Source organism: Ornithodoros turicata, chromosome 1 (assembly GCF_037126465.1).
Source record: "Ornithodoros turicata isolate Travis chromosome 1, ASM3712646v1, whole genome shotgun sequence".
NCBI classification, from domain to species: Eukaryota; Metazoa; Arthropoda; class Arachnida; order Ixodida; family Argasidae; genus Ornithodoros; species Ornithodoros turicata.
The window spans coordinates 215,280,420-215,410,330 of NC_088201.1; the positions used below are offsets into that span (position 1 = coordinate 215,280,420).

Genomic DNA, 129,911 nt, shown 5'->3' on the forward strand with positions numbered 1-129,911 from the left:
ATAGACCATCCGTCGTTTATTATATAGTAACGGATGTTCCTTTCCAGTTGCGTTGAATAGCTCAATAGGCGACGCCATGTTGAGAAATGCGAGTCCATTGGAGCTCACGCCGTGCACAGCTCTCTGCTCACCGCCGCATTGTTCTACTCCCCCGACGGCGGCTGGCTTGGTAGCGCTTTGCCACGGCGCCGCGCTTCGTCGACTATCGTCGAACTATGAACTCACCGGCGGCGGCTCGCGATGCGTGGCGTTGCCCCGCGCGTCGTTACGCACCGCTCTGTCGGACTCTAAACCAGGCTTAATAGGCAGTTTTAGCACACCGTTGATGAGGCTATCGTGCCTATCAGTGCCAATCGTAGTCGTGTGTATCTCAGGATCTTATCCTCTCTGCCAATAGCTCAGCTGTACCGCAGCAGGGTGACTCAGCTCCCGCTCCACCGGTCGAAACCGCAGTGAAAGCTAACGTTGCTGAGAGCTATACGGTCGCGGAATGGGGAAGATGCTCAACTTTACGTTGGAAGATTCGTTTTTTGATGACGAAATTGATCACGCGTCCTTCATTCATGTCTGTGTTGCGCACTCTAGAGCGGATACGGTTTAGTCCCGTTTTGCTGACTCCCGTGCTTCAGAGTGAGATGGAGCTGTAAAGAGTCATTCATATGTTTCAGGTTTATTTCAACGTCTTCAGCGGAAAGCAGCTCCCTGAACCCATGACAGTCTTCAACGTAGGTTACATTGCACGTGGTCTCGGTAGTATAGAATCGAATACAAGCAATAGATTTTTGAGAAGAACACCACTCTGACACGACGACGAGAATGCATTAATGCGAGGAACAATTGCAGTTTTCGTTTGTACCTCGTATATGTGTGGGGTTTCGATAACCGGGTAGAAATTATATTCAATATTCATTCTGTTCACAGGCAACAGCATATATTCATAACAAGCGAATCATCGAAGAACTCGTAAAACAATATGAAACCGATATGGAAGCGGTAAGTAACTCATTGAAGTTGTTTTCTCACTAGAACTTTCTTTTCTGTCTACCAGATAGAACAATGTAGGACGGGCACGCTTTTCCGCCCGTTAGGCTAAATATTTCCCTAGTTATCAATCTGGTACTACACACAACTAGAACAACCGAAACAATTTTGGTTTCTCAAACCAAAATTGCTGTGCCCACGATCTCGACGTCAGAAGGCGAACACGCAACAGACTGGGCCACCGGGGCCGGTGTATTAAAAAAATGAGGTTCTCTTGGTAATTTACAAAGCTCAGTCGCAAAGAATCCCTGAATTAAAAATTGTTGAAAGCCTTCCAAAATGGCACCAAAAGTTTGTAGAAGGTAATTGCCGAAAGTAACAGAAAAATTCGGTGAGTACGTCACTTGCGGAGAAACGCCCTGTAGAAATCCCAACACCACGCTCCGAAACGACGGGTCTCCCTCTCGAGGGCTTGGACGGCGCCTCTCATTCTGTCCATACGACATGTACACTGCCATTAGCTTGCTGGTGAAATTTGCAAGGATTTTCACGCGATTCATTGAGGTTAGTGTGGAACCAGTCTGCCTGAGATTTGGTCCTCGGAGCCAATAGGCACGAAATACACCAGTGATGTACACATTTGTGTGGAATGGACACTACAATATGCGTCCACTTCAATGTTTATTCAATTTGTTAATAATGACCAAAAAGAACCTCGCTAGTTTCATTCTAAACGTGAACTAACCACCTCGTTGTGCCTTTAATATTGTTACTTTCTATTCTGTTACTTCGTTACTTCCTAATCTGTTAACTTTTATATTGTTATTTTGTATTTTGTTACTGTTTACCGCTGCTGCACGCTGTACTTTGGGAGGGCAGCCTTACTCAAGCCTCCTCTGCCTTTTGCTTCCCTTCAACCGAAAGGACAATAAATGATTGAACTGCACTGAAAAAAATAAAAGAAAAGAAACGTAATGGTCGAGTTCTTTTCATTAAATAATTGTTCTTACAGGTCGCCAGGATGACTGCAGACTCCGATTCTGACAGTGATATCGTAACTGAACATGATAGGCTGATGAGAGTGTGCTTGGAAAAGTTTGAGAGTGAACCCAAGCTGGGAGACTTCGCGACAACTCTTCGGGAAAAGCTGATAGAGGTAATGTACTGTAGTAGCTTTTACGTTCCCTTGTCGCCAACACCATCAACATGATGATGATGATGATGATGATGATGATGGTGATTATTATTATTATTATGAGGCGGTACATTATTATATTTAACTACAACACCGTCATTAATGTGGTGGGTAGGGTGTTGCCCCTGGGGAAGAAATTCCTCGATCATGTTTAGGAAACTAAAGTTGTTTTGCCCTCGATAAATTCCCTGCTCTTGTTTCGGCTCAAGCGTAAAAATACACCACGCGTAGATAGCATAGAAACATACACATTGCATGGAATATTCGCCCGGAATTAAATGTCACTTCGTATTCCCAGTTTTAGTATTCCGGTGCTTGTTGCTGATAAGCGGTGTTGTGGTGAGTCAGATGTTTAAGGGCGGCAGCAGTTTCTTTTCATTGTAGTAGCAGCTACTATCAGCATTCGGGTAAAAAAAACATGATGGCATTATTAGCAACACGGCTTATGGTCACACGTTTCATTCCCATTTACTCGACTAACAAGATTTCTGCGGCAAATAGAGGAGTGTTCTAAGAGTGGGCGTCTTTGATATACGAGTGGGTAAATCTATAAAGGACCACCTTGAGCAGGTTGGCATGATGATGTTATTGGCTGAAAGTAAGTATTGGCTCAGTTGAAATCGTTATTGACATTGTGCTGATTAATGACGTGTTACATTTGCCCATAGATCACACTTGACAGCGTTCGTTTTATGTTCTTGCTTATTGTCCTCTAGGCTTTCTTGCTCTCCAGTTGTAACGCTTGTGCACCACATTGACTTGTTGTTTTGGAATGAGGTAGCATCGCAGAAGTGTACTTTCGGCTATGCGGAATTCTGTGTGTACGATTGTGGGCAGCAAATAAAATGTGACCCGCAGTGACGTTTTTCACGATGGAGGATCAAAACTGGATATTGTTCTGGAGAAGTGCCTGGGAATACTCTGAGAAGAGGTTCCAAGACTAACACACATCGCACATTTTAGCCACGATTATGGATGAGAAGCTATATTTACTGATACGCGTAACATACATATATAAAACGTTGATATTTTCGTTGCAGGAGCTGAATAGTCGCTACGACACCTTGAAACGCACTCACAATATGATGAGGGAGTATAGCCATGTAAGTCGAGTTATTATGCGCGGCTCCTGAGCTTGTGTGTCGTCCTATAAGCCTCATTGTGTGCAGGAAATGAACAACCGGATCGCTGAGGACCGAGAGCAGTGTCAACGTGATCACGAAGCAAGAATAGAGAAGGTAATGATTACAATGTCACTTTTTATGATTTTACCTGCAGTCATGTGACTTGTAGTCAGCCCTAAGCGAGGGTAAGCCCTAAGCGAGAGTGTCTGCCGACCGGGGCACCTTTTAGCGGAAATGCAGTCGTAACTTGCCTCGGCTGTGTAACCGACGTGCCGTGAACGTTTGCAAAAAACAGAATCTAATAGCCCTCTACCCGAGAAACGTCATCATGACATTGGTAGACTGACTGAAACCGAAATAATTTTCGGAAAGGGGGGAGGACTGGGTTCCACGAATGGGCACTTGTTGGCTGCTTCCTATTGAAAGAAAAGAGGGACTGAAGATGCCCCCCCCCCAAAAAAAAAAAGCAACGTGGCTTTCGGGGGTGACCTTGTTGGCCCACAGCTTCCAGCATAGTTGGACTCTACCAAATTGGTGGCGCTGTCGATAACAGTATGACATTTGTTTACAAAGGGAGATGTCTATCATTAAGATATTTAATTGCGATTCTAAATTCATTCGTCATTACCGTTGTCTCAGCATCACGTCTGACTATTTCCAAGTTTGGTTTTCTTGATTGGGACATTCACGGCATTCAAAGTAGCTTACTAGAAATTTGATGGCATCACAGCGCTTTGTGAATTTGAGGTTTGTCAGGTTGTCGTGATGTAGAGTTCGCTTCCGAGAGGATCTAGTTCATAACAAGCCTCGACAACAAGCTCTCACTTACCATAATAGTGCGAAGCATCGTAATTTACAGTGCGCACGGAATATCAGCACACAAATTCGCCGAAAGAGAAAAAAAGAATCGTCCAGGAACAAAAAGTAGATTGAGACAAGTGCATGATGTTCACCACGATTTCCGTTCTTTCTTTTTTTTTTTTTTTTTTGCGCTAATCAAGCTCTTTTTCTCTGTTAGATGATTCAGCAGGAGAGAGAGAGACTTGCGAAGGAGGTGAATGATATTGCCGAGATGCACAACTTAAATATGGAAAAGGTAAATTCCATACTTTGTTCTCTTTTGACAGTTCTCATAGCTCTGTTACAACACACATTATTCTCATTTTTTTGTGCGATAATAAACGGGACTGGTTACCGAAAAAATAATGTTTCCGACTCCGGTAATTAACAAAAAGCTCATTTTTTTTGTCGTTCTTTTGTCGTTTCCAACATATCTTCGATTAATGGTTCGAATATGTGTGGGCAAGATGTCGTGAGGTGAAGCAACCAGAGTCGAGCTGTGCACCACATCATACCGAAACATCGCAATTTCAAACGAAGTTCTGGATAAGGAGGAACGGATAGAGCGTTAAGAGAACAATGGTTTATGAAAAAATAAAATATAAAATGCGCGCACGTGAGAGAGAGAGAGAGAGATTATGCGTTTAATGGCACAACGGCAACAAAGGCCATAGAGCGCCAAAACTATGGTGAGTGTGTGGGAGATGGTTATGGGAGAGATGATGTGAGAGAGAGTGTGTGTGGTAGCTAAAAGCTATCTACAGGTATGGAGCGATGAGATGGTCCAGGATAAGAGAGAGAGAGAGAGAGAGGAGGATGACAAGTGAGTATGGCACTTGCGAGCTATCTACAAGTGTGAGCGATGAGGTGATCCAGGATTACATATATACATGAGGAGTTCGGTGATAATGGATAAAAGCGGATCAATGCTGAACGTCTACATCTGACTAAGTCACCCACACATAGTCAAAAATTGGATGACATTATCAAACGGCACAACAGGAGTGTCAGCCAGTAGAAGGGCTGGGTGGAATGGGACATGGTATCTGTAGAATGCGGTGAAATACTGTTGGGGTTGGTGTTCGAAATGAGGGCAGGATGTCAGTACACTCTTAAAAAAGGGTGTACTTTAACTGCTTTTTTGCCACATATATAACACCCTTTGGAGAGTACAATTACGCTCAAAAGGGTGTCCCCTCACTCCCTCAAGGGAGTAGCATAACACCTTTCTCCCTACTCCCTTTCTACTGGAGAGTAATATTACTCCCCTGCAGGGAGAAGGGGTTATGGAAAGAATGTGGGAAGAAAGCAGGACAAATGAAACAATTTTCTGGCGGTGCTGCCATCCCTCACCGGAAGCGGATGTAAACTGTACTTCATGAGTCCGCCTTAAATAGTAGTTCTTCATACGCACACTAGAACACTGGAATTCATTACCCAATACTGTCCTGAAAATGAGGAAACTTCATAAACGGTCTGGACAACCCCGTGTTGCAGCCTTTGCTTATGGTTCCTGAGTGCACCCTGGCAACAATGAGCGCGGTGTCTGGTAGAGTTTTCTACAACCGACCATAGACGAGTGATGAGACAGGACATCCCAAGAAACACTTAGTTGCAATTCAACATCCGCCCTTTCCAGCCGTTCTTCTTGCTTCTTGGCAATGCACCAGGGCGGAGCAGTATACTATTTTTATTGCTATTAATGTATTGTATATCAGTATCATTTGGAATGCCACTGTATTACTAATACAATAACAGGCTGCGAGGGAGGAGTCCTGATAGCACTGTTCTAAGCCGCTAGCACCCATTTGGATCAAGAATACCGTCGCATTGCTATACGCTACTTGCGCGAGAGCGCACAGCAGATAAACGACGGCAAAGGAGAAGCATGCCACAAGAGCAGTCGAAGTGGCCACAGCTTGAGTCCAAAGGAAGCGGACATGCTCACAGACGGAATATCTCGAACGCAGCGTCAAACCGGACGGCGCTGGCTTCCCTTCGGCCACGCGCTCGCGTTATACTGTTAAGCGTACCCAGCCCTATACAGATTTAGTTATGTCGTTTATATACACAAGGAACAATACTGGGCGTGCACAGTTATCTGATGAATTGATTCTACGTTAGCTCTAGTTGAACAGGCCCGGTTTCACAAACGGGGATTAACGTTGAACCGATATCAAGGGTTGCTAAAACTTCAAATTGACACTCAGTTCTTTCTTAGTTATAGTTTATCGTGGTGAATCTTTTGATTGGCAGTAACTGCCGTTGGCGAAGCACAGCTTAGGGTTAAATTCCAGTTGAGGGACCGCTGATCTTGGTTCAAATGTTTATCGGTGTTGGTGATCCCAGGCCCCAAGTGTCAAAAAAGAAAACAAACTGTTGCCTAGATAATAAATGCGTCTATATCCATGAACTGACCGTTGCATTCTACGTTAGCTGATTGAAGAAGAGAGGCGAAGCCATCAGGCAGAGAAGGATGAAATGTGCAGAAAATTGCAACTACATCAAAGTCAGGTAAGCACATAGAGTCAGTACAAAACAACACCCTACGTGCAAACGTCCCAGTCTGACCCTTGCCAGGAAACAGCAAGGCCAACGAATTTGGTCGCGCTGTGTATGTTATCTTATCTTTTTTTTTTTTTGTAGATCGCCTGGTCCTATTTCATGCCTCGAAATCATACATGGCTGTTGTTCGCAAGTGTGCGCACAAGCACAATGCGGTTGTATCGCTCAGGGTAGGCAGGTGCAGCTTGAAGCAGAGTTAACTGGAATGCACCTCCTGCCTGCGGAGCGGGAAGAGCGCCACCTCAGCGGCGCTTAGGAGAAGTAAACGAAAATAGTGCTAGGACTGTCCCACATGAGCCTCGGGGGTGTCCACCTAGCCACGAGCTGTTGACTGGAGATTGCCTTCGGCTATTGTTATCATCGCGACATCTGGTTTGGCTTGCGGCGATTACGCAGAGGCGTGCTTCCTCTGCGTGTATCACTGAGATAACGGCATCGTATCTGCGCAATATAGACCAGTACACACCCTTACGTACTTGCGCAAAACCCAAACAAGCGTCTTGATGACAACCATAGCTGAGGGTATTGCCGATGCAGCAGCGCGTGGCAAGGAGGACTCCTCCGCAACACAAGTGGGACACTGGGAACACTCTTTTCCTTTGTTTCTCCTAAGACGCTAGAGTGTCTCTCTTCCCGCTCCGAGGCGTGTTCAAAATCACTCTTCTTCGAGCTGTACAGTAGCTGAAGGAAACAGCGACACAGGAGCACGCACCGGTTTCTGTTATTAGGATTGCAAGCCTCGGACATCCACTCTGCAACATTGCGTTTTAAATCACCGAAATATATAATATTATATTTTAATATAATATAATATAATATAAGAAATAATTTATATTATTTATAATAATAATATTAATAACATATTATAACGTAACGTAATAATATCGATGAACGTAACTAACCTTGAAAACAAAAGCAAAATAAAGCCAATAGAGGGGCGAATAGAGCAAATCATATACAGAAAGCTGGTATGATGTTGACGCTGGCTGTAAAAAACAGTGTCGCGTCGAAATGGACCATATGCTTCATACGTGGTGCAACCTAGTTCCCAAAGGAGAAATGATCCATTAATTTATGAAAATTTCGCCCACTCCACGAGAAGCACCTTCTATAAATACACCTGTATACAACTACAAACTACAATAATAATGCACAAGAATGATGAGATGATTAGCATTTTTATGGCGCAGCAGGGACAAGGTCGTAATGCGTCAAAACACTGTTAAGAATCTCATCAGTTATAAATGGAGTGATAAGGTTGTAAGCAGTGCGTGATACAAATTAACCCGTGTATTATACTTCCAAGAAGTCGGTTTGCCTGAAATTACGAGGCGCGCTTAAAAAAGCGGTGTTTCTAACGAACATTGTAGACGCTGCTAGAGAGTAAAATTGTTTCATCACCCGGAATTTGCGCTTGGTGGAGCTGTAGGTGATTCCTCCGGGAAGTGACGATGGCGAAGCGGTTGATACAACGGGCAGGAGATAAGGATTTACAGTACAGAAAGGAGTTCCCACAAGTGCGCGCACTCGGGTAGCTCGTCTCTGCGAAGAAAAATAGCAATATATAATAATTAACAAAATTAAGAAGAACAGCAACAATAACAATAATCAGTGAATTGCTTCTCCCTTCTGAAACTGTTATACCGCTTCTTGACGCAGTGCAAAGATTCTTCCCTACTCCTGCTTTGTATGAACTGTAATGGCATTTGTTGTTCTTCCAACCTCAGGTACCGCCGTGCGTCATACTTTGAGAACCAGAGGCTGCGAGACCCTGCTCTATACGGACCAGTCAAGGCTACGCCGGGACTTTGGTTAAAGGTTACACGCTGTTGCTAGCAAGGATGACAGTATTCGCCGAGTATGGGAACTGCAGTTCAACTCAATTGGACTCACTATTGACATGCCTGTATTGGTCTTTTGCATTGCCATGACGCTTTTTTACGGCAAATTCCGAGCCGAATTGAATAAGTTTAATCGCAACACCTGCCGTGTATCTTAGCATTGTTTAATCATGGACAACAGTCGCAGTAAACTTTGACAGTAATTTACAATTAGCACACGTACGGACTGGTTGTTCGTTGCTAACGGAGTTGTAACTAGTAACTGTCTAGTAACAGACTTTTTACTTGCGGAAATAAAGCTCGCGAACCTACCTTCTATGTTCGACAAACTACTGAATAATGGTTTGCTTTCTTGGGATGCATCTGCTTACGTTACTAAATCGTATGTGTTATAAGTTAGTAGTGACCTACAAGATATCTTATTAGTGACTAGATGTTGTACAACTACTTTTATGTATTTCGTTAAGGTTTAATAGATTGTGAATGTGAAGGATCAGCCGAAATTGTAAACTGGAATTCCCATGACAGAACTGATGTTCTGAGGCTGGAAGGGACAAATACAATACATACAAAGCCTCAATTTCCCTAAGAAATTAACGATGAAGGATGAAAGTGACTGAAAAGGTTAGCCATCTGTAGGACTCGAACCCACGTCTCTGGATTGCCGGTCCAGGGCTCTACCAATTGAGCTAAGCTAACACGCCTTCTCAGCGACTTCCAGGGTGCGTCATCTGAAGGGACAAACCAGCCACTCTCTCTCTCACTTGTCCTCCTTTCACTCTTACATTTTTATCACTCACACACACATTCATACGGCGGGATCGACGCAGGCGGCAACTGATGAACATGACAGAACTGACATTCTGAGGTTGGAACTAGAGCTGGAAACACATAGAAGGGACAAATACATACAAAGCCTCAATTTGCCTAATAAATTAACGATGAAGGATGAAAGTCACTGAAAAGGTTAGGCATCTGTAGGACTCGAACCCACGTCTTCTGGATTGCCGGTCCAGGGCCCTACCAATTGAGCTAAGCTAACACGCCTTCTCAGCGACTTCTATTCCTACAGCTGGCTGACCTTTTCAGTGACTTTCATCCTTCATCGTGGAATTCTTAGTTGAAAAAAAAAGGAATTGGTCTAATTCGACATTTTCCAATTCAAGTCAATTGGGATTCCAGGTGTGTTTTCGTCACCCGTTGGACTGAAACCATTTGGAACTAATTGGTCGCCCATTACAAATATCTGGCAAGCAGGGGCTTACCAATTAGTCCCATACTAGCTACCAATCCAAATGATTATGTCACATGGTCCAGGTGAGCTCAATAAGGCTTCCAATTTTAAACAAGTTGCCCAGCCGGGTCTGCCACGAATGGCTACATCTATGGTTCGATCAGAGAATATGACACAGAAACATATTGCCTGCGTCGACCACGGAAAACTCAACGAGGTCACGAAGAAGGACGTTTACCCGTTACCACGCATCCACGACATACTCGATCGTCTCCAAAATGCGAAGTTCTTCCCGTCGGTGGACCTCAAGACGGGGTACTGGCAAGTGGAAGTCGACGAACGCCATCGTAAGAACACGGAGTTCGTTACTCCGGATGGGCTTTACGAATTCAAGGTTCCGCCGTTCGACCTCTGCACAGCTCCAGCTACGTTTCAGCGGGTCATGGACACCGTACTGGCAGGGTTAAAATGACAAACCTGCCTTGTGTACCTCGACGACGTCGTCGTCCTCGCAAGAACATTCGAGGAACCTGAAAAAATGTCGGTTCGCCTACCAAGTACTCATGTTTCTCGGCCATCTCGTAAGCGGCAACGGCATACGCAAGGATCCCGAAAAGACAGCGGCTATCGGCAATTACCACGTTCCTTCTAAAGTTAAAGTCGTACGAAGCTTCCTTGGTCTCTGCGCCTACAATCGCCCGCTTCATCTCAAGTTTCTCGAAAACCGCGTCACCGCTCAACGCACTGAAGAAGGATGGAGCTTCTTATGAGTGGCGCGAAGCGCAACAACGGGCCTTCGACGAATGAAAGACACGCCTCCAAACCGCACCTGTGCTGGCACACTTCGACCCCAACGCCGAAACCGAAATACATTCGGACACAAGCAATGAAGATCTCGGGGCAGTGCTGGTTCAACTACAAGTTGACCTCGAACGTGTCATCGCTTACGGAAGTAGAACGCTATCCAGGGCCGAGAAAAACTACTCGACAACAGAGAAGGAGTGCCTTGCACTTATATGGGCAAACAAAAAGCTGCGTCTCTGCTTATACGGACGCCCGTTCAAAGTAGTGACTTTGCTCACTGTAGTGACAAAGTAGTGACATCATGCTCTATGCTCTATGCATCATGCTCCAGGAGAGACCCGTCGGGTCGATTAGCACTCGGGCTGGCAACGTCGCTGCCGTCTTCAGACGATCGCTCCCCCAGCTTCTCCATCGCACCTGATGAACGACGGACTCCGTCCGAAAGCTTGTTTTTCAGTAAAATAAATGTTTCAATCTCTTTAAACACTTTTATTCACTTGCGAGTGCTAGACTTCTGCCATTTTTGCCTGTCAGTAGTGGTGTCCTCTACAAGCACAATCACGAACCACAAGGCGCTACATGGCTTCTAGTTGTACCTTCGGTGATGCGCCCGGAAATTCCCGTATCCTGTCACGACGAGCCGTCTTCCGGTCACCTGGTGTACCGCAGTGCAATGGCCCGCATAAGGAAAAAATATACTGACCAAAGCTAGCCAAAGCTGTCCATCATTACGTGAGAACGTGTAGGGAATGTCAACGCCGAAAAACGCCACCAGTGCGTCCGTCTGAATACCTTCAGCCGAATCCGCCGCCGTCGGCACCGTTTGAGCAGGTGGGGATTCACCTACTCGGACCCTTCTCGAGATCGTGTTCAGGAAATCGTTGGATAACCGTGGCGACGGACTACTTAAAACGCTACGCCGAGACAAAAGCCCTCCCTCAAGGGATTGCCGCTGAAGTGGCGAAGTTCGTTGAATGCATTGTACTCCGGCACAGAGCTCCCACGACCATTATTACCGACAGAGGAACAGCATTCACAAGAAGACTTACTCAAGAAATTATCCGCCTCAGCCATACCGTCCACCGCAGAATTACGGCGTACCATCCACGAACAAACGGCCTCACCGAGCGGCTGAACAAAACTCTTGCCGACATGATTTCGATGTACTTCGACGTAGAGCACAACACGTGAGACGGAATACTGCCGTACGTCACGTTCGCTTACAACACGGAAGTCCAAGAAACAACCGGGTTCACGCCGTTTCACCTTGTGCACGGGCGTGATGCAGCAACGATGCTCGACGCGATGCTGCCTCACGAACCCAGTGAAGAAGAAAGCGATGCCCTGGACTTCACCCAACAAGCCGAGGAAGCTCGCCAGGCTACGGATCGCACAGCAACACCTCGAGGATACGAGAAGGTACAATTTACGTCGACGAAACAGTTTAGCCCAGGAGATCTGGTATGGGTGTGAACTCCGATCCGATGACGAGGGTTAAGCGAGAAACTTCAAAAACGCTATTTCGGCCCATACAAAATACTCCGAAGCATAGGAGAGGTGGAATACGAAGTAGTGTGTCAAGACAGCACAGCTTCTCGGCGACCCATGAAATAGTTCAAGTTGTTCGCCGAAAGCCGTATTACTCCAGGTAGATTGGACGATCCCCGAACCAGAAGAAAATTGGCTACCTCGAGAGCCCGGAACGCCCGCCGAATCTGCTATAGCGCAAGTTCAAGCACCGGGACAATGCCACGTCTACGGAGGGGGCAATGCCACGTATCATCTTTGAAGCGACCACACGGAACAGCGGCAGCGGGCGGGGAGGCGTCAAGCGACGGGCTGAGATCCACGGCAGGCCGCGCTGATTACCCAGCGATGTTTCCAGAAGCATCGTTTCCTTCGCTCGCATTAACCTCATGGCCGGATCGACCACCTTGGAGAAGCTTCTCTACTTCCTCTTCTTCACCGATGGCGCTTTCTACAATGTTCGCCGGTGTGTATAAGAGCTTGTGGCCTCCCAGCTGGAGCATTCTTTACCTTAGTTCTCTGCGCTCTTGTGTTAGCCACCTAAGCAGTTAGAATAAAGCGTTCGCCTATTATTCGCCGTCTCGCTCGTCTGTTTTCATCGCGTGACAATATGTAGGAGGTAACAACTTCTTGTTTGTTGTACGTTTGGACTTCCTTGTTGTCTAGAATTGCCCTGAACAAAGTGCCTTATAGCTGTCATATTATGAATATTTATGAGCTATCTGGTGCAAGCCGATGACACATCATAAAAAAAGGGGGGGGGGTCAGATAAAGGTACACATCTCTCGAGTTACCAATACGTTCAACCACCTCAGGTCAGATATGGGAGTTCGTGAAATTCGCAACTGTCCTACACGGGCCGCTTGTCCTTTCTCGTAACTCAGCTGGTGCATGGATGCGAAAAGAAAATTCTACGCAGTACACGGCAGCCCACGACACGGATACAATAATGTTCACGTTCTTACACTGTTTGAAAAACCAGACGAAACACGTCATTCACGGAGCTGCACAAACGACACGATCGACGCCAACGGAAACTCGTTCAAACAGCTTCTGGGTGATGCCGATGCGCTGCGTCAGACGTGACGATATGAGCATCAAAGTTTCGGTTTAAAACTGAAGTGAAGACAGCGAAAGCTTTGCCCGTGCGATGTAGAACCACGAGCTTTCTTTGCAATTATCATTTTATATTCCATCCAGCTGCGGCTATGAAAGCTATTTACACATTTTTTGCAATTTGTACCGAAAAATCTCGGCGTTCGGAAGAAAACTAATCCTTAAAATATAAAATACTGACGACATTAATTAAATTACTGTTGCTTATTGATAGCTTGAATAGTTTAGGCACACATGCACTGACCAATTGTATCGAAAATACTGAGTCATACATCACTTACTTTACAAGTTTACATGGGAATCTGTTGCCAATGGGCCAACAGTTGCTAATTGCCTGCGAATCGGGGTGACCAGTTGGAGACCGTGAGACCAAATGGAATTGGAGTTCCCCTACACAATGTCCAACTGAATGTCCAGTTGGAGTGCATGAAGCCCAATGAACCTTCCAAATGGTGCCTAATTACCAAATGAATAGTCCAGTTGGAACTGAAGGATCCAACAGGTTTTGAGTTGGGACCTGTTGCTTCCCATTCATACCAATTAGAAATTCTAATTGGACAAATTCCTTTTTTTTCGACTGGGAGAATCCTTGTGACATTTTTTCTGTTGTTTTTGGGATGCGTCTACCGTTTCCTTTTGGATTTGGTAACCGTCGAGTGGCAACGGGCACCGTTGCTACTACTGCTAAACGAACTAAATACCCTTGTCCCACGGACTCTCATATATATATTACTTCCCAGGTGTCTGCAAACACCTTCCCCGGTGAGTATTTTGTCGTATGATGTTATGCCAGCAACTGTACCTGCTCTGTAAGGGGAAATTGTACCTTAAAAGGGTTGAGACCCTCGGTCGCAGGTCATCGCAGATAACAGTAAGCTGCATGAAACTTGCGAGTCTTTATTTCAAGTTTTACAGCGAGCGGGGAGGGTAGCACAAGCGTGAAAAATTAGTGCGGTGAATAATTAAATTCACCGGGCTGGTACAGCATAGCACGTGATGCCGCCAGGGACGCGGAGAGGTCACGTGCTTGCGCCAGCCTGTATGTGTGTCAGTCGTGTCTGTGCCTTGCTCGTGTGTGCGATCGAGATGTCTCGATCCTTGCTCGGATGTCTATATTTGGCCAAGTACGACTCGTAGAAGAATACCTCTGTTTCCAGAGAACCCTGCAGTGCAATGAACCGCATCCAGTGTCTGAAACCCCTTTGGTGCTTTTACAGATGTCAATAGCCAGTCCCGTAATGAAGACCTCGGGAGGATAACTTTCTATACCACATCAAGTAGCACGTGCGGATGCCAACATATGCTACCTGGTAGTTGTACAGGGTGTTCAAAATTAAGCTTTCACGATCGTTACGCAAACACAGCGATGACAGGAAACTGGATGATAACTTTACGCTACTTGTGTAAGAAAAAATAGCACCAGTTTTGTTTTGTTCGCAGTTTATAAAGTGCTAGTGAAAGCTTAATTTTGAACACCCTGTAAAGTATAGGGAGAAATCGTGACGCACACGCAATCGAAATTTTGGAGGCCGAAGAAATCAGTAGATCGGGCCCTACGTGTGTGAGTACGTTTTGAATGGCGTTGACGGGCTAGCAATTAGTTTTTTTTTTGTTTTGTGTTAGCGCCGCGAAGCAACTGTGGCTATGAGCGGCGTACGAACGTGGACATATGGAGTGAGGATAGCAGGAAGGAGTGGGGACAAGGGCTAGTATGCCCCTCTGCCTGGGTGCATATTCCTGGGCCGACATTCGGGGCCAGCTGTGCCGACATTCGTCTCAAAAGTCTTCGGAAAACCCAAGGAAAACCTCAGACAGCACAGCCGGTGGCAGGATTCGAAACCGTGTCACCTCCCATGCTCGGCGTGGAAGACGATCATCCTTACCACTATGCCACAGGAGCTGGTGAAATAGTTTTCCTCCGTGAACGTCGTGACTAGGAACTTCTAGCTTTTACGAGTTTCCTAATAAATGTTCAGTTGGCAGTTAGCGTCCGTCCGTGTCTGTTGTGTATCCTTATCTGTTTGCTCTCCTCAGTCATGAATTTGTACAAACTCGGCCAGTCTTCTACGTTGCTACACATGAACTTCACCCTCCAGAAGTGCCGTGCGACGTACGCCCAGCGAAAAAAACAAAAACAAAAGAAGACAAAATAGTAGACGGTTACATTGTGAGTCGCATTGGGGTAGTCGAAGCCTGGCACAGATGCATGCCGGTGTACACCAACTCACTTAAGCAGGTGACAAAAGGTGTGCGAGGTAGCAGTGCAGGGAATGACACTGCTTTATGTGGATGGAGCACTCGAGTAAACCACAGCAATGTATCAGCCCCCCGCACCCCCTAGGTTGCAACCACTGCACTCACCGCAAAATCGGGTTCGCATTGCTACTCGAGCTCGCTTACAGTTTCAGAGCGTTGCACCAAACGCGCTCAATACTAGCAACGCCCTCAGACTCGAGTCAAAACTCCACACAGCACAGCAAACGTTATCGGAGGCGGCTCAGGACATGGAGCTGTGAACGACGAAATATGAAAGTCACTGAAAAGGTTAATCAGCTATAGGACTCGAACCCACATCTTCTGGATTACCGGTCCAGGGCTCTACTCCTTCTCTCTTGTGGAGCTGTTCTCATGCCGTGAGCGTTCCTGTCGGTCATTTGTTGAAATATGTCGTGTAGAGTCGACGACGAATGGTTTGCAGTAATAACTACGAGGAAGAATAGTGTCGATGGTTCATCTGCGGTTACAGTTGCATCTGACAAGAAGGATGGACGTACAGTCGTATTTTCAAGGTCTCGTAACGGCTTTGTGTAAGCGGCCGTGTTGGCCGCTGTGAAGTGCCACTGTGTGTGCGCCCAGAATTTGGCAATACAGAATGAGTTTTGCTGGCTTAAGCACAGAAAAATAATGCCGGGGAATAAGGTACGATTACAAATGATGCGAAGGCACAACTGAGGAGCATCCAGCTATTCGACATCTGCGTCATTCTTCGTTCGCTTCGTACGTGTTCGCTCAATTCGAAGATAGCCACCGTCGAAGCAGCCTTAATTTGTAATTTTTTTTATTATCACCCATGACTTTGCATTACATACGCTTTCGAAAGTTATGTGTTTTGCGACGCCACTCCCCTTGCCTGTGAAATAGCTCGGCTGCACAAGGTTCGGTATATGATTGCACTGGGATGAACTAATGGTGTTATGAAAATACTTCTCAAATGAGGCGGATGTGGTGATACTTATTGAAACGAATACATGTGAAGAGGAAGTCACTATATATACTATTGAAAATTTGAACATATTTGATATAGTAGGAAAGCTAGAAGAGGTGGAGAAATTTTCGTACTGGTAAATAACAAAAAGGGAATATTACGGTAAAGCGTGCTGCCTTTTCGTGCGCTGAAGCTGTATTAATGGATCTAAAACAAGACCGAAGACCAAAGATCTGTAACGGTGCTAGCAATATACAGACCTCCAGAGTCCTCCACTCACGACTTCATTTTTTAGCTTTCTCAACGGCTTCAACATAAGAAACAACGTATGTTTATGTTATGTACATCTAATCTATGTGTATCTGTTATGTATAACAAAATCGTATATACGTTGAGGAATATATCTACGATTTTGTTATACATAACAGCAGGATCCCTTAAACGCTGTATTTCAGTCCAGCTGGTGTTCCTTATCAATCTGTCCACTTTTCCATTATGCAATGTTTATTTTTTCTTCATCCTTTTTCCGACACGATACGTTGTCCGTCATAACAGGAGCAACAAAATAATGATAGGCAACTTTTTGCCTAATAACACTTCCAGTGCAATGTTCATTACTATGGCATACGTTAATATGATCAATACATATTTCAATAACATTCCCACTATATACACTTCTTCTCTAGTAACATCATTGATTACGGGATACATTTCAGTCTGCTACACTGCATTCAAATATTCGTTTGCGGTAGTGTTTTTTTTTTTTTTTTTCTAATATCAATATTGATGTCACCAACAATAAACGCAGTACGTTGTTTCTTATGTTCAAGGCGCTGAGAAAATGATGTCGTGAGTGGTGGACTCTGGAGGTGTGTATATTGCAAGCACCGCTACCGATCTTTGGTCTTGTTTTAGATCCATTAATGCAGCCTCAGCGCACGAAAACGCAACATGCTTTACCGTAATATTCCGTTCTTGACAATGAAAAAATGGCTAGGAAGCAAGCGAGCTGGTGAAGATGATGCATAATGTAAAACCCCGAGACTAGGGAACACGAAAGGAGACTTTTGAGACTTCATGTTTGTGTCTGTCCTTTCGTGTTCCCTAGTCTCGGGGTTTTACATTATGCATTCCGTTCTTGTTATTTATCAGTACGAAAATTCTTCCACCTCTTCTAGCTATTCTATTATACCAAATAGGTTCTGCATGCCAACACATATCTCTCGTCAAGACGCCGCATTAGTTCATCGAATACGCCTCGATGTGGCCTTCACAGCACAGTGGCGCTACCGCTTGAGACAAGTTAACTCTCCCCACCGCAGTCACTGCAGTGCTGTTGAAGATCTCGAGCACATTCTTCTCCATTGCCCGCACTACCACCCTTCCTGCTCCGTACTCTCCGCCTCCCTCAACGAGCTAGACTCCCGTTCCCTCTCCCTCACAAAATTGCTTGGCCCTAGGCCGCATCCAGCTTACCAACGCTCTGTCCTCAAGGCTGTCTTCGCCTTTTTGGCCGCCACAGGACTTTGATCCTCATTGTAACGGGACCTATTCCTTCATTCCCTGCTTCACCTCCAGCAATGGGGTAGGGTATCACCCTCGGCGATGAAACTTCCCACCCATTATCCTGAAATAAGGTTGTTGTCGTTGTTGTTATATGAGCTTGCCGAGGAGAAAGTTTTAGTTAAAAAGCGGAAGCTGCAGAATGTATGCGTAAATAAAGAAATAGAACAGTAGATCAAATAACGACAAAAGGCATGGTCTGAGCACAACAATTAGCCTTGAGATCCACTCAAAAAACAGGGTTACAGGGTTTTAAAGAATAAAGTTAATTCCCAGATCAGGCTCGCGAAAACAAATTATTTCTGGAACAAAAATTTGCGGAATCCAAGGACCCAGCATGACAATGGAATTTGGTCAATCAATTGATGGGTCGTAACACTAGGCTAAGCGTGGATGAAAGTATTCGGAAAAACGTTGGCCAAACTGAGAACATAACTAACTTGGCCAATGATTTTAACCTGAAATATTTGAAATCGATTGATGAGAAAATATAAAATCAGATCATGTACAGGTGTGAACAGAACGTCGATTAGTAATTCAATACATTTTCCTGCAATAACTCGGGAAGATATTTTGCACATAGTGAAATGCAGGAAACATAATAAAGCTGTTGGTTATTATAAAATCCCCTTTGGTAAAACAGAATACGGTAAATGTGCTAGAAAAAAAAGTGGTTGTTGAACACGTAAAACGCACCTAGCCTTATTATTTATGTTCGCTGCAATAAGTTTAGGTCTTCAGCTGTTGTGTATTATGTTAGGAGTTAGCTTGTGTGTTAGTCGTAGTAGATAGTAGTGGTATGGTAGTTGTAGTAGTGTGGGTGTGGTAGTGGTGTGTCTGTTAGTAGTACTGTATTTGTGTTACCTCATCCAGTTTGTATGTTTCCTTGTTGTTCCTATGATCTTTATTCCTAGAATCTGGCAAAGAATAGTAAGTATGGTGCTGTTGTCTGCAACCTGCAAACATGTCAATTGGCTTAAGCAAGCGTTACTATATTGTAAACTTGTGTTGGAACAAAATAAAATATTTTAATCCAGACTGACACCCCCACAGTATCCGATTAGAGTGCAGAAACCCGAATTTTTAATGAAAAGCATGGGTAATACCTATTGACATGGGAATAGTCCCACAATATTGTGATCCAGATATAAAGTCCCATCGTATCCAATTACAGTGCAGAAAGAGGCATTTTTAATGAAAGGCATGGGTAATAACCGCTGACATGGGAACAGTCCCAAACGGCCCAAAAAAGTCACGTAACCCGCGAATAGTCACGCGGAGTCAATTATGTGACAAATTAATTAAATCACGTGAAGTATGAATTAAGAATACCAGAAGGAGGATTAATTCTAATGGCAAAAGGTGTAATGTCATAATACGTATACGGATGAAAATGTACAAGATAATTTATAACGGCAGAAAAAGCTTTAGTCGTTAGGTTATGTTAGGTTAGGTTAAGGTTGGGTTAGGTTAGCTTAGATCATGATTGGTTAGGCTAGGTTGAGGCAGCTAGGTTAGGTTCAGTCACTTTGTTCCTTTTGGTGTTTGTTGACCAGGTAATCTATAACCACAATGTCCTTCTAGTCCTTAGGTTATGCAAAGTCATGTAAGGTTGGGTATTCTTAGGTTGAGTTATGCTATGTTACTACACTCTTAAAAATCAGCCTCACCACATAGCACGCTCCTAGCCAACCATCATCGCGAATAACAACGTTCTCGACCCTGATTTGTTGAAAACGGGAGGCGGAGCCTACTCTGTGCCATGCATAATGTACACAAAATAGGCTGCGCCTCCCGTTTTCAACAAATCTAGGGCGAGAACCTTGTCATTCCGGATGATGGTTGACTAGGAGCGTGCTATGTGGTGAAGTTCATTTCTAAGAGTGTACCTTCGGTGATGTTATGCTATGCTGTGTTTGGTTAGATTGGGTTACCTTGGGCTGTGTACCTCTGTTTCTCTTGGTATATGTTTAGCAAGGAAGTCTATAGCCAACATGTTCTTCTAGACCTTAGGTTACGGTAGGTTTTGATATGGTAGGGTTAAGTTAGGTTAGGTTAGATTAGATTAGATTAGGTTAGGTTGGGTTGCTTGCGTTGGGTTATTTTAGGTTAGGTTAGGTAGAGTCCCTTTCTTTCTTTTGTTGTTTGTTGATCAGGTAACTCATAACTGCAATGCTCTTCTAGTTCATAGGTTATTCTAGGTTATGCTAGGTTGGGTTACGCTATGTTATTACCTTCGGTTATGTTACGCTATGTTGTGTTAGGTTAGGTGGGGTTACCTTAGCTTGTGTACATTTCTTTCTCTTGGTGTTTGTTTAGCAAGGAAGTCTATAAAACAGCATGTTCTTATAGTCCTTAGGTTATGGTAGATTTGGTTGGGTTAGGGTAGGTTAGATTGTGCGCCTATGTTTTGTTGTCCCTTTATCAAAGAAGTTAATGACGTTCCTTGAGAGGTCATGGCCTGGGCTGTTTCCTTTGGTACTTGTCTAGCAAGGCAGTCTAACACCAGCATGTTCTGCAGGTTTTCCCATTGTATTTAATCCCTGTACTGCGGAATGTAATCTGTATAACATTGTGGAACTATTCATCATGCCGCCAGTGTTAATCCTTGTTTGGCTGGATTCAATCCTTATGCCTCCACGTTTAATCCTGATTTATCCTAATCCTAATTTAATACGTCTTGTCTATAATTCAATCCGCGTGCTACCGATTTTCATCCTTATGCCGCGGAATTTCATCAAAAATGATCGGATAGTATTTTCATTACTCTGATCACTACCCTGCTAGAGTGTGATTTAGAGTGTGACCTGTATGATTTACGACCTGCTTTGAATATTTTCTTATCTACAGCTATACATTGACTTTTTATGACTACCACTGCTTGCTGCACTACTATGTGATAGTGTGGGACTACCTGCATGATTCATGACCCCATATGACTATTTCCTTGTTTACTGCTATACATAGACTTTTTGTAGCAATCACTGCTTACTGCACTACTAAGTGATAGTATGGGACTACCTCCATGATTTATGCCCTGATATGACTATTTCTATGTTTACAAGTAGAAATGGACTTCTCCATGACTATACGTACTATATGCACCACTATGGAATGGTATGGGGCTACTGGCATGATTTATTTCCTCATATGACTATTTCCTTGTTTATAGCTATGCACTGAATTTTTGTGGCTTTCACTTTTCAGTGCACTACTGCGGGATAGTATGGGACTACCTGCATGATTGATGGCCTGATACGAATATTTCTGTGCTTATAGGTATAAATTGGCTTTTCTATGACTATGCCTACAATACGAACTACTATGGGACGGTATGGGACTACTGGCACGATTTATGGCCAGTTATGACTATTTCCTTGTTCAGAGCTATAAATTGACTTTTTCAGACTATTACTGCTCTATGCACTGGTATGTCATAGTGTGGGACTACCTCATTTATGACCCCATATGATTACTTCCGTGTTTACTGCGATACATTGACTTTTTGTGACTATATGCCTGGCATATGCACTACTATGCACTAGTGTTGGACTACGTGTATGATTTATGACCAGGTATGACTATTCCCATGTTTATGGACAGAAATTGATTTTTTGTGACTATCTCTGCTCGATGCACTATGGGACGGTATGGGACCACTGCATTATGAGCACTATTTGAACTACGTTGGGATAATTTAGGATACCTGAATGATTTATGAGCTGTTGTCACTATTTCCTGGCTTGTAGATACAAATTGATTTTTATGAATACGACTATTCTTTGCACAACAAAGGGATATTATCCGGCTACCCGCATCATCTATGACCTGCTGTTATAATTCCCTGGTTTATGCTACAAATAGTCTTTTTGTGACTACGACTATACCGTACACTACAGAGGGACTGGAATTCTAAGATGATGAATGGGCAGTTTCATCGCCGGAGGCAATACTCTACTCCATTCTGGTGGTGATGTGGGCTTCAAATAATCAGTCCCGTCGCAATAACGATCCTCGTCCGATTGCGTCCAGAAAGGTCAAAAGAGCTTGGTGTGCAGAGAGTTGGAGAGCTGGATGCGGCCAGGTATAGTATGGGACTACGCGCACGATTTATTACATGTTATGACTTTTTACATTTGTAGCTTCGAATTAACTGCTTATAAATACGTCTTGTACTTCTTACACTCCAGTTGGATAATATAAGACTGCCTGATTTGTGACGTGTTATGAGATTTCTGGTTATGGACAATGGACAAACAAGGGAACTTTTTATAATTATGGCTATCTCTTTACATCACGATTGGATAGTACAGGGCTACGTTCAAGATAACGCTTGCTATATGAGAGTTCAAGATCGGGGCCCACACCATTTTAAGAGAAGAACGGAGAAGCGCAGAGATTCGCAAATTTTGTTGCGCTATACGCAGGGATTAGGCCACCAATCTAGACAAATATTTGTTTCTGCATTTCGCAAAATTAAATATGATGGCATGTCTGCATTCGTTCAGAGAAGAATCAGTTATAATAAACTTTAACGATAAGCAAGAAACGCGAACAGAAATATAAGCAAAACATTTTTGTTTCCATCTTGAGAAATCGAAACGAAAATGACATTCAAGGGTTGCAACAATTTCACAAACAAAATTCACCGAACATAATTCATTCTTAAAAACATTTCTTCTGTTTACACGTTGTTGCTACAGGGCCCGATCCGTAATGGCGTGAACACGCGGAACGATCTTAAACAAACAGAAACCGAAACCAGCGTTCATGATATCTGGGGGAGGATAATAGAAACAAAAATTCAACTTCTTGAGGTATGGGAAACTGATTCGAAAACGTTATTTGATGTAGCCAACCCTGGTTAGAAGTGAAGATATGCTAGGCTAAGCTAGGTTAGGTTAGGTTAAGTTATGTTTTCTTTGGTTATGATAGGTTATGTTAGGGTAGGGCGGGGCTGAGTTGCATTGGGTTGGGTTTTGTCAGATTAATTTAGGTTAGGTTAAGTCAGCTTATGGTACGCTAGGTTAGGGTAGGGCAGGGCTAGATTGGCTTGGGTTGCATTGAGATAGGCAGCGTTGGGCTGGGTTGGGTTACGTTAGTTAGGTTAGGTTAAACAGCACGGCGAAGCTTTCGGTTAAGCTTTAGGTTAGGTTAGGTAAGTTGAGATACATAGTATGGATAACCTGTTTGTGTTTCTCTTCATAAACACGCTGAGTCTCTTTTCGTTCATACCCAATCAGGTGACCTATATCCTCAAATCAGACTTATAGGATGACATACAACATTAGTAGGGGCACATAACAGCTATGCTTACCTGGTTGTACTCCGTCATTATTTTACGAGAACGTTTGCACATATCTTAGCTGCGATGGGGATCTTGGAACGGTACCAAACCGTTATTTGCTGGGTATGTGTTGTGGCTATGCGGGTGTGTTGTAAAAAATGTCACGCTTGTCAAGAGCTCATCCTTTATAACAGTCGCTACATTTTGCGATGTGTGCTAGCCTTGAAACCTCTACTCAGTCGCTTATTTGCAAACGTTCCTGCAGTTTTGTTGCTCTGCCCCGAAAAAAGTCCCTACTGCTCGCTTTTTATATACCATACGTATCCACAAGCGCAATGGGCCTTAATGGCCATGATTGGCAAGCCTGAGCGATGGGCAAGACACGTAAACAAACACAAACACGAAGGCTCAAAATGGCCCATTGAAACCATGAAACCACGAAACCCAATATTAAAACATGGGTTTCACCAACGCTGGCTAACTTTGAACCGAGATCAAGGGTTGCTACAGCTTGAAGTTAATATTCAATACTTTAATTTTAGAAACGTCAGTTGGTGACGTGATTAATGTTAGAGTGAAATAACTCCCTTTATAAAGCACAATTAAGGTTTTATTCAAGTTAATGAACCGTTCATCTCGGTTCATTTGTTAATTGGCGTTGGTGAAACAGGGCCTAGGTGTTCTTGACGTATAATGCAGCAAAAAATAAAAAAGATCAATTCGCTGCACATATTCCCGATATATCAGCGAATCGTGTCACGTATATCAAGACCTATTTCTTTCACAATGACACAGTCTGCCTTCAGTGTCTGCACATCAGCTGTAATGCTGTTCACATACTCTACACATTCACCAATTGCATTGTACTGTGAGAGATAAGCCCTAAAGTTATCAGGAACGCCCTCAATTGCAACCTTCTTTGTTCTTCTGGTGGTTGTGACACCGTCCATGGTCCGTGTGAGGTTGTCGGTACAACTGGTATCATCTTGCCAAAGGGAAAGCATGTTCATGAAGTTGCGAACCTTCCTGGCCGTGTCCTTGAAATAATGGTGTTTCGATTCATATCGCTTACGCCAGATGCACCAGGTAATGCACTTTGCAAGGTTTCGGGCAACGTTCCCACACCGCCTTTCAGGATGTCCAAGTGGTAATGATGTAGTGACGGAGTGTGCAACACAAAGTCCTGCTCTCGGTGCTTGTTGTTTATGTTGCAATGTAGTGCCATACCGAACCTGCAGATGTGTCCATGATAGAAGATGGCCTTATACCCCACAATACCATGACTTGAAAGATGATCACCCGAGAGAGAAGCATACTGCCTATGACGTTTCTGCCGTTTACACTTATCCCTTCTGTCTCCAAGCTTTCCACGTCCCGTTTTTGCAGATGAGTACCAAATGGATGTGCGAACCATGTGTCCTTAGGAGAGCTGCTGCATTGAAAACTGCAGTACACCGCCATGAATTTGTGCGGTAGTCTTTGTTCTCCTATGGGGTTGCCAACTTCAATCAAACTTCAAACTTCAATCAACTCAAACTGATTTTTCTCGTCGGCGTAGAGATGGATACACAACTTTTGGTGATCACTGCAAAAATACTCATGGACTGTAAAGGGGGACCCATCAAACAGAGAGTTCAGCACGCTGTCACTGTGAGTGTGGTAACCTGTGAACGATGCACTGCACAATTCGATGTAGGACTTCAGAACTTCCAAGCCTGACACATACTGGTAGCTTGCACGTGCACCACTTGCTTCATCTAGGGACACGCTGAGAGGTGAGACGGACCTGAACCTGTCCTACTAATAGCGCTTACGGCCTGCCTTTGTAAGCAAGTGTGAAAGTTCTCGATCAATGTAGGGCCCAACAGTTTCGGGAGACTGTTCTGATAGGTGTGCTCCTAACTTGTGAAGCAGTGACATCGTGTCATTTGCAATATCATTTATGGTGAAGTACGGAAGTTTTTTTTCTCTCTTTCCACTTGACTAACAGCTGAGCAAAGTTTTTCCTTAGACTGTCCTCCGCTATTCTTCCATGGCTCTGCTGCTTCTAATTGGAGTGGTGTCTAGTACTAATGATGCCTAGTTCGGCTTCACCCTCCTACTGCAGAGGTCTCCTCACAAAGTGAGTAAAGTGCATTGCGTTCTCACCCCGGGGTACATCAGGATGCAGTATACTAGCGGGTACATTCTAGGTCCTCATCTTTGCGAGGATGTGACGCCGAGAGAAACGGAATGACTCAAATGTTACACAGCAGCTTCCCAAATCACATTTCCAATGCATCCGCTCGTGCCTGTGGTATGACCTTATGTGACACAGGAGCGATTTCAGAGTGAAGGCCCTGTGACCTCAACGGAGACACTGGAAGTGCCTGACTGGAGGCATCTGTAATATGATGACATTGGTAAGTTAGAACCACACCTAGGGTTGTCAATCCCAAGCCATTTTTGCAGTCCGTGATTTTTTTGCTGTCAGCCCCGGGATCCCGGGACGGGATTTCGGGATTGTAACGAGTTTAGATGCTTGCTTCCAAGTATAGTCCTGCGCGGATTAGAATTATCTGACCTGCATCCGCCCGCAGCCCGCATAATTTCTCCAAAAGCTCACCCGCACCCGACCCGCTACCCACAACGCGAGTAACGTGGACGTGTAAACTGAGGATACTCCCTGGTATACGCCTGACGCTCTGATGTGTCTGTGTGCACGGTTTCTTGTACGACATCAGCGCAGGGGGCAAAAGGTGCAAGCGAGTGTTGCGATTTGAGGGATAATGATACGCAACGCGATATGGACAAAGAGTGACACACAGGCGCTGTTGCACCCTAACGGTGTGAGCGTTACGTTTGTCCCGCCCTTGTCAACGACCTTTTACGTCATATTTCCAGCCACTGCGGTAGAGACGCGAAAGAAATTGAGCAACTCGGTATACTTTCTAATAGTGTTTTGGTAGAATGCGTCGACCACCGAACCCGACCCACTACTCGCAGGGAACGGAAAACCTAGACGCGCCTCCCGCAACAACGTGCGAGTCACCCGCGGGTGCTCGCAGGTCCAACGGGTCGCGCAGGACACTACTTCCAAGTTTATATAACCTCAGTGTGACTCTATCGGCGTGTTGTGCCCAGTTCCTGCCCGGTTTCTCAATTATACCCTTTCGTGAAGGAAAGCACCTGAAAATTCGCAGTGTAAGCACATTAGTGATATAGTGACAGCGGAATGGTTGCATTTTATTATTTTTGCTATGATAATGCCACTTCTTTTATTCATCTACATTTCGCTGTTTCAATTGGGAAGAAGCGACACCCCCTATACGCTTCGAGTAACAGGGTTGCTCTATATTTTCCTCAAACGGTATAACATTCCACGTCAATGGACAACAGCAAAAAAAAAAAAAAGAAAAAGAGAAAAAGAAAGAAAAGGAAACAAAAAAACAACAACTAAGCGCTGAACGGTTTACAACACCGTCGCTGTGTGGCTATCACTATGTAAAACGATTAAGACACAACCTCAGAAAGCACACCGCGTCGAGGGTGGTGCCCCCAGTTCGGAGCGAACGTTTGAACAAGTATTGACTGTCGAACTGAAGGTCCGTTCAGCTTCTGCGCTAGAAGAAGCGGCGGTCAGCAAACACATGTGCGCAGTTGTAGGCAGCAGTCCTCTGCCACCTCCACTCATCAAGAGCGTCATTTTCTTGCGAAGGATTGGGCCTGCGCCTGATGGCCCACAGGTGTTCGATTTTCCTGTTGATTTTCTCTCACGAAATCCAGGGATATTCCGGAAGGAATCGCAGGACTTCGGGACGTCGAAAATTGGCTGGGATCCAGGGATTTCGGGGTTCGGGATATCCCGATCACAATCCTACCCACACTATGCACTTTTTTTTTAATTGAGTGTAGAGCACTTCACGAGGAGAGCAATAAGAGGAAACCGGAGGTGTCTTTGTGGCACTATGTTCGAAACAGGTCCTATGTTTGACGGAGCACCTGATTGTAACTCAGGTAACAGAAAAGCGGCGTGGCTCTCTTTGTGAAGCGCTACGTACTGCGCGCAAAGCACATCGTAAACTAAAGTAAAGTAGCCTGCACAAGTTAGGGGGCATGTAATATACAGTAGAGAAGGAAGATATTGATAATGATTCTAGCCATAGGGGCGAAAATAATTAATTTTATTTATTTGTTTGAATATACTGGAAACCCCAAAAAGGGTTCAAGTAGGGTTGGTGCAACATTTTACTAAAAATAGCACTAGATGCGTATACGAAGAGGGGAGTCAAGTCCTGTAGATCACATAAACAAAATACAGAAGCCGACACTGAAGATTTTTGTTTAAGTTTAATTTGTACAAGCTTTCGCGTGGAGGTCCACGCTTCCTCAGGTACCAAAAACTACCAAAAACTACCAAAAACTACGTACCTGAGGAAGCGTGGACCTCCACGCGAAAGCTTGTACAAATTAAACTTAAACAAAAATCTTCAGTGTCGGCTTCTGTATTTTGTTTTTATAAAAATAGCACTCTGAAGTTTTGCTTTTTTAAGATAGACACACATGCAAACATACGCATACACATACAAAAGTGTGGACCATTTGTTCAGATTAGCATTAAATGAATTTAACGTCGGTACGTACCCTACATATACAGGGTGTCCCAGCTAAATGTGACCATATTTTTTAAAAATATATCAATCACTTTTTCCGAGATGAAATCAATTGCAATATAGCATATGCTGAAGGGCACTCCCTAGGAGGGCATTAGCAGACTCTTAAGGCAATGTCTTAATTAACTTTCAATAATTAACTTTTTAATTATAAAAGATACGAAGTTGTTCCAATGAGAACATCTGATCTCTTCGGTCACCAGATACCAAAGCCGTTTTCAGAACAGAAATCCGTTCGATAGATCGTTAGCAAAAAAATCGTGAAGGAACACAATTTTTTCTTTATTTTATTCATTGCGCATCTCTAGAGACGCGTCTTTCCTTCACCCCCAATACGAGAGGTTGAAAGAGCACACTATCGCCTCTTCCGTCCTGGAAAAAGATTAAAAGAGAACAGAAAATGCAGCCCAAGATAAGGGTAGTTGCGATAGAGACAACCGATACATTTGTTTTTGTTTTGTTTCCGCAAGTTAAAGCTAATCTTCGACGCATTGCGCGGCACTGTGCTCTTTCACTCTCTCACACCGGGGGTGAAGGAAAGACGCTTCTTCGAAGATGCGCAATGAACAAAATAAAGAAAAAAAAAAGGTGTTCCTTCACGAATTTTTGCGGACGATCTATCGAACGGATTTTTGTTCTGAAAACGGCTTTGGTATCCGGTGACCGAAGAGATCAGATGTTCTCATTGGAACAACTTCGTAGCTTTTATAATTAAAAAGTTAATTATTGAAAGTGAATTAAGACATTGCCTTAGGAGTCTGCTAATGCCCTCCTAGTGAGTGCCCTTCAGCATATGCTATATTGCAATCGATTTCATCTCAGAAAAAGTGAGATATATATTTTTTTAAAATATGGCCACATTGAGCTGGAACACCCTGTGTGCGCAGCACGGTTCAGTTATGACATTGACAGGTGAACAGCTCAACGGCTCATCTGAATTCGCAGAGTGGCACCACCCTTCTCTGCCTGCTTTACAGCTTGAAAACAAAACGGATAACACAATCACAGACACACTGTGCACACTATTGTGTCTCCTGTTAACTCCTCATCATACAGTATCTGAAATAGAACTTCGGTTTAGCGACAACGGCAATTCCATTGTTTACTACTTGCTTAGAAGTGTCACAAACTTCTTGGAAGAATTGTGCGTACCCTGGTTAAGCGATAGGCCGCAAAAGACGGAGGCTGGGCTTTTTTTACTTGTTAGTCCTTGCACGAATAACGCCAACAAGTCACCAGCGCCATTCACAGCGTCGGCCTTGTTTATGTTTATCTAATGCGTTCCTCCTTTTCAGTGCAACATCGGCAGCGTAGCGCGGTTTTGGAATATGTTTTTTTTTTTCATTTCTTAAGTTTGTCATTGTGTACTTCTGGTTCCAACATTGAGCGATTGCATCTTGTTGTTTTGTGCGCATCAGCCTGGTTGTTGTCTCAAACGCGGATGTTGTAGGAAAATTTAGGTTCAGTGACGCGGTGTCTCATTTGGTGATGCCACTGGTAGGCGACACATTTGAGAGATAGCTTCACGTAACACTTCTGTGCATTGTGGTCAAGCCCATTTCAAATAACGCTCACGCTTAGCAGTGTTTGAAAATTTAGCGGAACTATTCAATTAATTTATTTGTGTTGCGGGAATGACAACTTTAAGATTCTGTGAAACCCATTGAAAAAGCGAAAATCCCGCTAAACTACGAAGAAACGAAGTGGGCTTACGCGCAATTCACGGAGGTGTTAGGTAAAGCCATCTTGCGTGTGGTGACGCCCACCAGAGGGATGCCAAAACGGCTCTTCGAGAATGTTCGTTGCTATCGCCGGTCATAAACGTAGACAAGGACAGATTTCAGGTAATAACTTTGCCCGGTAGGCAGTATTTTCTGAGTTACAGCAAAACGTAGAGTAAGCAGCATACTGTCACGAAACTTATTGTTCCATCAGGTCTTCGACGAAGTCTTCCAAAGGAAGATAGACATAGCGGACGACGATCTCAACGCTGACAAGCCTGAAGTGTTTGTGTTGACTGTGTGAGTCCCTTATTGCTTTCAAACGCGTTGCATTATTAATGAAAGGGATGCGTTCATACGTAACACCATGCCCTTCATGATGCTTCGTGTACAACTCACTTGCACGTAGTTTGTATTTCACTCTTAATGGCGACTGATCTACGATTTAATTCGCCACGAGGATGCCATTTTTACTGTCCCAGTTGCGTCCAACGGCAGTGGAAATACCTGAAACCATCCACTCATCTATTGTTACTGAACGCTCAGTACCTGGCGGTTTAAACCTCTTAGTGCGAAAAGTAATTGCTATAAATTTCCGCTCATACCGCGGACTGTTAGGAAATGCAATGAACCAGCACAGACGTTAATGAGCTGTGCTACGCCTAATCACGTTTACAAATTGTTAGCGACAGTTTTGTAATCGTGCCACTGCTTCATTATTGTTTTGACTTCGATAAATTCACTAAAGGCTCACTTACATTTACTTCGGTAAACCAGTAGTATACCGATGACAAGTGTAATAATGGTGATAACAAGGGTAATAATCATGCAAGAGTATCAGCTGTTGACTCAGCAAGATGCTTCCAAAGGCGTAGAAGCCGCAAATGAAGATGTGATAGTCATGGTGACAAGAAAACAAATACGGTGCTGTCAGGAAGCAACAGATGGTGAAGCTGCCTTGCCTATACGATTAACAAATGCGAACGTCGGAAGAACCGTATGTCACACCTTTCATTCATTTGTCAATAGAGCTTGGTGCACAATTATTGGTGTGTCCCGGAATCAGTCATGACGTATTTTCTACGGTTTCAAAAGTATTTATTCACACATATAACAGGATGATGACACATGCAGGATTGCGCTTGCCCAAAATAAATAGAAGCTAATATAGCTAAAATAGAACTCTTACAAACCACCGCAGCCAAGCGAAATCACAACATGAATAGAGCAATGAGAATGATTTGCCTGTACAAAATTTAAAGCTCTCCAAAAAAAGAAAAAAGAAGTGAAACCTTGCTGATGTTCAATGGATGTCAAGGGAACATGACAAAATATCCCCATCAAAATCTCTCATTGTTTTACCACTGGGATTGGACGTTTGATCTGGGATGATCAATATTTCTAGTTTGCAGGCATGTGGAGGCAATAGCCTCATTAGCATATTTTTTCAACTCATGCCAGGTGAAGTAAATTTAAAAATGCCGTATTGTGCGGCTGAAGCTGACACTCATCGCGACACACGAAAAAGCCTAAGAGTAACTTGGATTTTCAGTGATGGAAAAATTTTCAGTAAATGCTCGGTCATGTGGTTTTAACTTTTGTATACCCCATTTTTGTCACACGTAAAATAAATAAATAAAAATAAGTAAGGGTACTCGCACTGGCAACAGCACATGTGCCAATTCATTGCAAATTCTATGCCAAATCAGGCGTCACTCTGAAGTGCATGTTGCATTTCTGTAGCGTTTAATTCGTTCGCTTGCCATTACATTGTTTTTCGCATTTGTACATTTGTATTTCTCTCTTCTGCTTTATGTATGGTGCACCGGTATCAAACGCCTAGCAGATGTTTGTGGCCACAGAACGCGGAAATAAATACGTGTAAGAAAACGAGGTCGGCTTGTGGTCCGCAATCTCCTGTTCTACAGAAACCGACTCTCAACACACACCGACAGTAGAATTTCCCAAAATTAATCTAAAAATCTAAGACAAAATTTGACCTTGCAGGAGCAGTGGAGATCAACAACAGCACGAGGTTGTGTGATGGCGTAACCCTTCATGGGTTTCATGCAATTATGAGTTTCCTCATGTTGGATTACGCCAGTGAAGTCAAGAAATTTCAGTGCATTAATTCCCTTTCAGACCTCCGTTGCATACAGGCCCTGAGGGTCGTCAGCGAGTTCTTCAAGGAGAAAAGGGTAGTGGATACTTTATTTCTACATGAGTCGGTGATCAGTATCATCATTTTATGCTCACTTAACCGTGGACAAGCATAGTGCATTCTCCTCAGTGGCGGAGCGTGCAGGGGGCCTTGGGGGCAGCGGGCCCGGGTGAAGAATTTTGCCGGGCGAAAAATGTCTGTGAGTAACAACAATGCCGGCTTCTATGGCAGACAGAGAAGTTCGTTTCTCCTCCACAGAAGACTTCTGTTTATGTGTGCACAAAATAACATTGTTGCACTGGGTGACATGGTTGAGATTCTCAAGAAAAGCATGCACAGTATTTCATTTTACATTTCTTCCAGCGCACCAAATACTGCATGCTGTTCTCAAACCACAAAAGGGAGTTCGGGGGATGTGTTTATTGGAAGCAAAAAGAAAGAGAGGAAAGTTTTGTCCGGCATAGGCTGGTTTGCTATTGCTTAAGAAAAGAAAAAGGAAGAAGCATAAAAAATACACATTCCCAGTTGCGAATGAACAAGTGGGTGATGGGGTGCTGTACACCCCTTACCCTGGGAACCTGAAATGCTTTGTGGCCAACCCCCATGGAGCGAATATCCTGCGAAAAAGTTGTTGCATCAAGGAAGAACACGACTGCAACGGTCCTGATCACAGTGAACAAAAACTACACCGACCCTCTGTTCAACGTCGTACGCCACCTCGCTTAAGCACTCGGTGGGGAGCTCTGCCCGGCTTTTTAGTTGAGCATGAAAACGGCATCGCTGATGCGCAGCTCGAGGGCAGCTGCGAGTTGTGCGAATCTTTGCTCTCCTGTAGGCGACAACGCTTGGAGAACTGAGAATGTCGGCTCTCCCAATGAAGTCACAAGGTGGCAAGGCAGAACATGCGACTTCTTTTTGTTCGTTCCTCCATTCACTAGCGTAGGCCACGCTGGAGCAAGTCATGAGGAGAATTCAGGGACATTCCGTCTGAACTCTGCCTTCGCTTTACTTCAGAAATGCCTTGTAAGATAAGCAATGGCGCGGGTCACAAGCGCTGAAAGGAGGAACTGTTGGGTAGGGCTCGCCGTTTTCGGGCTGTGGGAGTACAGCTTAGGAAAAAAGCTACTGGAACGCTAGGTTTTTATATTGAACTTCTGTCTGCTGAGGGGAGCACGTGATGAGCAGAATCCTTGAAATAAATCAATGAATCAATAATTCAGAAATGTTCCCCTAGGGCCGCAGGGGAGGCCGGAATAATTTAAATACAAGATTCCAGCGTTATAGGAACTTTTGTCCCAAACTCTGTTAACGGCATAGATTGGTAGAATACAAAAAGCTCATGACAGGCCCAATCATGAACTGTGCACAGCAAGCGTTATCGTTGTTCCGAAAATTGGCGCGCGCAGGGCTGCATGCGCATTGGCCGTCGCAGTGCATAATGAGAACACAGGCCGGCCCGTGCTGGTCATGTGGTGGATATGTCGGCGCGTGATACCCGGCCCATGCTGGGCATGTCACGTCGAGACTGTGAGGTACCCGGGTTCGAATCCCCGTGGCGGCTGTGCTGTCTGGGGTTTTTCCTGGGTTTTCCTCAGACGCTTTCAGACATATGTCGGCACAGTTCCCTTAGAAGTCAGCCCAGGACGAACATTCCCCGTCAGTCGTGACGTTGCCCACTTCTGTGACAACGGCGAGCCCTTTCACGACCACCGCCACCACCACTGCCACCCCCATAGTCATGCCTCAGTAATCAAAAGCAATCTTTAAAAATATGGATAAAAAAACGGGGATATTGAGCTCGGTCCACGTTGTAGCAAGCTCATTTGCAAGCGTCTTTTTAAAAGCGATATCAGGTGGTCGTGCAACCTTCAGGACGCTGACCGAACAATGCGGCCTTTCTAATACGTGGCTACAATTCTGCTATCCTCGTGCTTCCGAAAATCCACTAAAGAGAAAGTAAGTGAGCTAATTTTGGAAATATTCATCCGACACACGTGTACTGTTGGTCATGGAATTTGCACCACGCCAATTTTGAAATCGCTTCTTAGCGTGCACCTACACGGTCTCAGGAGCATGTGTGCCAGATTGCGTCTTTTTTGGTCCAGCGGTTTGGGCTCTGGCTCGTTGACTTGTAGACTCTGGATCGTTCGGGACAAGCTCATTTATATATATCAGAAGTTGCGTGTCTAATTATTGCAGTGTGCCTGATTACAACAGGGACCCAGACAACCGTTTGCGTGGAGGATAAGACGTAGAATGAATGTATATTGAGCTCGCGCGTCCCGCCTCCTCTTTGTCGCTCACAATTATTATCTCAACAAATATCGTTTTATTGTGATTTGATTATTATTGAAGGAGAGTATCATTATGCTGTTGAAAATATGCAACACAATACAACATACACACGATAACAAGCCGCGGATTCGTCCCTGAGTTTTGTGATGACAACGTGGAAACGCGGTCACTCGAACGGACGTCTGCGCGGTAACCGCGTAATTTTATATTTGGCAATGGGAACATGATTCTTTGTGCTACCGTGGTACACCGGAAAAGACGTCGAAGAAGCAGTTAAGCTACCCGAGGTTTCCTTTCCTTTCTACACCTCTGACTTTGCGTCCGTATCATTGTGCGTCATGGTTATCTTCAGGTCGATAAACAACCTTCCCGCCTCTGTATGCTACTTGCTTTTAGGTGGAAAACGATTTTTCAACCACGCTTAGCACGGGCCAGAATGAAACCGCGACGGAAGGTTCAGAATTGATTCTTGAAATCGGTAGATAGTTCTCTTTCAAGTACTGCTCTGTCCGTGACGGAGACATATCTCCCAAGCATTGTCGCAATACCTGACCATGATTAAGCCACACTGGGGACATTTATTTATTAGTACTCTCAGGGCAAAGTAGTATAGAGGGGAATGTTATAATGTAATCACATCAATAATAAAGGTCATAAGAAAGTAAAAAAGCTGCATCAATGCTAGGGATCCGGGAATGAAAAACAAACAAACAATTGTAACGGCTAGCGCTGTCATACGAGGTATGTAAACAAAGTAATGAGACTGACCTGGTATCGACTGCTCTTGCAACTCTGTGGTCTCGTGTTTCACATGACGCCAAACTTAGCGACTCAGCGACCTCCAGCAGGATATGTTTTCAACATTTTGCAATGCATGTTGCAGGTAGTAATTCCTAATCACTACGTTTAGCATTAAATTATTCACGTGGGGAAGGAGGGAGAATGTCGAACTACGGGTGACAAAAGAAAAAAACCTGTGCCGCATATCTCGAGACGAAGCAACCGCTGGCCGACCAGGGACGGATCCAGACCCACGGTTTGGGGGGGGGGGGGCGGTCGCCCAATCGAAATGAGTGTATGAAATGAATGAAATGAGAATAAAAGAAAATTACTTTGGTGCATGTTGGTCCATTTCCGCCGAGTCACGAAAGGCTTTTAAAATAAGGGTGGGGTATGCCCATAATCTACCCGTGAAATCTGCATTTTGCTAGCTCATGAGCACTATCGCACCCACAGCCGACGAAGAGCGGTCGAGTGACTTAACGCGCGTGAAATCTTACACACGGGACACCGCATTTAACGTCATATTAGTTCCATGCATCTACGCAACGATATCTCTACAGAGCTCGTCTTCAAGTACCGATCCCGGCACTGTATGCGCGGCTTTTAGCAAAAATAAAAAATAAAAAAGCACAAACAGCAACCCGTGCTAAATGCACAAAATACGTAAAATAAGAAAGCCAATTGGAAGGAACGAAACCCGGGGATTGGAACCCGGACATTTCGCAGCCAATGCCGGAGAGTTACCACAGCTGAACACGAGTCGGATCCAGATAACGCGTCATAAGCTCGTCCCGACGCCTCGTTCGTTGATTGAGAACTTTATACGCCCTTTGCGAAAAATTGACGCTACTTTGGGTCGCGGTTTTTGTCTCAGTTTGAAGTAGACTCTTTCTACTTCACGTCTCTGGTGGACATTTTTTGGGGGAGATTAGCATTTCGTCGATATTTGCAAGCAAAGACGTACGACCAGCCGTCACACCGTGGAAGAAACGCGAATGGGCAAGTTGGTCGGGCAAAAAATTCTGTGGTTCTAAAGTCGCGATCTTGGTATCAAAATGTCGCATTGGGTCTCATTCGTTCATCCAGACATGAACATTTTCTGGCAACACTGGATCTATTGAGATTCTAGAGGTGGTGGGTGGTGGTGGTGAAAAGGGCTCGCCGTTGTCGGCCTCACAGAGGTGGGCAACGTCACGACTGATGCCCTGGGGAAACGTGCGTCCTGGGCCGACTACTTAGGGAACTGTGCCGACATATGTCTGAAAGCGTCTGAGGATAACCCAGACAGCAGAGCCGGCACCGGGATTCGAACCCGATTGTAGAGAAAGACGTGGTGCAGTACATTGCACCTATGGGATATGCAGGCATAGCCGTCTTTAGGGAGGGTGTTCCGCGATTCTCGGAATGAGCTGCGTCAAGGAGTCTGAGCGACGAATTTGACGGGCTTCCCAGTCTGTCAGCGCAGGAGGCTCTGGCGGGTCCTTGTTTTCCCGAGCCCTCATCATTGGAGACGAATGGCTAGGGTTTTCCGACAGGGACAAGTTAAGCAACACAGCAACTGCGATTCGCATCTGCACGGCCATTTTGCGCGTGTGTTCCTGCATCAGTGATCAAAGTTCTTCCCAGGACACAAACTCCGGCATGAGTGCTAAATCATTTCGTGGAGCAGGAGACAGTTGCTTCCAACGTCGTGGTGACATAACACAAAACGCCGCATCCTACTTCTGACACCAAATGTTACAGAGCCCAGAGGTCCAGTTCTATATCGTGAGCACCTATTAAATCGAAATGTGTAGCACCATCGTTATATTTGCCTCCATTTTGCGACAACATTTATTGCAGCCGAGGCGGAGTTGAGCAGAACTTCCCCTTGAAGTGCTACGATGTCTACTGTATGGTGGGGTATGATGGGGCTTGCAATTTACACTTTTTCGGGAATTAAGGTATAGTTTCCGACTCACGGAATATGTACAATAGTTAGGCAGACACCAAATGACAGGATGCTCATTGAGCAAGGTGTTGATAGATACCTGGCAGGTCATCATGAGAAGAACGATGAACAAGGTTTACCTATTGGCAATGCTCGGTGCACAATACCTTTGTACTTTATGTGCTCAATTTTATGAACCATTTTTATTTCAATTTTATAGTCATATCCGTCAGATACACTCAGAGGAGGAGGAGTCAGACGGAAGAGCTCCCGACTACAGGGTCCTTCTAAAAATATAAAATAATATCGAGACCATTTCACAAGCGCAACTTATTCAATGAGAATTGAAGATACAACCATAAAAGTAGTGACAAAGTCTAGTACCTTTTCAGATATCTAGTAACTTAAACAGATTCATCTGAAGAAAATAAGTACTGTTTGATTAGTTTTTAAACAAAGAGAAATGGTTCGAGAGTTGTTTGGATGAAGGCAACTCATTTCACGTACGTGTGCCAATTGCAAAATTTACGGCAATATTTGCTGTTACTACTGTCAATGAATGTAAAAAAAAATACTAGGGCCACTAGGTAGAAGGTAATTAAGTTCCTGTAAAAGCGACTATTCTGGCCAAGCCCGAGTTTGATGTACACATTTCAGTATTGTGCCTACTTGGACAAGCTTGCAGCAGCATCACAGGATCATTCTTGCCATTCAAACTGCCGAAAACGTGTCCAGTCTTTGACGCATATCCAAGTGCTGCCCTGCGATTCACTAATTTGATGGTTCACATACAGTATGGTGTCGTAACCCCCACTTGTCAAGGGGTGCCTCAGGGTTTCGCAGCGAGGTTCTGGAACAAGATGAAAGAGCATGAGGGCAATCAAGAGAAACTACGTAGAGCGAAGATTATTTGCGCTAAGACAATGGCCGGTACACTGTTCTCAGAAGCAAAAAAAAGAAGAAGAAATCATTGCTTAGTAGCTACTTATTAGGTATTTATTACCGCTCACTAAGTACTTATTGCTATTGTGCATGTTGTAGTGCCTATGAAAGGCTAGACTGTAGTCATTTATTGTAACTGTTTCACTACGATGGCAACGAGAAAGGGAACTCGAATGCTCTCTCGAGCTGCTGACGACCGTGACAACAGTGATGTTGTTTAAATGACGATGATGCTGATGGCAGCAACATTCAATCCCCGTCTTCGAGACGTGGTGGAAAGATAATTAGTTCAAGTCCGTTGCGTGTCGTTGGTGAATGCGCACACCAATACCAGTCGGTGTGACCATGTGACATGCTGAGGTGTGGGACCTATCTGCTTGGGTGGGTGACAGAGGTTGGTAGTTAAGTCTGTCGATGAAGATGTTCCCGCGATAGCTGTGAACAACAGTAACGAAATGCTTGGGAGCCCGTTGTAGGAGCTGGTACAAATCATCATAAAGCAGCTAAAGCGGCTGCGTGCGACGCCATGACAGATTAAAATGGGGGTGGCAGATTGAAGATCAGGAGCCCAATCTTCAACTTGTGATCAACCCCTTAACTCACATTAAATACATCACTTTGCACGTGATTAGGCAAGAGCCCTGCGCGAGCCCAGTAATACGACTTTGGAGCGCGCGAATTTTAAATATAAGGATGACTCTCGCTATACGAGAGTACAAGATCGGGGCTCAGGTCCAGCGTGGGGGAGGCGGATGTCGGAATAATGTTGCCGGAGGTGCCAGCGTACTGGGTATGCTCACCGTACTCAGCAGTGACATCCGCAATGAAGAATTGCCCCGGAAGCCCAAGTGACGTGCTACATATAGATTCTGACTGCTATGTACTGAATGTCTGGCTTGTGCGCTCTGTCAGGCCCAGCATGACGAGTGGAAGTTTGATGTGCAATGTACCGCCTGACCACACGCCCGAACAATGACGTTGAGCTGTGTGTGAACACGTTCCAGAGTGCTATTTGCTGGTATGTGATAAGCCGCTGCTTGTAGCTGAGTGACGGTGAGCTTGGAGCAGCACTGAGCAAAGAAGCGTGATGGAAACTGAAGTCGCCGGCGTACGTAGTAAGTAAAGACGTGGCGCCGAAGCCAGCAATCGATTCGTGGAGAAATTCCCATGCGACTATTGCAGCGGTACGACGGATACTGGAATGACTGCAGGCCACCTCGTGAAGCGGTCGTTGTACATGGCTACAGAGGATGTTTATTTTTATCATTTATCATTATCGGTTTGTCGCCTTGCTATTCCGCAAGAATATACGTAAAAATTGAAGTAACCGAAACTAACCAAAATTGTACCATTTGGGCCTTTTTTTAAGAAACTCAGGTTTCCGGTAAAATATGAAATTGTAATGCTGGTTTAACACACGGCCCCCAACCAGTATCACGAGGCGAGTGGGGGGAGCAGATACTTACCTCATCTCCTGAATAGCCGTACTAAGCCGGATACAAGTGGGCCAAAGATGGGGATAGCGTTAACTACACCCAATGCGACGTCCCAGAACCCAACCTGTGGTGCAGGTGGCATAGCATTTTTCATCTGCGGAATGTAAAACATCACATGATGATGGGTGTTGTACCCAAGCTCTGATGGCTGTCAAAAGACGACGGAGCTTTGAACTTACCTGTTCTACATCCAGGCTGTGGGTTTTGGCCATAGCTTCAATCTTTTCCATGTATTTACTCCTCTCCTCTTCAATAATCTAACGCAGAAAATGCCCTTTATTAGAAAGGGAGATAGGACATGTTCCTGCTACCTCATTCACTCTTCTAGATCGGCCCCTGCATGTCCAACGCTAACCAGAATAAAACAACAACAGCAGTCACATTCAACAAAAACATTCGACAAGCGGATCACGAATTCTCCGCGACCAGCACAAACAGTCCCCCCCGCCCGCCGGTTGGTCGCGAAGGCTACCGATGCCCTTCCAGCCGCTCCGCTAGAAAGGGCGCTCACTCATTTTCTTTGTCCGAGTGACATTTTCTCCAATATCCAGAAAGTAAATTATCACTGGCCCGATCTCGCCATGCGTTACATCAAACTGCAAAGGAACACCAATTCGCATTCGATTTGCGGCGCCATTGTCAGTGATGAACGCGGAGCGAGACGGCAAAGAGCTTTGGAATCGATTACAACGGACGCGGCACTCTCTTTAACACTATCTACCCTTGGCGGACCCTTGTGCTCTGCAGCTGCCGGTAAAGTACGTCAAAGGGGGGGAAACCGAGAGACAGCCGCTTTCGTCAGTAACAACTGTGAGAACGAAGCGGGTGGCATACTGAGTCACGCGTACTGGGGCGCACAGAAATGAACATGTTATCACGGATTCCGATCAGTCACTTGTTACAGCCTTTGGTCTCGCTTTCACAGATCTTTCTTCACAAGGAGTCGGCGATATGTTATCAGCATCTTCGAGTCTGCTTTGCGCAATATGCAGGAATTAGGCCACTAACCTAGAGAAATATTAATACTCGGTGTCCCAGCTGAGTGCGAACAGATTTCCTAAATATATAAATATCGCTATTTCTGCGATGAAATCGATTCCAATATGTCATACGCTGAAGGGCACTCCTTAGCAGGGCATTATCAAACTGCTGAAGCAATGCCTTAATTAACATTCAATAATTAACTTTTGAGCTACGAAGTTGTCCCAATGAGAACATCTGGCCCCTCCGGTCACCTGATACCGGACATGTTTTTAGACCAAAAATCCGCTCGATAGATCACCCGCAAAAAATTCGTGGAGGAACACCATTTTTTCTTAATTTTGTTCATTGCGCGTCTTCGGACACACGAGTTCCCTTCACCCACAATGTGAGAGGGTAGAAAAGCACACTATAGCCTCTTGCGTCCAGGAAAATGACTAAAAGCAAACACAAAATGGCAACTCAAGATAAGGGCAGTTCGGATATAGAGTCATCGCATGTGTTTGTTTTCATTTTGTTTCGTCAATTTAAAGCTGTTCTTCGACGCATGAGGCGGCATTGTGCTCCTTCCCTTGCCACATTTGAAGTGAAGGAAAGACACGTCTAGAAAAGTGCACAATGAACAAAATAAAGAAATGGTGCTGCTTCACTTTTTCTTTTAAATTTCTTTATTTTATTTTTTTTGCGGACGATCTATCAAACGGATTTTTGTTCTGAAAAGGGCTCCGGTATTAGATGGCCGAAAGGACCATATGTTCTCACTTGGGCAACTTCCTAGCTTTTAAAATTAAGATACTTAATTAGTGAAAGTTAATTAAGACATTGCTTTAGGAGTTTGCTAATGCATGCTAAGGAGTGCCCTTCAGCATATTCTATATTGCAATCAATTTTATCTCGGTAAAAGTGATATATATATATATATATATATATTTAAAAAAAGAACGTGCTGGCATTTAGCTGGGACACCCAGTATCTCTCTAAAGCACAAAAATTAAATATGAAGGCATGTCCTATTTGTTCAGAGTAGGTTTACTTACCATAAACGGAACAGAAGCAAAATATTTTCGTTTCCATCTCGAGAAACCAAAACGAAAACGATATTCAAGGGTTATAACAATATCACAAACAAAAGTCACCGGACGTAATCCATCCCTATGGTGAACTACCATCCTTAAGAAAATTTATTCGTCTGTTTACACCGTGTTGCTACAGGGTTTGACAGGGTGAACACACTGAACGATCTCGAACAAACAGAAACCGAAACCAGTATCCACGATATCTAGGGGACCATAACAGAAACGAAAGTGCGAGTACTTGAGATACGCGAAACATAATCGGAAACATTATTTCATGTGGCGAACCCAGGCCAGGTCAGCCAGGTTGGGTCGGGGCGGTTCAGTCCGGGTTCGGTTCGGTTAGGCTGGGTGAGGTGAGGTTTACGTCAAGGTTAAAGTTGGGTTGAGTTGTTCGATTAACGCCTCGGTGAAACGCTGGGCTAACGTATCAGTTAAGGTTTCGGTGATAGTTTGGGCTACGTTAGTTAAGGCTTAGGTTAGGTTAGGTAAGGTAAGTTAAGATACATCGAAATGGTCACCTGTTTGATTTTTTCTTCATAAACGCGCTGAGCCTCTTCTCGTTCTTTCCCAATCTGGTCCTTCATATCCTGAAATCAGTGAGACTTATAGGATGGCATACAACATTAGCAGCGGCATATAACTAGACTTACCCGGTTGTACTCCCTCAATATTTTACGAGAACGTTGGCACATGTCGTAGCAGTGATGGAGATCCTGGAACGTTACAAACCCGTTATTACGTGGGTATGTGTTGTTTCTTATCAGTTGAAAATATCATGATCATCCATAGCTTATCGTGTGTAACTGCGACTAAAATATGCGATGCGTTAGCCTTCAAACCTCTACTCTGTCTCATAATTGAAAGCAATTCTGCAGTTTTGTTGCTCTACCGTGGGAAAAGTCCCTACGGCTCATTTTTGATATACTGTACATACCTGCAAGCGCAATGGGCCTTAATGGCCTATTACAACCATGAGACCCAATCTTAAAACATGGGTTAGACCAACGGTGGCTAACTTTGAAACGAGATCAAGGGTTGGAACGCCTTGAAGTTAACACTCAATAGTTTTTTTACAAACTTCAGTTGGCGACGTGATGAATGTTACAGTGAAATAACTCCCTTTACTAAAGCACAGTTGAGGTTATATTCAAGTTAAGTTACCGTTGATCCCGCTTCATTTCGGCGAAACCGGGCATAAGTGTTCGTGACGTGTGATGCAGTAACAAAGAAAAAAAGAAAGAAAAAGAACATGAAGAAGGCGAGGAACACACAAAGACCTTCACTACGCAGTAGAACACTAATATCCAAGAGACGTACCAAACTGCTCTAAAACTTCGTGGATGTTACGCAAGTCCTGTGGATGTTTACTGGACGTCGAAAAATTAACAACCCATCCGTTCCTCATACAGCGTTTCCTATGGACATATCCTAGTCGAAAAAAAAAAGACAAGAAAATTATGACAAACGAGGCTTTCTTATGTTGGGACCTTGATGCTTGTTGTAGATGATGTGGATTCTTGTCCTGTGTCGTCGTACATGTCTGTCGCGTGCCGTTCTGCTGTGCTTCGCCGCGTCGTACACAACTACTTTTTCTGAATGGAATGGGGGGAAAATAGCGCGAAAAACTGGACATACAGAGAAGACACGTACATACGGGGACCCCATGTCATCTCTTTCGCGCAGTTTTTTTTCCCATTATTTTCTATTTCCATTGGCATACATTTCTATTGCCTTAACTCAGTTTTTTCAGGTCCCAAAATGCTGTGCTCTCAGTAACATGTGTGAACGATGTTTAATTGCATACAAGCATATAGGATGAGGGAGAGCCTGCGCATGAAGTATATGTTTTGCTATTTTTAGATCCAAGGGACTGACTCCCTCAAGTCACTAACTCTTTCTCCGAGTTCAATATTCGTCATGGATACCAGTGGCAACAGCTGGTGAAAGGTGGTGTGAAGGCTCTGATTTATAAAAGCGTAAAGTTTTCCACACAATGCCGCACAAGCTCATGTAAGCAGTGTTCGGCAGTGGGTTACTTGTAATCGGTTATAAAAAAAAGTTAGTTCACGAATAAATGCTTTCAGTTTGAATAGTTTGCATGTGGTGTCAGCCTCGGAAATTGTATGGGGGAAAAGGAAGTCCTAATGTGGAAACGTCGTTGCACTTTACGCGTATAGTTACTTCATTTCACATTTCCCGTAAGGTAAGCGCGTGTACACTGCAAGGACTTCGTTCCTTTAGAAGTTCCTGTTTCCACTTTACATATAGGGTGTCATTTTTTTTCGATACGCATTTTTCATCTAAAAAAAAAGCTATAAAGGCTATAGACGTCCTGCTTTCACTTCTACCGTCCCTGGGCCGGCCAATGAGAACATCCAGAACAAAATCCGTTTGGTAAATCGTTCGCAAAAAAAAAAAAAAAATCGTGAAGGAACTGCACTTTGTCTTTATTTTGTTCACAAGCGCATCTCCAGAAACGCGTCCTGTCTTCACTCCCAACGTCAGTGGGTAAAACAGCACGGTGCCGCCCTATTCGTCAAAGAAGAGCTTTAACTTGCAGAAAAAAAAAAAAAACGAAAAAAGAAACATGTATCGCGTAATGCTGTCGGAACTGGTCTTATCTGGGATTGCATTTTCTGTTTCCTTTTACTCTTTTTCGAGGACGCAAGAGGTGACAGTGTGCTCTTTAACCCTCTTGCATTGGCGGTGAAGACAAGACGGGTCTCCGAAGATGCGCAATGCCAAAGAAAAAGGTGTTCCTTCACGATTTTTTTGGAGGACGAACGATAGAATTTTGGTTCTGAAAACGGCTACGATGTCACGTGACCGAAAGAAACAGGAAAAATAATAATTAACGATTTTTAGGTAATTAGTCATCCGACGACTGAGCAACAGATGGCAAGAACGTCCGCCGGTCCACAGATGATGCCTATAGCCTTGTTTTTTTTTTTTTAAATGGAAAATCTGTATCGAAATACAGGGTGTTCAAAATTAAGCTTTCACTAGCACTTTATAAATAGGCGAACAAAAGAAAACTGGCTGTTATTTTTCTGTTCCTTGAGCAGCACCTGTTTACAAAACTAGCGTAAAGTTATCATGCGGTTTCCTATCATCGCTGTTTTTGCGTAGCGCTCGTGAAAGCTTAATTTTGAACACCCTGTATAAAGACACACTGTATAATCAGATTGCGCGCTCATCGCCTTTCACTATAGCCCGCGCCAACTTGTGTTCGAATTGATGGTCAATCTTAATACTGCTTACAAGTAACTTCGTACCGGACTCATGACAACACCATATAGACTGCGTAAGAAACGCAAATGACAAGAGCGGTAACTTTTGAAAGTGCTCCGAGATCTTCGTTAATGGTTGATTGGAAATAACGAAGATCTGGGAGCACTCTCAACGGTAAGAAATCCTGCCGCCAAGATGATCTAAACTTTCTTCCTTTTCGTTTCTTTTTTTCTTTTCCTTGTCAGCAAAGTTCGAAGCAGTGCTCACCCTGCCCAGGAATTTCCCCCTAAGCGGACAGTGACCAAAGGCGAATGACATCACCACCCGGTCTTGACCTTCTGGAATATTCCCGAATCTGACTCACTGACAAACGCCTGTGGCGTGCTCGTGCGGATTATGACGTCACGTACCAAACCTATTTAGTAAAGTCTAACCACCTATGCATCTTTTGTCCTGACGAAGACAGTGCCACTGTGGAAACGTCGATTGACCCCTTGCTCATTTTGCTTTTTAACCTCTCATTATGTAATAAACTAGTGTTTGTCACTTCCATAAATCTCTTTCCGCGTCTTTTTTTTTTCTTGGCCGTTTGGTAATCTTTTTACCTCAAGCAATTAGCAGGAGAAAAATTTGCAGCAGCCCTTTGGCTGCACGTATAGCATAGGTTTTTTAAGTCAAACATTGCCATGCCAGTACTGGACAGCTGTTTCGGCCTTCTTGGACCTCGTCAGCAGTCAAGCAGGCAACGTTTGAGCGGATGGCGTCCGAAGGTCATGTGGCACGTGATGCCTGCCGTCAGGGTGTCCTAAGACACCTCTGAAAGCCCAGTGCAAAGCAAGTCAAGTGTATACACTTGACTTTGGAAATAACGAAGATCTGGGAGCACTTTCAACGGTAAGAAATCTGGCCGCCTAGATGATCTAAACTTTCTTCCTTTTCGTTTCTTTTTTTCTTTTCCTTTTCAGCAAAGTTCGAAGCAGTGCTCACCCTGCCCAGGAATTTTCCCCTAAGCGGACAGTGACCAAAGGCGAATGACATCACCACCCGGACTTGACCTTCTGGAATATTCCCGAATCTGACTCACTGACAAACGCCTGTGGCGTTTGTCCCCGGTCAAGTGTATAACTTGAGAATTTACCGCGACCAGCCCCGACAAAATATGTAAACCGAAACCAATTAATTACGCAACAAATGACCCGCTTCGGTGGCAGATTTTTCTCTAAAAGGTGTCCACTTAAGGTCCCAAAAGGGGTAGTACCCATTTTAATGTCGACAGTGCCCTGCTTTAGAAGTTATGTTTTTTTACGAAACTCATTGGATTTTTTATTTATATAATGAGCGCCTCCCACTCATTCACACGGTGCGCAGCTTGTAGGTGGTATCGCACAGATACTTGTAAAAGTTCGTCGATTGGTGCACCCGTTCGAGAATTATTTAGCCCGGGGATTTAACTGAAACACCCGGTATATACAGGGCGTTTCACAAAACACAGCTATTTGATGACGTGGGAGCTCCTCTGCAGTTCATGAAACCGGTATCGGTTTTTAAAGCGTGCCGCAGCCCCACCTAACACGTATACACATACACCGTACAAAAGTCCGACTTCATCCATGTGTTCATCAATGGTTATGAACGCCAGAAGGGTTAGCGCAGAGTCATGACGCATGTCGTGCGACACAACGGCGTAGCATCAGGAACCGGATAAATGATTCACCATGCAAGTGAATGTTGCTATGTGGTCTTTCTTCCAATGGTAACCCTGAATGCAGAAAGAAGAACGACCGTCCTATTTTCCGCATAGTCAAAATGGAGGACAATCCCTGTAGAATCCGAGCATGTCTTGTCACTACGTATCGTGTTCCGTTGAATACTGCGCACGCCGTCATGAGCTGCGTAGCGAGTTAGACACTTTCTCGGGAGATCGACAAATTGATCAAAGTTGATGGCTAATTTCTGAAGTGTGATTGATTCCTATATGATAACTCGACCTCCTCGTCATCGTCGCCAAGCATTCCGCCATCAATACATTCTCACCTGAACACGATTTGCACCTACCCAGTGTATACGCCGAATTTGGAAAATCTGAAACTGCCCGAATCGCGCTCATTTATTTGGAGCCTCGAGGACCGAGAACGAAATATCGCCGAGACTTGCAACCAGACTTGTTTTGCGCCTTTTTCGGTTACGAACACACCAGATCCAGTGGCATAGTGGTTAGGATGATCGCTTTCCACACCGAGACTGGGAGGTGACACGGGGTCGAATCCTGTCACCGACTGTGCTGTCTGAGGTTTTCCCTGGGTTTTCCGAAGACTTTCCAGACAAATGTTGGCACAGTTCCCCCTGAAGTCGGCCCAGGGCGTATAATAACCCCCCTGTCCCCCACTCGTTCCTCCTGTCCTGTTTCCATCTGTCCACGTCTGTACGCCGCTCACAGCCACAGTTGCTTCGCGGCGCTAAACCGGAATTAAAAAAAAAGATTAGGAACCTTTTTTTCCCGAATAGAATAAAGATGTCACCGGAGCCCCTTCATCGATTATAAATGGAACCACCCAGTTATACTCACTGTTACATTACGTGCGTGCTTACCGTCTGTAAATTAGTTTATGTACACACGGCGAAAAACGCAACTTATTATCCCGGTTTTGACACTCGCGCTTTACCGCTTTCCAAAGATGTTTCTAAAGCCAGACGCATCCATCTTCAGCAGCCTGTGTCGTCTGCTAGCGTACACACGGAAGCAAAACCTTTCCCTACGATTCTTAGGGTGAATTCGGGTGGTCATTTCGTGACAACGTGGCCGAGCTGGACCGCGTGACCGTTGTCACCCGAACATTAGTGCTAGGAATCTAGCGGTTGTAGTTACTTGAATCACGCGAGGGGCATCGCGGTCGCCCGTCTTCGAGTTCTGTCGTCTGCTAAATCATGTGATTTCAACGTGCGGAGCCAATGACTGCACTCGCTACCGCTGCGGTGCGGATGTGACGACACCGGATATAGTTGGGCAATCCGGTGCTGGATCGTTTTCAGAAAAGGCAAAAAAAAAGTGCTAGCTGGCAAATTCCGAGCGCTCGGAAAGCGCCACGGGAACATGTGAGATTGTACATGAGCGAACTGATGTTCTGAGGCTGGAACAACATAGAAAGGATAAATACATGCAAGGCCTCAAATTGCCTAAGAAATTAACTAAGAAAGATGGAAGTTACTGAAAAGGTTAGCCAGGCTGTAGGACTCGAACCCACGTCTTCTGAATTACCGGTCCAATTAGATGTGGGTTCGAGTCCTACAGCTGGCTAACCCTTTCAGTGACTTCCATCATGCTTCATCTTTCTTCTATGCGAGATTACTTCATTTTGGCCAAGCGAACATGACTGCTCGGTGTCTGGCAAAAAAAGTTGCTTCGAAATGACCACCCGAATTCGCCATTAGAAACTACCGCTCACCTAAAGCAGGTGGCTATCGAGGTGAACTCGCGGCATTCCTTTTGCGTTACACAAGTGCATAGTTTCGGCACGTTCGTTTTTGATTTTTTATTTTGCGATTTTTTATCTCAAAGAACTTGCTCCTTTTAGACTTTTCGTAAAACCGGGTGGATTTAAATTATGGTTGGCTTCCATTTTGGTATGTCGCATTTTCACGCAAACATTTAACTTGCACGTTTTTTTTATTTTTTATTCCAGGTACTTAGTCGCCGTGCAAGAGCTGCATATGCTTTCAGGACGCAATATAGTCTTGGCCGTCTCATGCGTCCGCGAAAATCGCATCAGTGCACCACACACAGTTTTTATGGAAAAAATAAAAATAATAAAAAGAAAACACCTTGCATGTTTCTACGTTGTGCAACACGTTGTGTATGCCTCTGACAGGCGAATGTACAAGCTCATATGGTACATTACCTTTACGAGCTGTTCCCGAAGTTCCTTGTCGTGCTTTCCCATCTTCTGTTCCTCATCGTACTGTGACAAGCACTGTTTCATCAATCTCTCATGTTGCATCTCAATATCAGTGTCAGATTCGGAACAAGTTTTCGTAAAGGCGATCTGTAAAAAAAAAAATATATGTCATGAAATGAACGGGCGCATTGCAATTCCTGGCTCCGGGAGTATGCCGGCATATAAATACTTATTAAAGTGATTGTGACAGGTCATGCTAGGTTATCAGAGATAAACGTAAAAGACCATTCTTTGCGCTGACGTTAACCTGCATTGAAAGCTTTACAGCGAAGAGGGTAATAGAATCGGAGAAAAAGGGAAATGGCTAAAAATTGGACAGTTCGGTATTTCATACTTTAAAAGCGATAAACCCCCCGTGCCGGGAAACAAATCAAAGGACGACACAACACACAGCACAGAAAGGTGAAAGTGCGCTGTGTGTTGTGTCGTTCTTGGACTTGTTTCCCGGCACGGGGGTTTTATCACTTTTAAAGGAGAAAATGGGCACTGCGAATACCGTAACTCATGCAGCTCTGGCGTCACACCCCTGGCCACCGCCAGTGAGGCAGCGCACGAGAAATCACGAGATTACGGTTGCGAATCGCAATGGAGGCAACTCTGAGAGCTGTGACGCCTGGACTTCGCCCGAGAGTTCGTTCGAGGGCTTGTATCTCGCTAAGTACGACGCGCCGAAGAATAAATTTTTTACTCGGTATTCTGGTACGCAGTAGGATTCGTCCATGATGTGATGAACCACATATATTAAGGCCTGCAAGCTCCTTCAATATAATTATTATGCAGGATGTTTATTTTTATCCGTTACTGATTTTTATTAAGCAGAGCCAAATTGGTGCCGTTTTTGCAGATGAGTTGGCAAGGTGAACATTACCTAGCACAGGGTATGTAACCGCAGGATCATTGTATGTCTGCCAAAATTCATTAATTAACTCTTTCCCTATGGGGTTTCCGTAAGGGATCCGTACTCACCGGATCCCACTTCGAGCTAGACTCTCGCCCCACTCTCTCACAATATTGCTTTGTCACAGGCCACATCCAGCCCATAATCGCTGTGCCCTCAAAGCTCTCCTCACCTTTCTGGACACCATAGGACTTCGATCCTTATTGTTATTGTCATCATTTCATTCCCTTCATAGCCACCAGCAATGGGGCAGAGTATCGCCCATGGCGATGAAACTCCCCATTCATCATCTGGTAATAGAGTTGTTGTTTGAGAATTTCGCGCAAGAGGGAGATATTCCAGGATAGCGGGAGGTATTCCTCGTTGAAAGACATTTCATGTTTTAAGAACCCTTAAACGCGCACGTGTATTGAAACATCGATCGCTGAATTTCGCTATGCAAGTAAGGCGAAACAAGAAATACGCACTTTTCCAGAATAGAAATGACACGTCCTTCACCTATCTTGTCAACGGATTAGCTCTTACACCAATCAGCTCCATCGCTCCAAAGCAAGTGGCCCTCCCACGTTGTTTGCATGCCGCTTTTTCTGAGCTTCAAAAGATGTTAGTTCTTGTTTCGTTTCATTAACATAGCGACATGCAGCAGGGGATACCTCAACACACGTGCGTGTTAAAGGTTTTCTCTTTTTCCATAACATGGAACGGCTTCAACTAGCAATACCTCCTTTTCTATTAACTCACTTTGCGCGAAATCTCCTACTTAAAAAGTTGAATAATGCATCTTGATGTAATTAGACAATATAACTCAGCTGCAAATACGGTACCTACTTGGCGTTCTTAATTTCTAATAAAGATTCTGTAAAGAATAAAAATTAACACCCTGTATATTATATCATAATATATATTGCATTCTGTAACAAAATGCGTTAGTGTGTTAGGTTAACCTTGAAACACCTAACATAATGTGTCAGTGTGTTTCAAGCGGTTGTAAAGTAACGGACATCGAACATTTGATGTCAGGTGACTTCCTCGCCAAGAACAGGATAATTACCGTAACTATTTAAGATAAAAACACAATTTCAGGGACGTGTTGTGTTCATGAGGTGAGCACCACAAGCGATACCATGACAAGCGTTGTCCATACATGGCCTATTCCTCATGACGTTGACTATTCCACCTGTCTTGTGAATGGTGACGTGAATCTCAACCGACCGTGCGTATAAGCACTACGTGAGCTGACAAGAAATAAAGCAACAAATAAGAAAGACTTCATGTCGATGTCATTTCGATACCATGGGAGAATCGTGCTGACGCTTTTTCCCATTGTTTTTCCAAATTTGATTTTTTTCTGGTATTACACTGCACAGAGAAAATATCTTGCATAGTGACTCCCGATGAACAGCTTGAAGAACGAGGCAGGTTTTGCACACGCGTTCAATGTCGCCTCATTGGTCGTTTAACACGTTCTTTGAGTTGGGATTCAGAAAACTGCTGAGACACGCGGAAATGTATGTCTGCGTTAGGCGAATGAGAACGATAAGCTACGGTGCCTGAGGTCATTATCCGTAGCCCTGTAGTAACAAAGGACGCTTTAGTGGCAAACGCGCGTCTGTGACACTTTTGCATTATCGATTGAGGGTATACTTTTATGGAGATATTGTTTTAACTGGTTGACAGAAATATGTTCCGGCGAAAGAAACATGTCAATACGTGGCTTACCCCTTCCATTGCGGTTTCATATTTCTTTATGATTTCGTCGATGATTCGCTTGTTGTGGACGAATGCGGTTGCCTGTGAATATAATGAACATTGAAGAAAATTTCTGCCTGGACATCAAAGTACGTCAGATATAGGAAGAACAGGCAGTTCGTCGTTGCATTCATTTATCCTCCTCGACATGTGAGAGGCAAATTCCCCTAAAAATTACGTCACGTGTATTCGATTCTGTACTACAAAAATCATGGGCAGTCAAACCTACATTGAAGACAGACATGGGTTGAGGGAGCTCCTTCTGGTTGAAGATGGTGAAATAAGTCTGAAATAAAAGAACCAATTTTCACAGTCTCTTTTCCCCAAAAGTACAGGGCTCAATATAAATAAGTCGTAATATGTTTACGGTGACAGACAACAATGAAGAACGGTTGGAAAATCGCGTCAGCAGATAACGATTTTTTTCGACCTAGGTGAAATGAAGTTATGCATTCGTCGTACGTACACACATACATGCAAACTTACATACATACATACATACATACGCGCATACATACTCACATGCACGCATTGATTCATACATGCATTCATGCAGACCCTGCGCGAAAAACCTCCAACTACACACACATACAGTACGCGAAAAAGAGTTTACCGAACGCGCTCCAGCGCGTTCCTTCCTCTGAGTGACACCCCATAGCAGGGAAAGGGATAGTACACGCGCTTTCAGACAAATGCCTATGTAGCCCATGCAGTCACCTGTTTGCAAGTTCCTACGGTCCCATTCGCTACTAGCGTGTCAGTCTGAGGGAGGAATGCGCCGGAGCATGTTCCGAGTTGCGGAGTTGCCACTCCGGAGTTGGAATGATTCCGGAATCACTCCACATTTAGCAGAGCCCGGAACGGAATTGGAATTGATTGTCGGAAACTGTCCTAGGAATGGGAATGGAATGGTCTGGGTGCCCCGGTGGCAGTTTTGGTTTCAACGTGCTGGTTTCTGCCCCCGCACCCTTTGCATCACTCCTGCACACGGTCAAGAGTGAAATAACATTGTCTTTGTGCTCTTTCCGTGCTTGGGGATGTCAATCTCCTCTAGCACTGCTCGACTTGCAAGTATGGTTACCGGTCCTTTTCTTTTATTGGGTGAATTAACGGAATGGAATTGGGTTGCCAAGCCATACCAGGAGTGGAAACTGATCATACCTTTTCATTCCGAGGAATTTAAAGGAATGGAATTATGGGAAATTTCCATTCCTCGGAATTGAATTGCAACGGAATGGGAGACCCAATTCCGCATCCCTGGTACATACATCCATGCATACGTACATGTATGCATTCGTGCCTGCATACATACTTACATACGCGCATAAATACATGCATACACACCTATATTTACCTCTCCGCCCAGCCCTCCCACTGGGCTATGGGCCTTGGTTGCCATTTTTAAGGAGTCATAACTTTTAAAGAGATTTGGCTACCTACCAGCAATATAGATCATGGCGTGTGTGTGTGGATCATAATCAGATCATGGTGTGTGTCGTATTTTTCAAAACATACTGTTTGCGCATACTGATTGGATCTTTAACTAGTCATAATTTCTATCACAGTTGTGGCGTACTATAGCTTTAGTTCCATTAATTCAATTATCATCATCATCACGTGCATACACGCATGCACTCATCACTACAGATATACATACATGCGCACGTACGCACAGAAACAGAAGAACAAAACGAAGAAATTATCACGATGTCCTCCTTCCGTGACTGTAAGGATGTATAATGTACAACGGACAGAGCTCACCTGAAACATGCACACGAGCTCCTTGCACGTGACAATCCTTCCATTGATCTTTTTGGGAACTAGCCTTTCAGGTGAGAGAAGGTAAGACATGAGGTTCTCCAAGTGATACTTGAAATCTTCAGATATATCTGTGAATGAAGATTGGCATTGTCAGGTATTTATGTACTTGAGGGTGTAGTTGTAGTTGGAAAACAGTAGGAAAGGCGTTCAAGCGAATGAGCGATGTATGGCAGAATTCCTCCAGTTGCGCTGGAAGTGGAGCGGTTGGGAAATGGTGCCTGTATGAGCGATACATCAGAGATGCCACATTATTAAAGCGCTAAACGCAAAGGCGACGCACAACCGGGTGTTCACTTTCACAGATTCGTTCGGAAGACTATACTGGTGTTTAAGCAGAACGAGGCTCTAGTAACTTCTATGGCCGTGAGACACAGAGCTGGACTTGTTTGTAAGACACGGCGAAAAAGCATGTCCGCTGTTGCCTTTGTGTGTCTCGCTCCCAGATTTTTATCAACAAGGTTCTGTGCTGAGGCAGATGTTCACTCATTGATCATGTCTCGCCCTTGCCCTTCTGTTCTCGAAGATGTGCTCATATCGCAGTATCATTGGAACACCTCTTCCCATTCGTGAGCCCTGATAGATTGCTTTAGAAACGTTTTCCGTACACTGTTGTTGTGTTAATTGATTCGCAGAATTGTGCTCCTGTTAGTCAGCGATAACTGCTCAGCTCATGAAATTTAGCGGTAATGAAAATGTCGACACGCAGCGGCCGTTGCTCGTAGACATTACGCAACTGCCTGAGTCACCGCGTTACCGATTTCGAAGCTTATATTCCGCATAAAACGGCGTCTTAAAATGAACATCGTTCTACAAGTACGACAGCGAATGGCCATATTGTATGTGAATCGCTGTCGACATACTAAACGGGCTTCATTACGACGGGTAGCGCGGATCTCAGCAAGCCAACACGTGACCGAGTGTGTGACTTTAAATTTAGCGTGCGCTTGCTTTTGTGTGAGAGCTACATGAATGCGTGAACCATGACCAATGCTTTCATCCTACGACCTTCCTACGTACTCCACCGAGGGAGATCTACGATGGTTGAATTTGAAGGAACCTTACCACGAAGTCTTCCGTCGAAACCCGCGTTCTCTACCGCGTCACCAGGTCTGGGCAAGAGGAAACATTTCACTTCGCTGAAGCTGTTTCGGATATTTTCACGTAGTTCGGAAACTTCACTTGGCAGTGTGAGGTCCCTTTGAAGGAGAGGGTGAAGCAGCGCTTCTCCTCCTTCCAGTCCGAACGACTTCTCTCCGTGATATTGCCAGTCGCGAATGAGGAACAGCAGCTTCTGGAACACTTCCTTGCCCTGGCCGTCAGCACTTCTAGCCATGTTAGCATACTCGGCAAATAGCTGTCAGAAGGGGAAAAATCGATACAGACTGAGAGGAAGTAAAACTTTTTCTCTTCATTTTTTCGCTTTCTTTTTTGGCGTATGACTCCACAAGTCTCATTCACCCGAAACACTCGTTGGCCCCAAGGCAGGGTCGCTCTTCGACTTAAATACATCAACTATTGCCGCTCTATGTGCCCCGACCTCACGCATCGGTTCTGCGTTCCTATCTGCTGCATAGGTTAGGTTAGGAACCAAAAATTACTTAAATTATACCCAATAAATGGGTAATATTGGGATAATCTCAGGAATACCGGAGCAATATTGGACCGGTTTTTTGAGCGTCCAGCCAACATTGGGTCAAGATTCTGTGTTGCTTGAGTACATATTTTAAAATAATATGGTAGAAAAATGTAGAACTCTGGGGTCAACTTGGATTACATGAACTCAGATCCGGGATCAACTGACGCAACATTGTAATCCAGAATGTTTCATATGACGGACCAGATCTTCTAGAAAATGGTTTCGTAGCTATGCTTCCAAGACAGTAGCCTCATTAGGCAAACGACGTAACCGATGGCCATGCTGTGTGAAACAACGCACATCTAATAATGCACATTTATCGTCATTGAGGTACACAGGTAATTTTAACGCTACAGAATGCTTGTACCACGTACTACCGAAAACATCCCACACGTTGAATTCAATTAAAATACCATTACCTAATTAAAAGCCCTTGTCCGCAATCCAGTGTCTGCGATAAATTTTTATCCTCTACGGAATATGAGAGCAGCACAAGTGTCGTTCCAGCAGTGGAGTTATGCGTCCAGGCGGACACCCTCAGGAGGATAGTGTCAATACAAAATGACTAATTATAAAAATTCACTAATTAAAATTTTAATTATGGCATTTTCGCAGTAGCAAGATACGGGAACGGGGGAGAGTCGTCATTGAAACTCATTCTACATCTTACAAAATCAGAAACGAGAGTGGGCCGTGAAGTATCCATCGTTGAAATTCAGTATGCAAATGGGCCGCCAAACGAAACAAAAAAGTGCCCACAAGGATGCATGGTCTACGCCAAGGGGAGCTTATTTGGGCCGGAAAGCAGTTTATCTGGCCTGTAGATCGTCACCCGCTTCAACCATTTCCATTGGTCCAAATCACGTGGCCCTGTGACGTGGATTGAGCGTTGTACTCCTTGCGTCGCAAACGGTTGCCCTTCCGACTCATTTGCGCATCAAAATTCAGTGATAGATATGTTAACGCACGTGCGTGTATCGAAATTTGTTAGTCGTGGAATGGCTTTCAACGAGGACAGCCTAGGATTCTGACATGTCGCTTTTTCCGAAATCTCCTAATGATAAAAAAAAATGTGACTAATCAATTTCAAGAAATGAGTCATCTCGCAGTTGCATGGTTCCTTCTAGGCAATATCCGCCTGGCCGTATAAATGAATTGCAAAAACCACTTTTCCTGCTAGCAATTGTTTGTTCATCTGTTAGTTTAATTTAGCTTATATTTTATTAGTTTCTATAATAATTTATATACGAAGAATAAGGGCTAAAAATATACGCACTGTATAATATTTGTCGCAAATGGTCTACTGGAGAACTACTATGTGATAGTGTGGGACTACCTGCATGATTCATGACCCCATATGACTATTTCCTTGTTTACGGCTATACATAGACTTTTTGTAGCAATCACTGCTTACTGCACTACTAAGTGATAGTATGGGACTACCTCCATGATTTATGCCCTGATATGACTATTTCTATGTTTACAAGTAGAAATGGACTTCTCCATGACTATACGTACTATATGCACCGCTATGGAATGGTATGGGACTACTGGCATGATTTATTTCCTCATATGACTATTTCCTTGTTTATAGCTATGCACTGCATTTTTGTGGCTTTCACTTTTCACTGCACTACTATGGGATAGTATGGGACTACCTGCATGATTTCTGGCCTGATACGAATATTTCTGTGCTTATAGGTATAAATTGGCTTTTCTATGACTACGCCTACTATACGAACTACTATGGGATGGTAGGGGACTACTGGCACGATTTATGGCCAGTTATGACTATTTCCTTGTTCAGAGCTATAAATTGACTTTTTCAGACTATTACTGCTCTATGCACTGGTATGTCGTAGTGTGGAACTACCTCATTTATGACCCCATATGATTATTTCCGTGCTTACTGCGTTACATTGACTTTTTGTGACTATGCCTGGCATTTGCATTACTATGGCACTAGTGTGGGACTGAGTGCATGGTTTATGACCTGGTATGACTATTCCCATGTTTATGGACAGAAATTGACTTTTTGTGACTATCTCTGCTCGATGCACAATGGGACGGTATGGGACCACTGCATTATGAGCACTATTTCAACTACCTTGGGATAATTTAGGATACCTGAATGATTTATCAGCTGTTGTCACCATTTCCTGGTTTGTAGATACAAATTGATTTTTATGAATACGACTATTCTTTGCACAACAAAGGGATATTATCCGGCTACCCGCATCATTTATGACCTGCTGTTATACTTCCCTGGTTTATGCTACAAATAGTCTTTTTGTGACTACGACTACACCGTACACTACAGTGGGACTGGAATTCTAAGATGATGAATGGGCAGTTTCATCGCCGGAGGCGATACTCTACTCCATTCTGGTGGTGATGTGGGCTTCAAATAATCAGCCCCGTCGCAATAAGGATCCTCGTCCGATTGCGTCCAGAAAGGTCAAAAGAGCTTGGTGTGCAGGGAGTTGGAGAGCTGGATGCGGCCAGATATAGTATGAGACTACGCGCACGATTTATTACATGTTATGACCTTTTATATTTGTAGCTTCGAATTAACTGCTTATAAATACGTCTTGTACTTCTTACACTCCAGTTGGATAATATAAGACTGCCTGATTTGTGACGTGTTATGAAATTTCTGGTTATGGACAATGGACAAACAAGGGAACTTTTTATAATTATGGCTATCTCCTTACATCACGATTGCATAGTACAGAGCTATGTTCAAGATAACGCTTGCTATAGGACAGTTCAAGATCGGGGCCCACACCATTTTAAGAGAAGAACGATGAAGCGCAGAGATTCGCGAATTTCGTTGTGCTATACGCAGGAATTAGGCCATCAATCTAGACAAATATTTATTTCTGTATTGCGCAAAATTAAATATGATGGCATGTCTGCATTCGTTCAGAGAAGAATCAGTTATAATAAACTTTAACGATAAGCAAGAAACGTGAACAGAAATATAAGCAAAACATTTTTGTTTCCATCTTGAGAAAACGAAACGAAAATGACATTCAAGGGTTACAACAATTTCACAAACAAAATTCACCGAACATAATTCATTCTTAACAAAATTTCCTCTGTTTACACATTGTTGCTACAGGGCGCGATCCGTAATGGCGTGAACACATGGAACGATCTCAAACAAACAGAAACCGAAACCAGCGTTCATGATATCTTGGGGAGGATAATACAAACAAAAATTCAACTTCTTGAGGTAGTGGAAACTGATTCGAAAACGTTATTTCATGTAGCCAACCCTGGTTAGAAGTGAAGATAGGCTAGGCTAGGCTAGGCTAGGCTAGGCTAGGTTAGGTTAGCTTAAGTTACGTTATCTTTGGTTATGATAGGTTACGTTAGGGTAGGGCGGGGCTGGGTTGCATTGGGTTGGGTTTTGTCAGATTAGTTTAGGTTAGGTTAGGTCAGCTTATGGTAGGTTAGGTTAGGATAGGGCAGGTTTAGATTGGCTTGGGTTGCATTCAGATAGGCAGCGTTGGGCTGGGTTGGGTTGGGTTACGTTAATTAGATTAGGTTAAACAGCACGGCTAAGCTTTCGGTTAAGCTTTAGGTTAGGTTGAGATACATAGTAAGGATAACCTGTTTGTGTTTCTCTTCGTAAACGCGCTGAGTCTCTCTTCGTTCATACCCAATCAGGTGACACATGTCCTCAAATCAGACTTATAGGATGGCATACAACATTAGTAGCGACACATAACAGCTATGCTTACCTGGTTGTACTCCGTCATTATTTTACGAGAACGTTTGCACATGTCTTAGCTGCGATGGAGATCTTGGAACGGTACCAACCCGTTATTTGCTGGGTATGTGTTGCATGTGTTGTGGGTATGCGGGTGTTTGTAAAAAATGTCATGCTTGTAAAGAGCTCATCCTTTGTAACAGCGACTAAATTTTGCGATGTGTGCTAGCCTTGAAACCTCTACTCAGTCTCATAATTGCAAACGTTCCTGCAGTTTTGTTGCTCTGCCCTGAGAAAAGTCCCTACTGCTCGCTTTTTATATACTATACGTACCCACAAGCGCAATGGGCCTTAATGGCCCATTGAAACCATGAAACCCAATATTAAAACATGAGTTTCACCAACGCTGGCTAACTTTGAACCGAGATCAAGGGTTGCTACAGCTTGAAGTTAACATTCAATACTTTAATTTTAGAAACGTTAGTTGGTGACGTGATGAATGTTAGAGTGAAATAACTTCCGTTATAAAGCACAGTTAAGGTTTTATTAAAGTTAATGGACCGTTCATCTCGGTTCATTTGTTAATTGGCGTTGGTGAAATAGGGCCTAGGTGTTCTTGACGTATAATGCAGAAAAAAATAAAAAAGATTCCATTCACTGCACATATTCCCGATATATCAGCGAATTGTGTCAGGTATATCAAGAGCTATTTCTTTCACAATGACACAGTCTGCCTTCAGTGTCTGCACATCAGCTGTAATGCTGTTCACATACTCTACACATTCACGAATTGCATTCTGCTGTGAGAGATAAGCCCTAAAGTTATCAGGAACACCCTCAATTGCAACCTTCCTTGTTCTTCTGGTGGCTGTGACATCGTCCATGGTCCATGTGAGGCTGTCGGTACAACTGGTATCATCTTGCCAAAGGGAAAGCATGTTCATGAAGTTGCGAACCTTCCTGGCAGTGCCCTTGAAGTAATGGTGTTTCGATTCATATCGCATACACCAGATGCACCAGGTAATGTACTTTGCAAGGTTTGCGGCAACGTTCCCACACCGCCTTTCAGGATGTCCAAGTGGTACTGATGTTGTGACGGAGTGTGCAACACAAAGTCCTGCTCTCGGTGCTTGCTGTTTATGTTGCAATGTAGTGCCATACCGAACCTGCAGATGTATCCATGATTGAAGATGGCCTTGTACCCCACAATACCATGACTTGAAAGAATATCACCCGAGAGACAAGCATACTGCCTATGACGTTTCTGTCGTTTACACTTATCCCTTCTGTCTCCAAGCTTTCCACGTCCCGGTGCAGCAATTCAATTATTTTATCCATCCCATAGCTCTCTATGTATTTCTTTTTGCAGATGAGTACCAAATGGATGTGCGAACCATGTGTCCTCAGGAGAGCTGCTGCATTGAAAACTGCAGTACACCGCCATGAGTTTGTGTGTTAGTCTTTGTGCTCCTCCGGGGTTGCAAACTTCAATCAAACTTCAAACAACTCAAACTGATTTTTCTCGTCGGCGTAGAGATGGATACACAACTTTTGGTGATCACTGCAAAAATACTCATGGACTGTAAAGGGGGACCCATCAAATAGAGAGTTCAGCACGCTGTCACTGTGAGTGTGGTAACCTGTGAACGATGCACTGCACAATTCGATGTAGGACTTCAGAACTTCCAAGCCTGACACATACTGGTAGCTTGCACGTGCACCACTTGCTTCATCTAGGGACACGCTGAGAGGCAAGACGGACCTGAGCCTGTCCTACTAATAGCGCTTACGGCCTGCCTTTGTAAGCAAGTGTGAAAGTTCTCGATCAATGTAGGGCCCAACAGTTTCGGGAGACTGTTCTGATAGGTGTGCTCCTAACTTGTGAAGCAGTGACATCGTGTCATTTGCAATATCATTTATGGTGAAGTACGGAAGTTTTTTTTCTCTCTTTCCACTTGACTAACAGCTGAGCAAAGTTTTTCCTTAGACTGTCCTCCGCTATTCTTCCATGGCTCTGCTGCTTCTAATTGGAGTGGTGTCTAGTACTAATGATGCCTAGTTCGGCTTCACCCTCCTACTGCAGAGGTCTCCTCACAAAGTGAGTAAAGTGCATTGCGTTCTCACCCCGGGGTACATCAGGATGCAGTATACTAGCGGGTACATTCTAGGTCCTCATCTTTGCGAGGATGTGACGCCGAGAGAAACGGAATGACTCAAATGTTACACAGCAGCTTCCCAAATCACATTTCCAATGCATCCGCTCGTGCCTGTGGTATGACCTTATGTGACACAGGAGCGATTTCAGAGTGAAGGCCCTGTGACCTCAACGGAGACACTGGAAGTGCCTGACTGGAGGCATCTGTAATATGATGACATTGGTAAGTTAGAACCACACCTAGGGTTGTCAATCCCAAGCCATTTTTGCAGTCCGTGATTTTTTTGCTGTCAGCCCCGGGATCCCGGGACGGGATTTCGGGATTGTAACGAGTTTAGATGCTTGCTTCCAAGTATAGTCCTGCGCGGATTAGAATTATCTGACCTGCATCCGCCCGCAGCCCGCATAATTTCTCCAAAAGCTCACCCGCACCCGACCCGCTACCCACAACGCGAGTAACGTGGACGTGTAAACTGAGGATACTCCCTGGTATACGCCTGACGCTCTGATGTGTCTGTGTGCACGGTTTCTTGTACGACATCAGCGCAGGGGGCAAAAGGTGCAAGCGAGTGTTGCGATTTGAGGGATAATGATACGCAACGCGATATGGACAAAGAGTGACACACAGGCGCTGTTGCACCCTAACGGTGTGAGCGTTACGTTTGTCCCGCCCTTGTCAACGACCTTTTACGTCATATTTCCAGCCACTGCGGTAGAGACGCGAAAGAAATTGAGCAACTCGGTATACTTTCTAATAGTGTTTTGGTAGAATGCGTCGACCACCGAACCCGACCCACTACTCGCAGGGAACGGAAAACCTAGACGCGCCTCCCGCAACAACGTGCGAGTCACCCGCGGGTGCTCGCAGGTCCAACGGGTCGCGCAGGACACTACTTCCAAGTTTATATAACCTCAGTGTGACTCTATCGGCGTGTTGTGCCCAGTTCCTGCCCGGTTTCTCAATTATACCCTTTCGTGAAGGAAAGCACCTGAAAATTCGCAGTGTAAGCACATTAGTGATATAGTGACAGCGGAATGGTTGCATTTTATTATTTTTGCTATGATAATGCCACTTCTTTTATTCATCTACATTTCGCTGTTTCAATTGGGAAGAAGCGACACCCCCTATACGCTTCGAGTAACAGGGTTGCTCTATATTTTCCTCAAACGGTATAACATTCCACGTCAATGGACAACAGCAAAAAAAAAAAAAAAGAAAAAGAGAAAAAGAAAGAAAAGGAAACAAAAAAACAACAACTAAGCGCTGAACGGTTTACAACACCGTCGCTGTGTGGCTATCACTATGTAAAACGATTAAGACACAACCTCAGAAAGCACACCGCGTCGAGGGTGGTGCCCCCAGTTCGGAGCGAACGTTTGAACAAGTATTGACTGTCGAACTGAAGGTCCGTTCAGCTTCTGCGCTAGAAGAAGCGGCGGTCAGCAAACACATGTGCGCAGTTGTAGGCAGCAGTCCTCTGCCACCTCCACTCATCAAGAGCGTCATTTTCTTGCGAAGGATTGGGCCTGCGCCTGATGGCCCACAGGTGTTCGATTTTCCTGTTGATTTTCTCTCACGAAATCCAGGGATATTCCGGAAGGAATCGCAGGACTTCGGGACGTCGAAAATTGGCTGGGATCCAGGGATTTCGGGGTTCGGGATATCCCGATCACAATCCTACCCACACTATGCACTTTTTTTTTAATTGAGTGTAGAGCACTTCACGAGGAGAGCAATAAGAGGAAACCGGAGGTGTCTTTGTGGCACTATGTTCGAAACAGGTCCTATGTTTGACGGAGCACCTGATTGTAACTCAGGTAACAGAAAAGCGGCGTGGCTCTCTTTGTGAAGCGCTACGTACTGCGCGCAAAGCACATCGTAAACTAAAGTAAAGTAGCCTGCACAAGTTAGGGGGCATGTAATATACAGTAGAGAAGGAAGATATTGATAATGATTCTAGCCATAGGGGCGAAAATAATTAATTTTATTTATTTGTTTGAATATACTGGAAACCCCAAAAAGGGTTCAAGTAGGGTTGGTGCAACATTTTACTAAAAATAGCACTAGATGCGTATACGAAGAGGGGAGTCAAGTCCTGTAGATCACATAAACAAAATACAGAAGCCGACACTGAAGATTTTTGTTTAAGTTTAATTTGTACAAGCTTTCGCGTGGAGGTCCACGCTTCCTCAGGTACCAAAAACTACCAAAAACTACCAAAAACTACGTACCTGAGGAAGCGTGGACCTCCACGCGAAAGCTTGTACAAATTAAACTTAAACAAAAATCTTCAGTGTCGGCTTCTGTATTTTGTTTTTATAAAAATAGCACTCTGAAGTTTTGCTTTTTTAAGATAGACACACATGCAAACATACGCATACACATACAAAAGTGTGGACCATTTGTTCAGATTAGCATTAAATGAATTTAACGTCGGTACGTACCCTACATATACAGGGTGTCCCAGCTAAATGTGACCATATTTTTTAAAAATATATCAATCACTTTTTCCGAGATGAAATCAATTGCAATATAGCATATGCTGAAGGGCACTCCCTAGGAGGGCATTAGCAGACTCTTAAGGCAATGTCTTAATTAACTTTCAATAATTAACTTTTTAATTATAAAAGATACGAAGTTGTTCCAATGAGAACATCTGATCTCTTCGGTCACCAGATACCAAAGCCGTTTTCAGAACAGAAATCCGTTCGATAGATCGTTAGCAAAAAAATCGTGAAGGAACACAATTTTTTCTTTATTTTATTCATTGCGCATCTCTAGAGACGCGTCTTTCCTTCACCCCCAATACGAGAGGTTGAAAGAGCACACTATCGCCTCTTCCGTCCTGGAAAAAGATTAAAAGAGAACAGAAAATGCAGCCCAAGATAAGGGTAGTTGCGATAGAGACAACCGATACATTTGTTTTTGTTTTGTTTCCGCAAGTTAAAGCTAATCTTCGACGCATTGCGCGGCACTGTGCTCTTTCACTCTCTCACACCGGGGGTGAAGGAAAGACGCTTCTTCGAAGATGCGCAATGAACAAAATAAAGAAAAAAAAAAGGTGTTCCTTCACGAATTTTTGCGGACGATCTATCGAACGGATTTTTGTTCTGAAAACGGCTTTGGTATCCGGTGACCGAAGAGATCAGATGTTCTCATTGGAACAACTTCGTAGCTTTTATAATTAAAAAGTTAATTATTGAAAGTGAATTAAGACATTGCCTTAGGAGTCTGCTAATGCCCTCCTAGTGAGTGCCCTTCAGCATATGCTATATTGCAATCGATTTCATCTCAGAAAAAGTGAGATATATATTTTTTTAAAATATGGCCACATTGAGCTGGAACACCCTGTGTGCGCAGCACGGTTCAGTTATGACATTGACAGGTGAACAGCTCAACGGCTCATCTGAATTCGCAGAGTGGCACCACCCTTCTCTGCCTGCTTTACAGCTTGAAAACAAAACGGATAACACAATCACAGACACACTGTGCACACTATTGTGTCTCCTGTTAACTCCTCATCATACAGTATCTGAAATAGAACTTCGGTTTAGCGACAACGGCAATTCCATTGTTTACTACTTGCTTAGAAGTGTCACAAACTTCTTGGAAGAATTGTGCGTACCCTGGTTAAGCGATAGGCCGCAAAAGACGGAGGCTGGGCTTTTTTTACTTGTTAGTCCTTGCACGAATAACGCCAACAAGTCACCAGCGCCATTCACAGCGTCGGCCTTGTTTATGTTTATCTAATGCGTTCCTCCTTTTCAGTGCAACATCGGCAGCGTAGCGCGGTTTTGGAATATGTTTTTTTTTTTTTCATTTCTTAAGTTTGTCATTGTGTACTTCTGGTTCCAACATTGAGCGATTGCATCTTGTTGTTTTGTGCGCATCAGCCTGGTTGTTGTCTCAAACGCGGATGTTGTAGGAAAATTTAGGTTCAGTGACGCGGTGTCTCATTTGGTGATGCCACTGGTAGGCGACACATTTGAGAGATAGCTTCACGTAACACTTCTGTGCATTGTGGTCAAGCCCATTTCAAATAACGCTCACGCTTAGCAGTGTTTGAAAATTTAGCGGAACTATTCAATTAATTTATTTGTGTTGCGGGAATGACAACTTTAAGATTCTGTGAAACCCATTGAAAAAGCGAAAATCCCGCTAAACTACGAAGAAACGAAGTGGGCTTACGCGCAATTCACGGAGGTGTTAGGTAAAGCCATCTTGCGTGTGGTGACGCCCACCAGAGGGATGCCAAAACGGCTCTTCGAGAATGTTCGTTGCTATCGCCGGTCATAAACGTAGACAAGGACAGATTTCAGGTAATAACTTTGCCCGGTAGGCAGTATTTTCTGAGTTACAGCAAAACGTAGAGTAAGCAGCATACTGTCACGAAACTTATTGTTCCATCAGGTCTTCGACGAAGTCTTCCAAAGGAAGATAGACATAGCGGACGACGATCTCAACGCTGACAAGCCTGAAGTGTTTGTGTTGACTGTGTGAGTCCCTTATTGCTTTCAAACGCGTTGCATTATTAATGAAAGGGATGCGTTCATACGTAACACCATGCCCTTCATGATGCTTCGTGTACAACTCACTTGCACGTAGTTTGTATTTCACTCTTAATGGCGACTGATCTACGATTTAATTCGCCACGAGGATGCCATTTTTACTGTCCCAGTTGCGTCCAACGGCAGTGGAAATACCTGAAACCATCCACTCATCTATTGTTACTGAACGCTCAGTACCTGGCGGTTTAAACCTCTTAGTGCGAAAAGTAATTGCTATAAATTTCCGCTCATACCGCGGACTGTTAGGAAATGCAATGAACCAGCACAGACGTTAATGAGCTGTGCTACGCCTAATCACGTTTACAAATTGTTAGCGACAGTTTTGTAATCGTGCCACTGCTTCATTATTGTTTTGACTTCGATAAATTCACTAAAGGCTCACTTACATTTACTTCGGTAAACCAGTAGTATACCGATGACAAGTGTAATAATGGTGATAACAAGGGTAATAATCATGCAAGAGTATCAGCTGTTGACTCAGCAAGATGCTTCCAAAGGCGTAGAAGCCGCAAATGAAGATGTGATAGTCATGGTGACAAGAAAACAAATACGGTGCTGTCAGGAAGCAACAGATGGTGAAGCTGCCTTGCCTATACGATTAACAAATGCGAACGTCGGAAGAACCGTATGTCACACCTTTCATTCATTTGTCAATAGAGCTTGGTGCACAATTATTGGTGTGTCCCGGAATCAGTCATGACGTATTTTCTACGGTTTCAAAAGTATTTATTCACACATATAACAGGATGATGACACATGCAGGATTGCGCTTGCCCAAAATAAATAGAAGCTAATATAGCTAAAATAGAACTCTTACAAACCACCGCAGCCAAGCGAAATCACAACATGAATAGAGCAATGAGAATGATTTGCCTGTACAAAATTTAAAGCTCTCCAAAAAAAGAAAAAAGAAGTGAAACCTTGCTGATGTTCAATGGATGTCAAGGGAACATGACAAAATATCCCCATCAAAATCTCTCATTGTTTTACCACTGGGATTGGACGTTTGATCTGGGATGATCAATATTTCTAGTTTGCAGGCATGTGGAGGCAATAGCCTCATTAGCATATTTTTTCAACTCATGCCAGGTGAAGTAAATTTAAAAATGCCGTATTGTGCGGCTGAAGCTGACACTCATCGCGACACACGAAAAAGCCTAAGAGTAACTTGGATTTTCAGTGATGGAAAAATTTTCAGTAAATGCTCGGTCATGTGGTTTTAACTTTTGTATACCCCATTTTTGTCACACGTAAAATAAATAAATAAAAATAAGTAAGGGTACTCGCACTGGCAACAGCACATGTGCCAATTCATTGCAAATTCTATGCCAAATCAGGCGTCACTCTGAAGTGCATGTTGCATTTCTGTAGCGTTTAATTCGTTCGCTTGCCATTACATTGTTTTTCGCATTTGTACATTTGTATTTCTCTCTTCTGCTTTATGTATGGTGCACCGGTATCAAACGCCTAGCAGATGTTTGTGGCCACAGAACGCGGAAATAAATACGTGTAAGAAAACGAGGTCGGCTTGTGGTCCGCAATCTCCTGTTCTACAGAAACCGACTCTCAACACACACCGACAGTAGAATTTCCCAAAATTAATCTAAAAATCTAAGACAAAATTTGACCTTGCAGGAGCAGTGGAGATCAACAACAGCACGAGGTTGTGTGATGGCGTAACCCTTCATGGGTTTCATGCAATTATGAGTTTCCTCATGTTGGATTACGCCAGTGAAGTCAAGAAATTTCAGTGCATTAATTCCCTTTCAGACCTCCGTTGCATACAGGCCCTGAGGGTCGTCAGCGAGGTCTTCAAGGAGAAAAGGGTAGTGGATACTTTATTTCTACATGAGTCGGTGATCAGTATCATCATTTTATGCTCACTTAACCGTGGACAAGCATAGTGCATTCTCCTCAGTGGCGGAGCGTGCAGGGGGCCTTGGGGGCAGCGGGCCCGGGTGAAGAATTTTGCCGGGCGAAAAATGTCTGTGAGTAACAACAATGCCGGCTTCTATGGCAGACAGAGAAGTTCGTTTCTCCTCCACAGAAGACTTCTGTTTATGTGTGCACAAAATAACATTGTTGCACTGGGTGACATGGTTGAGATTCTCAAGAAAAGCATGCACAGTATTTCATTTTACATTTCTTCCAGCGCACCAAATACTGCATGCTGTTCTCAAACCACAAAAGGGAGTTCGGGGGATGTGTTTATTGGAAGCAAAAAGAAAGAGAGGAAAGTTTTGTCCGGCATAGGCTGGTTTGCTATTGCTTAAGAAAAGAAAAAGGAAGAAGCATAAAAAATACACATTCCCAGTTGCGAATGAACAAGTGGGTGATGGGGTGCTGTACACCCCTTACCCTGGGAACCTGAAATGCTTTGTGGCCAACCCCCATGGAGCGAATATCCTGCGAAAAAGTTGTTGCATCAAGGAAGAACACGACTGCAACGGTCCTGATCACAGTGAACAAAAACTACACCGACCCTCTGTTCAACGTCGTACGCCACCTCGCTTAAGCACTCGGTGGGGAGCTCTGCCCGGCTTTTTAGTTGAGCATGAAAACGGCATCGCTGATGCGCAGCTCGAGGGCAGCTGCGAGTTGTGCGAATCTTTGCTCTCCTGTAGGCGACAACGCTTGGAGAACTGAGAATGTCGGCTCTCCCAATGAAGTCACAAGGTGGCAAGGCAGAACATGCGACTTCTTTTTGTTCGTTCCTCCATTCACTAGCGTAGGCCACGCTGGAGCAAGTCATGAGGAGAATTCAGGGACATTCCGTCTGAACTCTGCCTTCGCTTTACTTCAGAAATGCCTTGTAAGATAAGCAATGGCGCGGGTCACAAGCGCTGAAAGGAGGAACTGTTGGGTAGGGCTCGCCGTTTTCGGGCTGTGGGAGTACAGCTTAGGAAAAAAGCTACTGGAACGCTAGGTTTTTATATTGAACTTCTGTCTGCTGAGGGGAGCACGTGATGAGCAGAATCCTTGAAATAAATCAATGAATCAATAATTCAGAAATGTTCCCCTAGGGCCGCAGGGGAGGCCGGAATAATTTAAATACAAGATTCCAGCGTTATAGGAACTTTTGTCCCAAACTCTGTTAACGGCATAGATTGGTAGAATACAAAAAGCTCATGACAGGCCCAATCATGAACTGTGCACAGCAAGCGTTATCGTTGTTCCGAAAATTGGCGCGCGCAGGGCTGCATGCGCATTGGCCGTCGCAGTGCATAATGAGAACACAGGCCGGCCCGTGCTGGTCATGTGGTGGATATGTCGGCGCGTGATACCCGGCCCATGCTGGGCATGTCACGTCGAGACTGTGAGGTACCCGGGTTCGAATCCCCGTGGCGGCTGTGCTGTCTGGGGTTTTTCCTGGGTTTTCCTCAGACGCTTTCAGACATATGTCGGCACAGTTCCCTTAGAAGTCAGCCCAGGACGAACATTCCCCGTCAGTCGTGACGTTGCCCACTTCTGTGACAACGGCGAGCCCTTTCACGACCACCGCCACCACCACTGCCACCCCCATAGTCATGCCTCAGTAATCAAAAGCAATCTTTAAAAATATGGATAAAAAAACGGGGATATTGAGCTCGGTCCACGTTGTAGCAAGCTCATTTGCAAGCGTCTTTTTAAAAGCGATATCAGGTGGTCGTGCAACCTTCAGGACGCTGACCGAACAATGCGGCCTTTCTAATACGTGGCTACAATTCTGCTATCCTCGTGCTTCCGAAAATCCACTAAAGAGAAAGTAAGTGAGCTAATTTTGGAAATATTCATCCGACACACGTGTACTGTTGGTCATGGAATTTGCACCACGCCAATTTTGAAATCGCTTCTTAGTGTGCACCTACACGGTCTCAGGAGCATGTGTGCCAGATTGCGTCTTTTTTGGTCCAGCGGTTTGGGCTCTGGCTCGTTGACTTGTAGACTCTGGATCGTTCGGGACAAGCTCATTTATATATATCAGAAGTTGCGTGTCTAATTATTGCAGTGTGCCTGATTACAACAGGGACCCAGACAACCGTTTGCGTGGAGGATAAGACGTAGAATGAATGTATATTGAGCTCGCGCGTCCCGCCTCCTCTTTGTCGCTCACAATTATTATCTCAACAAATATCGTTTTATTGTGATTTGATTATTATTGAAGGAGAGTATCATTATGCTGTTGAAAATATGCAACACAATACAACATACACACGATAACAAGCCGCGGATTCGTCCCTGAGTTTTGTGATGACAACGTGGAAACGCGGTCACTCGAACGGACGTCTGCGCGGTAACCGCGTAATTTTATATTTGGCAATGGGAACATGATTCTTTGTGCTACCGTGGTACACCGGAAAAGACGTCGAAGAAGCAGTTAAGCTACCCGAGGTTTCCTTTCCTTTCTACACCTCTGACTTTGTGTCCGTATCATTGTGCGTCATGGTTATCTTCAGGTCGATAAACAACCTTCCCGCCTCTGTATGCTACTTGCTTTTAGGTGGAAAACGATTTTTCAACCACGCTTAGCACGGGCCAGAATGAAACCGCGACGGAAGGTTCAGAATTGATTCTTGAAATCGGTAGATAGTTCTCTTTCAAGTACTGCTCTGTCCGTGACGGAGACATATCTCCCAAGCATTGTCGCAATACCTGACCATGATTAAGCCACACTGGGGACATTTATTTATTAGTACTCTCAGGGCAAAGTAGTATAGAGGGGAATGTTATAATGTAATCACATCAATAATAAAGGTCATAAGAAAGTAAAAAAGCTGCATCAATGCTAGGGATCCGGGAATGAAAAACAAACAAACAATTGTAACGGCTAGCGCTGTCATACGAGGTATGTAAACAAAGTAATGAGACTGACCTGGTATCGACTGCTCTTGCAACTCTGTGGTCTCGTGTTTCACATGACGCCAAACTTAGCGACTCAGCGACCTCCAGCAGGATATGTTTTCAACATTTTGCAATGCATGTTGCAGGTAGTAATTCCTAATCACTACGTTTAGCATTAAATTATTCACGTGGGGAAGGAGGGAGAATGTCGAACTACGGGTGACAAAAGAAAAAAACCTGTGCCGCATATCTCGAGACGAAGCAACCGCTGGCCGACCAGGGACGGATCCAGACCCACGGTTTGGGGGGGGGGGGCGGTCGCCCAATCGAAATGAGTGTATGAAATGAATGAAATGAGAATAAAAGAAAATTACTTTGGTGCATGTTGGTCCATTTCCGCCGAGTCACGAAAGGCTTTTAAAATAAGGGTGGGGTATGCCCATAATCTACCCGTGAAATCTGCATTTTGCTAGCTCATGAGCACTATCGCACCCACAGCCGACGAAGAGCGGTCGAGTGACTTAACGCGCGTGAAATCTTACACACGGGACACCGCATTTAACGTCATATTAGTTCCATGCATCTACGCAACGATATCTCTACAGAGCTCGTCTTCAAGTACCGATCCCGGCACTGTATGCGCGGCTTTTAGCAAAAATAAAAAATAAAAAAGCACAAACAGCAACCCGTGCTAAATGCACAAAATACGTAAAATAAGAAAGCCAATTGGAAGGAACGAAACCCGGGGATTGGAACCCGGACATTTCGCAGCCAATGCCGGAGAGTTACCACAGCTGAACACGAGTCGGATCCAGATAACGCGTCATAAGCTCGTCCCGACGCCTCGTTCGTTGATTGAGAACTTTATACGCCCTTTGCGAAAAATTGACGCTACTTTGGGTCGCGGTTTTTGTCTCAGTTTGAAGTAGACTCTTTCTACTTCACGTCTCTGGTGGACATTTTTTGGGGGAGATTAGCATTTCGTCGATATTTGCAAGCAAAGACGTACGACCAGCCGTCACACCGTGGAAGAAACGCGAATGGGCAAGTTGGTCGGGCAAAAAATTCTGTGGTTCTAAAGTCGCGATCTTGGTATCAAAATGTCGCATTGGGTCTCATTCGTTCATCCAGACATGAACATTTTCTGGCAACACTGGATCTATTGAGATTCTAGAGGTGGTGGGTGGTGGTGGTGAAAAGGGCTCGCCGTTGTCGGCCTCACAGAGGTGGGCAACGTCACGACTGATGCCCTGGGGAAACGTGCGTCCTGGGCCGACTACTTAGGGAACTGTGCCGACATATGTCTGAAAGCGTCTGAGGATAACCCAGACAGCAGAGCCGGCACCGGGATTCGAACCCGATTGTAGAGAAAGACGTGGTGCAGTACATTGCACCTATGGGATATGCAGGCATGGCCGTCTTTAGGGAGGGTGTTCCGCGATTCTCGGAATGAGCTGCGTCAAGGAGTCTGAGCGACGAATTTGACGGGCTTCCCAGTCTGTCAGCGCAGGAGGCTCTGGCGGGTCCTTGTTTTCCCGAGCCTTCATCATTGGAGACGAATGGCTAGGGTTTTCCGACAGGGACAAGTTAAGCAACACAGCAACTGCGATTCGCATCTGCACGGCCATTCTGCGCGTGTGTTCCTGCATCAGTGATCAAAGTTCTTCCCGGGTCACAAACTCCGGCATGAGTGCTAAATCATTTTGTGGAGCAGGAGACAGTTGCTTCCAACGTCGTGGTGACATAACACAAAACGCCGCATCCTACTTCTGACACCAAATGTTACAGAGCCCAGAGGTCCAGTTCTATATCGTGAGCACCTATTAAATCGAAATGTGTAGCACCATCGTTATATTTGCCTCCATTTTGCGACAACATTTATTGCAGCCGAGGCGGAGTTGAGCAGAACTTCCCCTTGAAGTGCTACGATGTCTACTGTATGGTGGGGTATGATGGGGCTTGCAATTTACTCTTTTTCGGGAATTAAGGTATAGTTTCCGACTCACGGAATATGTACAATAGTTAGGCAGATACCAAATGACAGGATGCTCATTGAGCAAGGTGTTGATAGATACCTGGCAGGTCATCATGAGAAGAACGATGAACAAGGTTTACCTATTAGCAATGCTCGGTGCACAGTACCTTTGTACTTTATGTGCTCAATTTTATGAACCATTTTTATTTCAATTTTATAGTCATATCCGTCAGATACACTCAGAGGAGGAGGAGTCAGACGGAAGAGCTCCCGATTACAGGGTCCTTCTAAAAATATCAAATAATATCGAGACCATTTCACAAGCGCAACTTATTCAATGAGAATTGAAGATACAACCATAAAAGTAGTGACAAAGTCTAGTACCTTTTCAGATATCTAGTAACTTAAACAGATTCATCTGAAGAAAATAAGTACTGTTTGATTAGTTTTTAAACAAAGAGAAATGGTTCGAGAGTTGTTTGGATGAAGGCAACTCATTTCACGTACGTGTGCCAATTGCAAAATTTACGGCAATATTTGCTGTTACTACTGTCAATGAATGTAAAAAAAAAAAATACTAGGGCCACTAGGTAGAAGGTAATTAAGTTCCTGTAAAAGCGACTATTCTGGCCAAGCCCGAGTTTGATGTACACATTTCAGTATTGAGCCTATTTGGACAAGCTTGCAGCAGCATCACAGGATCATTCTTGCCATTCAAACTGCCGAAAACGTGTCCAGTCTTTGACGCATATCCAAGTGCTGCCCTGCGATTCACTAATTTGATGGTTCACATACAGTATGGTGTCGTAACCCCCACTTGTCAAGGGGTGCCTCAGGGTTTCGCAGCGAGGTTCTGGAACAAGATGAAAGAGCATGAGGGCAATCAAGAGAAACTACGTAGAGCGAAGATTATTTGCGCTAAGACAATGGCTGGTACACTGTTCTCAGAAGCAAAAAAAAAAAGAAGAAATCATTGCTTAGTAGCTACTTATTAGGTATTTATTACCGCTCACTAAGTACTTATTGCTATTGTGCATGTTGTAGTGCCTATGAAAGGCTAGACTGTAGTCATTTATTGTAACTGTTTCACTACGATGGCAACGAGAAAGGGAACTCGAATGCTCTCTCGAGCTGCTGACGACCGTGACAACAGTGATGTTGTTTAAATGACGATGATGCTGATGGCAGCAACATTCAATCCCCGTCTTCGAGACGTGGTGGAAAGATAATTAGTTCAAGTCCGTTGCGTGTCGGTGGTGAATGCGCACACCAAGACCAGTTGGTGTGACCATGTGACATGCTGAGGTGTGGGACCTATCTGCTTGGGCGGGTGACAGAGGTTGGTAGTTAAGTCTGTCGATGAAGATGTTCCCGCGATAGCTGTGAACAACAGTAACGAAATGCTTGGGAGCCCGTTGTAGGAGCTGGTACAAATCGTCATAAAGCAGCTAAAGCGGCTGCGTGCGACGCCATGACAGATTAAAATGGGGGTGGCAGATTGAAGATCAGGAGCCCAATCTTCAACTTGTGATCAACCCCTTAACTCGCATTAAATACATCACTTTGCACGTGATTAGGCAAGAGCCCTGCGCGAGCCCAGTAATACGACTTTGGAGCGCGCGAATTTTAAATATAAGGATGACTCTCGCTATACGAGAGTACAAGATCGGGGCTCAGGTCCAGCGTGGAGGAGGCGGATGTCGGAAGAATGTTGCCGGAGGTGCCAGCGTACTGGGTATGCTCACCGTACTCAGCAGTGACATCCGCAATGAAGAATTGCCCCGGAAGCCCAAGTGACGTGCTACATATAGATTCTGACTGCTATGTACTGAATGTCTGGCTTGTGCGCTCTGTCAGGCCCAGCATGACGAGTGGAAGTTTGGTGTGCAATGTACCGCCTGACCACACGCCCGAACAATGACGTTGAGCTGTGTGTGAACACGTTCCAGAGTGCTATTTGCTGGTATGTGATAAGCCGCTGCTTGTAGCTGAGTGACGGTGAGCTTGGAGCAGCACTGAGCAAAGAAGCGTGATGGAAACTGAAGTCGCCGGCGTACGTAGTAAGTAAAGACGTGGCGCCGAAGCGAGCAATCGATTGGTGGAGAAATTCCCATGCGACTATTGCAGCGGTACGACGGATACTGGAATGACTTCAGGCAACCTCGTGAAGCGGTCGTTGTACATGGCTACAGAGGATGTTTATTTTTATCATTTATCATTATCGGTTTGTCGCCTTGCTATTCCGCAAGAATATACGTAAAAATTGAAGTAACCGAAACTAACCAAAATTGTACCATTTGGGCCTTTTTTTAAGAAACTCAGGTTTCCGGTAAAATATGAAATTGTAATGCTGGTTTAACACACGGCCCCCAACCAGTATCACGAGGCGAGTGGGGGGAGCAGATACTTACCTCATCCCCTGAATAGCCGTACTAAGCCGGATACAAGTGGGCCAAAGATGGGGATAGCGTTAACTACACCCAATGCGACGTCCCAGAACCCAACCTGTGGTGCAGGTGGCATAGCATTTTTCATCTGCGGAATGTAAAACATCACATGATGATGGGTGTTGTACCCGAGCTCTGATGGCTGTCGAAAGACGACGGAGCTTTGAACTTACCTTTTCTACATCCAGGCTGTGGGTTTTGGCCATAGCTTCAATCTTTTCCATGTATTTACTCCTCTCCTCTTCAATAATCTAACGCAGAAAATGCCCTTTATTAGAAAGGGAGATAGGACATGTTCCTGCTACCTCATTCACTCTTCTAGATCGGCACCTGCATGTCCAACGCTAACCAGAATAAAACAACAACAGCGGTCACATTCAACAAAAACATTCGACAAGCGGATCACGAATTCCCCGCGACCAGCACAAACAGGCCCCCCCGCCCGCCGGTTGGTCGCGAAGGCTACCGATGCCCTTCCAGCCGCTCCGCTAGAAAGGGCGCTCACTCATTTTCTTTGTCCGAGTGACATTTTCTCCAATATCCAGAAAGTAAATTATCACTGGCCCGATCTCGCCATGCGTTACATCAAACTGCAAAGGAACACCAATTCGCATTCGATTTGCGGCGCCATTGTCAGTCATGAACGCGGAGCGAAACGGCAAAGAGCTTTGGAATCGATTACAACGGACGCGGCACTCTCTTTAACACCATCTACCCTTGGCGGACCCTTGTGCTCTGCAGCTGCCGGTAAAGTACGTCAAAGGGGGGGGGGGACCGAGAGACAGCCGCTTTCGTCAGTAACAATTGTGAGAACGAAGCGGGTGGCATACTGAGTCACACGTACTGGGGCGCACAGAAATGAACATGTTATCACGGCTTCCGATCAGTCACTTGTTACAGCCTTTGCTCTCGCTTTCACAGATCTTTCTTCACAAGGAGTCGGCGATATGTTATCAGCATCTTCGAGTCTGCTTTGCGCAATATGCAGGAATTAGGCCAATAACCTAGAGAAATATTAATATTCGGTGTCGCAGCTGAGTGCGAACAGATTTCTTAAATATATAAATATCGCTATTTCTGCGATGAAATCGATTCCAATATGTCATGCGCTGAAGGGCACTCCTTAGCAGGGCATTATCAAACTGCTGAAGCAATGCCTTAATTAACATTCAATAATTAACTTTTGAGCTACGAAGTTGTCCCAATGAAAACATCTGGCCCCTCCGGTCACCTGATACCGGACATGTTTTTAGACCAAAAATCCGCTCGATAGATCACCCGCAAAAAATTCGTGGAGGAACACCATTTTTTCTTAATTTTGTTCATTGCGCGTCTTCGGACACACGAGTTCCCTTCACACACAATGTGAGAGGGTAGGAAAGTACATTATAGCCTCTTGCGTCCAGGAAAATGACTAAAAGCAAACACAAAATGTTAACTCAAGATAAGGGCAGTTCGGATATCGAGTGTGTTTTCATTTTGTTTTGTCAATTCAAAGCTGTTCTTCGACGCATGAGGCGGCATTGTGCTCCTTCCCTTGCCACAATTGAAGTGAAGGAAAGTGCACAATGAACAAAATAAAGAAATGGTGCTGCTTCATTTTTTCTTTTTACTGTTTATTTTATTCTTTTTATTTTTTTTATTTTTTTTGCGGACGATCTATCGAACGGATTTTTGTTCTGAAAAGGGCTCCGTCCCAGATGGCCGAAGGGACCATATGTTCTCACTTGGGCAACTTCCTAGCTTTTAAAATTAAGATACTTAATTAGTGAAAGTTAATTAAGACATTGCTTTAGGAGTTTGCTAATGCATGCTAAGGAGTGCCCTTCAGCATATTCTATATTGCAATCGATTTCACCTCGGTAAAAGTGATATCTATATCTATATATTTAAAAAAAGAGCGTGTTGGCATTTAGCTGGGACACCCAGTATCTCTACAGCACAAAAATTAAATATGAAGGCATGTCCTATTTGTTCAGAGTAGGTTTACTTACCATAAACGGGAACAGAAGCAAAATATTTTCGTTTCCATCTCGAGAAACCAAAACGAAAACGATATTCAAGGGTTATAACAATATCACAAACAAAAGTCACCGGACGTAATCCATCCCTATGGTGAACTACCATCCTTAAGAAAATTTATTCGTCTGTTTACACTGTGTTGCTACAGGGTCTGATCCCTAACAGGGTGAACACACTGAACGATCTCGAACAAACAGAAACCGAAACCAGCATCCACGATATCTAGGGGACCATAACAGAAACGAAAGTGCAAGTACTTGAGATACGCGAAACATAATCGGAAACATTATTTCATGTAGCGAACCCAGGCCAGGTCCGTCAGGTTGGGTCGGGCCGGTTCAGTCCGGGTTCGGTTCGGTTAGGCTGGGTGAGGTGAGGTTTACGTCAAGGTTAAAGTTGGGTTGAGTTGTTCGGTTAATGCCTCGGTGAAACGTTGGGCTAACGTATCAGTTAAGGTTTCGGTGATGGTTTAGGCTACGTTAGTTAAGGCTTAGGTTAGGTTAGGTAACGTAAGTTAAGATACATCGAAAGGGTCACCTGTTTGATTTTTTCTTCATAAACGCGCTGAGCCTCTTCTCGTTCTTTCCCAATCTGGTCCTTCATATCCTGAAATCAGCGAGACTTATAGGATGGCATACAACATTAACAGCGGCATATAACTAGACTTACCCGGTTGTACTCCCTCAATATTTTACGAGAACGTTGGCACATGTCGTAGCAGTGATGGAGATCCTGGAACGTTACAAACCCGTTATTACGTGGGTATGTGTTGTTTCTTATCAGTTGAAAATATCATGATTATCCACAGCTTATCATGTGTAACTGCGACTAAAATATGTGACGCGTTAGCCTTCAAACCTCTACTCTGTCTCATAATTGGAAGCAATTCTGCGATTTCGTTGCTCTACCGTGGGAAAAGTCCCTACGGCTCATTTTTATATACTGTACATACCCGCAAGCGCAATGGGCCTCAATGGCCCATTACAACCATGAGACCCAATCTTAAAGCATGGGTTTGACCAACAGTGGCTAACTTTGGAACGAGATCAAGGGTTGGAACGCCTTCAAGTTAACACTGAATACTTTTTTTACAAACTTCAGTTAGCGACGTGATGAATGTTACAGTGAAATAACTCCCTTTACTAAGGCACAGTTGAGGTTATATTCAAGTTAAGGTACCGTGTGACGTATGACGCAGTAACAAAATGAAAAGAAAAAAAAAAGAACATGAAGAAGGCGAGGAACACACAAAGATCTTCACTACGCAGTAGAACACTAATATCCAAGAGATGTACCAAACTGCTCTCAAACTTCGTGGATGTTACGCAAGTCCTGTGGATATTTACTGGACGTCGAAATATTAACATCCCATCCGTTCCTCATACAGCGTTTCCTATGAACATATCCCAGTCGAAGAAAAAAAAGACAAGAAAATTATGACAAACAAGGCTTTCTTATGTTGGGGCCTTGATGCTCGTTGTAGATGTTGTGGATTCTTGTCCTGTGTCGTTGTACAGCTCCCCGAAACCTTAACTTGAACGCCGCTTCGCATGGCGGAGAAGGAGGAGAGACATCCTAGTGGTATTCAGCTGAACTATTGGGAGAGCGCGTTTCTGTCTGTTCCACTCGCGTGTAGGGGTGTCCGTTATTGCTCAAACGCCTCGAGGGCAGGCGGGCGTTGCTTCCCGAAAACGGTATTATCGGGATTGCGATTGCTTGTGTTGCTTATGTGAGATGTATGTTCGATGATGTCGGTAATTCCGGCGATATTCGAGGCATGGCCGCGTTGACAGCTAAGAATGATTATGTGCATCCGAATGGACCAGCAATGATGCTCTTTCAACTAGAGACGAAATAAACGAGGATAAAAACAACTTTATTCTGTGATTGTGAAGTTTGATCTCCTTGAGTGGCGATGCTCTACACCATTGCTGATGATAACAAGGTGAAGCGAGGATAGAAGCGCTACATTTGAGTCAGAAAAGAATGAAATTAAGTCAGCCGTAGTAGGTGCCAATTGAAACAGGACAACTTGTGCCTTTCATGTTGCTACATTTGCAGGTCTTCTTGACGGTCAATACATTCTTGCACATATTCGGACTGTACCGGGACTAGTCCATGCCTTGAGATGCTGTCCAGCAGTTTGGGCATTCCGCCGTCGCCCCGTAAAGAGATTCAAGTCCTTTGAAACTGTACGTGTTACTTTTCTCTGTAGAGTTCGTATGTTAAACGTTATAGCAGTTTATGGGGACTACAGGTTATATCTATGCGGAGCCTCTTTACGCAAGGATGTGTTGACTGTCAAGAACACTCGCAAGTGTAGCGACATGAAAATGCACAAGTTGTGCTGTTTCAATCGCCGTTTCGGTGCCCTATGTCATAATGCGGAGATCACTGCTCGCACCCAGTACGGCAGACTTAATTTCGACTTGATCTATTTCGTCTGGAGTTGATACAACATCACTACTAATCTATTCGGGCGCATTCTTATCTGTCAATGCGGCCATGCCTCGAGTATCGTCGATATTACCGATACCATCCAGCGTACATGCCACATATGCAACACTAACAATCTCCATCCCGATAACAGCAACCCGCGCCTGCCTTCGAGGCGTTTGAGCAACAACCAAAACCCCTACACGCGAGTGGAACAGCCCGAAACGCGCTCTCCCAATAGTTCAGCTGAATCCCACTAGGGTGTCTCTCCACCTTCTCCGCCACGCGAAGCGACGTTCAAGTTAAGGTTGCGGAGAGCTGTACATGTCTGTCGCGTGCCGTTCTGCTGTGCTTCGTTGCGTCGTACACAACTAGTTTTTCTGAATGGAATGGGGGAAAATAGCGCGAAAAACTGGACATACAGAGAAGACACGTACATACGGACCCATGTCTTCTCTTTCGCGCAGTTTTTTTCCCATTATTTTCTATTTCCATTGCTATTCATTTATATTGCCTTAACTCAGTTTTTGCAGGTCCCAAAATGTTGTGCTCTCAGTAACATGTGTGAACGATGTTTAATTGCATACAAGCATGTAAGATGAGGGAGAGCCTGCGCATGAAGTATATGTTTTGCTATTTTTAGGTCCAAGGGACTGACTCCCTCAAGTCACTAACTCTTTCTCAGAGTTCAATATTCGTCATGGATACCAGTGGCAACAGCTTGTGAAAGGTGGTGTGAAGGCTCTGATTTATAAAAGCGTAAAGTTTTTCACACAATGCCGCACAAGCTCATGTAAGCAGTGGTCGGCAGTGGGTTACTTGTAATCGGTTATAAAAAAAAATTAGTTCATGAATAAATGCATTCAGTTTGAATAGTTTGCATGTGGTGTCAGCCTCGGAAATTGTATGGGGGAAAAGGAAGTTCTAATGTGGAAACGTCGTTGCACTTTACGCATATAGTTACTTCTTTTCTCGTAAGGTAAGCGCGTGTACACTGCAACAACTTCGTTCCTTTAGAAGTTCCTGTTTCCACTTTACATATAGGGTGTCTTTTTTTTTTCGGTACGCATTTTTCATCTAAAAAAAAAAAACTATAAAGGCTATACACGTCCTGTTTTCACTTCTATCGTCCCTGGGCCGGCCAATGAGATCATCCAGAACAAAATCCGTTTGATAGATCGTTCGCAAAAAAAAAAAAAAAATCGTGAAGGAACTGCATTTTGTTTTTATTTTGTTCATAAGCGCATCTCCAGAGACGCGTCTTGTCTTCACTCCCAATGTGAGCTGGTAAAACAGCACGGTGCCGCCCCATTCGTCAAAGAAGAGCTTTGACTTGCAGAAAAAAAAAAAACAGGTATCGAGTAATGCTGTCCGAACTGCCCTTATCTGGGATTGCATTATCTGTTTCCTTGTACTCTTTTTCGAGGACGCAAGAGGTGACAGTGTGCTCTTTAACCCTCTTGCATTGGCGGTGAAGAAAAGACGGGTCTCCGAAGATGCGCAATGCCAAAGAAAAAGGTGTTGCTTCACGATTTTTCTGGAGGACGAACGATAGAATTTTGGTTCTGAAAACGGCTACGATGTCACGTGACCGAAAGAAACAGGTGCTCTCATTGGGGCAACTTCGTAGCTTTTATAATTTAAAAAAAATATTAACGATTTTTAGGTAATTAGTCATCCGACGACTGAGTAACAGATGGCAAGAACGTCCGCCGGTCCACAGATGATGTCTATAGCCTTGTTTTTTTGTTTTTTTTATGGAAAATCTGTATCGAAATATAAAGACACACTGTATAATCAGACTGCGCGCTCATCGCCTTTCACTATAGCCCGCGCCAACTTGTATACGAATTAATGATCGATCTTAATGCTTACAAGTAACTTCATACCCTAGGACTCATGACAACACCATATAGACTGCGTAAGAAACGTCAATGACACAAGCGTAACTTTTGAAAGTGCTCCGAGATCTTCGTTAATGATTGATTGCAAATAACGAAGACCTGGGAGCACTTTCAACGGTAGGAAATCTGGCCGCCTAGATGATCTAAACTTTCTTCCTTTTCGTATCTTTTTTTTTTTTTCCTTGTCAGCAAGGTTCGAAGCAGCGCTCACCCTGCCCAGGAATTTTCCCCTAAGCGAACAGTGACCAAAGGCGAATGACATCACCACGCGGACCTGACCTTCGGGAATATTCCCGAATCTGACTCAGTGACAAACGCCTGTGGCGTGCTCGTGCGGATTATGACGTCACGTACCAAACCTATTTAGTAAAGTGTAACCACCTATGCATCTTTGGCCCTGACGAAGACAGTGCCACTGTGGAAACGTCGATTGACCCCTTGCTCATTTTGCCTTTTAACGTCTCATTATGTAATAAACTAGTGTTTGTCACTTCCCTAAATCACTTTCCGCGTCTTTTTTTTTTTCGCGGTGGTTTGATAATCTTTTTACCTCAAGCAACTAGCAGGAGAAAAATTAGCAGGAGCTCTTTGGCTGCACGTATAGCATATGTTTTTAAGTCGAACCTCGCCATACCGGTACTGGACAGCTGTTTCGGCCTTCTTGGACCTCATCAGCAGTCAGGCAGGCAACGTTTGAGCGGATGGCGTCAGAAGGTCACGTGGCACGTGATGCCTCCCGTCAGGGAGTCCTAAGACACCTCTGAAAGCCCAGTGCAATGCCAGTCAAGTGTATACACAGTGTATAGTGTATACACTTGACTGGGCTTTCTGGCAGAAATGTGGCACCGCGACAGGAAACATGTTTCCAATTTACCCATGAAGATGTTCGCGTAGTTTGGGACCATTTTTGTGCCCATAGCTGTGCGATTTATCTGGACGTAGTGTTGGCCATTAAATTCGAAGTTGTTCAGCGTTAGTATCATTTCTAATAGTACCTTCAGGGTGGCGCTGTCCACGTGGTAGGGACTGTCGGACGGTGACTTTATGTAAGCTTCCACGACCGCCTCAATGCCGTCAGAGTGGGGAATATTAGTGTAGAGGGACGCCACATCAATGGTGACAAGGAAGCAGTGCTCAGGTAGTTTGAGGATGCGAATGGTCTTTAGAAAATGGTTGGTGTCTTTCACGTATGACTGAAGGGTAGGGGAGGTGTCCTTGATGAGTAGTCCACAAAACTTGTCAACGCTTGTGGAGTATAAATAAGACGCCTTCAGGGTGGGAACCCAAGTCCTATGGCGTCTGTCGTGCGATAACGGCTATGAAGGTTATTCTTCGTTTGTCTAGATTGCAAGAATAACCTTCGACTTCGAGCCGACCCTCTGACCCGCACGTCAATGCCTACCTCAATCAGTCCAAAGGGTCACTCGCAATTTCGCGGGGAAACGACGTCAGTGTCCTCGCTTCCAGCGCATCACAGTTTACAATAGGCAGTGTCCGTTGTGATCTCTGTGTCTTTAAAATTGGTTCCCCAGTTGCTCCTAAAGCAGTATTGGTGACAGTTGCGTTGTTGCGAAGGGCGGATGTTCCCTTAAGGACTACAATGTCAGGTAACGGCACAGCGACGGTAATACTGCGTACTTCTTCTATACAGGGTGTCTCAGCTAAATACGAACATATATATATATATATATACAGGATGTTTCACAAAACGTGCCATTCGGACTTTATAAAAAAACGGGGCGACGGAAGAATACAGGGTAAGCGGCGTCTGTGTTGCAACTACATTTGCCGCCTTGCAAAAATACTTTCCTTACATTTGAAAGGAAATGGAATTCCTTTAATTGAACTCCAAAATTTCCGAAGTCACCCTAGCGTTTCTCTTTCGTTTCCTTTATTTTGTTTCAGAATTAGAGAGCCCGTAGCGAAGTTGGTCAGTTCCACCAAGAAATCCCTTCAATATTGCAAATGGAACTGCAGAAAAAAAGTCCCCAAACTGAGGCTTCAAAGTTTCGCGTATTCAACGGCGCACCAAATCAGTCGCAAAAATGCGCGGAGAAGAGGACATACTCCTGCCCCCATGAACGATTAAAAAAAAAAAATAATGAGCGCCTCCCACTCATTCACACGGTGCGCAGCTTGTAGGTGGTATCGCACAGATACTTGTAAAAAAGAAAGCTCGTGGATTGGTGCACCCGTTCGAGAATTATTTAGCCCGGGGATTTAACGCAAGCACCCGGTATATACAGGGCGTTTCACAAAACACAGCTATTTGATGACGCGGGAGCTCCTCTACAGTTCATGAAACCGGTATCGGTTTTTAAAGCGTGCCGCAGCCCCACCTAACACGTATGCACATACACCGTACAAAAGTCCGACTTCATCCATGTTGAACAAGAGATAAACTGATGTTCTGAGGCTGGAACGACATAGAAGGGACAGATACAAACAAAGCCTCAAATTGCCTAAGAAATCAACGATGAAAGATGAAAGTCACTGAAAAGGTTAGCCAGCTGTAGGGATCGAACCCTGGTAGGGTAGAGCCCTGGACCGGCAATCCAGAAGATGTGGGTTCGATCCCTACAGCTGGCTAACCTTTTCAGTGACTTTCATCTTTCATCTTTCTTCATCCATGTGTTCATCAATGGTTATGAACGCCAGAAGGGTTAGCGCAGAGTCATGACGCATGTCGTGCGACACAACGGCGTAGCATCAGGAAGCGGATAAATGATTCACCATGGAAGTGACTATTGCTATGTGGTCTTTCTTCCAATGGTAACCCTGAACGCAGAAACAAGAACGATCATCCTATTTCCCGCATAGTCAAAATGGAGCACAACCCCTGTAGATTGCGAGAATGTCTTGTCACTACGTATCGTGTTCCGTGAATACTGCGCACGCCGTCATGAGCTGCGTAGCGAGTTAGACACTTTCTCAGGAGATCTACAAATTGATCAAAGTTGATGGCTAATTTGTTAAGCGGATTGATTCCCATATGATGAATCGACCTCCTCGTCATCGGCGCACATCTCCAAGGATTCCGCCATCAATACACTCTCACCTGAACACGATTTGCAGCTACCCAGTGTGCATGCCAAATTTGGAAAATCTGAAACTGCCCGAATCGCGCTCATTTATTTGGAGCCTCGCGGACCGAGAACGAAATATCACAGAGACTCGCGACTAGACTTGTTTTGCGCCTTTTACGAACGCACCAGCTCCAGTGGCATAGTGGTTAGGACGATCGATTTCCACGCCGAGACTGAGCGGTGACACGGGTTCGAATCTTGTCACCGACTGTGCTGTCTGAGGTTTTCCCTGGGTTTTCCAAAGACTTTCCAGACGAATGTCGGCACAGTTCACCCCGAAGTCGGCCCAGGACGCATACTAACCCCCCTGTCCTCCATTCGTTCCTGCTGTCCTCTCTCCATCTGTTCACGTCTGTACGCCGCTCATAGCCACAGTTGCTTCGCGGCGCTAAACCGGAATTAAAAAAAGATTAGGAACATTTTTTTTTCCCCCCGAATAAAATAAAGATGTCACCGGAGCCCCTTGATCGATTATAAATGGAACCACTCAGTGTTACATTACGTGCGTGCTTACCGCCTGTAAATTAGTTTATGAACATACGGCGAAAAACGCAACTTATTATCCCGGTTTTGACACTCGCGCTTTACCGCTTTCCAAAGATGTTTCTAGAGCCAGACGCATCCATCTTCAGCAGCCTGTGTCGTCTGCTAGCGTACACACGGAAGCAAAACCTTTCCCTACGATTCTTAGGGTGAATTCGGGTGGTCATTTCGTGACAACGTGGCCGAGCTGGACCACGTGACCGTTGTCACCCGAACATGAGTGCTAGGAATCTAGCGGTTGTAGTTACTTGAATCACGCTAGGGGCATCACGGTCGCCCGTCTTCGAGTTCTGTCGTCTTCTAAACCATGTGATTTCAACGTGCGGAGCCAATGACTGCACTCGCTACCGCTGCGGTGCGGATGTGACGACACCGGATATAGTTGGGCAATCCGGTGCTGGATCGTTTTCAGAAAAGGCAAAAAAAAGTGCTAGCTGGCAAATTCCGAGCGCTCGGAAAGCGCCACGCGAACATGTGAGATTGTACATGAGCGAACTGATGTTCTGAGGCTGGAACAACATAGAAAGGAAAAATACATGCAAGGCCTAAGAAATTAACGAAGAAAGGTGGAAGTTACTGAAAAAATTAGCCAGCTGTAGGACTCGAGCCCACGTCTTCTGGATTACTGGTCCGATTAGATATGGGTTCGAGTCCTACAGCTGGCTAACCCTTTCAGTGACTTCCATCATTCTTCATCTTTCTTCTATGCGAGATTACTTCATTTTGGCCAAGCGAACATGACTGCTCGGGGTCTGGTAAAAAAATTTGCTTCGAAATGACCACCCGAATTCGCCATTAGAAACTACCGCTCACCTAAAGCAGGTGGCTATCGAGGTGAACTCGCGGCGTTCCTTTTGCGTTAGACAAGTGCATAGCTTCGGCACGTTCGTTTTTGATTTTTATTTTGCGATTTTTATCTCAAAGAACTTGCTCCTTTTCGTAAAACCGGGTGGATTTAAATTATGGCTGGCTTCCGATTTGGTATGTCGCATTTTCTCGCAAACATTTAACTTGCACATTTTTTTTTTGTAATTCCTGGTACTTAGAGGTCGTCGTGCAAGAGCTGCATATGCTTTCAGGCCGCAATATATTCTTGGCTGTCTCACCCGTCCGCAAAAATCGCATCAGTGCACCATACACAGTTTTTATGAAAAAAAAGAAAACACCCTGCATGTTTCTACGTTGTGCAACACGTTGTGCATGCCTCTGACAGGCGAATGTACAAACTTATATGGTACATTACCTTTACGAGCTGTTCCCGAAGTTCGGTGTCGTGCTTTCCCATCTTCTGTTCGTTATCGTACTGTGACAAGCACTGTTTCATCAGTCTCTCATGTTGCATCTCAATATCAGTGTCGGATTCGGAACAAGTTTTCGTAAGGGCGATCTGTAAAAAAAATATGTAATGAAATGAACGGGCGCATTGCAATTCCTGGCTCCGGGAGTATGTCGGCATATAAATACATATTAAAGTGGTTGCGACAGGTCATGCTACCTTATCAGAGATAAACGTAAAATACCATTCTTTGCGCTGACGTTAACCTGCATTGAAAGCTTTACAGCGAAGAGGGTAATAGAAGCGGAGAAAATGGGAAATGGCTAAAAATTGGACTGTTCAGTATTTCATACTTTAAAAGCGATAAACCCCCCGTGCCGGGAAACAAATCAAAGGACGACACAACACACAGCACAGAAAGGTGAAAGTGCGCTGTGTGTTGTGTCGTTCTTGGACTTGTTTCCCGGCACGGGGGTTTTATCATTTTTAAAGGAGAAAATGGGCACTGCGAATACCGTAACTCATGCAGCTCTGACGTCACAGCCCTCGCCACCGCCAGTGAGGCAGCGCACGAGAAATCACGAGATTACGATTGCGAATGGCAGTGGAGGCAACTCTGAGAGCTGTGACGCATGGACTTCGCCCGGGAGTTCGTTCGAGGGCTTGTATCTCGCTAGGTACGACGCGCCGAAGAATAAATTTTTTACTCGGTATTCTGGTACGCAGTAGGATTCGTCCATGATGTGATGAACCACATATATTAAAGCCTCCATGCTCCTTCAATATAATTATTATGCAGGATGTTTATTTTTATCCGTTACTGATTTTTATTAAGCAGAGCCAAATTGGTGCCGTATTTGCAGATGAGTTGGCAAGGTGAACATTATCTAGCCCAGAGTATGTAACTGCAGGATCATCGTATGCCTGCCTAAATTCATTAATTAACTCTTTCCCTATGGGGTTTCCGTAAGGGATCCGTACTCATCGGATCCCATTTCGTGCTAGACTCTCGCCCCCCTCTCTCACAATATTGCTTTGTCCCAGGCCACATCCAGCCCATAAACGCTGTGCCCTCAAAGCTCTCCTCACCTTTCTTGACACCATAGGACTTCGATCATTATTGTTATTGTCATTACTTCATTTCCTGCGTAGCGCAAGAGGGAGATATTCCCAGGATAGCGGGAGATATTCCTCGTTGAAAGACATTTCATGTTTTAAAAACCCTTAAACGCGCACGTGCATTGAAACATCGATCGCTGAATTTCGCTATGCAAGTAAGGCGAAACAAGAAATACGCACTTTTCCAGAATAAAAATGACGCGTCCTTCGTCTATCTTGTCAACGGAGTAGCTCTTACACCAATCAGCTCCATCGCTCCAAAGCAGGTGGCCCTCCCATATGGTTTCCATGTCGTGTTTCTGAGCTTCAAAATAGCTTATTTCCCGTTTCGTTTCATTTACATAGGGACACGCAGCAGGGGATACCTCAACACACGTGCGCGTTTAAGGTTTTCTCTTTTTCCATAACATGGAACGGCTTCAACAAGGAATACCGCCGCGAAATCCCCTACTTAAAAAGTTGAATAATGCATTTTGATGTAATTAGATCATATAACTCAGCAGCAACTACAGTACCTATTTGGCGTTCTTAATTTCTAATAAAGATCCTGTAACGAATAAATATTAACACCCTGTATATTATATCATAATATATATCGCATTCTGTAACATAATGTGTTATAATTGCATTAACATTGCAATTATTAACATTCGGCATAAGCCAAGTTCGCCTTCGTTGGAGCTTTATACAGGAAGACGGCTCTTGTATATGATCGGGTTCAAAAGAGCGGTCTTTCTGCGAATAACACCAATGAATTATTTTCACCCGTCCTCCCTGCCGTGACAAGGTAAGCCTATATAGACATACACGTCGGTCTTGCTATAGACGTGACTAAGGACCGTCTTTCTTCTTATGCACACTACCCGACCGCACAGCTCCGTCTGCGGCTGAGACCAGTCCACTGCTTTCGTTTTGTTCGATATAAACCTATTTAAAGTTTGACAACCAAATGTAGGAAAACACAGAAGCCTACCCGATGGGCAGCAAAGTTTCAGTTTCAGGTTCAGCTGTTAACTTAATCGAAAGTTAAATTAAGTCTTAGCTGAATTGAGGAGCAAGTCTCGTTTTTTTTTTGTTTTCAAATTGCGAACTTTTTTTTTACAATTGCAACAATATCACGATTAAATTTTGTAAGCGTTATGTTGACGAGACATTCCTTGTTTTGAAGCGCGAGGTTGTCACTTCATTTCATACTTCATGAAACCGCCTTCGCAGTAACACAGAGTTCACGATAGAAAAAGATGAAAAAAAACAAAACACAATCTCCCCTTTGTAGATGTTCTATATCGTTCTAGGTCCTGCGATGACTCAGGACATATAGACAAATCCGTTTACCTGAAATTTTGTAGCACTCTATTAGTCCTAATCTTTCATTCATACAACGTGCCAGAGCACAAAAGGGCCGCGGTCAGAAGCCTTCACAAGCGTCTGAACGCGATTTCAAGCGCTTGCAAAGTAACGGACACCGAACATTTGATGTCACGTGACTTCCTCGCCAAGAACAGGATTATTACCGTAACTATTTAAGATAAAAACACAATTTCAGGGACGTGTTGTGTTCATGAGGTGAGCCACAAGCGATACCATGACAAGCGTCCCCCATACGTGGCCTATTCCCCATGACGTTGACTATTCCACCTGTCTTGTGAATGGTGACGTGAATCTCAACCGACCGTGCGTATAAGCACTACGTGAGCTGCCAAGAAATAAAGAAACAAATAAGTCGATGTCATTTCGATACCATGGGAGAATTGTGCTGACGCTTTTTCCCATTATTTTTCTAAATTTGATTTTTTCTGGTATTACACTGCACAGAGAAAATATCTTGCATAGTGACTCCCGATGAACAGCTTGAAGAACGAGGCAGGTTTTGCAGACGCGTTCACAGTCGCCTCATTGGTCGTTTAACACGTTCTTTGAGTTGGGATTCAGAAAACTGCTTAGACACGCGGAAAAGTGTGTCTGCGTTAGCCGCATGAGAACGATAAGCTACGGTGCCTGAGGTCATTATCTGTAGCCCTGTAGTAACAAAGGACGCTTTAGTGGCACACGCGCGTCTGTGAGACTTTTGCATTATCGATTGAGGGTATACTTTTATGGAGATATTGTTTTAACTGGTTGACAGAAATATGTTCCTGCGAGAGAAACATGTCAATACGTGGCTTACCCCTTCCATTGCGGTTTCATATTTTTTTACGATTTCGTCGATGATTCGCTTGTTGTGGACGAATGCAGTTGCCTGTGAATATAATGAACATTGCAGAAAATTTCTGCCTGGATATCAAAGTACCATGGGCAGTCAAACCTACATTGAAGACAGACATGGGTTGAGGGAGCTCCTTCTGGTTGAAGATGGTGAAATAAGCCTGAAATAAAAGAACCAATTTTCACAGTCTTTTTCCCCAAAAGCACAGGGCTCAATATAACTAAGTCGTAATATGTTTACAGTGACAGGCAACAATGAAGAACGGTTGGAAAATCGCGTCAGCAGATAACGATTTTTTCGACCTAGGTAAAATGAAGGTATGCATTCGTCGTACGTACACACATACATGCAAACTTACATACATACATACGCGCATACATACTCACGTGCACGCATTGATTCATACATGCATTCATGCAGACCCTGTACCAAAAACCTCCAACTACACGCACATACAGTACGCGATGATAGTTTACCGAACACGCTGCGGCGCGTTCCTTCCTCAAAGTGACACCCTACAGCAGGGAAAGGGATAGTATACGGGCTTACAGTCAAATGACAATGTCATTTGACTGTCACTTGTTTTCAAGTTGGTACGGTCATATTCGCTACTAGCGTGTCAGTCTGAGGGAGGAATGCGCCGGAGCATGTTACGTAAACTTTCATCCAGCACTGTACAGACAAGAGTTGCGGAGTTGCTACTCCGGAGTTGGAATGATTCCCGAATCACTGCACATTTAGCAGAGCCCGGAACGGAAGTGGAATTGATAGGCGGAAACTGTCCTGTGGAATGGGAATGGAATGGTCTGGGTGCCCCGGTGGCAGTTTTGGTTTCAACGTGCTGGTTTCTGCCCCCGCACCCTTTGCATCACTCGTGCACACGGTCAAGACTGAAATAACATTGTCTTTGTGCTCTTTCCGTGCCAATTGGGAATGCCAATCTCCTCTAGCACTGCTCGACTTGCAAGTATGGTTACCGGTCCTTTTCTTTTATTGCGGGAATTAACGGAATGGAATTGGGTTGCCAAGCCATACCAGGAGTGGAAACTGATCATACCTTTTCATTCCGAGGAATTTAAAGGAATGGAATTATGGGAAATTTCCATTTCTCGGAATTGAATTGCAACGGAATGGGAGACCCACGATGAAAGGGAGACCCAATTCCGCAACCCTGGTACATACATCCATGCATACGTACATGTATGCATTCGTGCCTGCATACATACTTACATACACGCATAAATACATACATACACACCTATATTTACCTCTCCGCCCAGCCCTCCCACTGGGCGATGGGCCTTGGTTGCCATTTTTAAGGAGTCATAACTTTTAAAGAGATTTGGCTACCTACCAGCAATATAGATCATGGCGTGTGTGTGTGGATCATAATCAGATCATGGCGTGTGTCGTATTTTTCAAAACATACTGTTTGCGCATACTGATTTCATCTTTAACTAGTCATAATTTCTATCACAGTTGTGGCGTACTATAGCTTTAGTTCAATTAATTCAATTATCATCATCATCACGTGCATACACGCATGCACTCATCAGTACAGATATACATACATGCGCACGTACGCACAGAAACAGAAGAACAAAACGAAGAAATTATCACGATGTCCTCCTTCCGTGACTGCACGGATGTATAATGTACAACGAACAGAGCTCACCTGAAACATGCACACGAGCTCCTTGCACGTGACAATCCTTCCATTGATCTTTTTGGGAACTAGCCTTTCGGGTGAGAGAAGGTAAGACATGAGGTTCTCCAAGTGATACTTGAAATCTTCAGATATATCTGTGAATGAAGATTGGCATTGTAAGGTATTTATGGGCACTTGAGTGTGTAGTTGTAGTTGGAAAACAGTAGGAAAGGCGTCCAAGCGAATGAGCGATGTATGGCAGAATTCCTCCAGTTGCGCTGGAAGTGGAGCGGTTGGGAAATGGCGCCTGTATGAGCGATACATCAGAGATGCCACATTATTAAAACGCTAAAGGCAAAGGCGACGCACAACCGGGTGTTCACCTTCACAGATTCGTTCGGAAGATTATACTGGTGTTTAAGCAGAACGGGACTCTAGTAACTTCTATGCCCGTGAGACACAGAGCTAGACTTGTTTGTAATACACGGCGAAAAAGCATGTCCGCTGTTGCCTTTGTGTATCTCGCTCCCCGATTTTTATCAACAAGGTTCTGTGTTGACGCAGATGTTCACTTGTTGATCATGTCTCGTCCTTGCCCTTCTGTTCTCGAAGATGTGCTCATATCGCAGTATCATTCGAACACCTCTTCCCATTCGTGAGCTCTGATAGATTGCTTTAGAAACGTTTTCTATACATTGTTGTTGTCTTAACTGATTCGCAGAATTGTGCTCCTGTTAGTCAGCGATAACTGCTCAGCTCATGAAATTTAGCGGTAACGAAAATGTCGACACGCGGCGGCCGTTGCTCGTAGACATTACGCAACTGCCTGAGTCACCGCGTTACCGATTTCGAAGCTTATATTCCGCATAAGACGGCGTCTTAAAATGAACATCGTTCTACAAGTACGACAGCGAATGGCCATATTGCATGTGAATCGCTGTCGACATACTAAACGGGCTTCATTACGACGGGTAGCGCGGATCTCAGCAAGCCAACACGTGACCGAGTGTGTGACTTTAAATTTAGTGTGCGCTTGCTTTTGTGTGAGAGCTACATGGATGCGTGAACCATGACCAATGCTTTCATCCTACGACCTTCCTACGTACTCCACCGAGGGAGATCTACGATGGTTGAATTTGAAGGAACCTTACCACGAAGTCTTCCGTCGAAACCCGCGTTCTCTACCGCGTCACCAGGTCTGGGCAAGAGGAAACATTTCACTTCGCTGAAGCTGTTTCGGATATTTTCACGTAGTTCGGAAACTTCACTTGGCAATGTGAGGTCCCTTTGAAGGAGAGGGTGAAGCAGCTCTTCTCCTCCTTCCAGTCCAAACGACTTCTCTCCGTGATATTGCCAGTCGCGAATGAGGAACAGCAGCTTCTGGAACACTTCCTTGCTCTGGCCGCCAGCTCTTCTAGCCATGTTAGCATACTCGGCAAATAGCTGTGTGAAGGGGAAAAATCGATACAGACTGCTGACTGAGAGGAAGTAAAACTTTTTCTCTTCATTTTTTCCCTTTCTTTTTGGCGTATGACTCCACAAGTCTCATTCACCCGAAACACTCGTTGGCCCAGAGGCAGGGTCGTTCTTCGACTTAAATACATCAACTATTGCCGCTCTATGTGCCCCGACCTCACACAACGGTTTTGCGTTCCTATCTGCTGCTTAGGTTAGGTTAGGGACCAAAAATTACTTAAATTATACCCAATAAATGGGTAATATTGGGATAATCTCAGGAATACCAGATCAATATTGGACCGGTTTTTTGAGCCTCCAGACAACATCGGGTCAAGATGCTGTGTTGCTTGAGTACATATTTTAAAATAATATGGTAGAAAAATGTAGAACTCTTTATTAGAACTCTTTGTTTCATATCATGGACCAGATCTTCAAGAAAATGGTTTCGTAGCTATGCTTGCAAGACAGTAGTCTCATTAAGCAAACGACGTAACCGATGGCCATGCTGTGTGAAACAACGCACATCTAATAATGCACATTTATCGTCATTGAGGTACACAGGTAATTTTAACGCTACAAAATGCTTGTACCACATATTGCCGAAAACATCCCACACGTTGAATTCAATTAAAATACAATTACCCAATTAAAAGCCCTTGCCTGCAATACAGTGTCTGCGATAAATTTTTATCCTCTCCAGAATATGAGAGCAGCACAAGTGTCGTTCCAGCAGTGGAGTTATGTGTCCAGGCGGACACCCTCAGGAGGATAGTGTCAATACAAAATGACTAATTATAAAAATTCACAAATTAAAATTTTAATTATGGCATTTTCGCAGTAGCAAGATACGGGAACGGGGGAGAGTCGTCATTGAAACTCATTCTATATCTTACAAAATCAGAAACGAGCGTGGGCCGTGAAGTATCCATCGTTGAAATTCAGTATGCAAATGAGCCGCAAAACGAAACAAAAAAGCGCCCACAAGGATGCGTGGTCTATGCCGAGGGGAGCTTATTTGGGCCGGAAAGCAGTTTATCTGACCTGTAGATCGTCACCCGCTTCAACCATTTCCATTGCTCCAAATCACGTGGCCCTGTGACGTGGATTGAGCGTTGTACTCCTTGCGTCGCTACGGTTGCCCTTCCAGCTCATTTGCGCATCAAAATTCAGTGACAGATATTTTAACGCACGTGCGTGTATCGAAATTTGTTAGTCGTGGAATGGCTTTCAACCAGGACAGCCTAGGATTCTGACATGTCGCTTTTTCCGAAATCCCCTAATGATAAAAAAATGTGATTAATGAATTTCAAGAAATGAGTCATCTCGCAGTTGCATGGTTCCTTCTAGGCAATATCCGCCTGGCCGTACAAGTGAATTGCAAAAACCACTTTTCCTGCTAGCAATTGTTTGTTCATCTGTTAATTTAATTTAGCTTCCATTTTATTAGTTTCTATAATAATTTATATAATATATATTTATATATATATAATATATGTCGCAAATGGTCTACTGGAGAATTCATTTTTTCTCTATTGCGATGGTATTTGCCTGCGTGATACCCAATTAAATTATCTGACATTTTGGAGGCATTGTCGGTGGTACGATTTCCAGCAGGGATGCAATGCATCTGCACAACGTTGCAGCTGGAACTGCACACTGTTCTTCTGTTACTGTCACTTTTTCCCTACAAAAGGTAAGGGCGTCCACCAAAAAAATACCAAATATTGCGTGTACAACGGCAATAGGTCAGATAGATCATACAATGTAATTGTCCTACTTCGGGAACACGCGGGGGAACAAAACCTCGCGCAAGATGATTGAGTATGTAAATATCGCTACTGACTTCCAATTGCGATACCGTTACGACTTTCCAGGAATGCCGCAACACTATCGAATGAACTTTATCAAGACAGCTTGTACGTTTATCAAGGCGCGAATATGTTCAAAAGAAGCCGGATTCCTATGCAAATACCTTTTCTTTTTCGTATGGTTCTAATAGTGCCTTTTCGATAGAGGAGCAGCTGGGTGCTGGAGAAGCTCCTGTATCGATTTGTTAGCGCCTATAAATGTCCATTCTGGCGTTAGTGTCTATGTTAGTGTAGATGCCTAGAGCTCCGGTTAAATATCGAAAAATGTCTGTAATGGGCAGCCTGAACCGTTGGCGAAGGACCGTTGTCCAGCCGAAATTAACATGGGTCACGTCGCACGCCCTTTTTGAAACCGTCGATCGCTTGAAAGAAGCGTGTATCTCAAAAGTATTGGAGAGTACGCTGAGAGTTGACACCCAATTTATCGATGTCGAGCTCACTCATTTTCTGCCTCCATTCCAGTATTGTGTTGTTTTGTGAGTTGTTAATAAGAAATATAACCACGTGGCGTAACGGTTTTGTCGCAATCTAGAACGCGCAACTCTCTTGCCTATTACATCTAGAAGAGGTCCTGAACTTTTCTTTTTTTCGTTATCTCTTTTCTTTTTGCCGAAAATTTGACACACAATAAAATGCTGATGAGTGGCATGACGTACCAAAGAAGGTGCAATTCCGGTACAATCCCTACAGTTTGGCAACCTTAGCAATTTGCCCTCCTCGGGTGCAGTCACGGACACAGGCAGACGAGTGATAGTGACGCCGCGTTCTGTGTGAGCAGACTTGATCCGCGATTGCATGATCGCGGTGATCATGATTGCATGATCCGATTGCATCGCAATCGGATCCGCGATTGCTTGATCCGATTTGCAACAATTGCGAGCCTTAAGGTAATGCCGAAAACTAAATTGAGAAGGCCGAAGCCTGACAAGTTTCTTTCAACTACGAAACTTCAGCGCTACAATAAAGTCGACATGTTGATTTTGCATTCTTTGTTCCTGGCGAATCCGCGTTTGTTTTGTAACACCGTATTTTGGACCTTACAACATTGTGTCCATCTCCCTTATCACCAGTATGCTGCCCGCGATAAGTCCTTCTGAGAACTCTCGTGGAACCGGCGGCGGTGGTTAGAAGCCTTATGACTACAGAGGGATCAATGAAACACTCACAACTACCGTTTACTGTATGGTTCCCGCGGGAAAGGCGCTTCATGGACTTTGTTTTCGATTTCAGTGCTACGGATGACGAAATGAACATCTTATAGTGCCTATAATGACGCTTTTAGTGTTTAAGTCGGTATCTTTAGGGCCTTTTATAGGCTTCTAAGACAGTTTTTTTTTTCGTGCCTAACATTGCTGCCCCACGGTTTTGACCGTGACATTCCGCGATTAAGACCAATTTTGGACATAAGACAAGCGTTAACTAGGCACATCCTTGACTGGTACCCACCTTAAGGTGCTCCAAATCGGCTTGAGTAATTTGTTTGGTGAGGTTGTACACTTGTACAGAGCTTAGTAGCATGCTCATTGAGAAAATTGTGACATTTCCTTCCATCGTGGACCTGTTGTCGAATGAACCTTCCGTGTCCATCAGAATGACAGCCACGAGTCCGTGTGCTTGCGTCTGCACCTTGAATACTTTTCCCCACAGCTGAATACCAGTGGTCTCTCTCTCGCTGCCGTACCTCCAAAAAAAGCCCGTCAAGGGTATATTCTCCTCGTCCATCCAACCTGACGGGTTTGACGAGATCCCTAGGTGCTCGAGGTACCTGTCACGTCAGAGAAAACTAATAAGTACGCAGTGGTGTGGTCATACAAGCAAAAATTTACACCTCGCAAAAACATTAGGCGGAGAACAATCATTCTTAGCTAACAAGTTCGTTCAGTCTGCGAAAAAAAAAAGGTACAAATCTAAGTGCAAGACACAAAATGCATGCATTCGCATATGTAGAATTTGTACTGTTCATATGTTTAACTATTATACATAACTATGCTGCCGCGCAGTATTACGGGTGACACGTACCGCAGCGTGATCACTTTCTGTCGTTACAAAGTTAAACTGCTTGTCTCTCCTCCCACAGGATCAATCACTCTTAAAAAATAATAAAAAAAAACGCGTGGGAATAAAACCGGGTAACGCCGGCGTTGAGCTTCTGTGAGTGAAGAAATTTTTGTATTATGTCTAATTACGAAGCAATTGATTTATAGTAATATTTATTATTATATGATATTCTCGATATTATATGATATAGTCTCTTCTTCCGCGACCCACAACCAAATTAAGCTCACAATCTCAGAATAGATATTAATATAACTTCAGCATCTCCATACAACTTATTGTGGGAATCGTCCAAACGATAATCAACTCTTGATACATTTCTTAGTATACTATATTTTTACTTGGGACAGTTGTACTTCTTTTACCAGGTCTCTCCCGTTACCTTTGCGTGAGACTGAACAGTATAATTTAGTATCAGCATCGCAAGGCACTGGAATCTCCATAACGTAACAGCCTAAGCACAGAGGCACGACAAGGGCACACTCTGTGTGTCCTTCTGCGTGCCCGGGCTTGGGCGTTTGCCCTATGGAGTTCATCCATCAGCTGGCCTTCGTATACGCTATCTAGGCACTGGAACCTGCTCGATTTGACGTCACCCCTCACAAAGACGCAATCGCGACCTCATGCAAAAGCACTGTAATCATCCCGGGGGCGACGGAGGCGACCTATCGTTTTGGCATGCTCGGCTGGGCAACGGCTTCGTGGCCTTGTGCTGGTTCTCATTTTTTCGTTCCCGCGTCATAACCCAAGAGTTGACGGCATACAAGGTTAGCAGAAAAGGTATAGAAGAGGTATAACGAAGGCATCGGTCACGACTAAACTGCGAAATTTTCACCTCATCACCGACGTCTTTCCCCCATTTTACACTCTGTCTGATGTATAAATCGAGGTGGCTATACATTCACCCCAGTTGAGGGTATAATAAGGTGCTTCTCTCATACGTTTGTAATTTCGATATTTTGTATATCATTAGATACGATTACATGGTACCACATTAATTTGTTGTGGAGTACCATGGTACCATCTCAGCCAACCAGTAATTAAATTAGGAAACACAGTCAGTGATACAGTTGCATCGTAATTAGTAGGGGGAGTGGTTTATTGTAACGTGCGATTTGTTCCTGAAATGACAAAATATATGCGTCAACAGAAATGGTGCTCACTCATATTGTCGCTAATCGGGCGAATGCGCCCCACATTTTGCGAAGCCACCATGCATTATACCAGTATCTGTTTTCCACCAAATCGTCACAAATTGCCCCTTGCGTGGCGAGTAATCTGCACGAGCTCTCCTCTGCGTTTTACACGTGCACTCTGTGAATATGAGTTTGTGGGTACATTTCTGTGCCTGGGTGTGTGTCCAGGTATTTTGTTTCTTTCTCTCTTCCTCTCCGTAGTTGTTGTAATTTAATGCACTTGTCGCTGAGTATTATTTTATTTTAGTTTTGTTGCGATCTGAATTACGAAAGCGCCACTCTTGTATAGCGCTGAAGTAATAACTCTCCAGGTTTGAAAATATACCTTCAAGGGGATATATATTTATACCATGAGATGCAGATAATACATCTTCAGTATCACGTTACTACATCTCGAAGGGGGCATAGTGTTTACACCTCAAAACGTACTCGTCCTGGGATAAGCCGTTCATACCCTAAAAAGAACAAATTGTCCTAACAGAGTAGCGGTGATCCTGAAAGTGACATCCGTCATCCATGCTAAGGTCGACCCGCTCCTTCTGTACGATTGATAATCCCTAGAACCATATCAACTTGAATGTACCTGATACAGAAGCCAAGAAGGAAGGACTTTCCGAGTCGGAACCCTCCTGCGACTGACAAGACCACCACAGGGAGGTCTGCGACATCGCTGTTGGTGAGAAGACGTGCCAAGTTGTCATTCTGGATTTCAAAGTAAGTGGCATCCTTGTGGGGACGCACGACGACCGGACATGCACCAGAGCCCAATGTTTCCTGTAAAGGAGCATGTGCCATATTCATTTCCCCTGTTAGCACCGCGAAGCAACTGTGGCTATGAGCGGAATACAGATGTGGATAGACAGAGAGGGCAGCAGGAAGGAGTGTCGGAAAGGGAGGTCAGTATGCGTCCTGGGTGGATTTCAGAGGGAAGTGTGCTGACATTCGTCTGGAAAGTCTTCAGTATACGTAGCGAGAACCTCAGACAGCACACCGAGTGCTATAGGATTCGAACACACGACCTCCCGGTCTTTAGTACGGCCCGGTCTCTCGGTATTTACTACGGCTTTGGCTGCCGCCAACGAGACGGATGCCTTAAGCTGCCCGGCCATTCTTCTGGTTTGTATTCACTATCATGCACCCTAAAAACAGAACTTCACCGCATAGTAAGCTGTGCGCCAACCATTTTCACGAATGGTGGTGTTATCGCTTCTGATTCGAAAACAAAGAGGGGCGTACGCCTTTTTGTGGCAATTCGGATATATAAATTCTGTGTGCGGGGTCCTGTTGAGTGTGTTTCCCACGTGCGAAACACACTCGACAGGACCCCGCACACAGAATTTATGACCTCCCTTCGGCAACCTCAACGCACTGCGATTTCCCTTCCACCACCACTGTCGAAGCACACGAAAGTGAGTGTTTTCTGTTTGACCAACTCATTATCTCTTTTCACTTGAAAGAGAACGGTCCACCGTTCGAAACGTCGTGTCTGTGTAATTTCAAAATGAATTAAATGATGTCATCTGAAAATATTCCTTTGGTGGTGCTCTGTGCGAACTTATTTCTTCTGTGTATATACATACAGATATACAAATATTTTGAATATTTGATTCTTTGTTTGTATACGACAATACCGACATGAATCCTACGCGTTATGACGGCAGTAGATGAAAAGTCACAGAGTTGCATAGAATTAGAACCAAATCAGAGCACACTGATGAGCCAAGTGCTGGCACACCCATCCCAACATCTGTATGACGGAACACTGGGCGGTGCTACGAGGAGCACGTGGGGCACACTGGAGCAGTGTACTCCAGCGTGATGAAGAGCACGCCTTCGACATAAAGTCACGTTTCTGATAGGAGAGAATGCCGCCAGGGAAGGAATACCAAGACGTTTTTCTGAGGCAGAGCAAGACAATACAAAGTCGATCTCGACGTTCCTGATATGGCACTGCTGAATGGGGGCTGTATTTTGAGGTCTTGCAGTCCCCACGGTGCGCTCCACGCAGTAGTCGTTCCGAGCCCATCTACACGTTCAACGTTGGGTTTGTATCATTTAATTCGCCATATGCTATTGTCATCATGTTCTCATTTCATTCCCCGCATCACCACTAGCAATAGGGCAGAGTATCGCCCCCGGCGATGAGACTCCCCAGTCGTCATCCCGTAATAAAATTAAGTTAAACTGGTTGTTACACTCTGCCCGAGCCTGGGGCTCGCAGTTACAAGTGTTAGCTGTCTACATTTTGAAAACTTCTTGGACTATCTTTAAAAAATAATGTTTATTTTGTATGACCAGTACAAGACAAGACTTGTTCTAGCCAGTGGAGTTGAAAATGTGCAGTGCAGTTCGAATCGAACAAGATGTGATAGTAGATGGGTAGAAATCCAGCGAACCGGTAGAGATGTAGGAAGGGAGTTGCCTCAGGACAGAAGCCGCCGATATTTCGAACAGAGACTGTTCTTCTTCTGGGCACCGTTCTCATCATTGGCATGGTATTTAAAGGGCATGGTGTGACGTGTTTAAAGGTTCATGCGAATTCTGGTTCAACAGCCCGCAGGGAAGAAAGGGACTGTACGGGCTTCTACGGCCGGAGCGAATGGCTGCTTTGTTAGAGTGTGGAGGGGATTATGTGAACGTGATCTAGGCTACAGACCGGTTACAGAAAGATGGAAGGTTCACGAACACGTTCACGTGGACGAAACGGGACAACAGGCAAGAATTGGCAAGCATAGCGAAAGATAAGGAGGTTAGTGGTTACGTGGGGAAAATTCCAGAACGAGCAAAGTTTTTTGTTTTGTTTTTGTGATACAAAGTTGTGGCATGCAATAAAGAAAGCAGAAAGCAGTGGCCATGCACAACATAACAGATGATAATGGAGGTAGAAGAAAAAGCATATTATATTTGTGAAGTGTTTCTAGGGTGCCTTGTGATTTGTTGATACCGGACGGGTGAAGAGCGTTGAACTTGTATATGGAGATAAGACTCCCTATCACGTCTGTCACGTGTGGATCTAAACTCGGTTTCTAGAATATATAGTTTAATGTTGTCAAAATTGTGACCAGGAACGTTAAAGTGTTCGGCGACTGCTTTGGGGAGTTTGTTGGACGTGTCGGTTCTGTGTCCGGTAAGGCGGTTGTTCATTTGTTGGCCGGTTTCACCAATGTATTGCATGGAGCAGTCGCCGCATTCAATGCAGTATATGACATTGGAGCTTGTGCATGTGAATGCGTGGTTAACGGGTGGGTGTAATTGCTCGCAGTGGTTTTGATGAAGTTAGTGTGTTGAGCGTGCTTGCATGTTTTGCAGCGCGGGAGGTTGCAGGGTCGTGTTCCCATGTACGGGGTGCTCGTTTTGCTGATTTTGGCATTGACCAAGGAGTCTGCTAGGTTTTTTGCGCGTCGGTATGTCACCTGTATGGGATGGGTGAATATATTGCTAAGTCGGTCACTGCTTTGGAGGAGGTGCTAGTGCTTCTGTAGAATGGCTTTGATGTTTGGAAGTGCGTTGGAATATCTTGTGATGAAGCTTATTTGGCACGCGTCAGGATTTTTTCGGTTTTCCAGAACCTCGTTTCGATCGAGTGTGAGTGCCTTGCGACAGAATTCGGTTAGGAGTGAGTCTGGATAGTCCCTTTGGGCAAGTGTACTGCAGAGTTCGTCAAGCTTCTCAGCGTAATCTGTGTCGTTTGAACAAATTCTGCGTAGTCTTACACTCTGCCCATTAGGAATTCCAACCTCACAGTGACGCGGGTGGTGACTCTTGAAGTGAGGGTATTGTTGTTTGTCAGTTGGCCAGTTGTTGTTGGTCAGGGTTGTGATGAGGCTGCCGTTGTCTAGTGATATTGTGGTGTCGAGGAAGTTAGTTAGGTCAGTTGACTGTTGTGATGTGAACTTTATGTCGCTATTCGCGGTGTTCAGTAGATCTACGAACTTTTGAAATTCATGTTTCCCGTGTTTCCATATTATAATTATATCATCCATGTATCGAAGGTACACAGTTGGTTTTAATGAGAGGGCGCTGAGAACTTTGTTTTCTAAGAACCCCATGAATATATTTGCGTATGTGGGTGCAACAGGTGTGCCCATACTTGTACTGTGTACTTGTAGGTAGTATTCGCCATTGAACTCGAAGTAGTTTAGTTTAAGGACCAAGTCCATTAGAACGAGTATGGTTTCCGTGTCTTTTCTGGTGTTTGTTGTAAAAAGGGTATTGCAGAGGGCTGTGATTCCGTCGTTGTGTGGAATGTTAGTGTACAGTGATGTCACATCCAGCGTGGCTAGTATTGTGCCCCTACCAAACGTACGAGTGTTGTTTATATCTCTGATTATTCTGAGGAGGTGGGGTGTGTCTTGTACATGCGATGGCAGTGTTGTCGGAATATGGTTTAAATAGTGGTCCAGGAATTTCGAGAGTCTTTCTGTTGGCGTGTTGTTATTAGATACAATTGGCCTGCCGGGGATGTCAGCCGTATAGAGCTCGTTGGCGTGTACCTTGTGGATTTGCGGCAGTAAACAGAAACGACCTGCGCCTGTGTTTGATGGGGTGAGATATCTGAGGTCATCACGTGTGATGAGCTTTCGTTCGTGGAGGTCCTGTATGGTATGGGTTATTAGCGCCGTGTACTCCTTTGTTGGATCATGGTCCAGTTTGAGGTAGTGTTGCGTATTGTTGAGTTGACTATGAGCTTCAGAAATATATTTATCTGTGGGCCAGATGACGGTACTCCCACCCTTATCTGCGGGCTTGATAATGATATCATCTCTGTCAGCTAGCGCTTTGTTGATGTCACGCTGTGTTTTAGTGAGGTTGTGACCACGCGAGCTTTGAGAAACCTGTTATCGGCGGCTCCTATTCTCGGGCAGATTCCTTAACCTTTGCAGGTCCACTGGATTTTCTACCCTTCCACAGTTTAATGCACTACCGTAAAAAGAAGTAATAGTGTGCACAGGAACATATCTCTATGCCTTACTGCAAGCGTCAACATTCACTGAAAACAGCGTATTTACAAAGGCATCAACCGTGGAAGAAGCGGTGCCGCCACGACGCAGCTCAGCTCATTGCAATGTAGCTCACCGAAATCTAATTCCAATTGTTATTAGGTACTTACCGTCCCCCTCGAGTCAAAACTTGAAAATGTGCTCATTTTCTTTCCTCTTATGCGTAACTACAGGAACTGCAAAAGAGAATGACAGGCTCTTAGGAAATGTCACACATACTTCCCAGACCCGGGCCATTCAGAAACATAAGGTCTCCTGATCTGAACAATACAAGTACGGCAGTCGTCGAAAAAGCCAGACAACGACCACGGTCCCATCCACTTCCCGACGACTTGCCTGGGGTCTTAAATTGCTACCGTGACACGCAGTTTCAGCGAGAAGGGACTCACGAGGGAGTTAAATGAGGCTCTGAGACTTTCGACAATGGAAATGGCGTACTGATGCTTGCCTGAAGGTGGGGTGTCATCTGAACTGCTTCATTGGTAAGGAGGTGACCTGGCCTTCCAGTATGAGACTGAGCCTATCTTTAAAGTGTCAACTGTAATTTGTGCTTTCAACATCCGAGTGCGCCAGTTTCATTGGATGCATTGGACAACATGACACGTTTGGCGAATAGCGAACGTTACCATGTGTGCTTGAGCACGTGCGGTGTTCATAACATTTACACCCTAGAACAACGTCTCTACTGCTCTGTTCATGCGCACTTTTATCGTTCTTTTATCTTTTTTTGTTTTGTGGGCTCGCTTATATCATACACACACCTGGGTTACTTCCGCTAAATTCAGTTGCACAACAGACCGGAATACAATAAATGCCGATATCGTGTGTGACCCCGAAGTTTTTTTTTTTTTACATAGACACAGCGCGACTCAAGGAAAATATGATAGAACGTTTTACACGAGCCAGGCTGATATGTGTTTCAATGATCTCACGGACAGGTTACTCTGTGCCCAGCAACAATGGTACGTCAACCGAAAGTGCGAGAGGACGTGTCGCAATCTCTACACTCTAAATCCGGCACCCGATACGTACCGCATGAAAAAGGACCCGCACCTGGGCCAATCGGTACACATGAGGTACAGTCCTCAACCAACAGGTACAGTTTGCGACCACGGCGAAATTCAAGCGGTACAAGGGCTCCGAGACCCATCCGTGCCGGCTAGGTACCTCTTAAGCGCGGTCCAGCAGCTGTACCTCGTGTGTACCGCGTGTTTCCGGCGCATGAGTACGAACGCCTTCTCACGATCTCCATGCGCAGCAAAAATATTTCGCGTGATTCCGAATACCAGCCAATAAATTCCCTGATGCAGCAGTGCCATATTGGGTCAGCGCTATCATTCTATCAAAGAAGTGCAATAACTAGAACCCGTGGCCGTGAGGGATCGCACGTTTGGGAAGGATGCTTTTCTTGCAACCGCTGGCAAATCAGTTTGTTTTGAAACGTCGGGGAGCGAGGACGAGTCGGTGCTTGGTCTTTGAAGAAACTCGTTCGACGCTTTCAAGATTGGAGTCCTTTAAGGTGCGTATTATATCTATGAAGTAATTATTCTTCCGCACGACTCATTTTCGTTCATCTTCGCTCTGATTCCCAATGGTCCTGATCACTGGCTGGCTGGACACAACGACTGATTGACGGAGACAACGAACTTTGCGCTTCATACACGAACGTTGATGCGTAAATTAGAGAAGTCAAGATTTCATTTTATACCTGGATTACACAAGCAAGTAGGCATGTTTTTCAGGTAATCCATTTCGGTTGTTGGATTTTTTTACATTGTATTTTACAATCATCTTCTGAGGTTGGGGCTACGTTCTGCGGAAGAAACGGAAGTTGGGGAAGAACAGCAATCCAAAGGTGTGGAAGAGATAAAGAAGCGTGACTACAGAGCAGCCGCAATAGTGAAGGAGAGATGCAGTGGTCAGCGTTCATCCATATACGTTGTGCCCCGTGTGTTCGGCGTTAGTGCATCATATATGAGCCATGAAAATGCACGCTCGGGATGGACAAGCATCACCCCTGAAATAGATGTAATTTTCGAATAAAGTTATTTGTTTGTGATATTTATCCTACAGCGGTGCTTCCTGGGGCTGTTAATATGTCGTAGAAGGGGGAAACCACCCCGACGGGTAGGCCTAAATCGCTGCGCGCTATCCGTTGCATGTACCGCATGTGAGGGCGCGTGTACCGCGTAAATTTAAGAGGTACATTTTTTTTAATGTACCTCTTGGCCAAGCGGTACTTAGCCGTTACATATACGTTACCTGGTTTAGAGTGTACCGTGCATTGGTCGGTACCGTGCATTGCTCATTGCGCCCGGAGGGGGGACCTACCCGAAGATGGCTCATGCTGTAGCAGTCCAACATTAAGACGTCTACTCGACTGCCGCACGTATACTACATCACAAGAGAGAGGAATGCGATAAACTGCGTCTGAAGTCCAGTTAACAAAGTGGGGCCTGTGCCGAACGTTGCAGGAAACAGATGCGCTCTGATGGTTACGCTTAGCGCAAAGTCTCTGCAGCCTGGGGGAGGCTGAGAACACGACACCGGCTCCAAACCTGGAACCTACTTTTTTTTAGGAAATTAGAAAATCTATGAATATAGGGGATGCAGACCGTTCTACGCGGACTCGGATCCTCAGTGCAGATGGGAGAAGTCTTCTTTAGGTCACCCAAAAGGGCTTTCGCGGCAACAAGAAAGGCTTGTAGAGGAGATAGTATTCCCCTACATGGGTCCTGGTGATGAAATGTCCCAGAAGGCAGATTGTTACCTTACGCTAGAACGCTGTCGGTAGAACTGACCAGGCAGCGCGCTAGCGCGTGGCAGCAAGGGTTCACTGTTACCGGGAGCCACATCAGAAGAAACGGGTATCCGGCTGTCCTCAGAAAGCTCTTAACCCGTATGGGCTAAACATACGTTTAGGTTTCCTCTATCAATTTGTATCTAGGCTTGTAGGCTAGGTTCGCTTAGGGACTGCACTCCCAGCTCAAGTCTAGACTTGGTCACATCGAGTTCACCTTTTGTAGGGTAATACGTTCACATCGACCATTTTCTCTTTTTGCGAAAATTCCCCAAACTCCGTCTGTAAAGCAAAGTCACCTTTCACCATTTGATTTTTATTACTTTCTTCTTCCTTCTTCTTTTTTCCTTTCTCTTTTTCCCTCCCGTCATTTACCGTTCACATCGGACCTTCCCTGTATATATCTCTACAGGCTGTACAAATGTTTTACACCTAAAGAAATGTAGACTACTACGTGAAAGCTTGCGATTATTAATGAAGACTTCTCTGTTGAACTTCCTGCTTATGATTACTATTCCGGGCTTGGTTCCTTTCTTTACTTTCGCCTGACTAGCTTGAACGAAAGCTGTCATTGTTGAAGTAGGGAAGCAGATTTGATGGTGGTGTAACAAGAAGAGAGGACGTTTGTTCAAGGGAACTGTAAAACGTTTAATGAATATGAAGATGGCGGAAGAATCTCAAGTCACGAGATCCGTGCCATGATTTTACGCGATATGATGTCATCTTTCTTTACACTCCCACCCCTGAATTGACGATGTCGATGAAGCAGATGAGAGACCCTAGCAATTAATCTTCGTCTGCCTCTAACTTGTGTAGCAGTTGAATTGGTCTACAGATAACTTTGCCCCCTGATATCCTGACCTGGCAAGATCGGATGCGGCCATCGGTGCTCTCTCTGGTACTTTCAACGCGGCCAAGGGGCCAAGACACCCGAGGCGCATTCTCCTTGGCTATGAGAACGATGTCCCCTGTCTTGACGCTGCACGATGAAAGTGGCTTGCGTATGTTCGCGGATCTCAGGTACAGGATATACTCCTTGGTCCATCTAGTCCAAAACGACTCCATCAAGCGCTCGCGGTACTTCCATCGTCGCCTCAGCTGGTTTGACGTCGAACGCACGTCGGCTACAGGCTCGTAGGGAAGGGCTGAAATACCCCCAAGAACACACGCGGTCCTCAGGATGTCCTCAAAGTGTCATCACGTCCTCGTCCGTGATAGGATGAACGGAGGAGGTCCACAGGCTGTCATCATAGGTGCTTCCAGTGATTGTCATTTGCGTACATCCTGCGGTCGTCAACCGGACGACAAGCACAGGAGAAGTAAATTATTTTAATACTGCGTTGTGCATTTTAATACCTGCTAGCCAGTAATCAACTTCCCGATTTATTTCTCATTACCCAATAAAATCAAAGAAGAAGTGCTCATGCATAAATTTAAAAAAAACGAACAAAAATATAAAATAAAGAGAGATATAGGGGCCCAAATACTGATCATCGGATTTTAAAGGAATCCGTCCATGTACAACGTTTGACCTGCACTAAGATACAGTTTGCTAGACCTTTCACTGTGGTCTTGTTGCATGAGTGTCCGCAAAGGGTCCCTGGCAGGAGGTTGCGCGGAGCCTTTTATTTCCGAAGAGACAAAAAATAATAGCGTTTCACTGCTCAAGCTGCACTTACGATGCATGCATCAAACCAAAGCAGTAAGAAACATGGACACTACCTTGATAGCGATTTAATACTCCAAGGAATTTCTCACTTCATTGTTGGTTATGTGCAAAATCAAGTTAAACTTAGATACCTCACCCTTTGTTTTGACTGAGACGCGAAGAGGACTCCCGAATCTGCTGAAGTTCGGAAGACAAGCTACAACTTGTATCTGTTCTGTCTTGGAAAGGAAATGCTGCTGCCTCATATGCCTTTCTAAGTGGTTTTGCTGGTTTTAGTGACCTAGGGTCCTTTTATATATCTCTCTTTTTTGCCTTTTAAACTGTGACACTCATTGTTTGAGATGAGAAATACGCTGAACGAAATACAGATGAGAAACCACGAATCGTAGCTGGTGACCGAGGTTGAAAATATATAAAAAACACACACACGCTGACTGGATGCTGCAAATGTACCCTCACTTCCGAAAATAAATAATTCACTAAGGTATCTGCTTGCTCCCAGAACTGTACTAGCCGCGTCATTTGGTAGCTCCCATTGGAGGTCCTGAGGATATGACGGGGAGTCTCACTTTGTCACATTTTTGACAAATTGAGGACCTGGTAGGGAAGTCCTGGGGATGTTATCCCTGTCCGCTGATGACTTTCCCCGGATGTACCCAGGAGGTCATTGTGTTCTTGGGGACGTTTACCAACCAGGAAGTGACCAGGCGTGAGCACGGAGAGATCGTCTGGATCCTCGGAAACATAAGTCAGGGGCCGTGAGTTCAGAACGGCTTCCACCTCCGTGACAACAGTGGCAAGCTCGCTGTACGTTAGGGTGCTTTTTCCCAGTATCTTCCGTAGACACACCTTGGCGCTTTTTATTAGGCGTTCCCAAAAGCCTCCCCACCAGGCAGCGCGCTCAACGATAAACTTCCAGTTGATCCGATGTACCGTAAGGAACCCGTTCACATCTGGATCCTGCGACAGCTGGCCAACGGAAAGTTCACGGGACACACTCTTGAAGGTGCGGAAATTATCAGAGTATACTGTTCCTGGCACACCTCTCCTCGATACAAATCTCTTGAAGGCCTTCAAAAAGTCTTCGGCAGTCATAGATTCTGTGAGCTCTAAATGAACTGCCCTAGTTACGGCGCAAGTGAAGATGAGGATGTAACATTTTCTTGAAACATTGCTCTCTTCATAGGCTGGTCTGTAAAAGAGTGGCCCAGCATAATCGGTTCCTGTCACATCAAATGGCGCTGCAGCTGATATTCGGTCCCGAGGTAGGGGACCAGCAATCTCAGTACACGCGCGGGCTTTCGCTCGCCTGCAAACGCGACAGCCGTGCACCACCCTCTTTACCACTTGCCGTCCTCGAATGACCCAGTAGGCCTCTCGTAGGTCAGTCAGTGTTCCTTGGACGCCAGCGTGCAACAACCGTAAGTGAGTCTGCCTGATAATCATGGCTGTGATAGGGTGGTTCGAGGGCAAGACTATAGGATGCTTGACTGCATCAGGAAAGACACCGTACTGGAGACGTCCTTGCATGCGGAGGATCCCTTCGTCGTCGTGAAACAAGGAGGCGTTCCGAAGAGAAGTGTGGGTGGTAGGCTGCAACCCAAAAGCCTCACGTTGAGCATTTCTAATCCAATAGTGCTCTGCCGCATTAATCTCTTCTGAACTTGGCATACCGCTGTCCTTGAGAGAAGGGCTCCTGCTGTTGTGGATAAACCGTAGCACCCATGACGTAACCCGGAGCAGTCTGGAGAACGAGCTGTACTTTCGTACTTGCAGGATGGGCTCGTTGATCACTGTCATCACTGCGAGAACGTCGGGGGTCTTAGCCTCGGAGTAGACATCTCCTGGAGCATTGGCTGTAGAGCGCCAACCTGGCGGCCAGGATTCAGGATGGCACAGCCAACTCGGGCCATTCCACCAACACGTAGTGTCCAGAAGGCGTCGGCATGACACACCCCTCGTCAAAAGGTCGGCAGGATTGTCGGGACCAGGGCAGTGTCTCCATTGGCGGGTTTGCGTAGAAGATTGAATCTCCGCAACGCGGTTCCGTACAAAAGGTTTCCACGCCGAGGGAGATCCGTGGATCCAATGCAAAGCAACCTCCGAGTCTGTCCACAAGATGGCTTCCACATCTAAAAGGAATAACGTCTGCCGGACAAACTTAAGCAGTCGTGAGGCTAGAACGGCGCCCATCAACTCGAGGCGTGGGAGGGACATTGCTTTCACCGGGGCGACTCTGGTTTTGGCCAGCAAAAGACATGCTTCCAATCGGCCTTCGCCACGTTGAGAAACCAAGTAAACAGCTGCTCCGTATGCCTTGGTGCTGGCATCGCCGAAAACATGCAGGCTCCTCGCAACCTCCGTCAACGGAGCTGTGGCACCTGTTAGCTTCCGAGGTAGCCGGAGACGAGCCAGCGTAGGCACCTCTTGACACCAATTACTCCATACAGACCTTATGTTGTCAGGAAGGAGATCGTCCCGCTGAAGCTTAGCAAGCCAGATGCCTTGCAGTAAGATCTTGGCCGTAACGACGAACGGCGCCACGTAGCCCAGAGGATCAAAAATCCGAGAAACAGCCTGAAGCACGTAACGCTTAGTGGCAACCGGACGTTCCAGAAAATCGGATAATGATTTCATGGAGAGCTGTATCTCATCAGAGTCGATATCCCAATTGAGTCCGAGCACCTTTTTAAGGGAAGTGGTGGATGATGAAGCAGTGCCTTCCGCTTGAAATAACTTCCACAGGGTGCTGTCGTTGCTGGTCCATTTGACGAGCTTCATCCCAGCTTCAATAAGGATGTCACGCGATTCACGGTAGAGCGTATTTCCTTCGTCAACGGAATCCACGCCGACAACCAGGTCATCCACATAAAAGTGACTTGATAGAAGAGAAGCCGTTCGAGGATATCGTGAAACCACAGATTGCAAATGATGTCGGATAGTGGCGGCCAACAAAAACGGGCTGGACTTTGCGCCGAACGGTACCCGCATCATTCTCCAAGTCTCAATAGGAGGCAAAGCCTCGTCTGCCTTCGGCGCAGTGGCGTACCAAAGAAAGCGCAAAGAATCGCGATCCTGTGGATCGAGTACGATCTGTAAAAATGCTTTTTCGACGTCAGCTGTAAGAGCTATTTGATATGCCCTGAACTGAAGGAGCAAGTCTAGAACATCCGGGTTCAAGTTGGGTCCAGCGTGAAGAGCTTCATTTAAAGAGATTGCACCAGATGACTTTGACGAAGCGTCGAATACAATGCGTACTTTAGTCGTCTCCCGATCTCTTCGTATGACAGCATGATGAGGCATGTAATATATAGGCCCTCCACCGGTGTTCTCCGTCTCAAGTACGCGCTCCGCATGTCCATTTAGCAGATATTGACGAATCGTAGAGTCGTACTCTTCCATTAGACTGGGATCCGGTAGCAGCTTCTTGGTGGTGTAACTCAACCGTCGGAACGCGAGCACCTTGTTATCGCCCAGCATGTGACGCTTCTCCAGGTTCCAGGGGAGACGGACCATATATCGCCCGTTCTGTAGGCATGCTGAAGTGCTAAACTCTTGAAGAATGGGGTCAGTGTAGGAACTGGACATTGAACACTGGTCCGTGATGCCTAGATGCTCGAGGTCCCAAAATGCCTGTAGTTGCGAATATATCCTGTCGGTATCAACCTCGACATCCGTTTCCACGCCAATCTTCATAACTTGAATATCGTGTCGTCCCTTCATGCCATCGGACGAACAGACTCCTTGGATGGTCCACCCGAAAAGGGTTTCAGCTGCAACAAGATGTTTCGAAAGTCGAACAGTTTGTCCAGTGACGACTTGCCAGTAATAATCTGAACCAATCAGGAGAGAAATCTCGACAGGCGCCGAAAACGGTTCATCAGCTAGCTGAAGGCCCATATCTTTCAGTTGTTTGGACATGTCGAAGGGTAAAGACGGGAGGCTGTCAGTGCAAATCTGGTCGTACTCGATTGCATCCATCACAAGTGTGTGAGAAGCGTCCTGGCTTCGCAATAAAAGTTGTACACAACGGTGTTGTGTTCGAGCGGATGTGACATTCCCAAGGGTGTGAATTCGTAGATCTTCTGACCGTACGTCTTTACATTCCATGCGTTTTGATATGTCGGCGCGAATGAAACTTCTTTGACTTCCCCCGTCAAACAAGACCCTGATGAGCTGTTTTCGTCCACGTGGTCCCACAAGCCAAACTTTAGCGGTTTGCAGAAGGACTTCTGAGCACTTTGGAGTCTTCGAAACTTCTGATGAAGAAAATGAGGTAACTACGTCCTCAACAACCGTTGTAACCGAAGTTTGATTCTGAGCAGGCACTGAAGGACCTGGACATAACTGCGTAAGGTGTCGTCTGTTACACTTTCCACAATGAAGCCTCCAGCAGACCCGGCAATCCTTGGACAGGTGGGACCTCTTTCCACAAAGAAAGCATCTGCCTTCTCGACGGAGGATGATTCTTTTTTCCTCAGGAGTGAGTATGGCCGTACAACTTTCAAGCGCATGATCTTTTGACTTGCACAGGACACAGCTCTGCTGCGTAACAGTTGCCGCTAAAGATGACGCGGAAAACGAGAGCGATGATTTTCGTTTGACACCACTTCCTCCTTCTGTTTTCGGTCGCGATCCAACGTTGTCTAATGCTGCGTCTCTGCGCAGGCGTTCACGGCATTCGATTTCTTTGTTCAAAAAATTCATAAGATCTGACAAGCTTTCAGGAGCGAGGGTCGCGTCTCTTCCGTGCATACGATAGTACTCGAGCTCAAGCTCATGAGGAATCTTGCGCACAATTGCTCGACGAACAGCGACGTCATATTGACTCGTCGGAATGCCTAAAGCTTGCAGATTTCGAACCCGAGCAGTTACAGTCCCATGTAAGTCTCGTAACCCTCGGACATCCTGAAAGTCCGTAACGGGCTTAAGATCGAATAATGAGTCTAGATGATCGTTGATAAGAAGCTCGTCCTTGCCGAAGCGTGCCTTTAGGATGTCAACAGCAGTGACATAATTTTGATCAGTAATGGTCAAACCTTCGATGGCCGTAGCAGCAGATCCAGACACAAGCGACACGAGATATTTAAGCTTGTTGACTTGCGAAAGCCGTGAGTTGTCGTGTATGCTTGCTCTGAACTGGTCCCAAAACCCTTGCCATTTTGAAAGCTCACCATTGAAAGTGTCGATATGAAGCTTGGGCAAACTGACTCCATCACTAGCACCGTGCCCATGTTGCGGTGAAGCCTGATGACCGTCGCGGTAGTTGTTTGAAACTGGACCTGCAGTTGTCGACAACGCCCTGCGGACCTGTACAGTGATAGTCGTGATAGATTCAAGATATCGATCGCAGGCTGTGCATTCGTCTTCTAAAAGGTTTTCCTCGATGATACCCTGTATTCGGCCATCCAGCTGTGCCAAGGTCGCTGCTTTAGATTCTAGGAATGTCAGCTTTGATGTGAGCTGATCGTGGGGCAAAGGAGTCGTAGCCAAAAGAGCTGTGAGGTCCGAAATGGTGCGTGTCACAGTTCCCCGACACGCAGTGCGTAGCTTCTTCAACCTCTCCAAGTCCTCCATAACGATTCCGACGATGACGCTCTGCTCCGCCCTATAGTCCAGTCAGTACTTCCTGATCAGGTAAGACCCGCTTCCCGGGTTTCGGCACCAAATTGTAACAAGAAGAGAGGACGTCTGTTCAAGGGAACTGTAAAACGTTTAATGAATATGAAGATGGCGGAAGAATCTCAAGTCACGAGATCCGTGCCATGATTTTACGCGATATGATGTCATCTTTCTTTACGCGGTCGCTACCTCCACAACCCCAGATGGCTGGCAGCACGCCCTTTTTCGCACGAGGGGCGTACTTCTAGCAGATGTGGTTCCGGGTACTGGTAAAATGGGCATCTAGTTCACACGATAACTGCCTATGGTTCCTAGATATACAGCTCTCCATCCGGTAGCGTGTTGCAATAAGGTTGCATCGTCGTCGTCTACGGACCGCCACATCTGAAAAAAAAGTAGGCTCCAGGTCTGGAGCCAGTGTCGTGTCCTCCGTACACCTCATGCAGTAGAAACATTCCGCCAGGATAAAGCATAAGAGGGCATCTGTAGCGCAAGGCTGCGCTCCAGAGCGCTGCGCCGGGTCCTTGTGCTTGCTGTACTTTACACACGGTTCACTGCTGTGCCCTCTCTTGTGACAGACTATATGTGTGGCACCCCGTAGAACTCAAGTGGGCGCTTGCCGAGCTCCAAGCCAATAGTTAGGGTCCTTTGTTTTAAGATGAGGCGCACATCTCCGAGTTCAATCCACTGTAGCTTGCTGCCTTGCGAATATTTACATTAAAAAAGAAAGATTCCTATCCTCAAGATATTTTGACCCTTTAGTCACAGAGCGTTCGATTCTTCTCCGATTCGCTATGTTTGTATTATATCAAGTATTTCTCACAACCGCGCTGCAGTTCATTATTTCGTAGTTCATTATAGTTTATTTATTTCGTTCATACGTAACATGGACGCCGAGTGTCCGGCAAAAAGCAGCCTAGCTACTTGACTAAGGCCGGCCACCCGGTTGCAGTGCAGCAGTTGCAATAAGCTAAGAAAGAAAAACATATAAAGAAACAGAATGTTGTACACATCAGGTCATCCATAACACATTGGCGTCAACAACTTCAAAAACAAAAACTAAACGAAATAGGTCATCAAGAGCAACAAGTAACAACCAGTAACGATCGACTTGAGCGTACCATTGATTTACACATCGGGTTCAGGGGTATCCTTCCAGAGAAAATGGTTTCTTAGTTGCTTACGAGTTATGTGTTGTGTAAACAGATCCATGCCAGCATCCAAGAAGTCGTTTAACAAACGCGGGAGCGTCACTGTGAGGGACTGTAGGCCATATGATGTGCGAGAAAAATGTACCATCCATTTGTTTGGGTCACGGGAAGGATAGGCGTGCCTCCTTTCATTCAAGTTTGCGAGACCCAGGAAGTATGTATTATTGTACGGAACAGCTTTTAAAAAAGATTTACTAAGTAAGAACAAATGTAACTCTTAGATTGGGATCATGGCATACCGCCTGAAAAGTTCTGTAGTATGAGCATCAAAGTTAACGTTTGCGATCATTCGAACTGCTTTTTTATGCAGCCTGGATAAGGAGTGGATGTTTGTTTCTGTGGTGTTACCCCAACCTAAATGGCAATAGGTGACATGAGACATGACAATGGAGTTATAAATGTAAATCATGGCGGATGTTAGCGATATTTCGTTAAATTACCTATACCTCGCGACATTTTATTCTGGATGTGTGTAATATGTACGTTCCACGTTTATGTGTCACAAAATGTTACTCCTAGATTTTTTGTGGATCTTGACAAGCCTATAATGTCATTATTTATTCGTAAGTCCAGCGCTACACTGGGAACCTTATTTTTGGGTCGAAACAAAACCGCCTTTGTCTTATTTGTGTTTATAATCATGCCGTTATTCTTGGACCACAGTGCAAGTGGAGAGAGAACATTATTTGCTAGAGTGTTGAGTTGGGCAATGTCTTGGTGTGTGAGCAAAAGACTGACATCGTCTGCGTATATTATGTATTGAATATGTGGACTTATGTCGACAATGTCGTTGATATATGTGCAGAAAAGCATAGGCCCCAAGATGCTTCCGTGTGGAACTCCCACTTTCAGTCCGCACATGTCTGATGGACAATTGTTAATAACAACAAATTGCTTACTGTTGGTTAAGTATGATTCTAATAGGAGGCTAGCTTGCCATCTAATGCCATAGTGTTCCAATTTGCTAAGAAGTATTGAGTGATTGACGAGGTCAAAGGCTTTAGAATAATCTACGAATATTACCAATGAGTATAACCTCATTTCGAAGTTGCGTATCATGCTTTCTTTTAGTGTCAATAATGCAGTTTCGGCTGATCTGTTTTCTCGGAATCCATGTTGCGATTCCACTATGCATGTGTAGACCCAACATTCTCGTGTCGCTTACCGACATCTCTACCGCGCGTCATTAAGTCCCTCCTACGTCGCTTACGGCTGAATGTTGCCTTTTCGCCGTACTACCGTTACCAGATAGGGTGTGCCAGTAGTCCCTTGTTCCCGGAGTGTGGTGTGCCAGCGACCGCGGACCATGTGATCATCGCATGTGCCACTTATAGGAGGGAGCGTCACTTGCTGGCAAACGACCTTGCGCGGATGGACAGCCGACCCCTTGACCTCAGACTCATTTTGGGACAATGGGACACACGAAAGCAGATGTCCGTCTTACGACCCTTCATCAAATTCCTGCAAACTACCGGCCTGATCGACTCTCTCTAAAACCCTGTCAGCGTCGTCAGCATCATCCTCATCACCGTCCTCTCATTTTCCCCCAGTAGCAATGGGGTAGCATTCCGCTCAATGAGCGGAAGTCATCCCCATATCATCGTCATCATGTATTTCTCTCTCTCTCCACTATGCATGAATGCTTATTTAAGAACGATGTGATTCTTTTGCGCACGATATGTTCAAGCGGCTTAGAAAAAACTGGTAGTATGGATACTGGCCTATAGTTGGATAATTGATTACTGTCACCCTTCTTGTAGATTACAGTGACCTTAGCGATTTTCATGCGCTCGGGAAATGTCCAAGTGGTTAAGGCCAAATGTGCTAGGAATGGAGCGATAATATTAATAACACATTTTATCGGTTTAACCTGTAAACCATCTCAATCGAGAGATTTGCTATTCCTCAAGTTTAAGACGATCGTGGCTATCTCCTTGTTGACTGCGGGTGTGAGGAATATCGATTCCGTGACATTGTCACGGGAGAGGTAATATGGAGGTGGTAGGTCAGTAGCATCGGACGATGCAATATTGCAGAAAAAGTTATTGAACTGATTTGGAAGGTCATCGTCTGAGATGCCACTGACACTCACATTGTCCGTCACAACAGTCGGATTTAAAATGCGCCGTAACTTTTTCCATACAGTGGCCGCGTCGCAACTCCCCGAGAAGAGGTCCCGATAGTAGCCCGCCTTCGCTTGTTTAGTGGCACGGTTGACACTATTGCGCAACCTTTTATAGATATCAAAGACTTCCGAGTGTTTTGTTTCGATAAATTTTTTGTAGAGTCTGTTTTTCTTTCGCAACATACGTAGTAGTGCAGGCGTAATCCAAGCTTTACGTGCACGTGACGGATGTTTGACACGGTGCATCAGGAAGCTACTAACATAGATAGGATGAAGAAGAGCCATAAAGTTGTTACACGCCTCGTTTGCAGGTGTTGAGGTGAATACGGCGTGCCAGTCAGTATTACTCAGTTGCGACCTGAACTCGTTTATTTCCTCATCACCCATCTTTTGGACTGTATGATACCGCAATTTCCTTTGTATGTGCGTACATTGTTTGACTAACATGAATGTCGGCATGTGATCACTTGCATCACTAGAGATAACACCGGCAGTGATTGCCTCAGAGGGTCGATTTGTTATCATCAAATCAAGGAGCGTTGACGAAGTATCGGTGACGCGTGTAGGATGTGTGATAACATTGTAACGTCCATACGATTGCAGTAAGTTCGTGGAATCGCATGCTTGACTGTTATCGTTAAGCATATCAAGGTTGAAGTCACGACATACATAGATATTGTACTTATTTTCGGTACACGTCCTTAAAATTTTTTCCATGGCAGTGAATAGCAACGTGATACCGGTAGTCGGAGGTCGGTAAACCACTACAAAAATATCATTTTGGCATTTGACTGCGAGCATTTCAATGTCATTACAAGAGCTGAGCTCACAAAGCGTTTCACACGTCAGCGTATCACTGACCAATAATGCCACACCACCACCTCTCCTGTTAGTACGATTTTTAAAAAAAGTGTTTATAACCAACAGGAATAAACATATTAATGTCATCGTTATCTGTGTTACCACGTCTCAGTTAACATAACATAGTTCTAAGATAAGATAGTTCTAATCGGTATCCTTGTAGTCTTATGTTATGTAGCACTTTTAGTCTAATTCTTGCTGCTCTATAATCATTCTTTCAAGTACATACTACATGGTACTGGTACATGGTACATGGTACAAGTACATGGTACTGGTCCGCTGAATAATTTCTTATAACTGTCCACAGTGGCACGAGAACAAAAAAAGACAACAGAACGTCGTATGTTTAAAAAGTGATTTTGTAGTTTTTGTTTGCGTCATGTAGCTAGCGCTTTTCCATCAAATGCGATATTGCTGGAATTTTGAGCCGGGACGTCACATTCAGAAAGTCGCTACCGAAAATTGGCTAAATTGTCGAACTTCCGTTTTCAACTGATAGCGCAAGGGGTACCTCGTACAGAAACACGAAGCCCATTTTGGTTGAACGGCACACACTAGACGACATCGGCCCGCGGTTATTTTATCCGCTAATCGCAAGAGAAAGAGCGGCATAGAGAGCCGACACTGCCTTACTTCGCCGTAGAGCACTATAGACTGTGAGCGAGATTTCTGCTTTGCATAAGGCAAACGTGGAACACGATTTCCGATTCGAATAACACCTAGTACGTGATGAGATAAAGCTCAAGTGAATGACTAGCGATGCTATGTGAGGCACGCTTTTAACTTCTGAAGCCACAGAGTTCTCTTTTTCAAACATCGAACAACACCATCCTTCCACGTGAGCTGTGTACTTCCACAGTTTATGGGTGATGGTCAAGCGCGCTATTCCGATCACCAGTGATGGACTTGCCCTCCATCATTCTAATTCCCATTCCCACAACCAGTTGAAGACATGCCTCGGTAATGGTCCGGCTGATATCACTCACACGTAATTGGGGTGCACTACTGTTCCAAACGTCTAGCACAGAGCGCACAGTGTTCACGTCGGCTCAATATACAAGATGTTCCACCTATAACTGGATAAAAAAATTATAACTGGCTGCGTACTCGCCGGAGGATTGTTGTACCTTCGGCATTACACCTTCTGGAATCTGTTGCCATCCTTGAGGAAGACTTTGGACAATTTTGAATTGCGAAAAATTATTTTATTCCAATTGAAGTTTGAAAATTGCCAAGCGACCCTCACATTTTTACAGAAATATGATGCCCTACACGGATAACGGCAGACCCAACAAAAAGTCTGCGCAGTATCGCAACAGAAATAGTCTACAAAATTAGTAAAACTTACGCTTTAGCCCCGCCTGCTTGATTTTCCCAGAGAAGCGCGCCCGAAATCTGCGTCTAACGAGAAAGTGTCGCTGCCTTCATTTGTCTTGGCTTCTTTGTGATAAGTCGGTTGTCACCAGCATCAAGGTCAGCGCGGTGCAAGAAAGGTAAAACAAGAGGCGGGACCGCTTCTTTCTGTCCGCGCAAATACCGTGCGCTTTTCTTAGTGACAATCAAGCAGGTGAGACTAATGCCGAATTTCTACTAATTTCTGTAGACTATTTCTGCTGCGATACTGCGGATAGTTTCGGTTGGGTGTGTGGTTGTCCGTGGAGGACTTCATATTTCTCTAAAAAAAAAGTGAGGTTCGGTTCAATTGAAAAAATAAGTTTCCCGCATTTAAAAATTGTCCGAAGTCTTCCCTAATGGTGGCAAAAGTTTCCAGAAGGCAATTGCCAAAAGTCCGACAATCCTCCGGCGACTACGTAGCCAGTTAGGAGTGTCAAAAATTATTCTTAGCTGAAACACCCTGTACAGGGCGAAAGTGTCGCGGAATGCATTACTCGTTCTGAAAATGTCTAGGGCCAGGAATTTTAGGCAGTTCCCAAAAACGTTCATAGAAACGCCTAAATGCAGCATTTTCGGGGTAGCCTATCTTGTAATCGACTCTCTTGGGTGGGTTGTGGCCTTTTCTAATATTTCTAGATGTCATAGAAGCCTTTTTTAGACCCACAAGAGTGAGTGCGCCTTTTAGGCTCAGGCTGAGTGCTGCATTTCTTTTCTCTCTCTCTCTCTCTCGTTTCTGTGTATTTGTACCTCTTTGACGTTTTCCCTCTGGATCTGAGAGGGGTCGAGGTGTGTCTGATCAAAAGATTTGACCTCTGTTGACCTTGGAAAATCATCGATTGCGGAGAGCTAAAAGTATTGTCCAATATAGCGAGGTTCGAGGCCGCCTCAGCATTCGTGTACCGGAAGTCGTGAAAGTTTTTACTGTGCCGTAGCCTTTAAACAATCAAATTTTCGTGGACGGAGCATTCCGAGAGGCCAACGAAGTCAAAGAGCGTACCGGATTAACGTGCCTACTTTTACGTTTGGTTCGCTATTTTGCTGTTTTTGAGGCCCGTGCGCAATATCCGGGCCCTAGAAATGACGCAACAGGAACGAAAGGCACCACACAATATCTCTCCACGACGTGAAACATCTAAGAATCGGTGAAGCCATAAAATTCGTATACAGTCCTTCGGTTTTTCCTGAAACATTTCCTACATTTTCTCGGCCCTGTTTCGAGAAACAGCAACGTACCGCCGACCAAAGGGGACAGTTTTTGTCATCAAAAATAACTCCTCTCCTTTGTAATTGATAAGCTTCTTCCCAGAAACGCGTGGACGAAAGCCACTCTCCCGAAGGTCGTAAGAGCGGACATACGGTGACCCATAGGTAACGAATAATATATTGTCAATTATTGTAAGTGGGCACGGACATTTTTCTATGTTTGGAAAATTCTGACTACATTTAGCGCGGACACCCAGTCTCTTGCAAGATTATAAAAAAAAAAATATTTGACTTACAACGTGCTGCAAATCGATGACTTCGGAAACTCGATTCCTGTTTGGGGCACGCAACTCAACGACGTTGTGACCCAGAAGTGACTCTTGGATAGTGCCACTTTCACTGAAATCACTCTCCAGGGATCACACAACGTTATCTTTGCACGAGGATTTACTGAGAACCTCATGGGCTGCGCTATTCTCAGAAAGCCGACTGTGTTATCTACGAGGAACTGACGGCTTACTCGTAGACGGGTGAAACATTACGTCCATTCTTTTCGCCTGCACCTCCTGAACCAGTCCAAGCAGTGCAACTCTCTCGCATTCTTGTCGCCATACACCTCGCATGAATTTAGGAACTGGTGCAGAACCGGTGCAGTACCGGTGCAACACTTTTCTTTCGAAAAGAATGGACTTATAGTGAGAGGTACTTCGTAGCATTATTTTGCCACCTGTATTGAACGGCATCACATCCCGCTTATACATACCTGTGTGTGTGTGTGTGTTTCACAAATCTAAACTAAAAAGTTAGAAAATGCACAGAATAACAGAAATCATATTCCGAACTATTCCGCTGCGCTTAGCTTATCAAAGTTACCGTCGACAAATGTCGAAACGTATTTTCTCTCTTTTCATGTTTTTATTTTCTTTTCCTGTTTTTGGTGTTGTTGTCCCCGTCTCTCTGTTTTCACGTGACCACTTCGTATGTTATATAGAGATGACAGCCCTTTATATTTTTTTACCTGATGAAATGCACACTGCTGCAAGAACGCTTGTACATCAATAAACAGGAATTTTACTGTATCATTTTTATCACTTCAAAAAGTTAGTGAAATTGAAGAAGATCGGTCTGCCTAATCGACAAGTGACTAAAAGGAATAGGGTTATTGGGCTGGGCCAGAGGGCGCTCCTGATTACGGCATTCAGCGCCACTTGTGGCGATAGTGCTAAGTTTTCCAAAGTAGCGGTGTTCTCTGATCACGCACATGGTATGTGCTGTGTCAAAATGGCCAAGCTGTGTTGCCATTTTTATAAGGCAAAAGAGACCGGGGATTGTTTCCCCATCAAATCGGAAGAAGGGAAACCGTCAATAGCGGCTCGTTTTTGGCGCATGGCAGAATATCATCGGACAAGCTCGAAATACGAGTAAAATGCCGGTGCTCCCCAGGTGCCGTAGATCTACTAGCTCTGAGCGAAACCTAACTGAAGAATAAAGCATGAATGCGTACAGTTGGATATCTCTAGTTTCAAATGTTTCACTCGGGTTTACGAAGGAGGTGTGAGAGCCGGTGGAGTAATGATTTATAAAATGAACGGAGCGAGCACTTGTCGGTAGCCAGTATTTGGGTCTTTTTATGAGCGTTACAGATCTCTTTGCTTACTCGAAACCATGCTACCACTTATCACATATCCGTGACTGTTTCGAAAGAGAAGAATATGGGAGTCAGATCAGAACAGTCATCGGAACAAAAATTTAAATGTCTTTGTGGCTGGGATTATTGACTTTGAGGCACTAACTTAATGAGAGACATGTCTAGAGTGCAATACAACTTTCATAATCCAATGACCAATTGCAAGGACCCCTGGTGGATCCTGCACAGGTCTGATCATTTCGGGATTTACATGCGTTCGTGACATCTCATACTTCTCCTGTGCGTGCCACGCACTCGCTGCCTAGGAATTTGTTCCACCTATATCTGTAGAATATGTAATTAAGAATTAAAAAAATAAATGAATGCGTAATCCACATTACTCATGATTTTCACATAGTACTACGCAGCCCCAGACATAGGTCTACGCATGGGTATACGTCTACGACAGAATGGCGTAGACACAGAGGAGCTGATGGACGAAATTCATCATAAAAAAACCTGAGCGTGGAGCACGAAGCATATACAAAAGACCGAACAGTTCAAGTTTATAAGCTTGCAGAATCACACAGCTATCAGCTTGAGTTTGAATGCAAAAAATAACAGGAGAACAGATATGATACAGGTACGCTCCGGTGTTCTTTGTGCAGTTCGTACATTTTATAACAGTAACCTGGTCCAGGCTTTTATTTTTCCCGTTCCACGGGCTGTACATTCCTAGATATTGCACGTAAGCAGGTGGAAGGTCGTGCACAGCGCATGTAATCACATTCGTCGCCCGACGAGTCCTACTTTGAAACTTTGCCTCCTCGTACCACCAGGGGACGAACGCGGCGCTAGTGTCGCGCTGCCAAACTCCAGGCGAACGTCCCTATAACATGAAGAAATTCGGCTTCATCGTCATTTCATTATTTCTCTCTGTGTTCCACGTCTTTGATATTGTCAAAAGTAGCGGTAGCGGTTGCAGAGAAACAGTCCGCCGCTTCTGTATGTGTGGCGGGATTAATTTTTCCTTTCGCAATTAAAAATGTAGCGCGTTCACTACTCCGCTATTGTAAAAGGTAGCGAAATAAAAGCACAGTGAATGAAAGCAGCGGCGCTACCAGTAGCGCCGCTATATATATACATATCAGTGTTAAGTTCTAAGTAAGAAAGTAAAAAGCGGCTAAAAGTAGTTCTAGAAAGATTACCTTCGTCCCCTACAACTATCGTTCCAGTACGCATTAGCTGCAGCGTATGGGACTTGGTGTATTCAGTCGTATAGTCACCTGCAGAAAATAGGGCGTTTCAAAGGGCTCGAGTTCTATCACCGGGCTGTGCTGCCTGAAGCTTTCCCTCGGCTACTTTTAGACGAATGTCGGCACGGTTCCCTCTGAATCCGGCTCAGAGCGCATATACTAAACCTCCTGTTCTTCACTCCTTCCTGCTGTCATATCTCCATCTAGCCACATTTGTATACCGCGCATAGCTACAATTGCTACGCGGCAATAACACGAATCAAAAAAGAACTGAAAAAAAAAACAGCTAGACTTAATAAATGTGTTGCTGTAGTCACAGGTGCTTTTTCCTTATCTCTGTTCCTATTTCAACGGTGTTCTTCAAACCGAGTGGCGCGTCGAACCGTCGAGGCCTGCTCTTATCACCGGGAACGTATGCGTCGATTGCAGCTAGTAACCGTGTATTCACACGAGGGTGTTTGCTGACGGCGCAGCGACTGAAGGAGCGAGAGGGTAAATGATAAGGCGCTGAGGCTACGCCCCTCTGGAATGCCTACACAGATAGTGTTCCAATGTGCTGTCAGCTCAGATGCCTGGGATAACGTTCGCGCTGCGGTTGAAGGTTGCAGCATTAATTTTATGTGCACGGCGCTTGGTACAGCTTCGTCCAAACTTAACTTGAACACGGCGACGGCCTGCGGAGCAAGAGGGACGACACCCTAGCGGCTCTAATTGGAATTATCGGGAGAGAGCGTTGCGGGCTGTCCTACTCGCATCACGGGGGTGCCCGTCTGAGAACTGTTGCTCCGCTTCGAATGGGCAATGATAGGAGACCCAAAGCTTCAGCTTGTTTTGTAGTGATTACGTGACCTTGTACCACCTCATATCGCTGATAGCTGTGAAGCTATCAGTTGCCTCAAAACTGCCGTTTCCTTGCTATTAACCGCGCGGAGAGCCTTTGTGCATTCAAGCGCTATAAGATAATTTCACTCGCATAACGAACCCGAGTCATTCTTGAAGCAGAATGGAAGTGGTAATGGACATGAATATGTGAATAACGCGAGCGAGTAACCACATTGTGATGTCGCAATGAAAATTCCATTATTACGACGATCTACAAAGCTTTCTTTACCATAAATTATTTCGACGTATAGCAAGCTGCTCATCCTCGTTGTTGTTGTTTGAAGAAATAAATAAAGGGTAGCACTGATAAGATAAGCACGCCGGCTACTCCACTTTGTTTAGTTGGCATGTTTAACTTCTTCGTTAGCACACTGCGACACAAGAGGGAATCACTGGGAAAATGGAACAAGCTTGTCAACTAGCTGGCCGTAGCGAACATAAATGACACAACGTGGCGCGGAATGTGGTGCTTTAATGCGTTTACGTGTATTATTATTCTATTGCTTTCATTCTATTGCTTAATTCCAATCAATGTGACACTACTACAACCATATGACGCATACCAATGACATGGTTGCTAACGGCGCGGACAATGACTGATCAGATAGCGAAGATTTCAATCGCCCGCAGCCATCTCCAGAACAGACTGGAACGATGTGTAGATAACAAATATCCACGTAAAAGTTTAGCCAGCGCTCGTTCGAAGCGGAGCACCAGTTCTCGGACGGGCACCCCCGTGATGCGAGTAGGACAGCCCTCAACGCTCTCTCCCGATGATTCCAGTTAGAGCCCCTAGGGTGCACTGTGTTCAAGTTAAGTTTGGACGAAGCTGTACGCAATGGACGACAGAAAGCGAAAATTGGTGGCTTTTGCTGTTCTCATTGACGATAGTGAATGCTGCCATGAAAAGAAGTGGCTAAGGAAGATATGGACGAAAGAATGGGTGTTGAAGAAAGAGCACGGTCTGCAAAATAGCCTTCTACGGGAGCTACGAGACAAGGACACATGTGCCTACCGCAAGGTTTGGAGAATGGATGCGGCCGCTTTTGAATACATTCTGCTCCGCTAGCAAAGCGCATAATGAGAGTATAGAGATGAATATGCGGGACATTATTCTAGCCAGTGATCGTTTTTCCGTAACCCATCTGCAAATTCTTTTTGCTCAGAGAGGTTTCACACTGTTTGTTATTGTAAGGTAATTCCGTTTGTATATTTTTTGTTTGTTTTCTTTTGTTCGGTTTTCGTATGGTATTCCGCGCGGTTCTCGTTCGTTATTGTGTGGTTTGGTGTTGTATGGTTCTCGTTTGACTTTTTCCATTATCGTATTATGTTCTACGAGTGTATCTGTGTGTGTTCTACAATAAGACCTCGATCCTTATTGTGAACGTGCTCATTATTTTATTCACCACCACCAGCTATGCGGTGGAGGTGAATACACTGCCCTTCCCGTGCATTAATGCACTCACCGTTCTAATGCACCACCCGTACCGTTGGTAGTGCAATTAGAACGGGAGAAGAACCTCTCTTGGAAATGATCCTCTCCCACTCAAGCAACCCTTATGTCCTTTCCTGATCTTTTCCTTTTTTTGGGGGGAGGGGGGTGCGTTACGTCCCATCCATACACATAAAATTATGGAACAAAACGAAATTTACGAATTCGCACTTTTTGCATACAGCGTTGTATAAGAAGCTCCCCCAGTGAATAATTACGAAATAATGCTATGGCAAAGCGAGACGCTATACGTAAGTTCGTCAATATGTTGCATTTTTAGCACTAGCTTTATCCAGATTAAAAATACGTTACTTTGAAGCGCTGTGGCAGTTCCCAAACTCTGTGGCCGCGGTGGATGGCAAACACGCAGAAATAGTGAAACCGAGGAAAACTGGCTCCGTTTATTACAACTGTTCGTCCTCGCTGATGCTTGTAAGGACACAATGTATGCACACACTGGCCTCCCGGGAGCGCACTGCAAGACGTGATAGTGAACACAATGTGCTACCTGTAAGCTTGTGTAATTACATCCCTAAAATATTATAGCATTACACGGTTAATTTATAATGCAAGACAACTATGAATATGCGCGACCTCCGCAGTGACCGGCTCGTGGATTAAATTTTGAGCCGCTTTGGCTTACCTGGCGTGACTGCTCACACACGTTTTTTAAGCGTGTGTTTTTTAAGCTTTTCTCGTTTTTAAGCGAAACTACCAGCATCCTGAGCCGATACCTTTTGGTTTGGAACGCAAGCATGCAGCAAAACTCGTTATTAATAATTAACGCGTTTTTAACTGATACAACGTCTACGCCGTGAATATGGGGACTCAAAAAGTGCTTTGGTGTACATACATGCCGTTGCTTCAACATCCAAGTGTCTCAATCTCATTTCAGAAACGATCTGTTCTCACATGGCATGTTTCCATGGTACATTTCGGTATTGCTCATCGACAAGTTTCCACAAAATCGAGTGTTGCTCTACCAGGTGTATTACATAAAAACAAAAGAGCTTGTCACATTGGCAACTGAATGTGGCTTTTTTTTTCTTTTTTTTTTTTTCGTTCTCCCGGAAGGCTCTGCGCGTCAGTCGTCAGATTCGGTGCCCCGCGAACAAACTATCCGCGTGGTTCTTTCTGACGGACGGACCCAAGCAGCACAATGTACTGAAAGTCGAGTGCAATAGGGGTGGACGAGTAGGTGGAAGGCCTTGAACAGACTCGTCTAACTAAAGAACATTGATAAGACACATACCGTCCACCCCTATTGCACTCGACTTTCAGTACATTGTGCTGCTTGGGGAGCTGCCGAGCGCAGTGATGTTGCACAAGGTTTTTTCATATCCCGCCAAAAATAAGATAAGAACGTGCGCGCTTCCTAGATTCTGCTGTACGATAAGCCCCGCCCGCGACCGAATGGTTGGATGATTGGGTGATTACGCTGATACCTCCTTCTCCTCCTTCAGTCGCTGCGCAGTCAGAAAACGCGCTCGTGTGAATACACGGTAAGGTTCATTGCATTCATGCTGCGAGATTGAGCGATGCCCCATCGTGTCGCGATTTGAGAGCAACTCACCTGGAACAACGACAAGTGACAATAGTGAGCGTTAGTACGCGTGTCGGCAATGCGGCTTCTCAAGTGTCGTGTCTGCCGCACCCGATCAATACATAAGATTCTGAGACTTGCAAACTGGCATTGGTTCCGGCAGGTACGCTCACATCAGAGTTAACTTGAACGTCATTCCTGTCTGCGGACCCTGAATGAGCTTACTTGAAATTGACGGCGTATGATGTTTTGGTCATGTATTAACAGATAGAGGGAGCGATATTCGTTATGAAAGCGCTGTTTTCTGCTACGTGCTCCTTTACCAGCATGGCTGTCTTCCTGCCTCGTAGAAAGGAAGTGGTGTTCAAATTAACTTTAACGCGAGCCGTACAATCAACGGTCTACTATCACTGTCTGGGGCCCGTTTGGCTGTATAACGTGCTTCTTGTGCGTGTGTTTCACGGGCGAGGAACGGACCCATTGAAGTCAATGGTGCTATTCACACATGCACGTTTCTTCAATGACCGTGTGTCCGTGTGGAGAAACTCTATTCTCTCTCTCTCTCTCTTTTCACGCGCTTGCCGTGTACATGCGCCCCCTTCACAGGACTGAATTTCTCGTCACTGTGCGTTATGATACTGATACAAATATGAGATGAAGAAGAGGAAGAGAGTGTTCTTTCATGTAGGCCAGCTTCAAGAACAGAGACGCAAGATAGGCGAGACGGCAATTTTTGCTGTTTCTGTAGAGTTGTGAGGTCCATCTTTTTGGCCTGTGTAGTGTATGCGCCCAGCGCGGCTGGCAACAAGAAGAATAAAAGATGGCGGACTAGACCGCGTACGCATCTCTCTGTGCTCCAGGGCTAAACACCGTAGCGTAACCCACAAAATAACACATTGGCGACGGGGATGGCACAGAAGGATCCAATACCCGCAGTGACTGCTTTCACCATAACAGGAAGGAATCTAGCAGAGAGGCAAGATATCTCTTCGTCTCCATCTATGGAAACGAAGCTTTGAGTACTACACGCTAAGCCTAAACGTAACGGGCGACGCACGGAAAAGAGCTCTACTGTTGCATACATCAGGAACAGAACTTCAAGATATCTTCCAAGACCTCGAAAACGCAGGCGAATCCTATCATACTGCACTAGCAAGCTTAGACGCGTACTTTGTGCCGAAAACCAATGTGCCATATGTGAGGCACGTGATCCGCAGAACAGAGCAAGTAGAGATCGACTCGTCTTGCTCGTCTTGACTCGACTGCTCGTCTCAGAAAGCTGTCAACAAACTGTGAATTTAAAGAAATGAGGGACCAGATGATTAGAGATCAAATCGTGGATAAATGCAGAAGTACAAAAATTGCGTCGAAGACTTCTAGAGGAAACGGAGCTGCCACTTGAGAAGACGACAGCCATAGCGCGTTCGATGGAGGCAAGCGAAAAACAAACAACGAAGATAGACAAGAAGGAATCCGACACCTCACCTGTGGAGGAAGTGAACTATATAATTATAATTGGGTGTTTACGTCGCGCGACAACTGAGATCAGGAAGTGAACTACACTAAAGGCAAACAGCAGACAGAGAAGACAACGTATAGAAAAACAGATGGAGATAAAGAAAACGGCTATCAACGCTCAAATGAAGGACGGGGCAATATGAAGTATCATTTGCCCCGTATGGCCAACATCATTTGGCCATACGGGGCATAAATGCATATAGACAAGAGGGAAAACATGCAACAAATGCGGAGGACAGGGACATTTTGCACGAGCGTCCAGAACAAAATAAGCCTCGCAAACACGCGCCACGGAGGCATCGTCGCCATACAGAGAATCCATGAGGGGTGAAAACTCAAAACCATCGCAAAATATATGATGTGTACAAGAAGAACCACAGGATTCAGAGGAAGAGGACCACGTCTTTTGATGTTGGAAGAAGCGGAAAAATCAACACGGTTAAGCTGAACATAGCGAGGACCGAAATTGCTTTTATTATAGACTCAGGCTCGTCGGTCAATACAGTAAGCAGCAAATAATGGAAAGTGTGAAGGTTGACGGAATACCAAGGGGGGGGGGGGAAGAAGAAGAAACGCATTGGAGTGGACGGAACGATTGGAAACTTCGGGACCTCGGACGTGTTTCCATGAGGTTCTTTGTTCGAATAATTTAACATGGCGCAGACGACACAAGAAGAACCACAATCAGCTTTTGCAACCACGTTTCAGGTCCTTTCAGGTACGGACCTTTCAGCAATTTTGCTCTTACCCAAGACTGCTCTCATAGACATAATTATGGAAGCGGGGCAAATCACCAACAGCACTAAGGAAGTCCTTGCAAAGCGTTTAATAGACATCAACTCTACCTACGACGAACCCATCGTTCAAAATAGAGATCGAGATAGCTCCGAGAAAGATGGTACTGACGTTCTCGGACGTTGTGGCATGTATGATGGCTGAGCAATCCAAGCTCATTGAACGGGTGCTATCTTTGTCATCGGGCTGCTTTATTCCTTCGAACACAGCAAGAATTCTCTATGGACACCAGCATGAAGCAAATGGTTCCTATTTTCTCAGCAACCGCAAACTAGGGTGCTCAGTTGTGGATATCAAACCTTGGAGCCGTTCAACGCGACCAAAAGGTGGACGAAAAAACAATGCTCTCTCTTGCTGTCAGCAAACTCAAGGCACAGTACGACAATGGCATAACATATAGTGAAAGACACGTGGAAAAAGTCCTGACGTGGAAAAAGTGGTCAGACTGTATAGCCCAAACCTTCGGTAAGCGCCACACCATCATGACATGGGCCGAGACCGCTGTTCATCGCGCTCGACAATCATCTTTATCTACAGCAGCTTACCTACTCGATGGTTTTAAGATCGCTGAAGATTGCCGGTACCCTCTTACTGACCAAGACAAGCTTGCGTGCGTACTTCACGGCTTCAGGGACAGGTCCTTAAGGAACATCATCACGGCAATGTATACGTCTGATAAAGTAGACGTCGCTCACGCAATCAACACTGCGACATTGATGACAGCTGACCAGGATCAGACTGTACGTGCTAACACTTCGGAAAGCGGGCACAACAACTGCCCTCACCATGAGCAAATGAGAAGACGGCCTACGTATTCGCGCAGGTTCTACCCCACTGAACACAGTCGTCTGAGGCAATACGGCAGCGCAAACCGAAACGAGAGTCAGCAAAAGACGACACGAACCTACTACGGCTGTGGCGAAGAATGTCATATGAGTTACAACTTTCCGTTCCCAGACCAACAAATAGAGCAAGCCGCAGCGGGTGCTCTTCTTGCATCACAGCAGGCTGCACAAGACGTTACTAACCGCAAATCTTTTTCGCATCCATCAAACTGCATACTACCCTCTCACAATTTGCAGTATCCTGTACTAACTGTCAAGGTCAATGAGACTGATGTCAACGCCCTTTTAGACACGGGATGTACCATCACCATTATATCGACCAATGTTGCACAGAAGTGCGACCTCCAGTTAAAGGACTGGCTCTACCCTGCACTTCGGAGTCTTCCGAAGGGGGTGTGGTGTGAATGTTGATGGAATACGAAGGAAGAAGAAGAGGTCCGGGGGATTCGGGACCTCGAGACGGAAAACTGAAGACGTGTTTCCATGTGGTGTTTGTTCGAATTATTTATGTAACACAATACAAAAAGCAACGCTGAAGCATCCTTAGTTTAATATATACAAGGTTTCGCGTGGAAGATGACGCTTCATCAGGTGTGAAGTTCGCGTATACAAGTATATATATATATATATATATATATATATATATATATATACAGAGAGAGAGAAAGTTTACAATAAACAGACCCGACAAAAAATGGGGGGGTAGGTACACACTGAAAAACAAAACAGATATAACTTGAAAGCTACCAGTTTATCACTACATGAATGTTGGGGTTCAATGCGTTGGGGAGGGGGGGGGGGGGGAAGCAGAACCTCTCATAAAGGACACCAAGGTCATGGTGACGCATCTTCGCAGAAGTCAACCTCCAAAAGTGTGAGATATCTATGGGACTGTCTGGATGGAAGGCTAGACTTCATGCGTTTCAAGGGGATTTTTTTATTTTTTTTTACAATTCAG

At 44.8% G+C, this 129,911-nt stretch overlaps 4 protein-coding genes across 4 annotated transcripts in view; 1 reads left to right on the top strand and 3 right to left on the bottom strand.

The window, feature by feature from the left end:
• Positions 1-3,496, top strand: part of LOC135394485 (atlastin-2-like) — a 22,231-nt gene extending 18,735 nt beyond the window's left edge. The window contains exons 7-12 of the mRNA XM_064625249.1: positions 669-725; positions 922-993; positions 1,994-2,137; positions 3,217-3,279; positions 3,346-3,414; positions 3,470-3,496. Coding sequence (XP_064481319.1) covers positions 669-725; positions 922-993; positions 1,994-2,137; positions 3,217-3,279; positions 3,346-3,414; positions 3,470-3,496 — 432 coding nt within the window. The remainder of the gene's footprint in view (positions 1-668; positions 726-921; positions 994-1,993; positions 2,138-3,216; positions 3,280-3,345; positions 3,415-3,469) is intronic.
• Positions 3,497-39,233: 35,737 nt separating this feature from the next.
• On the bottom strand, positions 39,234-119,428 carry LOC135394494 (atlastin-2-like). The gene is made up of 13 exons (XM_064625260.1): positions 119,292-119,428; positions 102,220-102,285; positions 97,693-97,883; positions 95,305-95,623; positions 91,684-91,975; positions 90,560-90,687; positions 88,988-89,044; positions 88,846-88,917; positions 48,447-48,590; positions 41,970-42,032; positions 41,838-41,906; positions 39,442-39,519; positions 39,234-39,356 (listed from the first exon to the last, which is right to left on the bottom strand). The coding sequence occupies exons 2-13, from the start codon at positions 102,253-102,255 to the stop codon at positions 39,234-39,236; spliced, it is 1,572 nt and encodes a 523-aa protein (XP_064481330.1). The 5' UTR covers positions 102,256-102,285; positions 119,292-119,428.
• On the bottom strand, positions 50,961-54,337 carry LOC135379172 (atlastin-2-like). Its single transcript, XM_064612416.1, has 5 exons — positions 54,034-54,337; positions 52,912-53,039; positions 51,380-51,436; positions 51,121-51,192; positions 50,961-50,972 (listed from the first exon to the last, which is right to left on the bottom strand). The coding sequence occupies exons 1-5, from the start codon at positions 54,302-54,304 to the stop codon at positions 50,961-50,963; spliced, it is 540 nt and encodes a 179-aa protein (XP_064468486.1). The 5' UTR covers positions 54,305-54,337.
• Positions 107,152-112,155, bottom strand: LOC135394499 (uncharacterized). The gene has a single exon (XM_064625272.1). It carries the CDS (start codon positions 112,153-112,155, stop codon positions 107,152-107,154), a length of 5,004 nt encoding a protein of 1,667 aa, XP_064481342.1.
• Positions 119,429-129,911: the final 10,483 nt, after the last annotated feature.

What these genes read in the sequence shown, in the direction of transcription:
- LOC135379172 (XM_064612416.1), bottom strand. Translation starts at nt 54,304, where the DNA reads ATGGCTAGAAGTGCTGACGGCCAGGGCAAGGAAGTGTTCCAGAAGCTG. An exon ending in TTTCGACGGAAGACTTCGTG is followed by an intron (nt 53,040 to 54,033) that starts GTAAGGTTCCTT and finishes CTTCATTCACAG; the next exon opens with ATATATCTGAAGATTTCAAG. An exon ending in AGCTCGTGTGCATGTTTCAG is followed by an intron (nt 51,437 to 52,911) that starts GTGAGCTCTGTC and finishes CTTTTATTTCAG; the next exon opens with ACTTATTTCACCATCTTCAA.
- LOC135394494 (XM_064625260.1), bottom strand. Translation starts at nt 102,255, where the DNA reads ATGAGCACATTTTCAAGTTTTGACTCGAGGGGGACG. An exon ending in GTTTTGACTCGAGGGGGACG is followed by an intron (nt 97,884 to 102,219) that starts GTAAGTACCTAA and finishes GCTCCTTTACAG; the next exon opens with GAAACATTGGGCTCTGGTGC. An exon ending in AGCTCGTGTGCATGTTTCAG is followed by an intron (nt 89,045 to 90,559) that starts GTGAGCTCTGTT and finishes CTTTTATTTCAG; the next exon opens with GCTTATTTCACCATCTTCAA.
- LOC135394499 (XM_064625272.1), bottom strand. Translation starts at nt 112,155, where the DNA reads ATGGAGGACTTGGAGAGGTTGAAGAAGCTACGCACTGCGTGTCGGGGA.